The sequence below is a fragment of the Oryzias latipes genome, chromosome 14, assembly GCF_002234675.1.
Source record: "Oryzias latipes chromosome 14, ASM223467v1".
Classification (NCBI taxonomy): Eukaryota; Metazoa; Chordata; class Actinopteri; order Beloniformes; family Adrianichthyidae; genus Oryzias; species Oryzias latipes.
In genome coordinates this window covers 33,637-144,901 of record NC_019872.2, presented here as the reverse complement: position 1 = coordinate 144,901, position 111,265 = coordinate 33,637, and the positions used below count along the sequence as shown (strand labels likewise).

The 111,265-nt window shown below is 41.3% G+C and overlaps 3 protein-coding genes and 2 long non-coding RNA genes across 12 annotated transcripts; 3 read left to right on the top strand and 2 right to left on the bottom strand.

The window, feature by feature from the left end:
• Positions 1-27,708: 27,708 nt before the first annotated feature.
• LOC111948702 lies at positions 27,709-30,490 on the bottom strand. Of its 3 annotated transcripts, none has more exons than XR_002874663.1 (5): positions 30,440-30,490; positions 30,135-30,229; positions 29,906-30,039; positions 28,138-28,263; positions 27,709-27,844 (listed from the first exon to the last, which is right to left on the bottom strand). It is a non-coding gene; the product is annotated as an uncharacterized LOC111948702 (long non-coding RNA). The 3 variants fall into 3 exon arrangements; XR_002874664.1 differs by having other exon boundaries at positions 30,135-30,224; positions 30,440-30,482; XR_002874662.1 differs by lacking the exon at positions 30,440-30,490 and having other exon boundaries at positions 30,135-30,312.
• Positions 30,491-30,541: 51 nt separating this feature from the next.
• On the bottom strand, positions 30,542-32,137 carry LOC111948645. The gene is made up of 3 exons (XR_002874600.1): positions 31,821-32,137; positions 30,751-30,839; positions 30,542-30,589 (listed from the first exon to the last, which is right to left on the bottom strand). It is a non-coding gene; the product is annotated as an uncharacterized LOC111948645 (long non-coding RNA).
• Positions 32,138-32,876: 739 nt separating this feature from the next.
• On the top strand, positions 32,877-55,819 carry ei24 (EI24, autophagy associated transmembrane protein). Of its 4 annotated transcripts, none has more exons than XM_011492879.1 (11): positions 32,877-33,007; positions 33,781-33,914; positions 38,243-38,388; positions 45,720-45,780; positions 46,048-46,114; positions 46,195-46,319; positions 47,013-47,132; positions 48,093-48,204; positions 48,280-48,391; positions 54,639-54,671; positions 54,742-55,819. In XM_011492879.1, the coding sequence occupies exons 2-11, from the start codon at positions 33,873-33,875 to the stop codon at positions 54,920-54,922; spliced, it is 999 nt and encodes a 332-aa protein (XP_011491181.1). In that variant the 5' UTR covers positions 32,877-33,007; positions 33,781-33,872; the 3' UTR covers positions 54,923-55,819. The 4 variants fall into 4 exon arrangements, with proteins under 4 accessions (XP_011491181.1, XP_023817914.1, XP_011491183.1 ...); XM_011492881.2 differs by having other exon boundaries at positions 32,878-33,007; positions 47,013-47,069; positions 54,597-54,671; XM_004084597.3 differs by having other exon boundaries at positions 32,878-33,007; positions 54,597-54,671.
• A 300-nt stretch (positions 55,820-56,119) lies between these two features.
• stt3a (STT3A, catalytic subunit of the oligosaccharyltransferase complex) lies at positions 56,120-76,516 on the top strand. Of its 3 annotated transcripts, XM_011492878.3 has the most exons (19): positions 56,170-56,245; positions 56,450-56,506; positions 56,980-57,095; positions 57,184-57,244; positions 57,321-57,442; positions 57,540-57,685; positions 61,224-61,314; positions 61,556-61,662; positions 61,737-61,901; positions 62,033-62,213; positions 62,291-62,446; positions 62,521-62,612; positions 68,435-68,590; positions 69,847-70,035; positions 70,163-70,279; positions 70,495-70,597; positions 74,988-75,176; positions 75,869-75,984; positions 76,180-76,516. In XM_011492878.3, the coding sequence occupies exons 3-19, from the start codon at positions 57,008-57,010 to the stop codon at positions 76,216-76,218; spliced, it is 2,118 nt and encodes a 705-aa protein (XP_011491180.1). In that variant the 5' UTR covers positions 56,170-56,245; positions 56,450-56,506; positions 56,980-57,007; the 3' UTR covers positions 76,219-76,516. The 3 variants fall into 3 exon arrangements, with proteins under 3 accessions (XP_004084644.1, XP_011491180.1, XP_011491179.1); XM_004084596.4 differs by lacking the exon at positions 56,450-56,506 and having other exon boundaries at positions 56,120-56,245; XM_011492877.1 differs by having other exon boundaries at positions 56,237-56,506.
• Positions 76,517-80,534: 4,018 nt separating this feature from the next.
• On the top strand, positions 80,535-104,350 carry LOC101164122 (52 kDa repressor of the inhibitor of the protein kinase; the record flags this gene model as incomplete). Its single annotated transcript, XM_020700026.2, has 6 exons — positions 80,535-80,733; positions 92,309-92,426; positions 92,599-92,697; positions 103,675-103,691; positions 104,065-104,101; positions 104,207-104,350. Coding segments are annotated over exons 1-6 (501 nt in total), but the record flags the coding sequence as incomplete, so codon positions are not given.
• Between the last annotated feature and the right edge of the window lie 6,915 nt (positions 104,351-111,265).

The following is a 111,265-nucleotide window of genomic DNA, read 5'->3' as shown; positions in this document are numbered from 1 at the left end:
ACAGCCGTTCGACGAGAGAGGGCTGGCTTGACACCAGTGAATATTTGTCCCGGTGTGTACGGGCCTTTAGACTAAAACCACCCATTTCCGAGTAAAACCGATTACATTTGTGTTAGGGAACCCCTTCTATCCTGTCAACTTGCTGCTATTACCGTTTGTTGTGAACAGGCAGAGAGGCGGGGCAGGGGCTTAGACCTCGCAAGAAAGTCTATTCAAGGATGTGCAAAATGGACAAAAGATCAAAAGAAACATCATGCCCACTAAATAATTAAATAAATATCCTGACAGCATTTTGAATCAATACAAGTATTGCCAAATGAACTGTCGTGATGTTTCGGCGAAACGATTTTTTCGAACACCCCTAGTGTTGCAGCTCCCTGTACTTTCTTTTATTTATTTTTTCTTCTACTTCTGTGCTTTCATTTCTGTGGGAAACTGATCCAATCAACAAATCCTCTCCCCAGTCCAAATCGGGGTAATTCTGGAAACATTAAACTGGAAACTCCTCTCCATCCTCTCGAAGGCCTTTTCTGCGTCAAGAGAGAGGACAACCTTCTTGCATTGCAGAACAGGGAGAGGTAATAATATTAAAAAGGCGTCTGATATTGCATGATGATAGCCTGCCCGGAATGAAACCTTACTTTCATCTATGATGGCAGACATAACGCACTGAAAACGGGATGCCAGAATTTTAATTTTTACATTCAGAAGAGAAATAGGTCTGTAACTGCTGCAGAGTAAGGGATCTCTGTCCTTAATGAGAAGAGATATCGTGGCTTCTGAGAGAGTGTCTGGAAGGCAGCCCGAACAAAAGGCTTTGTTGTACATGTCCTATAGGAAGGGGCTAAGCTCGGAGGAAAAGGTTTTGTAGTATTCAGTGGTAAAACCGTCAGGACCAAGTGACTTACCCATTTGGAGTGATCTAATGGCCTCAGAGACTTCTGCAGTAGAGATGGGTTTAAGTTTCAGCATCCTCGTCAGTGATACGTGGAAAGTTAATTCTATCGAGTGCAGGATCTGAGGAGTGTGGACCACCAGATGTATTAATGTAATGTAATGTAATGTGTCCAAGTGTCCTTGGGCAAGACACTGAACCCCACCTTGCCTCTGGTGGGAGGTTGGCGCCAGTGTTTGGCAGCGGAGCCGCCATCAGTGTGTGAATGTCTGTGTGAATATGTGTGTGCATGGGTGAATGGGACTGTGACTGTAAAGCGCTCTGGGCCTTCGTAAGAATGTAGAAAGCGCTATATAAGTATACGCCATTTACCATTTACCATTAAGAGTCGAGTAGAACTTTGCAAAAGCACTGGTCTGGATCAGGACTAGTAGCCAATAATTGGTCTGTGTTCTTGATGTCATTCAGAAGTAAATTTGTACGAGCAGACTCCACTTTCCTCTTGTTAGAATTAAGAGATGAGTAGACCTCTAATGTACGCTTTAGAGGCCTCCCAGAGACGACTTCTGTTTGTTTCGGGCAGATCATTTAGTTAGAAAAATAGAGTTAGCTGCGACTGTTTTAACTCTTTATAGGATTCCTCCGCCAGGAGGATAGCATTAAACCTCCACTGGTTCAAGGGGCGAGGCCGGGACCGTAGGGCCAAGTCAAGAGAAACTGGTGAATGATGGGATATGGCTATACTGTGATAGTCGACAGAAACCAGATTAGAAAGGAAAAAGAAAAAAAAAAGACAATGACAATGAGAGAAAAGGTGCGATGAACATGAGAAAAGAATTAAAAAGATTATTTCCCCCGGGGAATTTATGCCTCCCTGGGTCAGCTGGTAAAGCTTCCTCATGATGTCTCGGTACTGGATGCGCTGCTCCAAAACATGCGGGCAGTTGTCCTTGACAATATGGATAGGAGAGCCATTGTAAGAGAGCTTGCCCCTAAGTCGGCGAGGCGTCCGCACCACCAGCTCGCGGGTGTGAAAGCGGAGGAGGCATATCACAACTTGCCGCGGCTTACACGCAGCCCCCGGCTTAGCAGTTACAGAGCGGTGTGCACGGTCTAATTCCGGAGGAGATGTTAGAATGTCAGCACCAAGCACCTCAAAAAGCAGCTGTGAAAAAAAGGCTGTTGGTGTGGATCCTTCAATGTTTTCAAAATGTCCAAAGATTCGGATTTTGTTGCTGCCTTCAAGATCAGTTAGCTTAGCCTTTAGCTTAGCATTGTCCACCTTGATGGCTGCAAGCACAATCTGCATTTCTGTCACTTCAAAGCTGGTACAGTCGACAGACTGCCCCAGGTGGGTAATAGTGTGGTCATCCACTGTGGCTTGAACAGTACCCAGTCTTGCCTGTCATTTATCTCAGCCAGCAGCTTAGTTTCTGCTTGCTTAGCAGTTAGCACAGCAGTGAATGTGCTAACACTAGCCGCTTCTTCCCTTTCCTGCTTGTCTTTTTTGCCTTTTTTTCGGTAAGCCGTGTGGGGCACTGTCGGGTTACTGGTTGTAAGGCAAATTTTACCAAATTAATTAGGTGGCTTAGTTTAAGTGATTATTGCATTTTTAAAAGACTTTGAATGTCATTTATTTTATTTTGTCTCGCTTTGGCTGTAAGGCTACGTTCACACTGCAGGCTGAAACGACCCAATTCCGATTTTTTTTTTTTTTTGCCCCTATGCGACCCAATTCCGATCTTTTCATGACAGTCTGAATGACACAGATCCGATCTTTTCAAATGTGACCCAGGCCACTTGGGTTTGTCGTCCTGAATCCGAAACGTATCCGATCTTTTTAATTGCGACCGCCGTCTGACCGGCCAGGCCACCTAAATCCGAATCGTACGTCATCGATACGCAACAAACGTCATCATTCTGCGTTGAAATAGGCGGGAACGAGAACGCAAACAGCTACCACGGCGGACGATGCTGCAGAGACCCGTCAGTGGAAGAGAAGCGATGTCCCCAATTGTATTAATATTTGGGGCGACAGCACTATTCAGGCCAAACTCCAGGGCTCTTATTGCAACAGGGCGGTTTTTGAAAAAATTAACAGCTAAATGGCCGAGCGTGGTGTTGAACATTTTCTCGCGAGTACTTTTTTTTTCTTTCTCCCCTTCCCGACTGTGGTCAGAAGCGCGTGGGACCCAAGGCGGATCCTCCTCCTCCTCCCTGTTCTGACCCTTAGATTCTCCAGGATTCTCCGGAATGGGATAATAAAGAGTCCATAGCATTTATTCTGGGGGAAACCTTCTTTTATTACCGTTGTCCTTCCTCCATAACACACAACATGAATGCGCGCCCACACTGCCGCCCCCCAATTCTCTCTCGCTGCACGCGCTCTTTTCCTGTCCCTTACACAAACGCGCGCATGGGCCCAATACATACACATTACCATTCCCCAACAGTGGTTACAGACGATCCCGGCTCCAATGCCTTCTTAAAAATGGGAAGATTGTTATTGTGCTGGCTCCTTTGTGAAAATAAATGTATTAATGAAAAAAGAGCTCCGCTGTTGACAACACTGTTGTTGACATCCATGTTAACGTAAGCTACTTCCGCAAACAACGAGTGACGTCATTTGACGTTGAGTACTCTTCTGCGCATGCGGGTCAACTCTGGGTTGTTTCACGGTCACACTGTAGATCACAAAAGTTCGGATTTACTTGGAAATGTGAACGGTCTAGCAAACAATTCGGATTTTTTCAAAAAATCGGAATTGAGCATTAAGCCCTGCAGTGTGAACGTAGCCTAAGAGACACGTTCAATTCAATTCAATTCAATTCAATTCAATTTTATTTGTATAGCCCAAAATCACAACAACAGTCGTCTCGATGGGCTTCGAAGTAAAACATGAAATCAAAAGGATCACGAATACAAAGAGTTCAATAGAAAAATACTAAAATGAACTAACAAACTGACTAAGCTATACTGCCATCCCTGCCCTTAGACCCCCCTTCGCGGTAAGGAAAAACTCCCAAAAAAACCGGATTCCGGAAAAAACGAAGAAACCTCAGGGGTGCCCACATGAAGGAGGGATCCTCCCCCAGGACGGACAGGCGATTTACCAGAAATCTTAGAGAAGAATTAACTTATCTAAATCTACAACTACATATATAAAAGTCCAGCAGACGAGCTTCATCCAGCCGTGGATGTGGGGACAGTCAAAGGCGCGAGTCGAGCCGGAGACAGGAACCACAGCCAGGTGTAGGAACAGGAGCAGAGGCGAGGTACTCGGTCAGGTACAGAGCAGAGACGAGCCAGAGATGAGCCAGAGGCAGGATCCACAGCCAGGTGTAGGAGCAGGAGCAAAGGCGAGGTAAACGGTCAGGAACTGGAGCACGGATGAGCCAACTGGAGTCTGGAAGCACTCCCACTCCCCAGGAGGGGAGAGGAAAAAAGGAACAATACATGAATCGCACTGCACCAAACAGAGGCATGGAGAACTAAATGATAAATTATGATCAAGAATAGAGGAGAGGAATGGTAGAAGTAAAAACAGGAAAGAGGACAGAACCCCAGTGCACCATAGTTACCCCAGCTTCAACTTCTAGCAGCCTTTTAAAAGAAATAGTTATTATTAAGTTTATGTGGGAAATAGACATTTTTTTATTTATAAGTTGGACAAGATAATGTGGAAGCTAAGCTCCCCACAACAGTTTTGTTTTGTTAATTGTGCAAAACACCTTGCATGTTGTGCATCTTTAAGACGCCACTAGGTGGCGCTTGCAAAATTCTGAGAAGAGAGAGAGTTTTTCTGAGAAAGACCAGCACGTTAACAGGGTCCGTGGCTGGTGAGCTAAAAACGAGAAAGGAAGTGCAGTTGCCTTTTCATGTCGGTGGACTAATAAACAACTGAATTCTATCAAGCGGCCTCCTCATCTCTTTCAAGAGTGCAACAAAATTTGGTAGCAGAGGATGGTTCAGCGGTGCATGGACAGCCTGTGAGTCGGACCGAAGGGAAAGGAGCACGATGGAGTTGGAGCAGCTACAGGACAAGCTAAGTGAAGCCTTGGTGCAGCTACAGCCTGAGCAGCTACAGAAGGTATGCTCTTTTGCGAAGATCGACCCGGGACTGTTATCCAAAAAGCACACGCTGATAAGATTGATAAGTGAAGAAGTAGAAAAAATTGTTGAAAGCGAAGAGGAGGATACCACGTGCGCTTTTCTGCTAAAGCTAATCAGCTATGCTAATGAGGCTAAGCCAGCCACGCTGCAGCCTTCCCCGCCACCGCAGCTTCAAACCGCAGACACAAGTCATGATCATGCTGAAGCTCTTTTGAGTTTACAAAAGCAATATGCGGTTCTGCAGGAAAGTTTCGTAGAGTCAACTAAGCGGATTGAAGCAGAAATGGCCAAATTAACAATGAGAGGGGCAGGCCAAGCACAAAGTCACCCGAGTCTGACGCAGCACGTGGTCCCCCCAGCTCCTACTCTGCCTGAAGTGAGCATTAGAAAAGAGTTTCGGATTAATGGCCAGATCGGAGAGCGGGGACAAAAGGACAAATTGTCTTATTCAAACCTCATCCACCAGATTGACATGGGTTTAAAGAAAAATCACAGTGAGGCTGATATCATTGAAGCGGTTGTCAGAGCAGTGAGTCCTGGTCTCAGCTTGCGTGATATGCTGGAGATAAAGTCAGACCTCACCCTCTCACAGTTGCGGACAATCCTGCGTGGACATTATAAAGAGGACAGTTCCACTGATCTTTACAATTGCTTGATCAATCTCACCCAAGAATGTAATGAGTCACCACAGAACTTTTTGTTTCGGGCCATTGAATTAAAAGAAAGACTGTTGCTAGCATCAAAAGAGCCTGGTGCAGAAGAACAGTACAGCCCCGAGTTGATTCAGAGAAAGTTCCTGAGGGCTGTGGAAACTGGACTGTTAAGTGCTGATATAAAATATCAACTAAAGCGCTACTTGGAGGATCCAGCTGTTACTGATGAGCACCTGATAGCCAAAATAAATGCAGCTGCTAGTCTTGAATGGGAAAGAAAGCAAAAGTTCAAAAAGCACGTCAGAGAACCCAGGGTCAAAGAAGTCAGAGTGGAAGCCCAAGCAGGTCCAGAGACGGCAGTGGCCAGTGTGAGTAGCCGACCATGTCCTACAATGACAAAAGGTAAAACGCCTGAAATGCCAAATGCAACACGCACGGAATCAGAGCTTCTTGACATGGTAACACAGCTTAAAGGGGAAATGGAAGAGATAAAGAAAGCCATTCGTGAGTCTCCCCGAGCCCCTTTTCATTTCAGAACCAACAGGAAACGAGGGTGCAAGAGCTGTCAGGCTGCAAACAATGGAGAGCAATGCGACCACTGTTTCAAATGTGGGAGGAGTGGCCATTTGTCACGGGACTGCAGATCTGGAAAAACACAAGGTAAAGGGCCAGTAAACATGGCTGCTAGCACTGTCATCACCAGACCTACACAAGCTGAGACACAAGAGCTTTACCAGCTAGTAACAGACAGCATTCAGAAATTAGAGGCAAGGTTGGCAGCTAAAACAGAGTCAACTCCGGATAAAGAAACCATTAGTGTCAATCTACTGTCCCCAAATCGCAGATCACAGCTTCTCAACCTGATTGGAAAAAAATATGTGATTTCCTGCTCACTTAATGATGTGGAAACAAAAGCTTTGTGGGACACAGGATCGCAGGTCTGCCTCATAAATGAGACTTGGAGACAACGCAACATGCCAAACACAACAGTCAGGGATCTAATAGAGTTAGTTGGTCCAGATATGTTGGATGGGAGGGCAGTAAACCAGACACCAATTCCATTTTCCGGGTGGGTGGAGGTTACTTTTAAACTTCCAACAGACACTTGTTCGAAAATCGAGCTGCTTGTCCCAGTGTTAGTGGCATCCGGAGTGGGAGTGGCGGAGCAACCCATAATTGGATTTAATGTGATTGAACAGGTCCTTAAGATGGGCATAGAACCTCCTGATGCAATCAGTGATGCAGTCAGCACCGCCTTTTCCTTTGATTGTAAAAAGACTGAAGTTTTCTTAAAAGTGATGCAAAATGGAGAGGATGGCTTGGGAGAAGGCATTGTAAAATTGGGTTGTGACACAGTGACTGTTCCTGCTGGCCAAACTAAAACAGTAAAGTGTTTTGTCCGAACTGGCACCCTTACAGACGCACAGGATGTACTGTTTGAGCCGAGCCAACACACTCAATTACCAGAGGGGTTACAGGTGCAGAAGGGGGTAGTAAGGTTAAAAAGAGGAAAACGGGCAGCAGTAACGATTCCAATTACAAACAGTACAACTTATGACATTCGGCTGCCAGGTAAAACCATTTTTGGGCAAACGCAAAGACTCAAGGTCATCTACCCTGCAGAAATGAGATCCACTACGGTAGGGCAGGTTGGGACAAACACTGTAAACTCAAAGGCGGAAAACGGAGAAGGCAAAGAAACAGACCTCACTGAAAAGGAGCCGGTGGACGCCTGGGAACCTCCGGTTCCCCTGGATCACCTTTCTCCAGCCGAGAAAGACAAAGTCAAACAGCTTTTAAGGGAGGAGAGAGATGCTTTTGCACGTGATGAGTATGATGTAGGTACAATTCCCTCTCTGCAGTTGAAAATAAGACTGAACGACCCCACCCCTGTTAAAAAGACATACATTTCAGTCCCCAAGCCACTTCATAAAGAAGTAAAAGAATACTTGGAAGATCTGTTAAACAGGGGTTGGATAACCAAATCAAAGTCATCTTACTCAAGTCCCATTGTCTGTGTGCGGAAAAAAGATGGGGGCCTTCGCCTGTGCTGTGACTTCAGGGAGCTAAACAAAAAGTCAATACCCGATCGCCACCCTATTCCCCGCATACAGGACATGTTAAACAGTCTGAAGGGAAGTGCCTGGTTCTCAGTCCTCGATCAAGGCAAGGCATATCACCAGGGCTTCCTGGAAGAATCCAGCCGTCCCCTCACTGCATTTATTACGCCCTGGGGTCTCTTCGAATGGGTAAGAATTCCCTTCGGTTTGTCCTCAGCTCCAGCAGCATTCCAGAGATCAATGGAGGAGTGTTTGTGGGGGTTGAGGGATGATATCTGTCTGCCTTACCTCGATGATAATCTTGTTCATTCACAGACTTTTGATGATCATCTGCGGGATCTAAGAGACGTCCTACACCGATACAAAAGCCACGGAGTGAAGTTGACTCCTCGTAAATGTGAGGTTTTCAAAAAGAAGGTACGTTTTCTTGGCAAGTTAGTCACAGAAGAAGGCTATACTATGGACCCTGCAGATGTTGCCCCTGTGCAAGCCCTGAAACACAATCAGCCCACAACAGTAGGAGAGTTAAGGAAGCTGTTAGGTTTTGTTTCATATTACCGCAGTTATATACCTAACTTCTCCCGAATAGCAAAGCCTTTATATGACCTCCTGAGTAATGACAAAATGGGCACAATAAAACAAAAACCCAAGAAACAAAGTAACTTTGGGCAGTTGGCCTCATCACAAAAAAACAAATGGTCTTCTGAACATCAGAGAATTTTGTGCCAACTTATTGACTTTCTCTCCCAGCCTCCAGTGTTGGGTTACCCAGACTTTGAGGAGCCATTTATTGTCCACTGTGATGCTTCCCAAGAAGGGCTAGGAGTGGTGCTATACCAGCGACAAAATGGAAAACTTGTGGTGATAGCGTACGGCTCCAGAAGTCTAACTGCCCCAGAGAAAAATTATCACCTCCATTCTGGGAAGTTGGAATTCCTTGCACTGAAATGGGGCCATAAGTGAGAGGTTTAGGGATTTTCTGTATTATTCCCCACCATTTACAGTTTATACAGACAATAATCCTCTCACCTATGTGCTCTCCACGGCGAAGTTAAATGCCACAACACAGAGGTGGGTTGCGGAGTTAGCCGATTTTCAGTTTGTGATTAAGTACCGGCCCGGAAAAGCAAACAGGGATGCAGATGGCCTCTCACGAATGCCACTAGATATGGAGCAGTATATGAGCAAATGCATACAGGATGTTCACCCAGATGTAATACAGTGTGTGGTGCAGGCGGTCAGTGTAAAGTCTCAAAATAACGAACCATGGCTTTGTCCAGTGACCATTTCTTCTCTCATCAGTGAAACAGAGCAAGCAGTCACTTCCATTGCTGAACTTCCAAAAACAGTCTTGAGAAGGGCTCAAGAAGAAGATGCAGTCCTAGGAGATGTTGTGCGCTATGTGGAGTCAAATCAATGGCCAAAAAGTGGAAAACGTCTTAATAGCAAAGTTGCAGCATTATTTAGAGAAAAACACAAACTAAAAAAAGGTGAGGATGGGCTAATTTACAGACAGACTGCATCCCGCACCCAGCTGCTGTTGCCTCAGAAGTATCACAAGCTAGTTTATAAGGAGCTTCACGAAAAGATGGGTCACTTAGGGGTGGAGAGAGTCATGAATCTAATCAGAGAGCGATTTTACTGGGCTAACATGCAGAAAGATGTAACACATTACATCACAAAGGTGTGCAGCTGTTTAAAAAACAAGCGTCCCAACAGGCCCACAAGAGCCCCTTTGACTAACATCATCACCACCTACCCCTTTGAGCTAGTCTCTGTGGACTTCCTGCATCTGGAAAGATGCAAAGGCGGTTATGAGTATATTCTGGTTTTAATGGACCATTTTACACGTTTTGCTCAAGCCTACCCCTGCCGCAACAAAGCCGCCCACACTGCCGCTGAGAAGATCTTTGGAGACTTTGCACTCAGGTTTGGGTTCCCCACCCGTCTCCACCACGATCAGGGAAAAGAGTTCCAAAATAAACTGTTTGCAAAGTTACAGGAGTATAGTGGTGTCCAGGGGTCCAGAACAACTCCCTACCACCCACAAGGAAATGGGCAGGTGGAGCGGTTTAACCGCACTTTGTTGGCTATGCTCAGAAACCTGCCAGAAGCAGACAAGGCTGATTGGAAGTCGTCTCTTGCCAAGGTGGTTCATTCCTATAACTGCACCAGGAGTGAGGCAACGGGATATGCACCCTATTACCTTTTGTTCGGCCGCAGCCCAAAGCTCCCAATCGATCTAATGTTTGGTCTAGAAACCAGAGAACAGAGTTCATCTCAACAGGACTACGCAGAAAAATGGAGAGCTAAAATGGCTGAAGCTTATAGGCTAGCCTCAAAGTCAGCTCAAAAGGAAGCCATGAGAGGAAAAGCCCTGTACGACAGAAGGACATATGGTGCAGAATTGCTTCCTGGCTCCAGAGTGCTTGTTAGAAACCTAACAGAAAAAGGAGGGCCAGGAAAACTAAGATCATTCTGGGAACATCGAGTTCATGTAGTAACCCAAAGGAAGCACCAAGACACCCCAGTGTATGAAATTAAACCTGAAAATGGCAAAGGACGCACCCGGGTAATGCACAGAAATTTACTCTTGCCATGTGACTTTCTCCCGCTGGACACAGAAGACTCTCAACAAGAAAAAATGAGAAAGAAAAGATACACTCAAGAACATCAGGTGAACACTCGAGAGAGCTCAGCTGATGAAGAAGAGGATGAAGAGTGCTGGCGTGCGATTAGCGGACTGCCAGCTGGAAGGGATACACGCAGCCGCCTTCAACTCAGAGCTGAAGCGCCAGTGTTTCACCCCTACAACAAAAGAAGTCAAGAGAGTGAGAACAGCGACTCAGATGAAGATGCAGGACCACAGCCGGCACTGGAGCCTGATGATGCAATGGCTCCAGGTGACCCAGCTGAGAAAGATGAGGTCCAGGCAGAGGTGCCGTTTGAGTCCAGTTCCAGTGACCAGGAAGATCCTCCCTACAACTCTGTGAAACAGTATCCTTTCCGACAAAGAAAAAAAAGACAAGTGTTTACCTATGATAAATTAGGTCTGCCTAGCACTTCATATGTTTAAGTGTAAAAATGAAGTGTAACAAATAGGCTATGTTAAAGGAAAAAAAAACATTAAGTTAATGAATAGTTGTAATGTTAAACTTATTCTAATATTGACCAATATTTGTTATGTTTAGAAAAAAAAAAGATTTTAGTATGTTTGATTACCAGGCAAAAGAGCCACATGTGGGTTACACTGGTAGGTTATTTCTATGTTGAGTGCCTTACTCTCAGGAAAGATGCAGATACCCTCTGTTGGTGGTTGGTGTAGGAGACTGTCATCGTGCACAAAGGCATCTTCTACAGACATGCAGCATGGAAAAAAAGGAGATACATGCTGTATTGTGGACTGTAACCAGTTAGCATCTTGATTTACACTAATGTTCCTGACTCCTACATAGTGTGACCCTGCTTTCATGTAATACGTTGTTTCCATATGTGGACTGTTGATAATTGATGTTTACATTTTTTTTCTCAGATATTTTAGAATGTCGAGGCGACATTACAATTTTGAGGGGAGAGTGTGGGAAATAGACATTTTTTTATTTATAAGTTGGACAAGATAATGTGGAAGCTAAGCTCCCCACAACAGTTTTGTTTTGTTAATTGTGCAAAACACCTTGCATGTTGTGCATCTTTAAGACGCCACTAGGTGGCGCTTGCAAAATTCTGAGAAGAGAGAGAGTTTTTCTGAGAAAGACCAGCACGTTAACAGGGTCCGTGGCTGGTGAGCTAAAAACGAGAAAGGAAGTGCAGTTGCCTTTTCATGTCGGTGGACTAATAAACAACTGAATTCTATCAAGCGGCCTCCTCATCTCTTTCAAGAGTGCAACATTTAATTTAAACAAATTAACATTAAGTTAAATAATCTCTGAATACTAACTAGTCTGACAATAAGCCTGTCCAAAGAGGAATGTTTTCAGTCTAGCTTTGAATGTAGAAACTGAGTCGGCCTCTCTTACATGAGCTGGGAGTTTATTCCATAAGACAGGGGCTTGGTGGCTAAACGCTCTACCTCCAACCGTACTTTTACTAATTCTAGGAACCACAAGCAGTCCTGCATTTTGCGAGCGAAGTGTTCTCATTGGATGGTAAGGGACTATGAGGTCCTTAATATAGGACGGGGCCATTCCATGTAAGGCCTTATAGGTTAACAGGAGGATCTTGAACTTGATTCTGGAATCAACTGGGAGCCAATGGAGCGAAACTAACACAGGAGTGATGTGATCTCTTCTGCTAGTTCCAGCTAACAATCTAGCTGCTGCGTTCTGAACAAGCTGGAGACTTCTTAAGGAACTCTTAGGACACGCTGCTAACAAGGAGTTACAGTAATCCAGCCTCGACGTAACAAATGCATGGATGAGTTTTTCAGCATCACTCTTAGAAAGTATATTTCTGATCTTAGCAATATTCCGCAGGTGAAAAAAGGCAGTTCTGCACGCCTGAGATATGTGAGCCTTAAATGATAAATCCTGGTCAAGTAAAACCCCAAGGTTTCTAACTGTGGAATTAGGGGCTATACTTATGCCATCCAGGGAGACTATCTGAGCAGACAGAGTATCTCTGAGGTTTTTAGGACCAAGTATAATGACCTCAGTTTTTTCTGGGTTCAAGAGGAGGTAATTAGTTGTCATCCATGTCTTGATGTCACTGATGCAGGCGTTCAGTTTCTCTATCTGGTCATTCTGGTCAGGCTTCATGGATAAATACAACTGCGTATCGTCGGCATAACAATGAAAATTAATGCTGTGTTTCCTGATTATGTTTCCTAGGGGTAGCATATAAAGCGTAAACAGGATCGGTCCCAAGACTGAGCCCTGTGGGACTCCATAGTTGACTCGAGTGCACTGAGAGGAATGGCCATTTACATTAACGAACTGATACCTATCGGACAGATAGGATTTAAACCACTGGAGAGCTGATCCTCTGATCCCTATGTCCTGCTCTAATCTATGGAGTAAAATACCGTGGTCGATAGTGTCAAAGGCTGCACTGAGGTCCAACAGGACCAGAATAGAAAGTAGTCCCTTTTCTGAGGCCAATAACAAGTCATTAGAGACTCTAACTAGTGCAGTTTCCGTACTGTGGTGGGGTCTAAACCCCGACTGAAAGTCTTCAAAGTGGCTGTTGTCCTGTAGGTGGCAGTAAAGCTGCTTAACTACAACTCTTTCTAGGATTTTAGAAATAAAGGGCAGGTTTGATATCGGTCTATAGTTGGCCAAGATGCTAGGATCCAAACTGGGCTTTTTCAGAAGAGGTTTAACAACTGCATATTTAAAAGACTGTGGCACGTAACCCGTTTCCAGAGAGGCATTTATCATTGTTAATATGGGATCATTAATTAGGGGAAAAGTTTCTTTAAAAAGTCTAGTGGGAATTGGGTCTAACAGACACGTTGAGGATTTGGAGGACGTAATAATTGATGTTATTTCCGCTTGATCCACAGCAGTGAAGCAGTTCAATGTTACAGAGGTTTCTATGGATGCCTCCACTTCTACCGCTTCAGCCTGCTCTGGGCTGATAGTAGGAATAACTTGATTTAACTTATGTCTAATATTTGAGATTTTACTGTCGAAAAATGTAAGAAAATCATCAGAGCTGAGAGAAACAGGAACATGTGGTTCTACTGAGCTCTGACTGCGAGTTAATTTAGCAATAGTGCTAAAAAGAAATCTTGGATTATTTCCATTCTCTGATATTAAGGTTGAATAGTACTGGCTTCTAGCTCTACGCAGGGCTTTTTTATAATTTAATAGGCTATGTTTCCAGGTATTCAGAGACTGCTCTGAACCGGAGCGGCGCCATTCCCGCTTCAACTTACGGGTTTCTTGTTTAAGAGAACGAGTTTTCAGCGTTCTACTCCATTCGAAAGCACCAGAAGTCCCTTGGCACCATGTGGTTTTAATGAGGCATCTGATTGAACAGTTTATAACTTGAATAACTTACGATAAAGAAAAACTGGTGTGATTAAAAAAAAAAAAAAATACGAAGACCATGTTAATATAGGTAACAGATCAAGATTGATTATTCTGACAGATTAAATGACTGAGTAATTGCTGTTAATTTCTCAATAGAAGTTTGTAATTTTGGCTGCCTTTAGCCAGCAGGTACTTTCTGTTTAGAAGGTGAGGAGGCAAGGATCACTCAGTTTGGTTTTCATTTACAGTCAATGATGCAGACCAATCGATGCATGCTGGTTAGTTTTCTGTTCCGACTTCACATGTGCACCATCATGAAAGTATCGCAAGAGGAGTCGCTACTTGATCACTGCATGTGTAAGAGAACTGGACTTCCTCCCCCACTAGGTCCAGTTCTCTTATACAGTCAATGGTAGTGACCAATGCGCCAAGCACAGCAAATGACCAGAGAGGTTTGTGCTGAGAGTGAACCTTTTCCCATTGACTCCCATGTTAAAATCATATTTTTCACCCCTAAAATAAACCACTTTAATTCCTTGTGCTTTCACTTTTTTATATCATAAATGGTTGCAAATTTGATTTGAGGTGACTGAATTTCTTTCTAAATTTGTAGATCTTTCTAAAAACAGCATTTACTTTTGCTTAAAGGGATAATGGACACCTAAAAAAGAAGTCCCAGGCACATAGAATAAATGTTCTATATCACTGCGCTGGCTTCTTTAAACCAACTTTACTTTCATCATCTGGACAAAAACAAGCGGTAAGAGGTGAACTTTCTCGCTGAACTGATACTTCATTTAACCTATTGTAAAGACCAGCATATATATTGCTTTCCTTTGCCACAGCAGTTGAGGCTGTTGCCGGCTCAGTCGGCTAAGGGGTGCGTTCACATAAGAAATAGTCTTCTTTTTGTGAAAAAGCGATCCAAACCAAAAAAGATAACAAGAATAAACAACTTAAAACTGATTAAGTATTTATTTCTTTTGTATGTGACCATGGAACAAGGCATGGTATAAGGCCTGGTACAAGGCGGTTAAATGGCCTTCGACGCTGAAGTAACTGTGAAATGATGGGGGATGATTCAGGCTTACACGGCGTGCTTTAATTTCTGATAATGCACACTTCGTCGGCCATCTCATATGTTCTCTTTAGGCCTGTATGTTGCTGTGGTGAGTGGATTTATAAGATATATAGATAAGATTTAATTAATTGCACGATGGGGAAACTATTTTCTCTGCAGCAGCAAAGTGAAATTCAGAACAGTGCAACATTATAAAAGAACAGAAAAACATCTGTAACTTACAAGACAAAGTAAATTCAATTAAATTTCAAATGAAAATACGCACCAAACAATTGTTGCAAGAACAAAAACGACAGAAACAACAAATGAATATACACCGTGAAGGTCCATAGTGTGTCACTGTGGTACTGTGTTGTACAGTCTGATGGCTGTGGGGAGGAATGACCTGCGGTAGCGCTCCTTCTTGGATTGGGTGTAAAGGCCTGTTCACACCGGGACGAATTTCGCCGGCGATTTTCGCCGACGTTTAACGCCTCGTGACTAAACAAAGGGCACCAACGAGAGTGTGCACACCGACGTGAAAAAACGCCAGGCGTTAAAGCGTCAAAAAAAAAAAACGCCTCGGGTTCGTTTTTTTTTTTCGACGCGTCGCGTCGAAATCTACTCGACCAATGAGAACGGCGCTTTTGCTCACGTGTCTGGAGCTTCTGAAGTTACAGTAAAACACAACTTGGGGGCGCTCAAACACAAAACTGCCTTGCTGAGCACACATACCAGCGAAGAAGTTAGACGCCAAGTAGTGTCTACACAGCCGCGAAGCAATAATGACGGACATTCTAAAATATCCCCGAACCAAGCACCAGTTGGAGCTACTGGTGCTTGAAATATTCATGTTTTCTTTGTTTGATTCTGACAAGCGTGTAAATACTTGCTCTCTTCTTCTGAGTGAAAAGCGACTTTAAGAAGTGTAAAGTTGCGCAGCGCCACCTTGTGTACAGGAGTATTTCTGTTTTACATTAAGCGCCATCTAATGTCAGGGAATGAAATTGCATGTTCACTCCACTCATCGTCAGCGAAAATCGCCTGGGTGTGAACACAAAAAACGTGGCGAAAAACGCTGGCGAATAACGCCTGGCGAATATTCGTCCCGGTGTGTACGGGCCTTAACAGTCTCATGCTGAAGGAGCTGGTCAGCGCCTCTACAATTTGGTGCAGGGGTGGGAGGGGTTATCCATGGATGTTAGCTTAGCCAACATCCTCCTGTCTGCCACCTCCTTGATGGACTCCAGACTTAAACTTAGACCAGTCCAGTTTGTTGGTAAGGTGAACACCCAGGTATTTAAATGTGTCCACAATCTCAATGTCTGAACCCTGGATGTTCACCAGTGAGTGTGATGGTGAGGACCTCCTGAAGTCAAGAACTAGCTCCTTTGTCTTGCTGGCGTTTAGTATCAGGTGGTTATTTTTACACCAGCCCACAAAGTCCTGCTCGTCCCCCCCCCCCGATACACAGCCCACAATGGCACTCTCATCTGAGAACTTCTATATGTGACGTTGGTTGGAGTCGTATGTAAAGTCTGATGTGTACAAGGTGAACCTAGACAATACAAATTTTATATTTTAAGGAAGAAAAAACTTTAACTCTGAGATTTGTAGATGTCTCCTGCTCAAGTGTGTGATTCAGTATAAAAGGCAGTTTAACATTTGAGTTAAATGAAAAAGAAAGTATGGACCTCTGTAAACAATCAACTGACATGATGGCTGTCTGTCACAGAGCAAAGGTGTGATGTATTTTTTTTTTTATAGTGGGTAGAAATGAACTTTTTAAGATAATTTAGTAGACACAAAAATGTCAAAAAAATACAGTTGTCATAGATGATTTTTTGTAACCATGACATTGTTCACAAAAATCTTTTCCTTTTTAACTTATTTAAAAAATATATATATTATTTAAATTATTTTTTACTCAATGTGATACAATCATAGAAAGGGCAGCCCTGCCGGAGTCCAACATGCACCGGGAACAGGTCTTACATGCAAACCAAGCTCGTGTTTCGTTCATGCGGAGACCGGACAGCCCACAGTAAGGCTACCCAGACCCCATACTCCCGGAGCACCCTCCACAGGATACCACGGGGGACGCGGTCGAAATCTTCTTCCTCTTTCGGCTTTTCCCATCAGAGGTCGCCACAGCGAATCATCATTTTCCACCTCACTCTATCATGGACATCTTCTACCCTAACATTAGCCAACTTCATGTCCTCTGTTAAGACACCCATGTATCTCCTCTTTGGCCGTCCTCTTGCCCTCCTGCCAGGCAGTTCCATCTCCAACATCCTTCTACCAATATATCCACTATCCCTCCTCTGAACATGTCCAAACCATCTCAGTCTGGCTTCTCTGACTTTGTCGCTAACACAGGCAACATGAGCCGTCCCTCTGATGTACTCGTTCCTTATCCTGTCTAACCTGGTCACTCCTAAGGAAAACCTCAACATCTTCATCTCCGCTACCTCCATCTCAGCCTCTTATCTCTATCTCACTGCTACCGTCTCTAACCCATAGAGCAGAGCTGGACTCACCACTGTCTTGTACACCTTTCCTTTGAGTCTTGCTGACACTCTTCTGTCACACAACACTCCTGACACTTTCATCCAACCGCTCCAACCTGCCTGCACTCGCCTCTTCACCTCTTTTCCACACTCCCCATCACACTGAACTGTTGACCCCAAGTACTTAAACTCCTGCACCTTCTCCACCTCAGCCCCCTGTAACCTAACACTTCTACCTTGATCTCTCTCGTTCAGACACATGTATTCTGTCTTACTACGACTGACCTTCATGCCTCTTCTTTCCAGAGCAAACCTCCACCTCTCTAGCTGTTCCTCCACCTGCTCTCTACTCTCACTGCAAATTACAATGTCATCCGCAAACATCATTGTCCAGGGAGATTCCTGTCTTACCTCGTCTGTCAGCCTGTCCATCAGCATAGCAAACAAAAAAGGACTCAAAGCTGATCCTTGGTGTAGTCCCACCTCCACCTTGAACTCCTGTCTGACCTACAGCACATCTCACCACCATCATACTTCTCTCATACATGTCCTGAACTACTCTGACATACTTGTCTGCCACTCCAGACGACCTCATACAGTACCACAGCTCCTCCCTCGGCACCCTTTCATACGCCTTCTCTAAATCTACGAACACACAATGCAGCTCCTTCTGACCATCTCTGTACTTTTCCATCAACATTCTCAAAGTAAAAATGGCATCAGTGGTGCTCTTACGGGGCATGAAACCATACTGCTGCTCACAAATCTCCACATTCTTCCTAAGCCTGGCTTCCACTACTCTTTCCCACAGCTTCATTGTGTGGCTCATCAACTTTATTCCTCTATAGTTGCTGCAGTTCTGCGTGTCACCCTTGTTCTTAAAGATCGGGACCAGAACGCTTCTCCTCCATTCCTCAGGCATCTTCTCACTCTCTAGAATCCTATTGAACAAACTCGTTAGAAATTCCACTGCTGTCTCTCCTAAGCACTTCCATACCTCCACAGGTAGGTCGTCAGGACCAACAGCCTTTCCGCTCTTCATCCTTTTCAGAGCCTTCCTAACCTCATCCTTTCCAATCTCTGCTACTTCCTGCTCCACAACAACCACATCCCTTCTTTCCCTGTCATTTTCCTCGTTCATCAGCTCCTCAAAACACTCCTTCCATCTTTTCTGTACACTTTCCTGGGTTGTTAGCACCTTTCCATCTCTGTCCTTAATCACCCTTATCTGTTGCACGTCCTTCCCATCTCTGTCTCTCTGTCTGGCTAGCCTGTACAAGTCCTTCTCTCCTTCCTTTGTGTCTAACCTGTCATATAGCTCATCATAAGCTTTCTGTTTGGCCTTTGCCACCTCTCTCTTCACTCTACGCTGCGCTTCCTTGTACTCCTGTCTACCTTCCTCAGTCCTTTCTACATCCCACTTCCTTTTAGCCAACCTCTTCCTCCGGACGCATTCCTGTACTTCCTCATTCCACCACCAAGTGTCTTTACCGTCTTTCCTCTTTCCAGATGACACACCTAGCACCTTCCTACCTGTTTCCCTGATAATCTCTGCTGTAGTTTCCCAGTCATCTGGAAGCTCATCCTGACCACCCAGGACCTGTCTCAACTTCTGCCTAAATTCCTCACAAGTTTCTTCATTCTGTAGCTTCCACCACTTGGTCTTCTTTTCTGTTTTCCCTCTCTTTTTCTTCCTGAATTCCAGAGTCATCTTACACACCACCATGCGGTGCTGTCTGGCTACACTCTCTCCTACCACCACTTTGCAGTCATTAAACTCTCTCAAATGACCTCGTCTACATAGGATGTAGTCCACCTGAGTACTCCTACCTCCACTTCTGTATGTCACTCTATGTTCCTCTCTCTTCTGGAAGTAAGTGTTGACTACAGCCATTTCCATCCTCTTCGCAAAGTCCACCACCATCTGTCCTTCCAGATTCCTTTCCTTCACACCAAACCTGCCCATCACCTCCTCATCACCTCTGTTGCCCTCACCAACATGCCCATTAAAGTCTGCTCCAATAACAACTCTCTCTCCTCTGGGGATACTCTCTATGACCTCATCCAACTCACTCCAGAATCTCTCCTTCACTTCTAACTCACAGCCAACCTCTGGCGCATACCCACTGACTACATTCACCATCACCCCTTCAATTTCTAACTTTAGGCTTATCCTCTTGTCTGAGACTCTTTTCACCTCTAGAACACTGTTTACAAACTCCCCCTTCAGAATCACTCCTACCCCGTTTCTCTTCCTATCAACACCATGATAGAACAGTTTGTATCCTCCTCCAATACTACGTGCCTTGCTGCCCTTCCACCTTGTCTCCTGCATACACAGTACATCTACCTTCCTTCTCTCCATCATGTCTGCCAGTTCTCTGCCTTTCCCTGTCATTGTGCCAACGTTAAGAGTCCCTATTCTCCAACCTATGTTCCTGCCTTTTCCCTTCTCTCTCTGGCCACGGACCCTTCTGCCTCCCCTCTTTCTTCGACCAACAGTAGTCAAATTTCCACCGACACCCTGTAGGTTAACAGCATCGGTGGCGGTCGTTGTTAACCCGGGCCTCGACCGATCCGGTATGTCTAAAGTGTTGTGGATGATTCGCATGGTTATTTTGGCATTTTTTTACGCCGGATGCCTTTCCTGACGCAACCCTCTCTATTTATCCGGGCTTGGGACCGGCACAGAAGTAACTGGCTTGCAACCCCTGTGGCTAGATTGGACGCGGTCGAAATACCTATTGATAAAAAAATGTAAACATTACATACATACTAAGGTGGAGAGGCATAATAAAGTTCAAGAGAATGTTAAGGACAACCCCAACTTCCTGTTCTCCTTCAGTCTCGCAGCAGCTCAGCCTTAGCCTTCATCTCAGGCACCTTTCCCCACCTGCAGCAGTCTGGTCTTGCGGACAGTCCAGGCAAGGCGCTGGTTTATCTCAAACACGCCTAATGACTGAGAAAACTATTCCAACAGGTGGCTGCCTGTTAGACTAGTTAGTTCTTGCAGTCCGTAGGGATGGCTGATCAGAAATGGCTGGCACTCAATGTAGGAATCCTGTGTATTTTGGAACTCTTGTTGCAAATGGCAACAACTTATTTCTTTTTTCCCCTGAAGGGAAGCCTTTTCCCTTCAGGGGTTGCCACAGGGTATTAGCCTCCCCCATCTAACCCTGTCTTTTGCATCCTCTCCTCTAACACCAGCTACCGTCATGTCTTCATTCACTGCATCCACAAACCTCCTCTTTGGTCTTCCTCTAGAGCTGGCAGCTCTAGACTCTGTGTCCTTCTACTAATATCTTCACTCTCTCTCCTCTGGACATGTTCGAACCATTTCAGTCTTCTATCACACCTGACTTTTCTCCAGCTATTCCAACCTGCCTGCACTCGCTTCTTCACTTTTCCACACTCTCCATCACTTTGGACTGTTGATCCTAGATGCTTCAAATCCTTCACCTTCTTTATCTCTTCTCTTTAACCTCACTATTCTACTTGGGTCCCTCACATTCATATGTTTACTTGCTGCGGCAAACCTTTATTCTTCTCCTTTCCAGGGTAAACCTCCACCTCTAGCTTCTCCTCCACCTGATCCCTGCTCTCTCTACGAAGCACAATATTGTCTGCAAATATCTTAGTCCATGGTGATTCCATCTAATCTTATTTGTCCGTCTGTCCATCACCATTGCAAACACGAAGGGGCTCAGAGCTGCTTCCTGATGTAATCCCACCTCCACCCTGAACTCCTCTGTCACCCCTACAGCACACCTGCCCACTGTCTTACAGCCCTCATACATGTCTTGCACTGCTCTATCATACTTCTCTATTACTCCAGACTTTCTTGTGCTATACCACAGTTTGTCTCTGGGTACCCCGTCATAAGCTTTCTCCAGATCTACAAAAAACAGTGTAGCTCTCTCTGACCTTCTCTGTACTTCTCTATCATCATCCTCAAAGCAAATATTGCATCTGTGGTGCTCTTTCATAGCATGAAATCATAATGTTCTGCTCTAATCTAACTTATACTACGCTTTTCCATAACTTCATTGTGTGGTTCATCAGCTTTATTCCTCTGTAGTTGCCACAACTATTTTCCTTATTATAAAAAGTGGACACCATCACTGGGGTGCACGGTGGCGCAGTGGTTAGCGCTCTTGCCACACAGCACGAATGCCCCTGGTTCAAGTCCTGGCTGGGGGACCTGAAACAGAACATCAATGGGGGACCTTTCTGTATGGAGTTTGCATGTTCTCCCTGTGTATGCATGGGTTTTCTCCGGGGACTCCTGCTTCCTCCCACCGTCCAAAAATATCCATCATAGAGTAATTGGTTACTCTAAATTGTCCCTAGCTGTGAATGTGAGAGTGTGTGGGTGTGTGATTGTGTGACAGACTGGCAACCTGTCCAGGGTGCCCCCTGCCTTTGCCCACAAGTGGCTGTTATAGGCCCCGTGACCCTGAAAGGGAATAAACAGGGAAAGATGAATGAATGAGATGAATGAATGACACCATCACACTTTTCCTCCATCCATCAGGCATCTTCTCACCACCTAAGATCCTGATGAACAACCCAGTCAAAAAATCCACTGCCATCTTTCCTAGATACTTCCATACCTCCACAGGTATATCATCAGGACCAAGTGCCTTTCCACTCTTCATCCTCGTCAATGCCCCCCTCACTTCACCTTTGCAACGTCCTGCTCCACTACAGTCACCTCTTCTATTCTTTTTTCTCATTTTCTTAACCCTTGTGCTATCCTAGGCACTTTAACATTGGGAGATGGGTCATCTAGACCCACTAGACAGTGCTCTGAACCTTTTTTCTTCAATGATTTGTGATCTTCACTGGTGTCCATGGATTACATGAAATCTTTCCGCCTTTATCCACCTTTGTCATGGTAGGAATAACACATCAAAGTAAGGGTGGGGTCATCTAAGATAGCACAAGGGTTAATTAATAAACTCTTCAAAGTATTCTTTCCTTCTTTCTATTACACTACTGACACCTGTCAATATATTACCATCCCAATCCTTAATCACCCTCAACTGCTGGATGTCTATCTCCGTCTCTGTCTTGCTAATCTTTATAGGTCTGACTCTCCCTCTTCACTACCCAACCCAGCATAGAAGTCATCATAAGCCCCTTGTTTGACCTTTGACACCTCTTACTTCTTTCTCCCTGGACTCCCTCAGTGTTATTTAAACATTTACGTTTAAACATTCTACGACATTCCTACAGGATTTGTGTTTGAATAGGTCAGCCTAGCAGTTCTATTGACTTAGAGATATGGCGTAGTTGATGCGCATTATTTTTGTGAATTTAGGTGAAGCTATAGAGCTAAGACAGCACACTAGTTTTTGATATTACTTTAGCGTTCTTATAATATCTTTATATGTTTTGGACCATAATTTACGTTTTATGTTACAATCCATTTGGAAGTAAACATTTTAAAACGAAGATCCTGACTGTGGAAGTTCATTTAACCCTTGTGCCTATCTTAGATGACCCCACCCTTACTTTGACGTGTTCTCCCTACCATGACAAAGGTGGATAAAGATGGAAAGATTTCATGTAATCCATGGACACCAGTGAAGATCAACAAATCATTGAAGAAAAAACGATTCAGCGCACTGTCTAGTGGGTCTTGATCAGTGTTTTTCAACCAGTGTGCAGCGGCACACTAGTGTGCCATGGGAGATAGTCAAGTGTGCCGTGAGAAATTGCCCTCATTAACTGATCTAAAAGCAATTACCATCTCCAGGAAATCAGCTCTTTGTTCATCCAAACAGGCCCTGATAAAACACTGAGAAGTTAAGAATATGAAATATCATAAAATTATTTTTTCTTTGTGTTTATATGATTCTATTAAAGACATTTTGATAAGAATAACGCGATAACGCGATTTAGCTGCAGCTATAACTGTGTAAGGAAAAGTCCCGCCCCTTTAACTGTCTCCACCAATCATTCTTGAAGGCTTAATCACATGTCATCAGTCTGACCAATCAGAAGTGGTTAAAGTATTCACTTCCTTGTTTCGATTTAGCGCAAAAAAGTCTCTCTGTTCTAACAAAAATACCAGCTAAAGCTCGTCTTTAGCGGTGTAGCTTTCCACAGAATCTGGTATCAGACTGGAACAAGTGAACAAAACCATGAAGCTAAAAGACGCTGGTCTTTCTGCGGTGGGCGGATTACGGGCACTACATCTCCCATGATGCAGTAAAGTGACTGTCTTAGCGCACAATGAGTCTCTCCTCTTAACGTCTTAAAATAACGAACACACATCAAACAGTTTTTGAATCTTTTGACTTAATTTTTAATACATCTTTTAGAAAAAACAGCTACAGCTTCCAGCGTTTTCTGCAACAATTATCACAAAAATGCATGTGAGATTGCAGAGCGGCTGTAGATCAATACAGACTGAGTTTTTCTTTTTTTTTTATTTATCTATTTTTTTGGATGCTGGTGTGCCGCAGGATTTTTGTCAAGGTTAAAGTGTGCCGTGGCTCAAAAAAGGTTGAAAAACACTGGTCTAGATGACCCAACTCCCAATGTTAAAGTGCCTAGGATAGCACCAGGGTTAAGCATACCTTTCAGAAATTAGACAGAGCAACACTTGCACTCAGTGTCCCACTTCTTATTAGCAAGCCTAGTACTCCGTATACACTCCTGCACCTCATCATTCCACCACAATTCTCAAAATTTCTTTCCTGACGAGACACTACGTACACTCCTACCTGTCTCCCTGGTCACATTAGCTGTTTAGCACAATCACAGGTGAGTTTCCTAAGGTTCAGCCCACTGGTGTTTTCCACATCCACATAATCGAAACATTCTAGCACACTGTCGTCACATGTCTTTGCTAAATTCAAAGTGTTTCCACACTGGGTGGAAACACTTTGGGGTGGGCGCGGGGGCTGACCTGCGGTGACAAGGGCTGGGTGGTGGGGGGCCTTGGGCCATGTCCTTGGCCCGCGCCTTGGTGTCCAGTGCCTGGTGGCTGCAATGGCTGCTGCCCGGTACGGCGGAGTGCGCCTGTCCTGTGGCCTGGGGGTCCTGACGCTGGGCTCGCCTATGCAAGAGGGGGGCCTCCTCTGCACCGGGCTGCACCCGGTCGGGCTGAGTGGGTCCCGTCGCTGGGGACGCTCCTGGTCCAGGGGTCTTCCCCTCTCTCCTGGTCTGGCTGCTTGGGCTGGGGGGGATCTGGTTCCCCTTATGATCACATGGTACACTTCGGCATCGTGCCTGTAGCTCCACCCCCATGTGCACGTGTACACTGCTCCCTGTCTGCTTTATCCCTCCCTTTTTTTTTCTTTTCTTCATTCTTTTAACTTGTCCTGTCCAACAGCTGGGCTAACAGATGAGAGCTGAAGGCACCTTGTGTTGGACATATTTTATTTTAACAACAGGGGTTATTAATCTTCTGACAAACCAGAGGTATGTCTGAATAAACCCCTTTTGTAATTGAGGCCAAACTTTATTTATTTTAATCATATTTGAAAATCTTTTGTGTTGGACCAGACGGAAAGGGAAAAGAGGGAGGAAGAGAGAGGGATGTTAGAGGGGGGGGGGGGGGGGGGGGGGTTTAGGAGGGTGATAATAGGAGGGGGGGGTAAAACCATGAAGCAGCATAAAGCAACAGGTTTCTGGATGTTTATCATTACGGTAAGGTTCAGATGTAATACAAATCTAAAAGGGGCGGGCCAGTCCACACACACACTCAAATGTTATAAACATAACTGTTGGCTCCAAAAATGTCCACATGTCAACATGTACACAATACAAATAGTGTTCCCACAAGCATACTTATGCCTTCAAACCAACTAGTGTGAAATGTTTCATTCATTCAATCACGCAAACTATTGGTGCAAAGGTGAGCTAACACCTGTGCTCAGGTGCGTGTTTATCTTCTTTTAAAACGAATGATGGACTGTAAAAAGAAGGAGGGAGCGTGCCCAGTCATCCCCACACCAAGACCCCCGCCACAGCAGCAGCGGCAGCAAAGACCCCCAAACACCCGCACGGCAGCAGATAGAGAACAACCGGCCCCCGGATGATTACATCCGCCACCCAGGCCAGGGCCAGCAGGACCACCACGGGGCATGGGGGGACAGAGAGTGCAGCTCCAGCCCAAGCAGGAGAGCAGCCCCAGACAAGCACCTCATCACCACCCAGGAGTTCTGGGCATCCCCCCGCCCAAATGCCAGGTACGAGCCAGGACCCCCCACGGGAGACCCGCCCCGCACTCCAGGCAGCCACCCACCCAGCCCACGGTTGGTCCAGGAAGGAGCAAGGCACTTGTTCGTTTTTACTTTATAGTAAAATATTACTATAGTAATAGTATTTTTTTAATATTTAATGTGGATTGACGTCATTTTGACAGGATTTTTTAATGGTTTACGTCGATTGGAACTTGCGTTTGACAGATTGATCTAATTGGATCGTAGAAATAGGAAATGGATTAATCATTACACCCCTATGAAAAAGACATTCAAAAGAAACAAAAAATGAAAGAACAGATTAGGAATGTAACAAATTATGAATTTAATGGAGAAAAAAAAATAACATGCACAAAAGGCATGAAATCAAGGAAAATGCTGCCTGGAAGCAACATAAGGACTTCAAACATCAAAAAAGGTTTTATATTCCACTATTGCAGTTATGGGGTAGACGTGGTGTACTGGTAGGCTGCAGATTGCAGTTTTAATTCCACCTTGCCTGTCGAAGTGTCCTTGTGCAAGACACTGAACCCCCATATTGCCTCTGGTTAACCCTTGTGCTTACGTATTTGTTTATCGTATTTGTTAAAACCCTTGTGCTGTCTTAGATGACCCCACCCTTACATTGACGTGTTCTCCCTACCATGACAAAGGTGGATAAAGGTGGAAAGATTTCATGTAATCCATGGACACCAGTGAAGATCACAAATCATTGAAGAAAAACAGTTCAGCGCACTGTCTCCCAATGTTAAAGTGCCTAGGATAGCACAAGGGTTACAGGTCGCCGCCAGTGTTTGACAGCGGAGGTCGCTGATTGTGAATGAGTGTAAATAGGTGAATGGGACTGGGACTATACCTTTGAGAAGGGTGGAAAAGCACCATACAAGTATTTACCATAATTAAAATATATGTTCAAGACAAAAAGGTGCTTGTTCTAAATAAATTGGTTTCTCAATCTCTTTCAAAGAACATTTTTCATAATTTAGAAATTCAAATATCATTTTGTCAACTCCGTTAGATCATTTTCGGCTCTATTAGATGTTCATTTTTGAATATTTTGCAGGAAAATAAACATTATTCTTTAGTTTTTGTTATTTAAACAATAAAGATGATATGGTTTTTTATTTATTTAAGGATTGTTTATCTTTGTGGCAAGTGGCAAAATATAAGATGAAGTTTGAAAATGCCCTTTTTTAAATAGACTTTTCACAAAAATATGAAATTAAACTTAAGTGAATAAATAAACTCAAATAAAACGTAAATCAGAACTTAAAATTATTTCTGCAATATTATAATTACATAATTCTATAGGCCCCTACTTTGAGTTTGTCTGTTGGAGTTGACAAAAATCAAGCTTTTAAAGTAAACATGTGAATTTGTTTAAAATTCTTCCTGTACCTTTACACTGTCAGAAAAAATGTGCAAAATTTGTACCTTTAGAGGTACAATGGCTTGTCACTGGGGCAGTACCCTCAAGGGTACAAATGTTGTACCCTTTCATATTGGTACGTATCTGTACCCTTTCAGTATGTACCTTTCAAAGGCAAATATGTACCTCTGTGGACTAAATTGTACCTTATAGTGCTATGGTACCATAATGTACCTTTAAAAAAGGTACCAATTTGTTCTTTTAAGGGTACTGCCCCAGTGACAAGCCTTTTGTACCCTTTGATGGCAAATTTGTACCAGATACAGCACATTAAAAGACCAGTATACTGTTTATCACATTTATTAAACATTCAAAACAATTACAATTCAGACATTTTACAGTATGAATGTTTTAAGCTTCACAGTGTCACAACAGGATGCATATATTTACAATTATTAGCAATTTTACAATAATGAAAAATCTATATTTCTCCTTCAGTTCACATTGCATTCATTGTAACTATAACCTTAACATTTGATCAATTGTAAACAGCACATAGCACTTCAGTTACCATTTTTAAACCATGAAATAAAGCTTTTGACATTAACAAAAGAAGCACTAGACCTCATTTTAAGCACATCTTTCTACTGCATTCTACATTTTCTAAAAATAAATAAAAAAGTAAACTTATAACCAAGTTTAAATGCATAATTTAAATAATAAAATGCATAAATGTGATAAGATAATATTGATACGAATTCTAAAAAGAAGAACTATAAAACACACTAAAGATTACCAAGGATTACGTTTATGTCAATACCTAGTAGATCCTCTGCAAGCATCTCTTCTCTTGATTCTTTGGAGACTTTGGCTAATGGAGCTTTTCTTTGAACAAGCTCAAGCACCTTTGGCACAATACTGGTAAACGCCGTCCTTGAAGCGCTGGCTTAAACTGACAGGTGATGGATGCATTCGGTCAACATCGTCAAACAACTGAAAATTGAAAAAAATTAGAAAATTAATCATTCACTTAAACTAAAACAAACAAAAGACATAAAACATTCTAATATTCTTTGTTGCCTCTTTCATTGCCATTTCCCTTTAGTGATCTCATTGTATAAATATTACTTGGCTTGAATGACTATATATTTATATATGGGTTTAGAATATTACAATGTTTTTACAATTGAGTTAAAGCTGTTAATGGTCATTTTAGCAGATGTCTCAGCTTATATTGACATTCAAAATGTATTTTAAGCTGAGAACTGATTTAAAATGTCACTGACCCCTGAGGTTGTCTTCAAGAAAGGGTACTTCTTTAGTATATCCTCTCGCACCTTGCTGTACTGGATATGCAGGACATTCACGTGACCTTCAACGGATGATGCATCCTCACCAATGACAGCAACCACCTATTGGATCAAATTTAAAAGTCCATATTAATAAAAAATACAACTGCAAGCACTGATACTGGGGTTAAAGCACTTTGAGATGATGTTTAAAGACCGTTTGTGCAGAGTGGTTTGGAGTTGATCAGAAATTAACTTCTGAGTTGTAGGCGGGGCTATTGACACAGTAGTTACCCTCCGCTGATGTCCGATCATCCCTTTGTTTACGCCCTCTCCCTCTAGCTTAAAGTCCTTCCAACCTAAAACTAACATTAGTGGTGAAACCAAAATGGTGAGCAATATTGAAGCTTTCCGGCCATAGTTTAGATCAAGCTCAGACAAGTATGATGAAGATGTTAATGGATCCGTTTGTCTGCAAGTGGACGCATCAGAATACGGCAGAGCAGAGGGACTCGGACCCACTTCATTTCATGTGGTGCGTCACAATAGAGACCTTCCTCAAACTGCATTTATTTTGTCTGTTCCTGATTCATCCCAATTTGAGTGAATACTCAGATGTGCAGTTTTAAACGTGCCCATCATGAGAAAAATACTGCGACATGTTAAAAATGGGGGACCCACTCCAATGAAAGTTATTTTTTAAAATGTAGCATTTTTATGATGACATATTGTTTTAAGATTTAAGAATAAAACTGTGTTTCTGAATATTTATTTTCTCAAATTGGGATGAATCAGGAGCAGATGAAAAGATGTCATTTGAGAAAGCTTGTAGTTGTTACGTACAAGCTATATTTGGCAGGCCACAAGCTCCCTGCTCCGCTTGTCTTCATTCTCCTCGTCTGAGTTGGCATCTGGCTCACATCTATAAGGCTGGATAGCTCCAATATTGCACGCCAATTCTGTTGCTTGGGGGTTGTGAGGGACTGTAAGGTAACGGGAGCGTAAACAATGGCATGATGGGAAATTAAGGCCGGTTAACTCTGCAAAACAGTCCTGTCAAGAACTTGAAGGTGAATTCCAATTGAACTGCAGAAACCATGTCCCAGAAAACATTTTCCCCCTCAAAAACTGCATAATCAATGTCTGTCTTTGTATAATAATAATAATGGATTGGATTTATCTGCGCTTTTCAAGACACTCAAAGCGCTTACATTGTGTCCATTATTCATTCACTCCTCATTCATACTTGGTGATGGTAAGCTATGGTTGTAGCCACAGCTGCCCTGGGACAGAGGCGTGGCTGCCATTTCGTGCCTACGGCCCCTCTGACCATCACCGGGACCATTCATGCACATTCACACACCAGTGGAGACACACTGGAGGCAAGGAGGGTGAAGTGTCTTGCCCAAGGACACAATGACATTTTGGCTGGCGGGAGCGGGGATCGAACCGCCAACCCTTCGGTCATTGGACGACCCGCTCAACCGCCTGAGCCACTGTCGCCCGTATAGTCAATATCTTGTTAATTATGCAGAGCTTTGTTGAAGGAAATACAGAAGAATTATATGTTTGTATGATAAGGACAGTATTCCAGAATGTATTCAATGTGTTGTGACTTACTCGGTGCAATCTGCTGTTTCCCTAGAAAACTTTAAACTAGTTTGGATGATCTGCCTTACTGCACTATTTGACAACTTAACTGAATTGGAAAGACAGCCTGACTTTGAATGCTTGAAATGACTTTGTGAAAAAATCATTTACTTACTTTGGCAAGAGAGGTGTCTTCAAGTCTTCGTCTTGTTGTAGGACTGAGTTGTAATATTATGGTGTCATCTGAGTCCACTTCAGTATCTCCACTTGAACTGGTATTGCAGCTTTATGCAGGACAACTCGGCTGATCTGTCAAAGTATTAAAGCTTTCAGTTACTGTAATATTTAAATAAGTATGATAGCAAAAACAAAAAAAGTAAAAACAAAGATTTTTAAATACTGACCGAATTAACAGTTTAGCAGATTTATTATCTTGTCCAGGACAGCAATAGGATAAAAAAACTCACTTATTTGCCCGTGTTTTGTTCCCCACACTATCCTGTCAAATAAATCATTGACCATTAGACTCCTATTGATGCAAATATACAATCAAAACTCTTCAGCTCAAAAATGTTCTTAATTTAGCATGTACTTGAAAGCAAAAACACAGATTATTTCCCTTGGAAATAAATTAAGGCATCAAAGGGGAATTTACCCAAAACCATTCAAAACAAAATAGATAAATTACAATTTAAAAGAAAAACTTCACCTTCTGGATTTGTATCTTCGGCCAGACAAATTTCCAACACACCAAAGTTTGGGTTTTTCAACAGGAGATCAAAAACCTGCTCATCAACTTCTGTCTTTGAGTCATCAAACACTTTCAAGTCCAAGGTTGGGATGTTGAACTTTTTGGCAGCTGTGAACACAGCAAAATTATGTTTAGAATACAGCACAGAAATTATCTTTAAATTAAAAAGCAATTAAAAAAATCTGTTTGCATCACAGCTGACAGTTTATCCACAAAGTTGACTGATTCCTGTAAAGAAAAATGCTGGAAATTGTGATGTTTCCACTCACCACATTCCCAAAAGGATTTGAAGGTCAGCTGAACTTCAAAACATTTTTTTGTTAGCGTTCAACATGTTCACGCACAGCTTGCATCTTTCCTGGTGGGAAAAAAAAATAATATATTACAAAAAAGAAAAAACATTACAACACCAAAAGGTACCAACACAGCATTTCTTCAGATCTAAGCCCTGTTCCAAATAAATTAATACATTTTAAAATAGTAATGGGAAATATACTGGCTTCTAAGGGCCTACAGATTTATTTCTTGGAAGTTCATTTAAAAAAAATGTTTTTTCCTGGTTTATAGATGAGTTTTTGGTTTGGGAAATCGTGAGGAGTATCTGGAATCACGGACCTCCATTTAAAAAAAATAATCTCTTCAGGAGAATGATCAAAATCAACAATACACAGTGTTAACTTCGCTTGACCAACAATGAGCGATCATGACAACCTAAACAGTCTCTGTCACTGTCTTGCATTCGGGAAATGGTGGCTGCCCGCGCACAGCAGCTACGGCAGGCTGACATATAAATGGGAAGGACTGCCATACTCACTGCGGTGTAAAAAAAAAAAACACCTTATTGGACTCCTACACATTACAGATTAAAACGATTAACGCATTGAATTCGACGGACCTGATAAATATCAGTAGGAATTATGGAGCTGGTCGTTTCAAAAGTAGCTGGCTTCCTTACTAAGAAACACAGAAAGAAAGAAAAAAAAAAGGGGGGGGGGGGTAGGCAAAAACAACCGGTGCATCAACGCCAGCGTACATCGGTAAAACGGCCACAGAATTATCTAGTGAAAAAAATGTATATATTTCAATGTATTTAACGGAACGCGGTACAACACCAATAAAAACAACAGCTTAATTTATTTAATGGCTGCATTTAGCTGAACTTCAAACGGCTGAGGCTAACCGTTAGTAAACTCCTGCTCGTAGTTTTCAATCTCCTCACAGGCACATACACGGTGGAATAGCAGCATTCCACTACACAAAAGTTATTCCTTACAGATAAAATAACCGAACCCGCTTAAAACAAGTTTCCAACTTATTTTTGAGCAATTAGCAGACTTACCTCAGTCACAGCCTTTATCTTCCTCCGGCCGCTGCGGGATAACAAAATGGCGGAAGAAACGAAACTTAAGAAAGTAGAGTGGGCGTGGTCTCGCTGGATTACTCCAACATATTTCCTCTACGTTTTTACACCTACTTAAATAAAAATTACTGATGGTAACTCCGAAAAAAGTACTCTCTCATTTTTCCTGTGTAGGTACAAAAGCTAAAAGGTACTAATATGTACACATAATGTAACGTAGTAACAGATAAATTTACTTTTTTATGAGAATGTATGATTAGAAAAAAAATAACTTAAATTAACAGCTCAAAGACTAGAAATTTAAATTGAACTTAGGCCAAGTTAAAGTACACCATATAAGGTTAAAAATATCAAATAATTTTGTCTACATTGTGCTTTTGCTCTAAATTAAAGGCAAAACTTAAAACAGCTCTTATATAAGTAAAACAAAAACAGGCTCACACTAATACATGTTTAAAAGTTATTATCTTGATGCTCTGCACAATCAATAATATATAATGTGCTTGTGTACTGTTCAGAACTAGTCATAAAAGATGTGTGGTATCTTAAATATATTTGGTTATTTTGTGCATCTTTTCCAAATAACCAACAGCGTATTAAATGATTTTGGGTGACGTTTTATACACTTTGAATTATTACTTTTGTCACACAAGTTATTGTATCTTTGTTTGTGGAATAAAGGGTCCAAATATGGGCCCTCTGATGGTTGGAAACATATTTGTACCTTTTTTATCCTTAAATGGTACATATGAGTACCCTAAGGTGTAATTATGACTCACTTAGGGTACAAATGGGGAATTTGTACCCTAAGTGTTCACAAACGTACCCCAACCGTACCCTTTTTTCTGACAGTGTACATGGTTTTAACACAAAGATTTATCTACATAAATATGTAACCTTCATCAATGTAGGGTAAAAAAAGTGAAAAGTTTTTTTGAAGGTGTTTTGTCTCGACTCTCAACAATCAGTGATTTAATAAAGCCACAGCGATCTCTCCATGCCACAAAACGAGGGCTTAGCAGTGTAGTTTTTAGTACTACACTTCCCAGGTTCCTTTGAGTTTGGATCTTGCGCAAGATGTTTTCAACGGCCTCTGGTGTCATTCGATTGTCTTGTCATCGCAAATGACTCAAATGAAAAGGTTTTAACTCCGAACTCCGGATGAGGTAGGAAAGATGCTATGACACATATTACTACTAGTACTACTACTATTAGTACTACAACATTTTGATCCAATGTAATGTAGAACCAAACTTATGAAGTCGCCGACTTTTAAGCATGAAGCTAGATATATGATCACGGTAAAGCAAATGGACCGAAGTGGCAAGTGCCGAACAAAACGAAGCACTGGACACACAGAACCCTGAGCAGCATCGGAATGAGCAGACAACACAGTCTCTTCATTCTACTTCGGAACCTTTGCTGGAAATGAGAAAGAACTGGGTTAAGTGCCGTCGTGGGGCTAGCTAACCGCCTAGCCTGCTGGGCTGACAAACAAACGGCCAGTGAAACGCAGAAGTCAACAAAACGCGAGGATTTTCTGTGTTTAAAGATAGACAGGCTTTTTATACAGCAGTGCATTTTAGAACTGAGTCCGGTTTAAATGATCAAAACAATCAGCAGTTCTGTTTTTTAAAGTCTTGTACTGCAGTCATAGTAAATCGTGTTTTCATTTGCTTTGTACTACATTTTTAGTTTTAGATCATTTCATGCCTTGACTACATAACTAAAGCAACAAAGGTTATTTAGCACAAAACAGCTTCAAATTGGGCCATGTAGATGTGTTTTATATAGTTATAACAAAAGTTTGTAGAATTTTTCTTTTTAGCCAAACGGGATGCTGCTAATTTTAATTAACATTTTAATAGTACGGACACAGTCATCTTCCCAAACGGGCTTCTTTTCTGCACTCATGTAGCTTCTATTTGCATTTTGACAGGTCACTGAGTGTACCCCTCTCTGCCATGAAAGCATATCAAGTCAACAGCTCTCCGTTCTTCTACAGTTGATGGGTCTACTGCTGGGACAACGATGACAGACAGTGTCAGGACGTTTCTGCACAACGTTGCTACGGTTGGCATACTCAAGCACATCACACAGCATTACTTGCTGGACTTTTTAAAGACCCACTCCAATGAAAATTGTGTTTTAGGGGTTTAACATGGTCTTGTAGCATTTTTCTAATGATGGAAGAGATGTGTAGGAAATTAAGTTTAAAATTGAGAAATTGAGTATTTCTTAATTTAAATCATTGTGAATCAGAAACAAATGAAAAAATGCCATTGGAAAAAAGCTTGTAGTTGTTACATAAAATGTACAATTGACACACAAGCTCCCAGCATAATTAAAAAATACAAGTCAAAACCAAAAATACTTCTTCATTTTCAAAATGAAGCTGCATTTTTAAGTATTGATTTTTCATTTTGAGTCATTTGATGCAGTTACATTTTGAAAATCAAAAAGCATTTCTGTTAATCAATTTTAATTGTAAAATTAGACATTTCTAAATGAATTTTGCTACACATTTACCAGAGAACTTTTTGAAAATGAAATGTCAAATACAATTTTCTTCATGATTTTAATCAAGTGACAGAATAAGCAGTGTTGAAGTGAAAAAAGGAAAAAGCATTTTGAAGGATTGCTTTTTCATTTTAATTCTAAGTCAAAATCAAAAAGTACTGGCCCAGCTGGTAAGTTATCCTCTTGCCTGTTGTGGAGTCTCTGTGGCAAGGTGAATGAGGATGAGACGGGCTGGTGGCGTGGCGTGGCGTGGCTGGAGGTCTTGGCGTTGAGATGACTTGAGAGATCAGTAGCATGAGATGAACCCAGGTCGGCACTTGGTGGATGAGGTTTGTCCTACAGACAAGAATGATAACTTGATTAAGTAGTTCAGCAAAAACGAGAGATTCACAAGAGAGAGAGATTTGCATGAGACCAGGTACTTCACCATAGTAGGCAACGAACTGGCGAATAATACTGGAATCAGGTCATCTGAAATACTGCAGGGTTGATGAGGGAAGTGCCGGCAGCTGGGTGCAATCTGAGGATGATGAGGCAGAGAAAGGAGGGGGGGAAAGGACTCCCAGAGGTACCATGACAAAAACATTTTAACTTGCACATTTTTTTCTTGTAGACCTGATTGTTACAGTCGGTGATGCCGTTTTAAGTTTGTTAACAGATTAGATGTGTTACTGTGGCATACGCTATCTTTTTGTAACAATGTCGACACACAGCATGACTTATCCAATTGTCTTTTCCTTTCATGGATGCTGACAACAAACCAGAAGTGTTCCCCCCACACAGGACAGCATAAGGAGATGGTGGGGGGGGGTCCTCATCTGTGGCCTAGCATCTGCATTAGCCAATGTTGACATGCTTACTGTTCGTCACCTAATAGAGTCTCGGAGGAAACTCATGGCTAACATTACTTCCGCCTCGGCGCAAAGTTAATACAGTGGCTACCTGGGGGTTAGCCCTGCCTAAAGCCACTAAGACTCATGGGAAGTGTGAAATCTTGTGTGTTGAATTCTTTACCATAACCTGGAGAGCTATGAAAAGAAGTGAGGTTCATGTTGTTACGCTGTTCATGCGTGTTCATAAAAAATGAGTTTAACGCCGGACAGGAGGGTATGTGGGGTATGGGGCATGGACAGTCAATGCAGCTAGTTAATTGTCAGTTCCACTCTCGTTTTCCCACTACAAGTGACAAAGCAGCTAGGTCGTTACAATGCACATTCAGAAAAAACAACAACAAACGTAATGAAACGGTACAGACGTGAACTGAACAAAACTGTATCGTTAAACCCCTAGTTATGACACAGTTTTACAGACAAACACATCTTTTTCATTACAGGTACAAAACTTTTTTATAAATGGATAATTTCTTTCTATAAGTACAACATCTTTTTTGTATATTTTCTGCACATATTTTTATACACACAAAACTCAAATTACAGGTTACAAAACTTTATTTACAGATTAAGTTTGTTTTCTACAAGTATTAAGTATTTTTAAGCAAGACAATTTCTTTTTTACAGATAGATCTTTTTGCAGACATACACATCTCTGATTACAAGTTAGAAACCTTTACTATTGCAACAAATCTAACTGCCTTATGTGTATGTCTACTGAACAAGTTTGTCGAACATTTGTTTGTCTATTTACGACAAAGAAACATCTTGAGCCAGTCTGTGCTTTAATATTTAGATCCTTTTTTAATGCTAGGCCATTCCAATTTTTCATAAAGATACATCTCTGCATCTTTTTTCTAAATGTAAATTTTGTAATATTATTACATGACGTAACAGCATTTATACGGTTTCTACAGTTACACTCTTAGAATGTTGGACCCAGAGACATAAATTATTCTGTAAAAGTTTAGACTGTTGTGAAAAAATGTTATAAAACAAAGCTGTGTTCACACCTAACATGATTCACGCGTCAAATTTGCATCTGCTGCCTCTCTTTGGACTTGTCAAATTCGTTGCTGAACGCTTGTCATAAAATGTGTATTTAAACTTTTTACTGCTTACGCTTGTTGTAGGAGCTACCGTCAATTGTTTTTGAATATCTCATTTATAATGCATGGAAGACACGGATGACGTTGAGAGATCAGTTCTATTTATTTTGAAGAGTTCTACAAAGATTTTCTGTGACCCAATTTGATGACTTGCCTGTCCCGTATTAGTCCGAGGAAGGGTAAAATAAAAATAGGTATACAATTAGAATGCCTTTCCATTATTGTTTTAATATAAACAAAAAAAATATTATAAAGTTGAGGAGGAGACTGATCCAATTCTTCCCCATGTTGTTTTGGACTGCACTTGCTGATCTCGTCATCAACACATAACGGGCCAAAGCTTAGTTCCTGATTAGTTGACATGGCGTGTTGTCTTTGCCAAACTTCAAACGTGAACTCTGAAAACATTTTGTTGTGACACTTGAAATGTCCTGCTGCTATACCACCGTGCCTAACCGTCAAAATGAAATAGAATGAATTACTATTATTATTTTGAAAGCACAGATGTGATTTTGCAAGCAAACATTTATTTTTGTTTGCAACTTAAAATGTTATATTTTTTAAGACAGTGCATTGTGTTTTAGGTTTAGGAAGATTTATTTCAAAACTGTGACTTTTGTTCTGATTTTAGTGGCAAAAATATTACTTCATAAATATCTACTGAGGCATTCATGCATATAAGAAGAAGTACTATGTTCTGGAATGCCAGTCACCAGTCACCAGAGTTGAATATTAGTGAAAACCTACGGGATGATTTGTAGCAGGTTGTCCACGCTTCGCAAGCATTAAATCTTATTAATCAAAAGATGCTTCGCAAGAAGGACTGGTCTAATACACCTTTATCCAGGATCCAGACACTCATCTGTGGCTCTCGGCTAATAGGCATGCGTCTCATCATATTTTCAATATATTGTGCCTCATTTCATAGTTTTTTCCCTCTTAAACCAAACTTGTCCAGCCACTGTTGGACAAAGAAGAGATCAACCCTGGATAAGTCCCCAGTCAGTCATGCTGCACATTGTTATTCCATGAAATACAAATTGCATTCACTGCTATCGTATATAAGTATTAATAGTACAACACGTCCAACCTTGAGGCAGATGGGTTACAGCAGCAGAGGACCACACCAGGTGCCACTCCTGTCAGCTAAGAACAGGAAACGGTGGCTACAATTTATGCAGGCTCACCTAAACTGGACAAAAGACGACGGAAAAAACGTTCTCGATAAGTCATTTATACCACATTCTGATGGTAGGGTCATAATTTGGCATCAACAACATTAAAAAATGGATCCTAGATATGCAGTACAGTAGAGGGTCTTGCCTAAGAACCCACACTGGATTCAGCCCAACGTGCCTGATGGGAAACAAACCCAGGTTTCCAACACGCCAGTCCTATACAGAGCCAACTGAGCCACCCAGAATCAGGTTATAAATAAAACAGAAAAATTTTTGGCATGTATGTTTTTAAAAGCAACCCGCTAACAACTGCCCTACAAACCAGTACCGAGTGTGAGGGTCATTTTATCTAGTTTTTTATTTTAAAATTAAAAAAAAAAATCTTGGCAAATGACAAATATAGTTTGCTAACAAAATTGACTCTGCATTAGTTTTTCTTTTTGTTAAGATATTAATCATACAGTATAGTTGGATATTTACTTTGCAGTTTTCTTTTTTGTTGTCGTTTATTGTTGCATAGATTTAGTTGGTTGGTTAAGGTGACAACCTGGATGTGTTTTCTTTGTTTCTTGCCCTTGAGTTTGTTGTGTCGTGGTCATAAAGTTGACTGTTAACTGTCTAACAAAAACGCCAACTGTTAACTGCCTAAAATTGTTGGCATTGTGTCTGATGCATGTTCTCTTTCTTTGGTTTTCGCTCTGTAGGGGGTCAAGGATTCCATTTTGGGGATTGGAACAATTTCTAAGTTAGATTCGCGGATTCAACAAAAAAGGCAGGAGCAACGAAAGAAAAGAACTATTGGTGCCCTTGCAAAGAGACGGGTACAAACTGATGAACACAAACCAGACAAGTAAGTCGGAGTTTTTTGCAGTGGAGTGGTCCCTCATTTATTGAGGGACAGAGGAGATTGATCGACAATACTCTACAGCCTATCAGGATGCAACCGTTGTATAGTAAAGAACCACTGTACTGCAAGTGTCAATTGCAATTTTATTCTCTGTGTTGTAATTTAGAATATATATATATATATATATATATATATATATATATATGCTACTACTCAAGTAATCCCACCCAGAGGGGTTACATGCAGAGAATGTGGAATGACTAGATGCTTCGAAACCCACAATCAAGGCTAACTGCCAAACAACTGGTAGCCCAGTGCTCTAACATCCACAAACGGCAACTCCTATCACAACTTGAGGTTGAAGCGATACAATACAATGCCACGGGAGAGCCAGAACAACAGGTCAGAGAGGAGGTTATACCACACTCCCACCCTGAGATTGGGTACACAGCCCCAACAACCACAATTAAGCTGAGCGAGGCAGTAACTGACCTGAAAGACAAGGTCATGTCTAGAATGAACACTAGGCAACCCCGACACCAGCTACAACGGTTAAGTGATGTACCGCATGAAAGTCTACTGGAAACTGTGAAAGCAGCATTGAGGGCAACTCTACCACAACCATCACAGAAACCAATGAACTGGTTTACACTTCAGCAGCAGTGATCCTTGAGATGCTTGGCTATAAGAGCAATCATGGAAGAAAACAGTACCCACCATGGAAGCATTGGTTAGAGGCCAAAATCAAGGCAACTCGGAAGGATGTGAGTAAGCTGACAGAGGCAAAAAGAGGTACAATGAGAAAGCAAGTACCTAAGAGATGCAGCCAGATGCCCATACCTGAAGCACTGGATACTGCCAAACAAAGGTTCCTAGCCTTGAGCAGCCGCCTAAAGAGGTACATAAGAGACAATGAAGCCAAACGAATAAACAGGCTCTTCGCAACTCAACCTGCAAAAGTGTACGCTCAGTGGCAGGGTCAAAACAGCCGAGCAGACCCACCAAGGCTAGAAACTGAACAGTACTGGAAAAGTATATGGGATTTCTCCCAGCCAGCACATAACAGCAATGCCCAGTGGCTGGTCTCTCTGAGAAAAGAACATAGCAACCTCCCTGAACAGAATCCAGTAACCATCACAATGGCAGACATCCAAGAAAGAGTCTCAGGTAGGAAGAACTGGACAGCACCGGGCCCTGACATGATACATGCCTACTGGCTAACGAAGCTTACCGCACTCCAGGAGCACCTGGCAGCACAAATGAACCAGCTGCTAAGAGATGGGACTCACCCCGAATGGCTAACGTAAGGGCGAACGATCCTGATCCAGAAGGATCCCTCAAAGGGTGCAGTCCCATCCAACCACCGGCCAATAACCTGTCTCTCCACAACATGGAAGCTCATGTCAGGCATCATTGCAACCAAGATAAATAGGCACATGGATCAATTCATGAGCAACACACAGAAGGGCATTGGTAGAGACTCCAGAGGAGCGAAACACCAACTCCTGGTCGACAGAACAGTCGCTCAAGACTGCAGGTCACGACACACCAACCTGTGCACAGCCTGGATTGATTACAAGAAGGCCTATGACTCAATGCCACACACATGGATCACTGAATGCTTGGAGCTGTACAACATCAACAGGACTCTAAGAGCCTTCATAGGAAACTCAATGAAGCTGTGGAAAACCACCCTTGAAGCCAATGGGAAGCCACTTGCACAAGTGTCCATCAAATGTGGGATATACCAAGGCGATGCTCTGTCCCCACTGCTGCTCTGCATAGGTTTGAACCCCCTCAGCCAAATAATCAACAAGACTGGCTATGGATACCGACTCAGAAATGGAGCCAACATCAGTCACCTCCTCTACATTGATGACATCAAGCTATATGCTAAGAGCGAGCATGACATTGACTCCCTGATCCACACCACCAGGATCTACAGTACTGACATTGGGATGTCATTCTGGCTCGAGAAATGCAGCCGGATGGTGACAAAGAGAGGCAAGGTAGTCCACACAGAAGGGGCCCCAACTGACAGTGTTCTCAGTGAATGTCTCAGGCAATGGAGAGCAGAGAATACAGTGCTGGAGGACAGATCCTCATGGGAGGACAAACCCCTGCATGGGATGTACCACCGGACCACAACTGAAGTGGCTGATATCAAGAAGTCCTACCAATGGCTAGAAAGGGCTGGCCTACAGGACAGCAATGAAGCGCTCATCCTGGCAGCTCAGGAACAAGCCCTGAGCACCAGAGTGATAGAGGCTCAGATCTACCACACCAGACAAGATCCAAGGTGTAGGCTGTGCAAAGAAGCGCCTGAAACAATCCAGCACATAACTGCAGGATGTAAGATGCTGGCAGGTAAAGCATACATGGAGCGCCACAATCAAGTGGCTGGAATAATATACAGGAACATGTGTGCAGAATATGAACTGGAAACACCAAGGTCAAAATGGGAAACGCCTCCGAAGGTGGTATAGAGAATGAGAGGGCAAAGATCCTGTGGCACTTCCAGATCCAGACTGATAGGATGGTAATGGCGAACCAACCAGACATTGTAGTGGTGGATAAAGAACAGAGGAAAGCCGTTGTGGTTGATGTGGCAGTGCCAAGCAATGGGAACATCAGGAAGAAGGAACATGAGAAACTGGAGAAATACCAGGGACTCAGAGAAGAACTGGAGAAAGCATGGAAAGTGAAGGTGACAGTGGTGCCTGTAGTAATTGGAGCACTCGGGGCAGTAACCCCCAAGCTGGAGGAGTGGCTACAACAGATACCTGGAAAGACCTCAGACCTCTCAGTCCAGAAAAGCGCAGTGCTAGGAACAGCTAAGATACTGCGCAGGACCCTCAAGCTCCCAGGCCTCTGGTAGAGGACCCGAGCTTGGAGGAGAAACCACCTGCGGAATGTGAATATATACATATAATGTCCTATATATAGTGTCAGAAAGTAGAACACAAGAAGACATACCCCATGATCCACTAGATCCTCCAATTTTCTAACAAAACTTACAACACGCTGCCCGTCACATACCACACTGCAGGGTGTGAGTGTGTGTACTGACAATCTTTGGCTCCACGTGTGCATGTGAGCAGTCTTTCTCCTGTCTGAAGAACATTAAGACCAACCTACGATCACGTTTAATGGATGAAAGTCTCAACGCCTGCATGAAGCTAAAACTCACCAAGTATCAACCAGACTAGACCATCAGCAAAACCACCATGCAGCACCAGAGTCACATTAATGCTAAGAAATATTCATCATTTAATAGCAACAGCATAATGTAGCGTCCCTTTCCCACACTGAGGCACGGAGACTTAACGTCTTTCAAGGTTCTTTATTGTGTTTACTGCAGGCCGTAACCAACACCGTAAAACCTATTCAGCAACTCCTGAATCTCACCCACTGAGAGCGCTTCATCCCAACTTCTTATTCCCTCCTCCCACACCAGCCCTCCTATTACCCTTATTTGGCCCATGGCTGAACCCCATTGGTCCAAACTATCTAACAACAGGCTGAGTGACAGAACTGAGGGCCAATCAGCATCTCTGCATGATGCGTTCAATGAACTCCGGAACTTAGAACGCCACCCAACAGCCACCCTGTTAAACTCAATAACAATGTTATTAAAAAGAATCCACAGACTTATTGTATTTTAAAAGTGTTATAATTACATCAAATTATATACATTATACATTCACTTGTATTTTTAGTTTTAAACATATTGCATTGCTCTCACAAAATTACATTTAAAATATGTGATGTTTATGGCTCTCTTGGCCAAAAAGGTTCCCGACCCCTGCCTTAGACCCCCCTTCGCGGTAAGGAAAACTCCTAAAAAAAACGGATCCTGGAAAAAAGAAGAAACCTCAGGGGTGCCCACATGAAGGAAGGATCCTCCCCCAGGCGATGTACCATAACTCATAGAGAAGAATTAAGTAATCCAACTCTACAACTATATATTTAAAGTCCAGCAGATGAGCTTCATCCAGATGGAGTTGGGGGACAGCTGGGGGGGGGCGAGACGAGCCACAGGCAGTATCCACGGCCAAGTGTAAAGTGTCGGAGCAGTAGTAGAGGCAAGCGAGAGACGAGGTACACGGTCAGGTACAGGAGCACGGATGAGCCAACTGGAATCTGGAAGCACTCCCTCTCCCCAGGAGGGAAGTGGGAAAGAGGGACAGTATATGAATTGCACTGGACCAAACAGAGGGATGGAGATTGCGTGCCTCTGTTTGGTCCAGTGTAAATAAAATTTAGCCTAAATTACAAAAGGGGTTTATACAAATGTAGAACTTGTGTGAAGAAATTTGTGGGAATGGGCAGTAGGACAGGATTGACTAATAAAGTGGCCAGTGAGTGTGTAGTAGAACCTTTTTTTGCAAAAATAACAGCCTCTAGATGCTTTCTATAACCAATATTGAGTGTCTGGATGAAGGTCTATTGGACCAGTCCTTCTTGGTTAATATGATTTTAATGATTGCGAAGTGTGGATTTTCATTAAAATTTCACTAATATTTATCTCTGGTGACTGGGATCGGTATTCCAGAACATAGCACATCTTCCTATATGCATGAATGCCTTAGTAGATATTTATAAAGTCATATTTGTGCCACCAAAATCAGAACAAAAGTCACAGTTTTAAAAGAAAAATTCCTAAACTCCAAACAAAATGTACCGTCTTAAAAAATATAACATACAAGTTGCAAATAAAAACAAATATTTGCTTGCAAAATCATATCTGTTCTTTCAAAGTAATAATAGTAATTCATTCTATTTGAAGTGCCTTTCAGGACACTCAAGGCCATTGTACAGAACAGAATGAAACAGTATAAAAAAAAAACATAATAAAATGTAATGTAAGACAAAACAAACTGCATAAAGTGATGGCTGCATCTTCTCCTTCAGTATAGACCAGTACATTCTTGAGTTCATGATACCATCAATGAAATGTAGCTCCCCCACACTAGCAGCACTCACGCAGCCCCACCATGTATTTTTCTTTGAAATCTTCAGCTTTGCAAGACCATACAGTGCGTTACGATTAGTTCTAAAAACGGAGGTCTTTGTCTCGTCACTTCAGAGTATTGAGTCATGGTAGTCTTCATCTTTTTTAGCAGTGGCCCCAGCAAATTTCTACTAGTGCTTTTTTGTTTATGGACTTTAGGAGAAGCTTCCTTCGTGGACAAAAACAATGCATGTGCAAACCATGTGCAACTCTACATGCCCGTATGATGCCCATGCAAACTGAACTCTGGTTGTCTAACTTCCTACTTTCTAACAGTCAGGCTTAGAAGAAGTGTGCACCTTTCACTTAAACAGCACTTAGGGCAGGGGTCGGGAACCTATGGCTTGTGAGCCATATATGGCTCTTTTGATGGTCACATGTGGCTCGCAGACAAATCTTTAATGTACTTTATTTTTTTCAATAGACCAGTCCTTCTCGGGTGCGATGCGATGCCAGGGGGGGCGCGCAGTAGTAGCGGTGTTTGGAGAAAACAAATCTGCACCACTATCAATTTACTATTATCTATTATTTCACAGAGTTTATAACAGCCTAAAACCTGCGAACGGCCGTCCTTGCAACTGCGCGCTCCCGTCTCTGAGAAAGAGCAGCAGGGATGTGTGAGGAAGAAAGGGGAGGGGGGGTTGTGGGCACAGGCAGCAAGGTGAATCACGCAGGGATTGTCAAAACTTAAAACAAGCTGCCCGTCACATACTGCAGTGTGTGAGTATATGTTTGGCTCCATGTCTGTATGTGAGCAGTCTGTCTCACATCTACAGAACATTCATACTAACCTAAGATCACGTTTAAACTCTCAGCGCCTGCATGAAGCAGAAACTCACCACGTATCAACCAGACTAGACCATCAGCAAAACCACGCAGCACCAGAAGTCGTAATGATGGTAGGAAAAACTCATCATTTATTAGCAACAGCATAACAATGTTGTTCAAAAGAATCCACAGACTTATCGTACTTTAAAAATGTTGAAATTACATCAAATTCACACATTCGCTGGTTTATTTAGTTTTAAACATATTGTAGCGGACTGAATTGGACTGGGTGGCTGTTGTTGGGTCGCGTTCTAAATTCTGGAGTTCATTGAACGCATCAAGCATAGATGCTGATTGGCTCTCAGTTCTGTCACTCAGCCTGTTGTTAGGTAGTTTGGACCAATGGGGTTCAGCCTTGGGCCAAATAAGGGTAATAGGAGGGCTGGTGTGGGAAGAGGGAATAAAAAGTTGGGATGAAGCGCTCTCAGCGGGAGAGATTCAGGAGTTGCTGAATGCGTTTTACGGTGTTGGTTACGGCCTGCAGTAACAACAATAAAGAACTTGAAATACGTTAAGTCTCCGTGCCTCAGTGTGGGAAAGGGACGCTACATTATGCTGTTGCTATTAAATGATGAATATTTCTTAGCATTAATGTGACTCTGGTGCTGCATGGTGGTTTTGCTGATGGTCTAGTCTGGTTGATACTTGGTGAGTTTTAGCTTCATGCAGGCGTTGAGACTTTCATCCGTTAAACGTGATCGTAGATTTGGTCTTAATGTTCTTCAGACGGGAGAAAGACTTCAATATGGTATGGCTCTTTCAAAATTAAATAAAAAAATATGTGGTCGTTTATGGCTCTCTCGGCGAAAAAGGTTCCTGACCCCTGACTTAGGGGCTCTCTGTGCAGTGTACATGGTTCGGGGTGGTTAAAAAAAAAAAGGATCAAGGATCATTTGTACGACACTCCTGCATCTCACCTACTTTCCCCTTTCTTATCCTTACACGTTGTATGGGTGTTCACTACGACATGTCACCCACAGCAGGCCCGTAAGAAAAATGTGCATGAACATTTTTGCCTTACAGGCTGATCTATGAGCTGAAAATTTCCTGTGGGCCACTTGTGTGCCTCGCACAGATTTGCCCATTTTCTACCTGCAGAGAGCCCGTATCCACCTGTAAGGGCACTTGTGACAAAGGCTTTATGTTGATATCACTTCACAAGTTTACATTTTTGTTTGATTTACCATTTGATTAAATAAAGATTTAATCTTTTACTATTTTTTTTCATTACCAATTTTATTTTGTTGCAAAAGGTTGTCATGTAATTAGATATGTATTTATTGCTATAGGTATAAATTGAAGAAAGGTGGAACTTTCATTCACACTGTTTTAAGTGTATACTAACTAACTGATAGCAAATAATTTTTTTGCATAACATATTAACGAATAAAAAGAGAAAAGAAAAGCAGTCTTCTATGCTGCTCTCCTTTTTTCTCACATTGTTAGCTTATCAACTTTGATGTTTGAAATCCATATTCATTTTCCTTTTCAGTGATCCAAGGGTAGCAAGCAGGATTTTTCAGTGCTGTGCCTGGAATGGAGGAGTCTTCTGGGTAGGATTTTTCACAACTGCTGTCATGTATCTCACAATGCTGAACGTAATGTTTTTACTCAAAACAGTCCTTCACTCTTCCAATTATTTTTCCAATGTAATTACCTCAAGTACATGTTGTGTGGCTTCAATAATCTCTATTTTTAGTTCGTCTGCAAATTTAAGAATAAACATAAATGCAGTTTTAACAATGAATTCCCTAATAATGTATATAAAAGAATGATTTGGTGGATTTGAAATTTGTAATATTTTTGTTTCATTTCTCTAGCTCAGTCTTTTTCTGTTCTACCGGGTGTTTATTCCTCTGCTACAGACTCTCACTGCAAAAATCATTGGTAAGTGTAACCGCTGATTCATTAAGGCCCATTGTCCGGTGTGCATTAAACAGCCAGTCAACCTTTTGTCTTTATTACAGGTGACCCCTCCCTTCATGGCAGTGTATGGTCTTGGCTAGAGTTCCTCTTGACTTCTGTCTTTAGCGCACTCTGGGTTCTCCCTCTGTTTGTTCTCAGCAAGATAGTAAATGCCATCTGGTTCCAGGTCTTTCAAGAGAAAATGTTCTTTTTATGAAAACTTGACATCGATACTGTTTTTGCTTCTTTTTCAAAATCGTTTTGCAGTTTCTAATTGTGTTGGCCATAAATGCTAATGCCAATACGTTACACAAAACCCATTAAAGTGAAACAATGAATTATGGTTGGTATAATTCAATTTATTTCAAACATTTGAAATCATTAAGCATCATTGTAGTCAATTTATTTCAGTAAGGCAAATTTTTCCCTAAAAAAATGGATTTTAAATAACCAGCTATAACCCAAAAAAAAACAAATTTCTGATCTTGGTCATTCATTTTTAAGTACCTATTATGACATTTTAAATTTTTGTAGTTCCACTTAGACATTTCTGGATGTTTATTATATTATATTTATTATATTATGATTGATATTTATGGATAATTATTTTAATAAGAGGCAGCAAATGTTATACTCATCTAAGTCAAGACAGCAGGCTTAACATCTGCTATGCCCTTGGATGAAACAGGTCTTGTAAGAGTAGTTTACTTCTAAAAGATTTTTTTTTTATGTGTAAAAAAAAAATGTGACGTTAGAATAGTACTTTTTGAACTGCATCAGCTTTGATCATTTTCAAAATTAGTCTTCTTTTGTAGGTAACAGATAAATGTAACATGCGAAATGTCCGTGAAGAGTAATGCAGAATTGTGTTTGTTTCCAGGACATAGCTGACCTTGCATTTGAGGTGTCTGGCTGCAAAGCTCAGCCCTTCCCCAGTGTCAGTAAGATTATTGCAGACATGCTTTTTAACCTTCTTCTTCAAGCGCTCTTCTTAATTCAGGTACATGATGTTCTATTGCAGTCCATCCCAACACACTTTGGATAAGTCATGAGTATTTGTATATGAACTACACAAATGACTGCTACTGAACAGAGTTAACTAAATGTTAAAAGGAAAATATATTTTTTCATTATCATACCCTTTGTTTTTTGTACAGTGTTCCCCCGCTTATTTGCATTTCAATATTCGCGGTTTCACATATTTGTGGAATTTCTTTAGTCTTTTGACTTGTCTGGTTCATCACAAAAGCTCAGACTATTTAAAACACTTTATCCAAGGGCGGTGCTTCGCGAATTTCTGAGGAAGGGGGGCGGAGAAGAAAACCCATTGGCCCTCCAATAGCTGGTTTCACTGGTTCCTGAATCGCTATAACCGAAGTTTGTGCCCCTACATGGAGAAATGCCATCAGCTGACTCCTGAAATGCTAAGGAAGATAATCATGGAGATTAATTATCAATTGGATGAATGAATGATGGACGAAACTGTCCTCTTCTGGAAGAAGCGACGCTCAAAACACTGATGCGCCGTGCGCAACGCTCAAATCACGCAGCCGGACCTCTCCCACTTAACAAATGGAGGAGGAAGCATGGGCTCCTGGTTTTAAGGCACATATTGACAGAGAGGCACTCCTAATGTGCGTTATGAAGGACGCTACGGTACAGTCTATCTCTCTGAATAAAAATAAAAAAAGCTTAATGTTGAGCAATGATCTTTTATTAAATATTTTACAAAGCATCAAAAATGTTTCTGAAGTGTTTTTTAAGAGTAAGGATCGGTGATGGACAATCTCCAGCCGCAGGGGGGGGAACGTTCTCCAGATTTGCGGTTTGCTAGCCCCAGCGAATATGGGGGGAATACTGTATTCAGAGCAAACTACACATCACTGCATAATACTTAAACGTCTGTAAGAAGGTCTGTCAGATCAAATTTTTTGAGTATGTGCTGTTTGTGTTGCACTAGGGTATGATTGTTAGTCTATTTCCCATTGATGCGATTGGACAGATGGTGAGCCTCCTTCACATGTCTCTGCTGTACTCTCTGTACTGCTTTGAGTATCGCTGGTTCAACCATGGTGAGTACTGCATTTTTCAGACACAATTGTTTATGCTTTTACTTAACTTTAAGCATATTTCTTTTTTTATTTAAGGCATTGAAATGCACCAGCGGCTTTCCAATATTGAGAGGAACTGGCCCTATTACTTTGGTTTTGGTTTACCCATGGCCCTGCTCACTGCTATGCCTTCTTCATATATTATCAGGTTAGTTGCACTTTTGCTTTTTAGAATAGTAAAGTCTATTAGCTTTCACCAATTAAAATAAATAATCTAGTCTAGTCTAATTTAGGATATATTATTTAGCTGCATAACCTTAACTTATCACCAACTGCAAGTAATTTAATTCAATACATAAAATGCTCATTTATATCCCAGGGAAAAATGAAAAGTTGTGTGTGAGGCTTGTGTGAAGTCACCCATAGAAAATATTTGTTGCACTGAACCAAGTTACACTGGCTACCCACACAGCTGTCAGATGGCTTAGCCTGAGCTAAGTGCTTAAAAGAGTTTGAAAGCTGAAAGCAGAGATACACTTTACCAAAAGTATTGGCTCACCCATCCAAATGATCAGAATCAGGTGTCCTAATCACTTGATGAGTGGTACAAGTGGTAGACCACATAAACTGACGACAAGGGGTCAGTGGATGCCGAAGCGCATAATACAAAGATGTCGCCGACTTTCTGCAGTCAGTTGCTACAGAGCTCCAGACTTCATGTGACCTTCAGATTAGTCCAAGTACAGTACGCAGAGAGCTTCATGGAACGGGTTTCCATAGCCGAGCAGCTGCATCCAAGCCACGCATCACCAAATGCAATGCAAAGTGTCTGATGCAGTGGTATAGAGCACACCGTCACTGGACTATACAGCAGTGGAGACGCCTTCTCTGGAGTGATGAATCACGCTTTTCCATCTGGCAATCTGATGGACGAGTCTGGGTTTGGAGGTTGCCAGGAGAACGTTGTGTTTCGGACTGCATTGTGCTAAGTGTGAAATTTAGTGGAGGAGGAATTATGGTGTGGGCTTTTTTTTCAGGACTTGGGTTTGGCCCTTAATTCCAGTGAAAGGAACTCTGAATGCTTCAGGATACCAAAACATTTTGGACAATTCCATGCTCCCAGCCTTGTGGGATCAGTTTGGAGCGGCCCCTTCCACTTCCAACATGACTGTGGACCTGTGCACAAAGGAAGGTCCATAAAGAAATGGATGACAGAGTCTGGTGTGGATGAACTTGACTGAGTCCTGACCTGAACCCCACAGAACACCTTTGGGAGGTGGACCGACATTATATTAAACTCTATGGGTTAGGAATGGGATGGCACTTCAGTTCATATGTGAGTTAAGGCAGGTGAGCCAATACTTATGGTCATATAGTGTACTTGTTTAAAGGCAAAGGCATTTCAAAGCTCTCAGATAAGACCTGGGGGGTATTCCAGAAAGCAGGTTATGCTAGCTCCCACGGTAAGTTTGAGGCTAAGGAAGTTGATAACCTCAGCTTTCGGTTCCAGAAATGGAGGTATGTTTCAGGGTGAGTCAAGTTGCCATAGCAACTCATGCTCTGAACATAACTTGGTCTGGAGCAGGTTTAGTTGAAGGTTAGTTTGTTTTCAGAGAGGTGAAGCAGCATGGCGTGTCCATTTGACGATGATTTAGTGAATGAAGAAGCTCAGATAATTTCTTTTTCCACCATGAGAGGGTGATTAGACCACATATGAATGTTGGAAATATAAACTTTTTTATTTTGATCTAACTTAATTATTTGCTTCAGTTAAGATAATTAAAAATCTTTTTTTTTGTTAAGTTAGTTTAAAAATAACACGTAGTTTTCAGAGAGTTATTTTAATTTCATTTACATTAATTCAATTAAGTAGGTGTAACTTTGGTGCTGCTGTTAGATCGGCACCGCAAGGGATTGTGGGATACCATTCCCTTTGCCTGTCTGGACGGATTTGGGTTTAAGTGTGGGTTTTTGCCAAATGCGTTTAGTTGTTTAGCTGTTTGCCGAGTTATTTTGTTCTACTTTGCTCAAGTCTCTGCACCATGAGGGAGAGGGAGGGAGAGGATGATGACTTTATATAGCACCCCTACAGTCAAAAAGTATATTGACAATGCCGAAAAATTCCTAAATAAATGAACACATTAAGCACATACTGTTTTGTTCTTTTTATTGTTATAAAAATGAGGATCTGCCGGCCCAAACTTAGACATAAGAGAGTTCAAGAATTATAATTCATTACGATGGAAAAAAGATTACTTGAATTGGAATAATATGACATTTAGTTAAATAAATTTGTAAATTTGAGTTGTATTAACAACTATTGAGTTTTATAGACGTAAGAAATTAGGTTGAATAAATTTAACTCAATTATTTGTTACCAATAGAAGTAATTCGTTTAAGTTGGCAAAATTGGATAAGTTATATATATATATATATATATATATATATATATATATATATATATATATATATATATATATATATATATATATATATATATATATATATATGCGTCACAAGGAAAATGGAAACAAGATCAGAAACTCGTGCGTTTACTTTGTCTGTTCTTCTACTACAAGCAGAAACTCTTTCTTTTGATGATGCAGCCATGTTACTTTCTTGATGGACGTATAATCTTCATACGCCGTCATTAAAATCTCAGACTCTGTCTCACTGAAGTATAGCGCTCTCTTTTTTCCTCCACGCGTTTCCATGGTGACTCCGGAAATCGGTGATCTATTGAGAATGTCTTTATGTGCTTGACATGCACGTGCATTAACCCAGGGTTACCAAGTTAGCGTAATTACGCCAACTCATATCTGGTCTTTTGGAACCGACATAGCCTGAGTGAGCAAGTTCAGGCGGATTTCAGCCAGAGTTCAGGGTTAAAGTCAGGGTAGTTTAAACATGCTTCCTGGAATACCCCTCTGGATGCCAGATTGTGGATTTCCTGTTGATGTGTTCACACAGATGAATGAACTGAATGCTAAACTCCAAGGCGAGGCGAGGCATCCATCAAATGCACACCTCATGCAACAGGTGAAGGTTATCATGAGAAACTTGCAGTTTCTTTCAAATCAACTGGAGAGCAACAATTTTTTTTTCCAACACTGAAACACTGAACCATGAAAGAAGTCGCATCATCAGCTGACCACCTTCACAGGTACTCATCCATGTTGGTATCACTGCATGGGTGATTTGCAGATCTCAGAACAATTGAAGAGTGTTTCCTCTCATTTTACCTGCAGAGTAAATAATGCACCAGCAATGCTCAGTTGGTACTAAATGAACAATTCTCTCACAATAATACTAATAATAATAAAAAATAATAAATAATAGTATTAATAATTATTACTATTTCCTTTTTAGACTCTGCTGTATTTTTATCCCATTTGCATGTTTAAAATGAATTCATTAAGATAAAGTCTCTTTCCAATATATACAACTTAAAATGTGTTTTGAGTCAAAATTTTTAAAGCATTTTTATACTTCAACCATTTTCGTTGCACTAAATAAATAAAACAATGTATTTGGCAATCTCACATGGTATTTGTTAAATTCGATGCTTTTTATACAGAACTGTAATTTAAAATGTGCAAAATAGAATTCAACAAACCCTACAAAAACATTATCAGTTTCTTGTGTGGCCCTATGCAAAATACTATTGCCCACCCCTGGGGTAGAGTGACAGTTAAGGTGTTACCCAGTTGATTGATAGGAGTAGCGTCGAACTATGAAGGCTTTTAACATTTTGTCCATGGGGAAGATACCTAACCCCACTATTCCCTAATTATTAGAAAAATGTGTTGCTTTTCACTTCAGATGAATCCAGGTAGTTGTTAGAAAAGAAGGTTACTAGACTTGGTCTATCTTTTATAATTAAATATGTTTTACATCTTCTCCAAGAGCTGGTTTATGATCGCAACCCATCTCCACACTTGACCTGGTCTCCTAGGATGCGTGATTATTTTTATCAGTCTGGCCACTCAATACAGATCTGCATAGAATGTGACATTTTATTCTACCCTTCTGCAGTCTGTGCCCCTATCTGAACCCCCCAAAAATCAGAACAGAATAGTGTTCAATTTCTACATCTTAGTCCATCGTTCACGGTCTCACTGCCTCTTGAGTGCGATCATGCCTACTACTTTTTTTTTTAACTGCGCACTGTGATCTGTGTCCTGATTGGCTGGAGACCTTCTCAATCAATCTCCTCCGTGCTGAGTTTCCAGACATGTCGCTCTCTAGTCTCCAGGTCTAAATAAATCTTTGATTGCAAGCAGATCTTTGTTTACATTCTATAATCCTGTACTGATTTTTGCATGAAGGTTGGAACTTTGACAATTTAAACTAGAGAAATTGTGAAAATGTTCATGCCTGTCTGAGAAAAATATCTAGTGAGGCCTTTTATAGCCTTAAAAATCTGTAACCCTATTTCCCGGATTTTACATATTGCTGGTTATTGTTATAATTGAACTCCCGTGAGAAACGAAGGAAGACTGTTCTCGCAAAAAAGGTAATGCTGCAACAGAAGACAAAGCAATCTGACTTGTTTTCATTAAGACTGGATGAGAGCATAGGCCTGCAGGACACAACGCTGCTGCTCATTTCTAGGGACTATGATAGGAGAGCACAGCCTATTTATTGGTTGTATTTTGTTTTTTATGGATGTCTTAGGCTTTTTTTTTTAATTGATTTTGTATGTTCATGAGTATTTTGTCAGCTTCTTTGTGACAATAAACAGTCCAAACACAGACTTGTCATTTACATCACTCCACTTATTGATGAATAAAACGTTGTAAAGTTTGTCTTTAAAAAAAAAATAGGAATTCTGCAAATCAAAATGTTTTTAAAAATAGGGAAAGGTAAATGGCATTTCTTTGTAAAAATGTGTTTGTTTTCTCCACATTCCTGAATCCACTCAGAGAAAAAGAGATAAAAGATTGATAAATTAACATTTTGTTTTAAATAAACTTTTACTAAAAGGTAACATGAAAATAAGAGAATCTGCAAATTAACACAAAGTTAGTAAAAAAGGATGCTTATTAGAATAAATGAAGAATTTCTCAGTTGTTTGATCTCTTTTTTGCTTTCTGAGGCAAAAATTAAAGCAAGACTTTTTTGATAAATCGTTACGGCAATAACTTAATTGATTAGTTCTGTTTTAGAATAAAATGGATAAATAAGTCATAATATTTAGCAACTGAAACCACCCTAACTAAATCTTTTAAGTGTATTAAAAATGTATATAGGCACTGGGGCTTTTTTTATTCTTGAAGAACATAGAGAGAGTTATTTGGTAATTTTTGATTTTATAAATAGTTATGTTTCTTCATTAAAAGGAATACGATTTATTTACGGACTTTTTTTCTGTGAAGATCTTTAAAAGGGTTATTCATATTTGGTTGTGTTTACTTTCAGACACACTGTGATTGTTAGGCCGAATCCGAACTCTTCCCTTAACCCTACGGTTTCTCCCTACCCCTACATTTAGCCCTCCAAACAAAGAGTTATAGAAAACCGTGTCTTCTAATTCAGAGCTTACTCCCACTTGATAATGTCATCAATAGTCGCAGGTCATCCACGTTAGCACGTAGCTGCCAGTGCTTGGAAAATGCATAACATCAATTTTATAACTTTAAAAAGTCATTACTTATTAAAGTAAGTTATTACTTGTTACTTACATGTGAACTTCTGTGCTTCAGAGCACACCCATGTGAAAAAATGTGCTCCTCCTCCGCAACACAACGCAGTGCGGATTAGCCTCGTGGCGGAGGGATAGAGAACCCTCTGACACGATGGTTTCCTCTTTAAAAAACTGTTTTGGACATGCCTATCCCTCCAAATGCCCCTACAATTGAAGGGATTGGGAGAAGCTGCAGAAGTAGGGGAAGAATTCTGATTACCTTTACCATTTACCTTACACTGTTTCTTTTAGCCTACAAACTGAGCTCGGGCCCACATCAGAGAAGATAGAAGTTATGTGGCCCTCACAAGAAAAAGTTTGGGAACTCCTGTTCTAGACAGAAGTTGCCTCTTAGTGCCTCCTTCCTTGGAGTAAATAAATCAATTGTCATACCACCGTGTCACATAATTGAGAAATTGTCTTGTAGAACATTTGAAATCTTTTAAAAAATAAAATCTGAACTAAGTCTGGTTGACTCCTAATCTACCTGGATAAATGAAAATTTACACTGGCGCATCCGGTTAATGCCAAATTATCTAGTATAATCTGGGTAAACGACAACAAAGAGTCTTCTTGGGTTTTTCCCTTCAGGGGCCACCACAGAAAATCAACTTCCTCCATATAACCTTGTTTTCTGCATCCTCTCTAACACCAACTACCTTCTCAAAGAAAGTTACAACAGGATGTTAACACTAACTTAACACTTCTTTTGGTCTTCTCTATTCAGTGGATGCTTGTTCTCCATTCTATTTCCTCTTTTTATCATCAGTGCAAATGAAGCAAGGACACCAACAAAGCTGTAGTAAGTGTTAATGATTTTTTCATTTCTAATGCAGTGCATAGATTAATGTGTTTGTTTTGTGCCATTACAGCCATTTTCAGCTGCGACTCTTCTCTCTGGTTGTGCTCATCAGTAACAAACTTTTTCACAAGACGGTCCATCTGCAATCCTCTCTTACGTTGTCAGGATCATCAGAGAAGCTCTCCTCATCCCACATCTCCCCCAAACCGCCAAAGAATGCTGTCCACCCAATGCTGCATCCTCTTGAATAACATTATAAATATAGAGACTTTACTCTGTGTAATAGCAAGAGCCACAAAAGAAAGGTTTCTTTGAGAGTTATCTTTTTATGAATAGGATCTTTGGTGCAGGTTTAACATTGAAAAGTTTTTGTTAATTAAAAATATTTGTCAGGGTTTTGTAATCTGTAAAAATGTTTGTGTGCAGCAAAAGTTATATGTTTTTTTTTTAAATGATTGATTGACAGAACTTTTATTCTCCTACACGTATGTTAAACGTGTCCTCTCCTATGTTGTATGTTAAACTCTATAATTATAAGATTTTTTTTAAACAATTTCTAAATTTTCCATTTGAAAAACTCTCCTTTATTAAAATGCAAAGTATATTCATGAGGGGTTAAAGAAATGGATTATCCAAACATTGATGGAACTTTTCTGAACTCAAAGAAAACCCAAGTATTGTTTTATCCACATGATCACATTCCTTTCTTACAGAGTCAGTCTCATCTTGACGGTGTCTTTGCAGCATTTTTAAAAATAAACTTCTGCCTCAAAGAGAAACTTTATTTTGGTAGTGGTGTCTCGCTGCCAAAGGGCTGCATCCATACTATGCTTGATTTTTACAACTACATGGGAAGAATTTGTTAAACATCGAATGGTTTGAATATAATGTATTATTGATAAGTAAAAAACGAGTGGTCTGCTTCAATTGGAAATATTTCACGATTCAGCTAATTTTTTGTGTATGTTGCTACCACACAGTTACACTGAAAACGTTTGATTCAAGAAAGCAAGTGTGGAAAGTAGAAATGATTTTGAAAACTGTGTGCAGTAATGGAAGGATCTGTGTTAGAGCAGGCACATTTTCTGGTCATTTTTGTAAAACTAATAGTTTTATTTCAATAAAGCTACCAGTATTCAGTCTGTGAATGGTGTTTGTTTATCTCTGTCAAAACACACTTGGAAGAAAGTAGAAAGTTCAGTACAGTGAGAATCATTGGACAGCGGGAAGTCAATTAACGGGGGGGGGTTCGTTTCCCGAGCCCACATAACAAAATAACGAGAACATACTTAATCTTTCATTTACTATAATGACGCCTTTGCACGAAAGTAGCGACACCTTTTGATTTCCCCCACCCCCAATTATTTTTTTATTTTCAAAGGACACGTCACTTCACTGCAACGGAAAGGGAGGACCGAACCGGAGTGACAACCGGAAAGCCAATCACATGTTAGTGAAGTCACTGTTGGTTGACGCTAAGCCAATAAGCGCGCACGCATGATGCGGAAGGGGTGGAGCATTTTCCATGGTAGTTCCCATATGTCTGAAGTGTGCAGGTAGCTGAAGCGGAGCTGGTGAGTTCTTGCTTTTTGTTTGGCGTTAAAAGCACATCTAGTTCCAATGAAGACTGTTGGTGTTTGCTTTTAGTCTGCCCGTTTATTCTGAACCAGCTATTACATTTTTTGTCGGATTTGGCGTGCGGCTACGTTTTCTTTAAGCAGCAACAGCTAGCTAGTTTACTAGCCTAGTTAGCTAGGTTTTTTTTGTTTTAAATCTAGGTTGTGTGGAGCAGAAAATCACTCCGCTGACTACTACTTTTTAGAGCATACGTACAGGTAAAACACATTTGAATATTTGCTTCTTTGTATGATAATGATTGTAATGCAGTTGTACATTTCAGGACGTTTCCATTACTAGCTGTTAAAAGTAGGATGGTCGCTCTAAGTAACCAACAGGAGAGAAAAACGTGGGTTTCTTAAAACCCCTCAGTTCAGTTATTAGCTGTAATGGAATACAAACTGGACGGCTTCGAGCACAGAGCCGCACTCGTCTGAACAGCTGCTTCCTGGTTTGTTCGCTTCATGTAATGCGTGGCATTACTGGGTTGGATTAAAGCATGGAAGTTAACATACAGAGTTTGTCCTTGTCCTTTAAAATTCGAAAAAAAAGCTGAACGTTATATACCTAATTTAACTTGGCTTTTGTCAGTTAGGCAGTTAAAATATTTCTCATAGTTCGTTTACAATACGTTGAAATGTGCTTAAAATCCCCAATGTGAATGCTTTGGGGTTTCTGGTTGTCCTGGCAGGTACAGTCAGGTGTCTACAGTCGGCAATATGACCAAGCTGGGTTTTCTACGGTTGTCGTATGAGAAGCAGGATACCCTGCTGAAGCTGCTCATCCTGTCTATGGCTGCAGTTCTCTGTGAGTTCTCTGCAGGTGTTTTTGCTGCAGGATTTTCTCATTGTTGAAATGAACACTTAAGATGCTTTCTGTTTTCCCTTCCCATCAGCATTCTCCACTCGACTTTTTTCTGTGCTGAGATTTGAAAGTGTCATCCATGAGTTCGACCCGTAAGGAATTTATTTTTTAAGTGTAGAGGGAGTGTCATAATCCCATTCTCACTTACAACCCCCCTTCCCCCAACAGATATTTTAACTACAGAACCACCCGCTTTCTGGCTGAGGAAGGATTTTACAAATTTCACAACTGGTTTGATGACAGGGCATGGTATCCTTTGGGAAGAATCATAGGTGGCACCATTTATCCAGGTAGAAATTCTGAAATGCATTCTTTAAATGCATAAGAGAATTTCAAATTGACAACATTAAGATGAGTCACTGAGTGCCATTTTTGCAACTTTTTCAGGGCTCATGGTTACATCTGCTGCGCTGTACCACATCCTTCATTTTTTCCACATCACCATTAACATTCGAAATGTCTGTGTTTTTCTGGCGCCCTTATTCTCCTCCTTTACTGTGGTGGTCACTTATCACCTTACCAAAGAGTTGAAGGTAAGTGTTCTTTTTACTTTCAGATCCTCAGTTTGAACTTTCACAAGCAGAAGATATTTATTAAAAAAATGTGTTTCTGAGATCACTCATTGGAAGTTCACATATTTCTTAAAGAATAGTTGTAAGCTGTGTAGTCTGATATGTGCTTGGCCGATGGACTGGCCCTCTACTAAACCTCTGCTTCCTCAATAGAAGGCAAGTCTCGAAATAAAGAGTCAAAGTAATCTATCCACCTAGTGAAGATGTATTTGTGTAAAACAACTTCCTCTCCCAAAGCTGAATAGTTTGTCAGAATTAAATTAAGGCTGACAGGTGGTCCCCCTTCATGCCTAAATTAACAGAGAGGGACTGTTAAATCACTTAATTATTAAATACTTGAATGAGCTTTAAAGCGACCATCAACTTTATTTATACTGCACTTTTCTTCTAAACAAATAAAATGCAAAGTGCTTTACATGCTTCAAGAGCATTAACGTATAAATGGACGCAATCTTTTTGTTTTGTTGCTGCTTCCTTTGGGGTAGTGCAGCCTAGATCAAACCCTGTCCTCCATTTTTGCCTCATGTCCTCTTGACTTCATACAATGTCTACAGAAAGACCTTTCCTCTTGACATCTTTCTTAGTAGCGCCAACCTCAACGTCCTTTTTACCAACATGATCTATGTTCCTCCTCTCAACTTGTCCAAACCATCTCCACTTTCTTCGCTGCAATTGATCTAAAAAATCAATAGCTTGATTTAATGGAGTCATTCCTGATCAGAGAACCTCAACATCTGGAAAACCGCAGAGCTCCCTCCAGCTCTGCCTTCTGTCTCCATCAGAGCCACTGTCTGTAAACTAACATGGTTGCTCTAAACAGTCTTCTACACCTTACCTGAAACCGTTTACCTGTTCAACATGCTTCCACATCCCTCTTCAACTAATTCCCACACTGTTTGTTGCTCAGGATTGTTGAAACCTCCACAATAATAGTCCTCCACATTCTTCACCAATGCTCGCTGTCATCTCACTCTTTGACTTGAGTTTCTCCTGCTAGGGTTGCAGAGGAAACCTCCAACTCTGTACAGTAGATGTTTCTCAACCTGCCATCTGCTTTCACTATATATCACAATGTCATTTGTGGAGACACTTGCCAAACTCATCTGTTGTCAGTCTGTCCATCACCATAGTTAACAAACCTGATCACACCTTCACCTTGAACCTCAGTTACATATCACATCTCACCACAGTTCACTTACAGTGCCTTGCGAAAGTATTCGGCCCCTTGAACTTTTCAATCTTTTGCCTCATTTCAGGCTTCAAACATAAAAATATAAAACTGTCATTTATTGTGAAGAATCAACAAGTGGGTCACAAACATGAAGTGGAACAAAATTTATTGGATATTTCAAACTTGTGAAACAAGTTAAAAATGGAGATATTGGGCGTGCAAAATTATTCAGCCCCTTTACTTTCTCTCCATACAAAAAGATTCCCCACGCTATAAACATCCCAAGGAGCACTGTGCAAGCAATAACAATGAAATGAAAGGAGTATCGGACAACTACAAATCTACAAAGACCGTCTAAACATTCAGCTCAAATAAGAAGACTGTTCAGAGATGCAGTCAAGAGTCCCATAATCACTCTGGATGAACTGTAGAGATCTACAGCTGAGGTAGAGAGTCTGTCCATAGGACAACAATCAGTCGGATACTGCACAAATCTGGCCTTTATGGAGGAGTGGCAAGAAGAAAGCCATTACGTAAAGATATCTATAAAAAAAGTGTTTAACGTTTGCCACCTGGGAGACAAACCAAACATGTTGAAGAAGGTGATCTGGTCAGATGAAACCAAAGTCGGAACTTGTTGGCAACTATCAATAATCCAAACAACTAACAATCCAAAACATAACGCAAAAGCTACAATGGAATGGTTCACAAATAAACAGAATCCAATGGAGAATCTGTGAAAAGAACTGCAAACTACTGTTCACAAAGGCTCATCACCCTGGACACACCATCCAACCTCACTGAGCTCCAGCGGTTTTCCAAAGAGGAATAGGCAAAAATGTCAGTCCATCCATGTGCATGACTGAAATACCCCATGCGACTTGAGGCAAAAGGTGGCGCTACAAAGCTAAATAATTTTGCATGCCCAATTTTTCATTTGTTAAAGTTTGAAATATCCAATAAATTATGTCCCACTTCATGATTGCTTCATTATTGTGAATATTCAAAAGTTACATATTATAACTAAATGGCCTTATGGCTGCAAAAAAATTGTATTTTTTTTATAGTCATGAGATTTTGTGGCTCTTAATGGGTTTTGTGGGTAAGAAACACAATTCTAAGAACACATACACACTTCCTATACATGCGCTGTATATGCTGGCGGTGGAATATTTACAATAAATCCATATCAAACTTTAACATCTAGTCCACACATGTCAAATGAAGCTTTAATAAATATTTCCATAACAATTAAAACTCAATATTTGGTGGGAAATCTGAATTGTTCTGCTTCACATCTCAGCCCATCAATCCTCCCTGTGATTATTTCCAGGATTAAATGAATAAACTTCAGGTTAGATTCTTATAAGTTAATACTGTAAATGTAGAGTAAAATAAACCAGTCTTTTCAACGCCTCTTTAAAATGAACTGATCCAAAATATTTGGCTACCTAAAAAGAGCCAGAAATCCTATCACTAGTAGGACATGTATGAAGAATTTAAAATTAAAACTGTTTCTGAATATTTCTTTATTTTAAAAACGTTTAAAAAAAGCATGTTGTTGCGTGGTAACTACAAGTGGCAGGCCACAAGCCCCCTGCTTTGCTCCATTCTAATGCATTCACTTGAAGACAAATGGATCTATGTTTGTGTTTTCCTGGCCTGAGCTGGCATCTGCCTCAAATGTTCGGCTACATAGCTCCAATATTGCTTGCCACTTTAGTTGCTCTGCTAATGTTAGGTTGGGGTTGTGAGGGTCTGTGAGCTAGCAAGAGAGAATATAAACAAAAGCGCAATGGATTATCAGCGCAGGCTCACTCCATGCATTATAGGCAGACTTAGCAGTTTGGGAGCCCCAGACCAACAATAACATGGAGCCCTCTGCAACGGTTGTATTCAATAAAATTAAAAAAAGCCTTGCCTATAGGGTAAAACGTCAAATAATTTCTTTACTGGTCCACTTTTAGACGTCAATGTCAAGAATCCAAAAGTTTTGATAAAAATTTAAGTACCTTAATCACAAAGAAATGCATTTGATATTTTATGTATTTTTTTTTACTTGGAAAAAACATTAACTTTATTGAATACACTAATTTGTTAATCCCTCACTTTTTAGAAGAAAAATTCAGTTTCAGGAGTGATCCCACTCACACACTTATGCATTTTTTTGAGTTACTAAGTCTATTAATGCATTAGTTAGCAGTTAACTAATGCTTATTAAACTTTACTTAATGCATAGCATGACTATATTTACTGAGTTCTTTACATTTTAGCATGACAACCATATGAACAATTCTGTTTATGTAAAACAATTCTTTTTGTTTTTAGGATGCAGGTGCAGGTCTTTTGGCGGCTGCCATGATTGCTGTGGTGCCTGGCTATATTTCCCGCTCTGTTGCTGGTTCCTATGATAATGAAGGTATTGAATTTTTTTTTTTTTTAAGAACAGGACAGCATTTGTTCTCATCTTTTCTTACAATTGCTCATCGGTTATCTTTTACAGCCTTCATTTTACACTATTCATATTACTTGTATATTTTGGATTCTTTTGACTCTTTAATTCTGGTTTACATGTTTTAAACAAATGTTCCTAAAGATGGAGCTAAAAAAAACGAATTAGACAAAATTGTTTCTTACTCCAGCTCTACTCTCCTGCTCAGGTATTGCCATTTTCTGCATGTTGTTGACTTACTACATGTGGATCAAAGCTGTCAAGACAGGATCAGTGTACTGGTCATCTATGTGTGGGCTGGCATACTTCTACATGGTGAGAAAGCAAAAGAGCATGTCCTTTTTAAAGTAATTCAAGCTAACAAAAAGTTTGTCTGTCTTTGGGGTTAGGTTTCCTCCTGGGGTGGCTATGTGTTCCTGATCAACCTGATTCCTCTCCATGTCCTGGTTTTGATGCTCACAGGCAGATTTTCCCACCGCATATATGTGGCGTACTGCACGGTTTATTGTCTGGGCACCATCCTTTCTATGCAGATTTCTTTTGTTGGATTCCAGGTAATAAGTTTTGGGCCAAGAGTTGTATTTCTTGCACAATTATTGCCATTTTTAATAAAAGAAAATGTGGAGGAAGACAACTTCGTCTTGTGACTTTTACAACACCTTCTTGTATTTTTTTTGTATGTTAGCCGGTGCAGTCATCGGAGCACATGGCAGCCTTTGGTGTGTTTGGCTTGTGCCAAATCCATGCTTTTGTGGATTATCTGCGCAGCAAACTCAACACCCATCAATTTGAGGTGCTTTTTAAAAGTGTCATCTCACTGGTAGGCATTGTCCTGCTGTCGGTGGGTGCTGTTCTCATGGTGACTGGTAAGACCATTGTTAAGGTGAGAACACAGCTTGAGTCTTTTACTCATCATCATTAACCCAAAGTTATGATCTTTCAGGTAAAATATCTCCATGGACTGGTCGTTTCTACTCGTTGTTGGACCCCTCTTATGCCAAAAACAACATTCCTATCATTGCGTCTGTCTCGGAGCACCAGCCCACAACCTGGTCCTCTTACTATTTTGACCTCCAGTTGCTTGTCTTTATGTTCCCAGGCAAGTGGATTAAACAAAAAATAAATAAAACTCCATACCATTGTCTTAACTTACCAGTCTTTCATTCTTTTCAGTTGGACTTTATTACTGCTTTAACAACCTTTCTGATGCCAGGATCTTCATCATCATGTATGGAGTTACCAGTATGTACTTCTCAGCTGTCATGGTATGCCAAGGTTTTCTGCCTTTTATTATTTGTTTTGTCTATTGCTTAAGTACGACGGAGTTTTAGGGCCAGTTTTAAATTACAACTTTTAAGTCGTAAATTTGAGAAAAAATTTCGTAAATTTGATTTTTTTTCTCATAAATTTATGATATAAAAAGTCATAGATTAATGAGGAAAAAACACCAAAGTTTTTCGTTCATCAGAGCCTAGCTTGAAGATATAGAGCCTTTTGTGAACTTTTATTTCTGGATGGGTTTAAAAAACAGAGATTCTGAACCTTTTGGCGACTCAAAATCAGATTATTTTCAGTGGAGTTTTCTTTCTGGGGTTTGGTGTCAGTAGAGCGGAGTTTCATCTGTAAAATAAGGAGCTCAGAGACACGTTTGGGTGTAGAGGACCGCTGCAGCCTTTATTCTCCTTTTCATTCACAAATCCTGAAGTTCATTTTAGGGTTGGGCGATGTCCCTTAAATTGGCCGTTGACGATGTTTGCTGTCAACCATCGGGATGGACGATGACATCGTCGGGGGAGGGGGGTATTTTTACATTTTACGTTCTTATATAACTGCTATTCGTTTTTTTGCTTTTTTCATTTTATTTCCCAACTAATGACTAATCCGTGATGATCCAGTATAAACTGAGGGAAGTGACTTTAACAAAAAAAGTAACAAACAAAATAGAAAAGAAGTAGTCCGCTCCCGCACTTCACTAGTGAAGTGGACCGGCGGAGCGCGGACTTACAGCTTTGTGTTTGAGGGGAAGGGGGGGGGGTTGCTTTGTTACATGAGCGCTATGTGTGGGAGATTTAAGACTGCGATCCGTCCCGCAGCTCTAGGGGTACAAGCAATCGAACTCAGAACCGGGTCTAAAAGTGTGTGTCTGAGCACAGCTCGGATCGTCAGCACACACAGCGGTTTGAGCTTCAAAGCAGAAATGTCGCTCAGTCCTTAGAAACGATTCAAACAATCACGCGGATTTGTGTTTCCAGTCGTGTCCCGACTAAATAAAGGCTGATGTTATTCTTACATGTCTACGTGCAGCCAGCAAGCAGCACCACCCAAAGCTAATGTTGTTAGCCCGTGTTAGCATACTGCTAATCCTGGCTTTGTTCAGAAAAAGCACTGACCACACGGATTAAAATTCAAATGATGAGCGAACAGGTGTTTCATAATAACGTAACATTATTAAAAGCACGTTTAGAAGATCATCTCGTATTTTACCGAGCTGACATGTCAATGTATATAGCCGCTCGGAGCTGTTTAACATTGTTTTGTATTGAATTGTTACATTCAATAAAGTTTGAAAAAAAAAAGCCGCTCGGCGGAATTTATATCCTTCCGGTTTTCAAACCCTACTGCGCATGTGCGAATGATTTATTCCGACGGAAAGTGTGACCTTAGTGAACGTTTTTATATTCTGAAAACATTTTTCTGGGCCCATGTACACGGTTGGATTCTAATCCGACCATTGATCCCATCAAGATATTTTGTACATGTAACTGCGGCTTATGGTGTCGACGCGCAACATGGCGGGGGCGGGGCATCACGATGGTGGTCTCTCCATCGGGATGTCAGTCACCCATCACGATGGACGATGATATCGTCCATCGGCACAACCCTAGTTCATTTGTCACCTTTTGTCATGAACCTGTCATCCCAACACCAATGCAGAAGTAAACAGTGTTACATACGTCCCGTTTCAACATAAAACAATAAAGAAGAATGAAAATAGTCCGTTATATTAGCATCAGAATGTTGAAAATGCCAAAAAGTACTCCTCCGTCACACAAACGTAGAGATCTTTCTTTGGTGGAGGAAGAAGGGATTCAAGTGCAGGGACACTGATGTCTTTATCAACAGACTGCAGAGATCCTGCAAACCACCCATCAATAAATAAAACACTAAATCGTAAATCAAACTAGTGAGCTTCCAAACATTTGGAACGTTCTCAATAAACATTCAGCTCACCTGTTCCATTGAGTTTAGTCGGTCTGCTCTGCTGCTGCGCGGCTTTTACTTGCTTCTCTGTATGCTCACTTCCACTTTAATTTCATCAACTCATAAATTTACGAGTATTTTCTCGTAAATCTGCAACTTAAAATCTCGTAAATTTACATTTTTTTTTGGTGGCCCTAAAACTCCGTCGTACTTAAGAATGTCAGAATGTATAAAACAAATGTATGATTTGCATGTAAGCTGAAAACTTAAGGTCAATTTGTTTAGGTGGGGTCTATTAGAAATTGTGCTTTTGCCACGCCAGTGTGACATTATTCAGGGAGAAAATGTGGCACAGGTTATCTGCAATGAATTTGTTATGCATGTAAAAGATGTTCCCAAAATGAGTGAAATGCTGCTTTTGTATTTTTTTAGAGCACACCTAAGGTTTATGCTGTTTACAGTTGGCTTTACTAAGTATGGAAGCAATTCTGTAGCATAATTAAAAATAAGTCAAAAACAGAAATGCTTTGCTTTTTCATTTTAATTTTGAGTCAAAAAATGCAGTTTCATTTTGAAAATGAAAAGGCATTTCTGGTTTTGAATTTTGTTTTTTAATTATGCTATAGAATTGCTTCCATACCTTAGATCCCCGACAAGATATGCACACAAATCACTGTTTTGAATTTGCAAGTTCTTATGGTTACTTGTGTTACTGATTATAGGTTAAACTGATAACAAAATTTTAAAAAAGCGTGTTTTTTTTTTGTTTTGTTTTTTTAATGAAAGAAACGTCTAAATGTACTTGGTATTTGTGTAGAGCAAATGCCGTCGGGCAAAACAAGAACTCCAGATGAGGTTAAAAGGGAACTGGTAGGATGAGAGTTAAAGAACAGAAAAAAATTCCTCATAATTAAAAATGGCAAATGACAGGTAAAGAGGTAAAATAAGATGCCTCTGACAAAGGGCAGATAATTGCCTGGGTATGCCATACAGCCTTAACTTAAAGGGCAGGCCAACAGGTATTTCATATTACTGCTCAAGTTAGCTGGAATATGATGGGTTAAATTACTTCAAGGAAAAATTTCTCAAATGAATTCCAGTATGGTATCAATCAAATTGTCAAAACCCAGGCTTGTTAAGAAATTATTCCAAAGATGACTTTGCTACCTGGACATTTTTTTTAATAAAACCCACATAAAACTTTTATTTTTTTTAACAGCCATGGCCAAACGTTTTGAGAATGACGCACATATTATGTTCCACAAAGTCTGCTGCCTTAGGGTTTTTTCTGGTGTTTTGTCAGAAGATTAAGTATACTAAAAACATACCGTAATTTCCGGACTATAAGCCGCTACTTTTTTCCTGCGCTTACAGCCGTGCGGCTTATTCAGTGAAGCGGCTAATTTATGGATTTTATTGGCGGCCGCCGTGTACGTATTTTCGGACACGGTGAATGGTTTGAATTCTCTAACACCAAACACAAGTCATTTATATTCAACACACCTCTAAGCAGCCAAACAGCATGGACCTGACTTCAGGTCTTAGACACTTCAGTCATGGTTCATCAAAACGAAGCACGCATGCCCGGCCGCATCCCAGAATCCTTTGGTGCCATTAGACCCAACGTGCACGTGATCGCCGCTACAATATGATGAAGCTTTCAAGTTAAAAGCAATCGTTAAAAGCAGCGTGAAAAAATCCATCACCAACGGGTTTGGAAAAGCCGGTCAGCTGCGTGACGGAGAGAACAGTGCATGTGGGAATAACATCAGCCTTTATTTTGTCGGGACACGACTGGAAACACAAATTGACGTGATCGTTTTAACGGTTTCTAAGGACTGAGCGGAGTTTTGCATTGAAATGCTCACAGCCTCCGTGTGAGCTGGAGACTGCGTGTCGTGTGAGCTGCGGAGCCGATGGCAGTCTGAAGGCTCCCACACGTAACACCGCATCCGCCCCTCATACACAAAACGTACAGTATTAAGTCCGATTGCTCTGCACAGACACGATTTGCTCCGTCCACCGGCGCAATGGGGACGAAGCGCTCCTCCTTGAAGCCGCCATGGCCAGAGCTGTCGGAGTAGATAGGAAGGGGAGACAAGGAGCGCGCGGGAGCGCGGAGGCGTCGAGCCATTCTGCAGGCTGCAGCCAGGGCTTACTCGAGGCGTCCCCGGAACAACAGTGTTTGTTGTGGAAGGAAACTTCTGACCCACGCGCCGCGAGGAGGCGCGCGTATCGCGCTGAGGTGCGCGCTTTTCAGTCGCCGCTGCTTTATTTTACTAGCGTGTTTTTAACCAGCCCTGTTACTCCCATAACGCTGCCGCGACACAAGCGGAAGGAGAGCTTTTCCCGTTCGCCCCTCCATCTACTGCTGCTACTTGCTCATTCTTAAACACGTACAACAGTGTGGCGAGCCGGGCGTTGGCCCCGCCTTTAGCCCCTAAGACTCATGGGAAATGGGGGATCGCGGATGTAAATTTCCTCATCATAACTGAGGGATGTAATGTTGATTATATGGTTACTGTTTGTAATTTTATGTATGATACCTAGATTGTCAATAAGTAAAAAAAAAAAAAAAAAAAAAAAACCATAACTGAGGAATTTGTGAACAGAATAGAGGTGCATACTGTTTGGCAGATGCAGATATACTCAAATACATGGGCCTGAGACAAAACTGACTCCACTCACTGTGTGCTAATGAATCACACTTACTCTGTGAGTCAGGATGTGATCCGTCAGGATGACAATGTTGCCTAATTCATGCGGCTTGTACTCCGACGCGGCTTGTGTATGTATAAAATTAGTTAAACACGTGAAAATAAGTGGGTGCGGCTTGTAATCGGGTGCGCTTTGTAGTCCGGAATTTCAAGAATTGTATAAATATCAAAAGCTTTCGTTGACAATCTGAGTTTATTTGCAGTGTTTCCCCTACTTTTTCAACACCTTTGCAATTCTCCTTAGCATTCAACTTCTGGACCGAATTCTGACTGATGGCAGTCCATTCTTGCATAATCAATACTTGGAGTGTGTTAGAATTTGTTGGTTTTTCTTTGTCCACCAATCTTTTGAGGAATTGATATCTGGGGAGTTTCCTGGCCATAAATGCAAAATATTTATGTATTTTTCCCCAAGCCAATAAGAATGATTTTTGCTTTATGGCAAGGTGCTCAATCATGCTGATAAATGCATTGTTCATCACCAGACAGCTGTTGGATGGTTGAAAGAAGTTTCTAACTTGCCTTCACACTATAAATTCATATTAATTAATCCACCAGGGATTTTTACTTTTTTTCCTGCATGAACAGGTGCTGTAGTCGCCATGATCATGTTTATTTATAATTCTCCTTTGTCACATGATGAGTTGAGATGTCATTAGGCCCCCCTGTCACCTGTTGTAGTTTGGGTTTTTTGGTTTGAAAAAGAGGGTGCACGGGTCACAGTATTTTTTTGTTGACTGCTTTTCGTATTTGCTTTTCATGAACTCTTTTCTTTGATCAATCATAACTTATGTGTCATCTGTGGCAATGATGAAATGCATAAAATCACGACACAGCCAGTGGATTTTTTTGTCACATTTTTTTTAAGCGCATTGCAAGCAAAGACCTGCCACAGCCTCTCTAGCGGCTCATAAGCCCGCAGCGGCTTCAGCTGCACTTTTTGCAGAAAATACTTTAAGTTCTAGTTGACGCCCGGCAACACCAAAATTCAAAGCTTGGCTTGGCATCTGTCTTATAAGGGATTAGAGGTCTAGAAGATAAGAGGTCTCATCATATAACTGTCAAAGCTATGATCCAGATTCCTAATAGGTAAACTGAAAAGAAGAAATGTAACTATGACAGAATGAATGTAGTAAGCAATTCTTAGTAATTTATTGATGCCTTCACAGGTGCGTCTGATGCTGGTCCTTGCTCCTGTGATGTGCATCCTGTCAGGGATAGGGGTGTCCCAGGTCCTGACAACATACATGAAAAACTTGGATGTCAGCCGACCAGACAGGAAAACAAAGAAACAACTGGATTCTACCTACCCCATCAAAAACGAGGTACGAGTAAGATGTAGCTGATTTTCTGTCAAAGTAGCTATGTTTTTTATGTACATAATTCAAAAAGTTAAAAATTGAGAGCACACTCTTTATACAATCAATTTGTGATGTCACGAAGGATTCAAAATGGCTCCCAAATGGGGGAAATTGGTACTCATGAAAGTCATTAGAAAGCATTTCATCTTTAAATTATTGATGTTGAGCTTTAGTTACAGTGTCTCAAACTGAGTGCACCACTTAAATTTCTGCAGATGTTTATAACTTTCCATAGGACAACACTGCAAATATAACTCTGACACAATGAAAAATGGTCAGTGTTTCTTTTATGGCAGTGAAAATGTATTTTCCCTTCAAAAATACTCAAACAGGCATCAATAGCCAAATCCCTGGCAACAAAAGGGAGAACATCCTTGCATAAAAATACCTAAACTTAACACAATTAGTCATTTTCCTTTCTTGGCGCCATGTGACTCATTGGTAGTGCAGTGTTTCAGGTGTCAGGTACCGTATGTTAAATTTTGTATTAAAGTTCTCACACTCTCTATCTGGTCACTGGAAGTTCAACATGGCACCCAGACACATTTTGCGTTTTTTGGGTAATTTTATTAGCTTTTACTATAATGCAACAGTGTAACTTACAATTTTAGCAGCAAGTAATTACACAAAATTGGAAATTAGGACAGCTTCAATAAACATTACTTGGAAAGGTTAGCCAAGATGTAAAGTTCAACAGAAGATTTAAAATGTCGTTAATACTTTCATTTACTTATTTTTCTTTAATTTACCTTGCTGCACCTGATGGCCCTTAGCGGTCTCCCACCCAAGGACTAAACCAGGCCCAATCCTGTTTAGCTTACAAGATGGGGTGTCACCAGGGCAGTACGGCAATGCTTGTCCACTTATGTATTGTAGGGTTACCTATACACGAAAGTGCATGAGAGGTACAGTAGGAACAGACCCAGATTCTTATATCCTGCATTTGATGGTTTATACCCTGAATTAACAAGGAACATAGGAGTTCAATTCTTTGAGCATGGTGGATTTTTGCCTCTCTAAATAATCACATTGCTGGTGCTCTTTCTCTCTATTTTTAACTCTGTGATTTAATTTGAAGCACTTTTAATTTCATTCTTGTAGTTGAGCAACTCCATTTTATTGGTCTAACGAATTTGAACCTAAAGACTTCCTTTCTACTTTCTTTTAATGATGGCCACTGCTGGTTTAAATGTAACTTTTGTTTTACTCAAACCCACCAGGTTGCCAGTGGGATGATTTTGGTCATGGCTTTCTTCCTTATCACATATACCTTTCACTCTACCTGGGTGACCAGTGAAGCCTACTCATCACCTTCAATTGTCTTGTCTGCCCGTGGCGGTGATGGTAGTCGCATTATCTTTGATGACTTTAGAGAGGCCTACTACTGGCTCCGCCACAACACTCCTGAGGTGAGGCATTTTTCCCCCCAAAAACAGAACAGGCTTCACAAAACGAAGATGCAGCAATTACTAGCGAGAAATTCAGCACAGGACTTAATTTTTAGGTTTATTTTCTATTTCTTGCCTGTGGTTACAGGATGCCAAAGTCATGTCATGGTGGGATTATGGCTATCAGATAACTGCCATGGCAAATCGAACTATTTTAGTGGACAACAACACATGGAACAACACCCATATCTCTAGAGTTGGACAGGTGAGCAGACACTTATGAGTGGTATTTTTTAATTGGAGCCAAAATTGGAGCGACCACCAGTGTGTGAATGTGTGAGTGAATGTGTGTGTGACTGGGTGAATGGGTCTGTGACTGTAAAGCGCTTTGTCCTTGTAGGAAGAAAGGCGCTATATAAGTATACGCCATTTACCATTACCATTTACCAAAATTATGACTCAACTCTGGTGTCTCCTCAGGCCATGGCATCAACCGAGGAGAGAGCCTATGAGATCATGAGGGAGCTGGATGTCAGTTATGTTCTAGTAATCTTTGGAGGACTTACTGGCTATTCTTCAGATGGTATGTCTACAATTATATCTTTTTACTGTTTCTCAAAGAAGCTTTTTTGTCATGATGGACCACGACAGAGAGGCCACGGAGTAAAGGACTTAAAATTGTAATTCAGAGTACCGTATTTTCACGAGTAACACAAACTGCGCGCTCACACACTCAATAATAATAATAAATTTTATTTATATTGCACTTTTCATTAAATGAAACCTTAAAGTGCTACAAGATATGAATAAAACTCAATTAAAAAGTGTGCACATTTTAATGCAAAGCTTAAAACTATAAAAGTAGCACTTAACAAGCAAAGAAAAATGAAACTGTCACCAGTCATAGGCTTTTTTAAATAGAAATGTCTTTAAAAGAGCTGTAAAAGAGTCCAGGGTCTGTGATTTTCTGAGATGAACAGGAAGGGAGTTCCAGAGCCTTGGTGCAGTAGAACAAAGTGCTCTGTCTCCCATCGTGTGGAGCCTGGTGGGCGGGACCTGAAGAAGGAAGTTGCCTGATGAACGGAGGGTACGGGGATGTTTCCGGGGAATGAGGAGTTCCTGGTCGTGCCTGACCAGACATGCATTTGTAGGTGATGATGAGAAGTTTGTATTCAATCTGGGATGAAACAGGAAGCCAGTGCAGTGATTTCAGGATGGGGGTAATGTGTTCATATTTCCTGACTCCTTTTAGGATTCTGGATGTACTGAAGTCTTTTTATATTTTTGTTGGGAATACCAGAAAAGAGGGAGTTGCAGTAGTCTAGCCTGGAGGAGGTAAAGGCTTGGACAAGTGTTTCTGCGTCTGGAAGTGATAAAAGGGGCCGGAGTTTGGAGTTTGGTAGGTGGTGGAATGAGGTGTTGTATAGATCTTTTATGTGGTTGTTAAAGTTTAGCTGCGGGTCAAACTGTACTCCTAGGTTGGTGACTGATGAGGAAACAATGATGATCTGACTGTTGAAAGTGAACTGGGATATTGAGGAAGAATTTTTCTGCTGGGGGGCTAACAAGGAGTGCCATGGTTTTGCTGCTGTTAAGCTGTTCTGCTCAAACAAAGAGCAGAAGTTCTCAGATTATGGAACCGGCTGGTGACTTTACCTGCAGAGATTTGCACATATAATATTTGATTGGGATAGAGCTCATATTTATCCCTGGTGTAAAGATGTGTTGAACATTCTGTCCTCTGTGAACCTACAATCATTATTTTTTAATTGTTTGAAATGTAAGATAGATAATGTTAAAGAAATTTTAGTTGGTCATTATGAAAAAGAATGGAAAATGAAACTTTGAGAGAAAATGAAAATTACGAACTTATTTGCAAATTAAGGACACATTTTCTGCTGAGCCATATGTTATGTAGAACTTAAAAAGAGGACAAAGATCCTTATGTGCTCAACTTAGAGCAGGAGTGCTCCCCCTACAGGTGGAAGTAGGGCGCTTTTAAAGGCGTTCCTGAGGAGGAAAGACTCTGAGGTCTGTGAACTGCAAGTGGTGGATGAATTTCACTTTTTGTTTTATTGTCCTTTGTACGAAAAACAGACTTTGTATGTATGAGGTAATAGAGTAGAAATGTCCTGATTTATTTTGGTTCTCTGAAGATAAAATCTTAGGTTGGCTTTTTGAAAATGAAATTTTTTGTTTGGCAAATTTTGTGTCAAAGGCATGAACAATAAGAATGGACACTTTGTATTCTGTTAGACTCTGATTAGGGGGGTTATTGGATTTTTGTGATAGGCATGTTTCTTTATGTATTATGTATTTTGTCTTTCAGTGTCATATAAGCCCTTGTGGGCTGGGCACATTAGTGCTTAACACTTAAATAAAATCAATCAATCAATCAATGTAGGAAATTGCTGTTCATCCACGCCTTTATCTCCTCAAGGCACGCAGTGAGATGGGATGGAGCTGCAGTGGAGTTTGGCGTAGTTTTTATGTAGTTCTGTGTGTCATCAGCATAACAATGAAAGGACAACCCATGTTTACTGATGACACGTCCAAGGGGAAGCATGTCAATTATGAAGAGAATAGGGCCGAGAACTGACTCCTGCGGTACACCACATACCACAGGGGGCGGTCTGGACTTGAATCCTCCCATGAGCACATATTCAGTTCTGTCAGTCAGATATGATAGGAACCACTGCAGCACATCTGCTGACAGTCCTACAGAGTTTTTGAGGTGATGCAGAAGGACGGTGTTCCACTGTATCAATAGCTGCTGTTAGGTCCAGAAGAACAAGCAGAGATGGTGATCCTGAATCAGCTGCCATCAGCAGATCATTTGTTACCCTAAGCAGAGCAGTTTCCGTGCTATGGGGTGATCGAAAACCTGATTGGAACTTCTCAAAATGGTTGTTTTGCTTTAGATGGGTTTGCAGCTGTGAAGCGACTATCTTCTCCAGTACCTTTGACAGAAAAGGGAGGTTGGAAATAGGCCTGTAATTGGCAAGTACTTCTGCAGCAGTTTTTGAGGAGGGTGGGATGTAGCCAGTTTGTAGTGAGATATTTACAAGCTCAGTAATAGTTGGGCTCACAGTAGGTAAAACAGACTTGACTGTCGGGAGGGGATCCAAGGCGCAAGTGGATGAATTCATTCCTCGCAGAGTTTTCTCAATGTGGGTTTTTGAAACCACAGTGAAGGATAGGAAGGGTGGTGAGCTTTCAGACAATGAGTCTGAGACCAACTTGTGGTCAGACAGTCCCAGATCATAGACCTGCAGGTTGTTAATAGGGGCTGAGGCAGTTATGAATAGATCTAGAGTGTGACCCCTGGTGTGTGTGGGTGTCCCCACATGCTGCTGGAGACCAAGACAGTCTAACAGGCTCAGAAATCTTGTTGCATAATGACTGGAGGGGTTGTCAACATGAATATTTACATCACCAACAATGACAATGTTGGTTGACATGGAGCAGAGTGATGTAAGTAGATAATTTATTTCAGGCAGAAATAATGAATTTGGTTTGGGGGGCCAATATATAAGAAGCATTGTTATGGAATATGGAGGTTTGCGTTTAAAGGCTAGACATTCCATGGAAGAAAAGTCAGGCAGTGGTAGTGGAGAAAGTTTTCGATCAGCCCGATGAATGACGGCTAAGCCACACCCCATGTCCAGAACTGCGGGCTTTCTTCATGTAGCTGTAACCTTGGGGGCAGGCTTCATTTAGCACTGAGAAGTCCCCTGTTCTGTGCCAAGTTTCAACCAGGCACACAAAGTCCAGTTTCTTATCCAAAATATGATCATGGATGAGGAGGGTTTTGTTTGAAGGAGATTGTGCATTAAATAATTCTATGTTGGCATGAGGCAGATCTGATGGTTGATGCAGCTATCGACTCCATAGCACAGTGTAGTCCACTCCATGTTTTCTGTTTAGCCATGAGCTCCTCAAAGAGGGGGGGGGGGGGTCGGATGGCTGCTGCATAATGCAGGAGTGCCAGTGTTCTGATGACGTGAGGCCAAATGGAGAGTATTTTTGCAGGATTTTGCTGGAGATAAAAAAAACTTATTCCGGGAGCTTCTATGGACATTTCGAGGTTGTCGCAGAAGTCCAAGCTGTTTCACATGGGAGGTGGCAGATGGAGGCAAGAGCCAATAGCTGGGAAACTGAGTACTTGAACTTGACGCTTTGTGCTGTTTGGAGTTACCTGCTTCCAGATGATGTCGCTCAGCTAGTGTTCGTCTCCAGGTGAGGTTGCTCTGCCGGTGTTTGTCAGTCCAGTTGAGTGAGAGAAAAGTAAGTAAATAAAATAAAAAGGCTGAGTGCCTGCCCCTCCTTTTGCAAAGTGAGGACTTCTTTCACGTCCTCACTTCCCTCCCCCTATTCTCATGCCTTCTACTACTCCTGTGCCAAAGTCCCACAACAACACATTAGGTGCACCGCCTCATAGGGCGCCCTCTACAGTTTGGAGAAAATTTAAGACTTTTAAATGCGCCTTATAGTCGTGAAAATACGGTATTTCTTTATTCAAATTGTGGTGAATCTTGAGCAGATGCAAAAATTGCGCTGGAAAAAGCTTGCAAGTTTGATGTACGGTTTACTATGGCATGCCACAAGCCCCCTATTCTGCTCCATTCTGATCATCCACTTGCAGACAAATAGATCCATGTATGTCTTTCCTCATCTGAGCTGGAATCCGGATCATAACTGTAGCTGATAGCTCTGATATTGCTCACTGTTTTTGTTGTAATGGAATGTTGGGGTGTGAGGGGCCGTGAGCTAGTGGGAGAGCATGTAAACAGGTGGATGATGGGAGGAAGCAGGCTTGCTTCGTGCCAACAGTGCCGGTCACTACTCGGAATCGAAAATTTAATGAACTCCTTTCACTCTGCAGAAACTCTCCCCATAAAACCAATGACCTAAGACGTAAAGAATGATCTTTTTTGCCCATCCAAATAACGATGCACCTTGTCACATTACAGATATTAACAAGTTTCTGTGGATGGTCCGCATTGGAGGAAGCACAGAGACAGGGAAACATATCAAAGAACACGACTACTACACTCCCACTGGAGAGTTCAGAGTAGATCGTGAAGGCTCACCTGTACTTCTCAACTGTCTGATGTACAAGATGTGCTACTACCGCTTTGGACAGGTCTACACAGAGGGCAGTAAGTAGTTGCATGTTATTTATTATCTGATGGAGTTCTCACTTGAGGAACTACTCTTGCTTTTTAATCAAAGACGAAACGAGGTAATTTTTTTAACTGTGATGCTGGAATCATTTCATGAATGCCTTGAAAGATGTTTCAGAAGCACAAGGCAAAAGTAACAGCATTTACTCAGAGATGCTTTCCCTCAACTTTCTGTAGAAACTGCATATTAAAGTTGAAATTTACAATGATCACTTTTGTCTTTCAAAACTAATCCAGGACAATTAGGAAAAGATGTATATTTCCAAACACATTACAGATGACTTGTAATTTGAATGTAATTCCTAATTTTATATTATTACTATTTTCAATTATAACATGCCAATCTTTGAATGTCTGTATTACTTTTGGATACAAATTTACATTAAACCTGGCTGTTTGTTTTTTTCCTTTGTAACACTGTACAAATTGGAGGTTTGTACAGGTTTGATAACTAACGATTATCAACCAAGGAATTTTTAAATGAGTTTTAGGGGCACAATTATAATTTTTTTTAAATAAGGTTTCTGCATTATTCTTTAGCAAGTCCTCATTTCGTAAAAATCCTATCCAAGTCGAGCAACAATAAAAAGAATACAAAAGTGACTTATTAAAATGTCGACTCAGAATGTCAGGTCAGCTCAAATGAACTTGGTTGACATTCTTTGCAGAGAGACCACCTGGTTACGACAGAGTAAGGAATGCTGAGATTGGTAACAAAGACTTTGAACTGGATGTGTTGGAGGAGGCCTACACCACAGAGCACTGGCTGGTCAGGATATACAAGGTAAACACTTCAGCTAACTTCATGGCAGCTAAAAATGCCAATTCATGTGAGGGGTTAGTTTGCAAAAGTGTTGCAACTGTGCCAGTAATACATTCAAGTTTCTGAAATGTTGTTTTTCTTCGCTTTTTTTAATAAAAAAACAGATTAAACCACTTTGCAACAAAATGTTTTAACAAAGCTTAATTCATCTTGCAGGTGAAAGATCTTGACAACCGAGGTCTTTCAAGGACTTAAATCTTCAGATGGCCAAGTGAATAACTCTTGAGTGCATGGCACCAAACACTTTCCATGCAGTCTGCAAGAATCTTTTTTTTATTTTATTTTAATCTTATGGGGTAGCCTAATGGGTGTCATTTTCCCCCCTGTCACCAGGAGGCATATTTGCTAATTGTATAGAAGAAGGCACTGTTCAGTTATGTGGTTTTGGATACTGTTTTTTTTTTTTGTTTTTTGTTTCTTTTGTCACAAAATACTCTAAATAAAAAGGTGGAAAATCTCCATGACATCTACAATAAAGTGTCTTTGGGCAGAACTTGCGTTTACTGTGTTATTCTATGTTGCTACTAAATGAATAGCCTTGAAGTTGAGTCATAGCTCTGGAATTAAAAATTTAATCCAGAAACCCTGACTCAACTTCAAGATTAGGTCACTTGGGTAAATGAAAACTTTTGTCCTTTTCCTTTTGGCTTTTCTCTTCAGGGGTCACCCCAGCAAATCGGCTTCCTCCATCTAACTCTTCTTCTGACTCTTTCCCTCTAACACCATCTACCTCCATGTCTTGTTGACTGCACACATAAACCGCCTCTTTGGTCTCAGTGATGAAAGTCTTCCGGGAATTCCCGGAAATCCGGGTTTTTGAGCAAACCGAACGTACTTTCCGGGAAATAAAGACCTGATCTCTACGGACAAATCGCTTTCCGGATTAAAAAATGGTCTGAAATCAGCTAATTTTAGCTTTATTTTCTATATTTCTCCGCAGATCGCTTCCTCTATGGTCGTGGCCATCTCTCGTCTTCCCGGACTAATTGACCAATATCGGGACGTTTTAGTTGCTTTCGGATGCGTCGACGGGTCTGATTGGCTCTGTCTGCACCACGTGGTCAGCGTGACTCGCTTCCCTAGAGACCAAAACTGGCGGACCCACGCTAAACTTTCACAAACACATCTGAAGAGTTTGCGATCAAATTTGTGTTAAAATAATGGCAGGCATCGTCATTATTGAGCGTGGTCACGACCTCAGTTGTGAGAAGACGATAAAAAACAAATTGAAGTGGTCTTGGCTGGAAAAAAAAGATTTTTAAGGTAGTGTAGGTCAAATACTTTTTTGAGTAAAATAATCTCAAAACCACATTTTGAAATAAATTCAATTTTAGTTTTGAGTTTCAGTTTTTATTTTGAATACATTTCTTTATCTAATTTATTTGTATTTCCTAATTACCATGATTTAGTTCAGTATAGTTGACATTAATTACAAGTATTTGATGGTTTGGACCCGCACTCCCTTAAAAAATAATGTTTACAATGTTTAGCTTAGTTTGTATGTTTGTTTTGATATTTCCCAGATTACTTAGTATTGGTGTTAAAGAATTGATGTATTATGTTATAGAATTATAGTTTAAAGCAGATCCCATATTTTGATGTAATTATAGTTTGAGAAAACAGTGCAAGTGGATGTTGTACATCAGTCATTTCTAAAGCAGAAATAATGTATAAATAACTGAGGTATTTTCATAGAATATCATAGTTACTGGTGTTCTTTTTGCCATTTGGGGCTTTGATGTTACTATATTTTAGCAATTGTATGTTTTGCAGCTTTAAGGAAAAGCGTAGATTGTAGGATTGTGTTACTTTGAGCAATTTTCCAAATTCTTTTTTGGGACCAGCAAGTCCTTAATGGAGAGTCAAACTAGGGGTTTGAATGACAAATCATGATGCTCCAATTAGTCTTAGTTTCTTGATAAAGAAGTGAATAACTAGCTGCCAGAATGCACCAGAATGCATCTAAGACCATGTATTTTTCCAAAATTTCGCTCTGTGCCCGCCATATCGCTCAAAGAAAAGTTCAGGGATTTTTTCCTTACCTGACTTTCATCACTGTGTGTGTTTTGCTGTGTCAAGCACTTCTCACAGAAAACGTCACGTGTTTTACATTAATCATCATTAACAACATTGTTTTGTTTTACGGTTTTATCATCATTTCCACATTGAAGTGTTACAAAGAGCTTAGTTGAAGCATAAGAGATACATCCAGTCCGCCACCAGATGCCGCTGTTCTGTGTGGTTTCAAAGCCCTGAATGGTTGGTTCATTTTTTCTGGCACAACTGGGGCTTCTATTCCCATCCCTAATTCTAACGGTCTATTCAGTAAGACAATCAGCTGTGTATCTACGTGATCTCTGCACAACACAACTGATGGTCCCAACCCCATTTATAAGGCAAGAAATCCCACCTATTAAACCTGACAGGCACACCTGAGGAGTGAAAAACATCAAGTGACTACCTCTAGAAGCTCATCAAGACAATGGTAAGGGTGTGCAAAGCAGTAATCAAAGCAAAAGGTGGCTACTATGAAGAACTTACACTATGACATATTTTCAGTTGTTACACACTTTTTCTGTATACAATTCCATGTGTTCAGTTTTGATGCCTTCAGTGTGGATCTACAATTTTCATAGTCATATAAAAATAAATTAAACTCTTTGAATGAGAAAGTGTGTCCAAACTTTTGGTCTGTACTGTATTTTGTGTGTGCGTGCGTGTATATATTCTTAGAGTGAACATGCTGGTTCACTCTAAGAAGAAGTAGGATGATATGGATTTTTATGAAAGTTTTCCAAACAATAACAAGTTCTTTTGATATAAGATTATTCAAGGTCAAGTAAGATACTGCTCTTTATTGTTTAGGGTGTTTTTGTTATTTCATTGACAGTTCCTTTGCAGCTTCACATCAAGGCAAATTCCAGCTGTAAGTTCTTTTCTGCATCACCACAGAAAAAAATAAGCAGTTCATAATGTTTAATAAAGTGAATAAATTAAGTAAAAAAAATAAAACAGACGATCACATGAACAAGAAAAAATCAGTTCTATGAAATGGACACTTTGTGGCTTTTCATTTTTACTTGCAGCTCATTTTATAGTTTTTATGACCAGATGATCTTAGTGCCCAGCCTGTTTGGAGTTCTTGAAAATATTAGAATGAAAGTCATGGAAAAGATTTGATGTCATGGCGGGGGTTGGAGGGAGTACCCAGATGCAGAGAGGAGAAGGCAGGATTTCCAGGTGACAAGGTTTTTGATCAGAACTTTGATTTGAACCATGGACCAGCACAGGTTGAAGAGAAAGACGAGACACAGGTGAGAACTATCAGGACAGATGGGTACCAAAAGTAGAACTTAAAAGTGTAATACAATAACAGGAAACAGAACTAAAAAAGAACCAAATAACAAAAGCAAAGAACTCAAACCGTAAGATTTGAACATGATCTCAAATTACGTTAACGTGACTTCTAGGGCACTCGATTTTGTTTAGATTCTAAGCTATTGATTTTCTTTACTTGTTCTGGAATATGTAGCAATATTGTCTGGCTTAATGCTATAATGTTTCCTAATGATAATCAAAGATTACTACATATCGGTTACCTAAAGTGTGGATCATTAATGTTTACTGAAAAGATGTCGAAATTCTTTCTAAGGATAATCAATAAGCTCTCAGTTTTGGGACTTGATAAGTTGATCTGCAATGATATATGGATTTAATGAAATTGTATTTTGATTATGCTCAATGAGTATTACATGTCTGTTACTGTTTACTGAAATCATGAATGAATGTTTTCTGAAGATAATCAATCACTAATAAGCACTTGATTTTGTAAATTGAAAAGAATCTATCAGATCAGAACTGGATTACAAAAAATTTGTAAAACTATAAAATGAATTAACTAAGTAGGAGTGGGATTAAATAAACTTGCTTCTTCCCACTCTTTTTCAAGCAATAAATCAAACTCTACTTGACTTAAGTTAACAATCACAATATTTGATTAGGCAAATGTGATTAAATGTGTCTTTGTTTTTGTTTGTTTTTATGTACCTATGCATTTCATCATTTCTGTATTGAGTTTGATAAAAAATTAGTGATTTTTCTTATTGTATTGACTACAATTAATGCTTGAAACTTGCTGCCTCAATGAATTGAAATTCAATGGGAAAAAACAAAAAACAAAGTAAAGCAAATTAAATTAAAATCAATTCACAGATCATCCGTGTTTTTTTTAAATGCACAAAAAATGTTTTGAATTGAATGCAATATGCTTCCACGGTTCTTGAATGTTCTTTGGAAAAAGAAAATCCATCCTGCCTTTTTTGTACTGTTAGAGTTGGAAAAAAAGGTCCGTTGTTTGATGAGGCTTTTCAAAATAAATTTGTACGATACAAAACACATCTCACACATCTAAATCGTATAGAAATTGAATACATTACGTACAACAAACTGTTGTCAAATACGTGCTTTATACAACACCGCATCTGTGATAGATTTCTGAGGAACAAGCGGAACCGGAAGTAGGTTTTCATAAAGCCCACGAAGTAGAGGCTTAGAGGCTTGTGTTATTTGCTTCCGTCGACTCTTTCAAATATATGACATAAATACCGTGGATTTTATACAGAGCATGCAGAATCGTTGCGCTGTGCTGACATGCCCCAGCGGCAAAACGGACTTTCAGCCAATGTTCCGGTTCCCTCATGATCAAGAAAGGTAACAAATATTGTGGCGGGGCCTAATCCAGATCGATGTGTGAGACTGAGACAGTTCTGGTTTTCTGCATTCTGTACAGATCATTCATTTTGAGTTTCCTGATTGGGTTTCTTGGTCAACGATGTTTAGATTTAAATCTGGTAAATATGTTTGTCTTGGTATATTAAAAAAAAAACTTCAATTGTAGAACAGGTTTCAAAAGGTACCGCCATACGCGATTGTATGGTAGCGACTGTTCCCCGATGAATTAAAATCGTGGTTTTAACATTTTTTTAGCATTATGAGCGTTGAATAATTGGTTAATTGAATTTTTTAAAGAAGTCATGAAAATAAGTTGTACAAAATTATAGTATTTCGCTGGAGTGTTTTTTTTTTTTTTTTTTTTTTTTTTTTTTTTTTTTTTAAACATATAGGCTAGAGCGGGGGTCGGGAACGTTTTTGGCCGAGAAAGCCTTAAACCCCACATATTAATGTAATTTCGTGAGAACCATGCAATATGTTTAAAACTAAAAATACAAGTGAATGTGAGCATTTTATGTAATTATAACACTTCTAAAGTACAATAAGTCTGTGGATTCTTTTTAATAACATTGTTATTGAGTTTAACTGGGTGGTTGTTGGGTGGCGTTCTAAGTTCCGGAGTTCTTGAACGCATCAAGCAGAGATGCTGATTGGCCCTCAGTTCTGTCGCTCAGCCGATTGTTGATTTTGGACCAATGGAGTTCAGCTATGAGCCGAATAAGGAAATAGGTGGGCTGGTGGTGAGAATATAAAGTTGGGGGGGCGCTCTCGACAGGAGAGATTCAGGAGTTGCTGAATAGGTTTTACGGTGTTGGTTACGGCCTGCAGTAACCACAATAAAGAACTTGAAAGACATTAAGTCTCCGTGCCTCAGTGTGGGAAAGGGACGCTACATTATGATGTTGCTATTAAATGATGAATATTTCTTAGCATTAATGTGACTCTGGTGCTGCATGGTGGTTTTGCTGATGGTCTAGTCTGGTTGATACTTGGTGAGTTTTAGCTTCATGCAGGCATTGAGACTTTCATCCGTTAATTGTGATCGTAGATTTGGTCTTAATGTTCTTTAGATGTGAGAAAGACTGCTCACATGCACACGTGGAGCCAAATATTGTCAGTAAAGCAATACTCACACGGTGCAGTGTGTGGTATGTGACGGGCAGCGTGTTCTACTCAGAGCGCCGCCTCACCTTGCTGCCTGTGCCCACTACCCCTCCCCTTTTCAAAGACGGGAGCCCGCATCTGCCGGGACGGCAATCCACAGGTTTCAACCGTTACAGATTTGGGGATTTGATTTGTTTTTAGGCAAGACAAATGAAACTGTTGAAAATGACAATCAGGGCTCCAGACTAACTTTTTTCACTAGGAGCACAGTGGCCCCTAACTGAAAATTTTAGGGGCACAACCAGAAAATTTAGGGGCGCATACCGTAAATCAACATGCTAACCAAATCTACTAATTTCCACTGTATTACTAATAAATACTTTAATAATAGATGCAGAAATTAAAATGTGATGTTTCAAATTCAGTGTCACATTTTATTCTGCACTTTTGAAGATGCAGGTAAACTGACAAAAGCATCGCTGTCATGACAGTACAAATAAGTAAAGAAAACTGATGGAAATTTATCTTTGTGACACCAAATAGGTGCAGCCAGGATGCACAACAAGCGTGTTTGAGATCACCCAGGTGAACTCAACGCTGCGCAGATCACCTGGTGGGTGACATATATTTTTGTTTTTGCTCCAACATCACCTGTCAATCATCACAAAAATATCGGGAGAAAGGGGTGGGAGCAAGGGGCAAACCTACCCGGACACAGCTGGAAACTGAACTGACTGAAAGCTGCCCTACAGACTACAAAACAATGCATTATGGGACATGTGTCCTGATGGTTTTTGTAGTGGAGTGATTAATTAAAATAATTTAAAATACCAATTCATTAAAAAAGGCTACATACATCACAAAACATTAAAATAATCATAAAATATATAATAACACAGATCACACTAAGGGGGAGAAGAATATTAAAACTAAATTGAATGTTAAGGACAACTCCATCTTCCTGTCCTCCTTTAGTCTCGCTGCAGATTCGCCTTCATCTCACAGCCCCACCCCCCACCCCACCCCACCCCACCCCCGCCCAAACGATCCAGGCGAGCCGCCGGTTCATCTCAAACACGTCTATCGTTTGATTTTCCCCACGTATTTTCAGTGTGTCTAAAACTAATGTTGTTTTTGCTCGAGCGTGTTTAAAGTTCAAGCCCCGTTAGCTGTCACGCATGTAGGTGTGGGATATTTAATCTCCTCAACTGACCCGACTCCCGCGGGACGGGAGCGGTGTGCTGCCGTAACCCGTTTGATGCACCGCCGTAACCGTAACCAAAACCTAAACCTTCCTCCGGGACTGTGCGGCCCAGAGAAAAGTTCAGCACGGACTGCATACACTAGCCGCAGGTGGGAAGAACGAATCAATAGTTCGCTTATTCATAGCTCAGACGCACACATATCAGGTTGTGATGATTCCTTCCCACAGATGTTTACGCGCGCTCGATTATCTCTAGGCCCCTCCCCCTCCACGCATTTAGCCACTCACAGTGGCTTTCCCTATTCTTCTCACACGCAGTGGCCGCCTCACAGACGGGCATCACGCGAGTGTGTGCTCGTGTTTAATGAATATGTGCGCTCGCGTCTCATTGATTATTTCATTGATCATTGACGTGCCCCTTCAACGTTTGATGTATAAAAAAATACAAAGGGTGGGGGAAGCAAATTTACTGCTCGCACATGTGCGACTGGATGTAAAATTCAGTCGCACACTCTCAAATTTTGGTCGCAAAATGCGACCAAATGGTCGCAGTCTGGAGCCCTGACAATTGTCATTGTCACATCTGATCATCTCACCAGAAGGACCTTTTTCTGCAACAAAGCCAGTAAGCTTTATCTGGAGTCACAATCTTCTTTTCCCACAAACAAATAGCAGCCTCCATCCAGAAAGTGTTAATCTTAAATTCTTTTAAATATGTCTCCATCATAAGAAAAATGCTATAAGAACATGTCAAAAAACCAAAACACAATTTTCATTGGAGTAGGTCTTCCAGCACCTGGGGTCAACAGTCCAGAACCACAGAGTGTGGGAAAGGGGTGAAGAGAATTGTGAAATCATGTTGTAACAGATGGGCGAACGATTCTGGTGTAATGTGTGAGAAGAGTGTCAGCAAAAATAAAGGTGTAGAAGACTATTTTGACAACAGCCATGTTGTTGGTTTAGAGACAGTGGCTCTGAGGAAGAGGCAGAGTGACTAGGATGGATAGGGACAGGAATGAATCAATCAGAAAAACGGCTAATGTGTTATTGTTTCATTTTCAGATCGGGGGGGGGGGGGGGGGGGGGTGTGCAGGGAAACAGATTGAAATGATTCGGACTCGTTGAGAAGAACATTCATTCATTATGTTAATAAAAGGATTCTAAGGGTGGAGCTACCAGGAAAGAGTCGCCAATCTGAGGCACTGGAGCCACCTATCCATCCTAGTGTCGGAACTGATGTTATCTGGTTAAAGAAACATTAAAGGTTACTTCTTAGCAATGATTTAACTAATTAGTATCCTTTATGAAGTTATGGCTGAAGTGCTTGTAGACTAGAAAAATAAAAGTGTAAAATCTATATCAAGAGGCTTTGTGAACAACCTCTGAATGCACAGATTACACTTTGGTAACTTTGGTAAAATGTTTGATCTTCTGTAAAGTTTGTTTATAATTTAGAAACGCTTAAAGCATGTACTATCCTATACTGCTAAATAGTCTTTAGTTGCTGTCCAGAAAGAAGTTGCTAAAAAGAATTATTTGGGATCATAAACGAATGAGGTCCAGTCTATATTCAGGTTAACAGCAGTAGCAAAGAGAGGAAAGGTTGACGAGACTTTAAGGTAAACATGGTGTATTAAAAGAAAATGGCATATTTGACTTGCTTAGTTTAAGTTTTTGTTACAGTACATTAGCTTTTGTGGGAGGATCTTATGCTGCTGAGGGTGTCTAATTTATGGTATGGCCCTTTGTCACAATTAAAAAAAAAAACAACTTAGTTTTGAATACATTATATTTCGATATATTCTTGACAAAACGGTTCATTTATATTAAGCATAAAAGTAACAGCATCATAAATGCATTACAGTGTTGTATTTTTCTAAAGGAGAAAACAAGGTTTTAGGGCTTCTCCTGGGTTTTGGTCAGAAAACAATTGTATTGTTGAAAGTTAGAGCGAGTTGGTGTGAGTAAGGGAATGCAAAGGAAAGGATTAAAGGCATTCCTGAAAAAAAGACTCATAATTGTGTTATCTTATGAACTGAGACAATTGCAACAGTAGCCGCGGTTACATGGGCAGAATATCTTGATCGGATCAATGGTCGGGTTGAAATTCACCCGTGCATATGGGATCAGAAAACCTTTTTCCTATTAGAACAAACGTTCCCATGGCTCACACTTTCGGTCGGAATGAATCATTTGGGTATGTGCAGTAGTGTTGAAAACTCTCGGATGAGGAAATAGGTCCCGTTCTAAACAAACAGCTGCCATAGACATTTATTTTATGCAGCAGCTCGGTAAAATACGAGACGATCTTCCAAACGTGCTTTTGTTAATGTCATGAATAGTATGAAGCGCCTGTTCGCTCATGGTTTTATTTAGTCGGTGTGATCAGTGCTCGAAGAAGGGTTAGGACAGGCTATAAACACAGGCTAACAACATTAGCCTGATGGACACAAAATCCAGGACCATAAAACGCTGCAATCTGCATCTTTTTTTTTTTTTTACTTGTCCTGTCCAACAGCTAGGCAGGCAGATGAGAGCTGAGGGCCTCTTGTGTTGGACATATTTTACTTTAACAACATGGGTTATTAATCTTCAGACGAACCAAAGGTATGACTGAATAAACCCCTTTTATAATTGAGGCCAAACTTTATTCATTTCAACCATGTTTGAAAATCTTTGGTGCTGGACCGGACGGAAAAGGAAAGAAGGGAAGAAGAGGGAGGGATGTCAGGGGGGGGGGGGGGGGGGGGGGGGGTGATAGTGAGAGGGGGGGGTAAGACCATGAAGCAGCATAGAGCAGACAGGTTTACTTAGGGCTGCACGATATGAGGAAAACTCGCGATATGCGATATTGGTGATTAATATTGCGATAACGGTATAATTTGCGGTATATAAACAAACAGCAAAACAACCAAAAACATCATTTCCATTTCACTGCAACAGTTTAAAAATTATACTCCAAATGACCCTTGTCGACGTAGGAGGCAAACATCAAACATAAAAGGGCTCATCTGATTGATCAACAACGTAAACGGGTCCCTTCCGATTGGTTAAATGCATAAAGGGATTTATTTCATTTGTTCAATATTTCAAGCTGCCATGAGTTTGTTTTAGCACATTTTAGGTAACCATTTATTGCGATTTTCGCCATTTTTTGCGGTATGCATATTGCACAGCTTGATGTTGCGATAACGATAAATTTGCGGTATATTGTGCAGGCTTAGGTTTACTGGTTGTTTATCATTATGGTACGGTTCAAATGTAGTACAAAAAGGGCGGGGCCTGTTCACACACACTCAAATATTATCAACACACCTGCTAGCTGCAAAAAATGTTCACATGTCAACATGTACACAAAACAGATAGTGTTCACGAACGCATACCTATGCCTTTAAACCAACTAGTGTGAAATCTTTCATTCATTCAATCATGCAAACTATTAGTGCAAAGGTGAGCTAACACCTGTGCTCAGGTGAGTGTTTATGTTCTTCTAAAATGGATGGTGGAGTGTGAAAAGAAAGAGGAGGAGCGCCCAGCCACCCCCACACCCAGACCCCCGCTGCAGCAGCAGCGGCAGCCGGAATTCCCCCAACGCCACACGGGAACAGGCAGGGAACAACCGCCCCCCGGGCGACCAAGACCGCCACCCAGGCCAGGGCCAGCAGGACTGCCGCGAGGCCCCCAGAGCCAGAGAGGAGGGAGGCACGGAGGGAAAGAGAGTGCCGCCCCAGCCCAGCCAGGAAAGCAACCCCCCCGCCGCGCCGGAAGAGCCCAACGCAGGGCCCCACCGGAGAATGACGCCCACAGCCCCAGACGAGCACCCCACCACCACCCAGGAGTTACGGGCATCCCCCCGCCCCAACCCCAGGTACGAGCCAGGACCCCCCAAGGGAGACCCGCTCCGCACTCCAGGCAGCCACCCACCCGGCCCACGGTTGGTCCAGGGAGGAGCAAGGCAGGGGCCCGCCACCCCCGCCCAGGAGGGGGGAACCCCGGGGAAAAAAGGGTGGCCCACAAGGGGTGTTATAAATATGGCCCGACCAGGCTCGGCCATGTTGGAAGTTTGGCGGGGCCCAGCGCTCAGGGGCAAGGACCAGGACCCACCCCCCAGGGACACGAACACCCCCGGCTCAGGTGTAATATGAAGCCCCCCACCGTGCGGAGAGAGCACCGCCGGGCCCAGGGAGCCGGCACCCAAGGGACACGGCCGCCGTCGCCAAGGGGCCCGCACCCCCCACCAGGGAAGGGGTAGGGGACAGATGGACCCAGCTCCCACCTTCCTTGCAAAATGTGTGTGCGTGTATGTGTGTTTGAGAGGGTGTGTGTGTGCATGTGTGTGTGTTTATGTTGGAATGTATATATTGAAGGGGGAGGGGTGTGTGTACTAAGGGGGGTGCAGTTAAAATTGGCGAGTAGGGCACTAAGGGGACATCTCCTGATTACTCACAGTGATGTCCAAGCACCCCCCCTACCAAGGACCCTACATGTCTAAGGTGTAAATAAAACCGAAAGAGGGGGGGCCCACTCCATACGGCAACCATAGGAGGGGGGCCACTGCCAAGTAGCCCCCCCCCCAAGGCGCATCGCAGGCTAGACCCCCCCACCCCCTCACCCTAATATGAGGTTATATGAGGAAAGGGGGTAAGTTGGGGACAGCTGGTAGACTGTCCCCCGGTGGTCAAACAGCTGTCCCCCCCCCCCCCCCCCCCCAGCAAAGGGGCCAGGGCCACCCAGCCCAGGGGCCCCAGCCCAGGGGCCCCACCCCCGGAGGCGCCGACACCCCAGGCCCGGCACCACCCACCCCACACAGAGAGAGAGGAGCCAGAAAACGTTGCCCCCCCCGGAGCAAGCCCAGTACCCCACCCCCAGACGCCGGCCCTAGAGGAGCTCTGGTCAGGCCTTGACGGGACCGAGGAGGCCAACCGGCCGAGGCAACCACTGATTGCTTCAGCGGAGACCCCGACCCGTTAGCCCCCCCGACCCGTACCAATAATGCCCCCTCCCCCCCAGAACACCCCCCCACAGGACAGGGCCGACAAGCCCCCCACCCCAGACCCCACAGCCGAAGCGGATGACACCCAGAGCGACCGGGGGCCCCGAGAGGGTAGTCCCGTCCCAGAGCCAGGGAAGGGCCGATCCCAGCCCCAGGTGCAGATGGGCAGCCCATCCGGCGCCGCTGCCCCCCCCCCCCCCCCCCCCCGAGCAGGGCCCCCCGCCAACCCCCTCCCAGCACAGGCAAAGGGACCACTCCCCCAAGCCAAGCCAGCCCACCCCCCCACCACGCACCCCCACACCCAAGCCCAGAGGACCACGCAGCGCCCCAGCCGGCCCCACCCAGGCACCGGACCCGACCAACGGAGCCCCCACCGCCCCCGCCAGGCACCGGAGGCCCCGACCCCCACCCCAAACCACGGCAGAAGGGCAAGGAGCAGCGACGACCAAGCCCCCCACCCCCTAAGCCATGGTGTTAACCACAGGAGACCAGAGAGACTGAATTCTTTCAAAGTTACTTGAGCTTTGGGCTGACATTTTTTCCAAGCTGATATGATCAAACAGCAGATTTCTGTGTTGACTTATGTTTATATTTTTCTTGTTTTTCCAATTTATTAAAATAGTTTTTTTGGCAATACAAAGAGTTATGAAAATGATAGATGCTAATCCTTCTTCTATATCGATGGCACTCATGTCACCGAGCACACAAAGTGACCGTGAGGCCGTGATTGAAACCTTAAGCCAGACTGATAAATCGGCACATACCTGCTGCCAGAGAGCCTGGACAGGAGTGCAGAACCACAGTGCGTGCATGTAGCTGTCGGGTAGATTATTATCACAGTGTTCGCAAATGTCTGAGTTACTGAGACCCATCTTGAACATCCTCTGTCCAGTGTAGTAAATTCTGTGAAGAGTTTTGAGATGGATTAGCTGCAGATTTGGACTTTTTGTCAGTTTAAAGGTGTTTAGACTGAGTTCTGACCAGAAGCTTTCATCTGTGCTGATGCTCAAATCTGCATCCCATTTTTTTGTTGGAAGGGCAATATTGTTATCTAAATTACATAAAAGTTTGTATATTTTGGAGAGAGTTCTATTCATTGAAAAATTAATCAGAGTGGTAACTACATCTGGTAGCTTTAAATCGTCGTCTTTAAATTTATACTTTTTAGTAATACTTGATTTAAGTTGCTGATATTCCAAGAAGTTATTTATTCCATGTTTGTCTTGAAGTTCCTGGGGAGTTATGAATCTTCTATCAATAATTACGTGCTCTAGTTGTTTTATGCCCCCTGCTTGCCAAGCTGGGAAGTGAATCATTTTTTTGTCAATAAGGATGTCCGGGTTGTTCCAGATGGGTGTCATTTTGCACGGTTGAATTGATGATTTTGATATTTTGAGAAATTTCCCACCAAGCTGTTAAAGTGGCATTTATATTAATGCTTTTGAAACAATCCTGTTTTTTAACTGTTTGGCTAATAAATGGTAGCTGTGACAGGTTGATCTTTCCACATAACGCCTGTTCCAAGTCTAACCATGCGTTGGTTTCTGGATTATTTTTTAACCATTTTAAGATGTATTGTAATCTATTTGCAAGAAAGTATTTGTGGAAGTTAGGTAATTCTAATCCTCCACAGCTTTTTGCAGATTTTAAAGTTTTTAGACTAATTCTTGCAGGTTTGTTGTTCCATAGAAAGCTTGATATGGATGAGTCTAATGTTTTGAACCATTTTAATGGCGGTTGTGTGGGAATCATTGAGAAGAGATAATTAACCTTGGGTAAGATTTTCATTTTAACCGTGGCTACCTTGCCCATAAGGGATAGAGGCAGGTTGGTCCAGCGTGTTAGATCGTCCTGTATGCTTTTCAGTAATGGGGTGAGGTTTAGCTGCACCAGTTCTGATAGTTTGGGGGAAAAGTAGATACCCAGATATTTGATATTTCCTGTTTTAACTGGAATTGTGAGTCTTTGTTCCATATTCCTGTTGAGTGGTAATAAAACAGACTTATTCCAATTAATGGAATAGTCTGATATGGAGGAGAATTCATTTATGATCATTGCTGTTTCATTTACAGAGTGTAAATTCCTTAACCGTAATATGTCATCCGCATAAAGACTAATTTTATGATGGCTGTGTTTGGTTTTTATTCCTATAATGCTCTCATTCTGTCTTATTGCTGCAGCTAAAGGCTCAATGAATATAGCAAAAAGAGAAGGAGAGAGTGGGCATCCCTGTCTGGTTCCTCTTCCAAGAAAAAAACCTGTTTGAAGTCTGTTTATTAGTTCTAACTGATGCATTGGGGTTGTGATATAATATTTTGATCCAATTGATGAATGCTTCTCCAAAACCAAACTTATGGAGGGCGGCAATAAGGAACTTCCAATTTACTCTGTCAAAGGCTTTTTCAGCATCCAGCGATAGTACCGTCATTTCCTGGTTTTCAATGGTGGCAAAGTCTATTATATTAACTAGTCTACGGACATTATCATCCGAGTGTCTGCCTTTGATGAATCCAGTTTGGTCGAAGTGAATTATGTGAGGAGTGATTTTTTCTATTCTCTGTGCTAGTGCTTTGCAGATAATTTTTACATCTGCATTGATTAGAGAAATAGGGCGATAGCTTGAAGGACTAGTGGGATCTTTGTCTGGTTTTAGAAGAAGAATTATGTTGGCTGAGTTCATGTTAGGTGGCATTGGTTGGCTCTCATTAATAGATGTGACCGTTTTATAAAATGTTGGTGCCAGTTGTTCCCAGAATTCTTTATAAAACTCAGCAGGAAAGCCGTTAGGCCCTGGTGCTTTACCATTGGGCATAAGTAACAGAGCTTCATGAAGTTCAGACAGCGAGAGCGGAGAATCTAAGTTTGTGATTTGATCCTCATTTAGCCTGGGTAGGTTTACATTATTAAGAAATGAGTCAATACTTTGCTCTGACGGATTGATCTGCGGTGTGTACAAGTTTTTATAAAAGTTTTCAAATGCGTTATTAATCTTGAACGGGTCATGAGTGACATTTCCTGTTTGGTCCGTAATAGAGGTGATTGATGATTTTTCTCTATTAATTTTAAGCTGATTAGCCAGAAATTTGCCAGATTTATTAGAGTTTTCAAATCTTTCAAGTCGTAGCCTTTGTATTTGAAATTGTGTTTGTTTATTAATGATGTCATTTAACTGCAGCTTTAAATTTTTCAGATCTCCCAGAATGTGTTCCTGTGCAGAAGCAGCATAAGCAGTCTCCAGGGTTTTGATTTTATTTACTAATTTTAATAAATCTGTTTCCTCTTTACGTTTTCTGTGCATTGAATAAGAAATGATTTTCCCTCTCATGACTGCCTATGCTGTTTCCCAAAGAATGCACGGTGGGATGTCTGGAGTATTGTTGAAGTCTAAGAAGGTTGCCCACTCTTTTTTAAAGAATTCAAGAAATTCCTGGTCCTTTAACAGAGACGTATTAAACCTGATTGTTTGAACAGTTTCTAAGGACTGAGCGACATTTATTTCTGCTTCCCCAAACTCGCTGCGTGAGCTGGCGGCTCTCCTGAGTCCTGCAGCCGCCAACCCAGAGCGGCGGGACGGCTCGCAGTCTGAATTCTCCCACACATAACAAAACAAATCTAAAAAACGCACACCGAACAAGCCTCCTCTTCCCATCAGACACGAAGTAATTAATCCAGCTCCTCTGCCCACTCGGGTGCCAGTGGACCGAGTGAGCATCGGGGGGGGGTACGAAGTGCTCCTGCCCCGCATCTCCCCTCGTGAGGGGTGAAAGAGAGGGGAGAGCCAGCGGGGCGAGAGCGGAGCGGCGCTTTGCGCTGGGCCTCCGCAGAGCAGCTGGTCGGTCCCGTATGCGCTCCAAAGCTTTCTCTCAGTGAAACACCGTCTATGCATGACGTAAACCAGAGCAGTAGTGACACACGATCGAAATGACCGTTTACATGTTCCACGATCGGATAAACGATCGGTATAACCCACCTATCTCCATCGGAAAGAAATTCTGATCCGAACGAGTCTGACCGGGGCAGAGTATTCCGAACGGCGCGTTTACATGACGCATTTTCTTTCCGATCAGGCGTTCATTCCGATTACTTTTGCCCGTGTAAACGCAGCTAATGGCCTGCAAAATTGTGTAAATGCACAGATTTTAGGTTAGGTTTGTGTGTGGATAAATGTAAAATTTTTCAAAAGTTTTTGTTAAATGCTGCACGTTTTACTACAGTCAAAAAGAATTCAAATGTTTTTTGTTTGTTTTTTCCAGATCCAGGAGGTGGGTTGAAAAATGCCAGGGAGAAAATCTCATCGGCAAATCCCCAGAGCAGTTGTACAGATACTACAGAATCTGCAAAAGACATTTTGAGACATCTGCATTTGACTGTGTAAGTTCTTAATGGAATGAATGCTACTGTCCAGTAATGTTTTTGTCTTAAAAACGATGAAAACATTTTTTTTGATTAATTGATTAAAGCACAGGTTTTGACCAGGAATTGAATTTCTGTCTTTTTTGCTCTTAACAACATAGTTTTTACACTTTGCATGCTGTGGTTACAGGATGCTGATGGTGCAGTCTTGAAGAAAGATGCCGTACCTACTATTTTTGATGCATCAGTCCCACCTCAAAGCAGCCAGCTGAAGCACAGCAAAGATGTGGTGGGTAATTGAGATTAGCAGTGAGAAGGATGTCTAGCTTCTGACCAGAAGGATTTAAAGAAAAATAACCGACATGAAATATTTTGGGCATATGAGTTGCATTACCTGCAAAAATGTGTGAATGCCAAGGGCAGAAATTAATCACTAAAGAAGCTGAAGCCATTAGCTGCAGATGCTTAGAATCTCAAGGCAAATAGCCTATTGCTAAATTAGTTGAAGTAGGTAAAGTCCCACTCCAGTAGTTTTTTCATCTATTGTAAAAGCGTTCACAGTGCTCTTTAAATACGATAATGCAATTTTTAACCAAAATAAAAGAAACCCGGAGAACAAAATTATTTGAGTCAGATTTTTCTGTGGAACTGCAAATAAGACGCTTCGAAAAGAAAAATATCCAAGCTAAGTGTTTATACCCTGCATGACTGAAACTTGAGCTGGAGTTAGAAAAAAAAATACTATCAAGTGCTGCTGACATTTAGAGAAAAACTGAATGTTGAGGTGGACCGAGAGGGGGGAGGAGGAGAAAATTGAGGAGAGACTGACTGACTGAGGTGGACCACTGATTAGAGGAGGGAAAAAAAAGACTTATGCTAACAGCATCTGAACGGAAGGCCATGATGGAGAAAGGGGCTTACAGATTTAAGGTACCAAAATAAAAAATGATGGTACAAAATATAGTTGGTCACAAAACATATACAAATTCAATGTATAATAAGTAATGACAGCGAGCTGTCTTTGTTTATGTGCAAGAGGTACTTACTGAAACAAATTTACATTAATGGGTACATCTGGTCAAAATAGTGCTATGCACTTTCTTTTTTTTAAAAAGTGACGCTTTCACGCGTGGTGTTTTTCGCGTTGGTGTGCACACTCACATTGGTGCCCTTTGTTTAGTCACGAGGCATTAAACATTGGCGAATATCGTGCGCGAAATTCGTCCTGGTGTGTACGGGCCTTAAGACGCTACTTTTGTCAAACGCTTACAGTCCTGCGGTTTATTCAGTGATGCGGCTAATGTATGGATTTATTTGGCGGCCACCTTGAGCGCTCCTTCAGTAACGGAGCGGAGGCTGAATGCATGATTCAACTCCGAGCAGCAAGCCAATTTGATTTCGACATACCTATAAACAGACAAACAGCATGGACCTACCTTCAGGTCTTAGACACTTCAGTCATGGTTCAACAAAAAGAAACATGCATGCCCAGCCGCATCCCACAATCCCTTGGTACCATTAGACCCAATGTGCACGTGACCGCCACTACAATATGATGCCGCTTTCAAGTTAAAAGCAATGGTTAAAAGCAGTTTGAAAAATTCCACCATCACCAATGGGTTTGGAAAAGCCAGTCAGCCGTGTGACAGAGAGAACAGTGCAAGCTCAGGAGAGAATTTACCTCTGAGTCACAGTGACACTACCCCATTATTAGCAGCTCCGTGATATAGGAGATGATCTTTTAAACATGCTTAAAATCCATAACTGAGGAACCTGTGAACAGAAGTGACGTCCATGCTGTTTGGCAGATGTGGCTATGTTCAAATACATTGGTTGACACAATGTTGACTCCTCCCACAGTGAGACCAAAAGTTGTCTCTAGAGTCAGAGTCAGAATATTCAGTGTCAGGCTGATCGTGTTGGTAACATCATGCGGCTTTCACACTGATGCGGCTTATGTGTGTACGAAGGGAACTTACCTGTTTAAATTGGGTGGATGCGGCCTGTAATTGGGTGTGCTCTATAACCCTGAAATTACGGTAAATCAGACCTGCCTTTTAAATGAATGTCTTAAACACAATATTGTTACGTCATGATAAAAAATTCAAATAGTAGAACAATGTTACTGATACTTATTACTTATAATATCAGAGGAATAAACAACCCAATTAAAAAAAAGCTTGGACAGCTAAAGAAAATGCAATTTTACTCCAAGACTCCTCCCTACTCCAAGAATCTCGTCTTTCAGTTAAAACATCAAAACTGAAGAGATAAGGGGTGGATCCAGTGTACTGTAACTTTCATGGCCAATGCAACAACTGAGGCGCAATTTTGCTTAGCAAATCCTTTTTTTATTTAAAAAAAGCATAGGTACTATCCCTGATCATAGGTTTAGTACAGGGGTCAGCAACCTGCGGCTCTTTCATCCCTGTGCTGCGGCTCTCTGTGGTTTTGTAAAATAAGTATTGCGTTCTGAGATTGTCGCAGTGCCTTAAACACCGTCGGGATGTGCGGGCGGGCAGAAGGAGGAAAGCAGCGTGAACGCGCTGAGGGGGCGTGTCTGCGGCTGTGAACGCGGGCTAGAGTCTGTTGTGGGGAGAAGCCCCTCTGCAGACGGAGGCGTGCTTCAACGTCAATGTGTGCAAACGCATTGAGGCACGGCCACTGTATGTGATTTTTCATCACAGTAAAGGTTGGCATTCAAAAATACTAAGTGTCTCAGCTATATGAAGCTGGTCTGGTTTCTTCAGTAAGTGATGATCTGCTCTATTTGGGAAAAGGTTTTCTCAGTTCTCAGGAGCAAGTTGCTTGTGGATCCGGTTCCAGATGGAATTGTTTTCCTGCAGACTTTGAATTCTCTTTTCATTTGATCGATTAGTGAATTGGTTCCGGATTTTGCTTCTGTTACAAGAGTCACTCATTTCTGTTCGCGGTTGTGTTGATGATGTCTGTTCTAGTCTTCTTGTTGCACCTGGTGCTTTTATTCTATTCATGCGTTGCCCTGCTATGGAAGTGATTCTGTAGCATAATTAAAAATAAAACTCAAAACCAGAAATGCTTTTTCATTTTCAAAATGAAGCTGCATTTTTTGACTCAAAATTAAAATGAAAAAGCAATACTTCAAAATGCCTTTTCCTTTTCTATTTCAACACTGCTTATTCTGTCACTTAATTAAAATGATAAAGACAATAGTATTTGAGATTTGATTTTCAAAAATTTATCTGGTAAATGTGTAGCAAAATTCATTTAGGAATGTCTAATTTGACAATTAAAATAGATTAACAGAAATAATTTTTCATTTTCAAAATGTAACTGCATCAAATGACTCAAAATTTAAATGAAGAAGAAATATTTCAAAATGCTTTTTCATTTTATACTTAAAACCGCTTATTCTGTGTCATAATTAAAACGAAAATGCAAAGAGGGGATTGCATTTGCAGCATTTTCACATCCACCCTGCGAACATTGTCTCAATGTCTGTGTCTCTCAGCAGCCGGACACACGGAGAAAGCAGTGATGTCATCGCCCCGCCTCCTCGCTGCAATTGCTTTTTCGAAATGAATATTGAGGATTGAGAGTACTATAAAATATTTGTAAATAATTTAAGCCTTTTACTCTGTGAAGTGTATATATATACGGTATATGCAGTAAGCACAGGAAACCCCGTCGAAAACATGGTTGGAAGCCACTATCAGTGTTTCACAATGAAGGGAAAGATCTACCATGTTGTTCTAACTTATGTCCTATAAATTGGCTGTATGCAGACTACAAATACAACAAGTACTACAAAAATGCTAAAATAAATCGAGATTAATTAAAGCAGTTCAGACAATATTTATCATAGGTCACCAAACTTACATAAACTAATGACATTAAATGCAAACTCATCAATGTTTCTAAACTTAGATACTGGAAAGGCTTTTGAATGGGCAGAATGGATATGTCTTGAAAGGACACTATCAGAGATGGTATTTGGGAAACTATTTATTTGTTGGTTTAGATGCCAGTACTGCTATTTCTTTTCCTTTCCGCTTTTTCCTTCAGGGGTCACCACAGCGAATCAGTTTCCTCCATCTAACCCTGTCTTCTACATATTCTCCTCTAACATTGGATACCTCCATGTCCTTGTTCACTGCATCCACAAACCTCCTCTTTGGTCTTCCTCTAAACCAGGGGTCGGCAACCGGCAGCTTATTCATCCCTGTGCTGTGGCTCTCTGTGGTTTTGTAAAATAACTATTATATTTTAAGATTGTCGTGATGCCTTTAACACTGTCTGGATGTGCGAGCGGGCAGGAGGAGAAGAACGTGCAGAGGGGGCGTGTCTGCGGCTGTGAATGCCGACCAGAGTTCGTTATGGGATGGAACGTTCTTCTAAAGAGACAGTCAGACTCACTGTTTATGACTCCAGACCCTGCAAAAAACTAACTGCTGCTTCGTAATGAAAAAAAACAAAACTTTATTGAGTTTACCGGATTTTATGAAAAGTTAAAGAAAAAAATAGAAAGGAGTCTGCATCAAAGTGAATTTGTTTCCATCATCTCACTCATCTTAACTCTGGGTGTTTAACAGACGGAAAAGTCTATTCAAGGTTGTGGAAAATGGACAAAAGATCAAAAGAAACATCAGCGTCCAGTTTAGAAAGAAACTCTCACAGGATAAAGGAATGCAGGCGGGGTCCAAAATTAACACTTGCTAGGTGCCAAATAAGACCAAATTTACTGTTGGAGGAGTAAAATTTGGAGCAACATTTGCCTCATGGCTAATTAATGTTGGTTGTTAATTAGCCTAGTCTTGTTAATTATCTTATTCGTGGATTTCATCCAACTCCTTTTGCCTTTCTCATAAACATTCAATGCCTCCGATGCAATGTACACAATCATTTGTCTTTTTTTGTTAAGTTTTATGTGACGCTTAAGCGCCAAACAGAAGAATGTGTCCTTTAGATATGTCCAGCAGCAGCAGCAGTCCCTAGTTGCATTTACATGGACAAAAGTAATTAGAAAGAACGCCTTATCGGAAGAAAAATGCGTCATGTAAACACGCCGTTCGGAATACTCTGCCCCGATCAGACTCGTTCAGATCAAAATTTCTTTCCGATCGAGATAGGTGGGTTATGCCGATTGTTGATCCAATCGTTGTGCATCTAAACAGTTCATTTCAATCGTGGGTCACGATTGAAATGAATCGTAGACCTGGTTTTAGGTCTATGCATGACCTAAAACCAGAGTAGTCTCTGGTTTTAGGTCATGCATAGACGTTTTGCTCCAGAGAATGCTTGGGAGCGCAAACAGGATTTTGAACATGTGCATGTCGTTACGTGATGATCGCTAAATATCCCCAAAAAAAGATAAAGTACCCATTAGTAAAGGTGTTTGTTTTGTTTTTTTATTCTTGATGGCGACTTTTTCCCTAAGTCAAAGTTCGATGAAACTCCAGAGGTAATCGTAGAGTTATGTAGTGTCATGTATGTGAAATTTTCTGAAAATTTCTCGAATAAAAGTTCATTTTTCCAAATTGTGTGAAAATCGCGAAATTGCAGATTTCATCCATCCATCCATCTATCTTCGCTAATTTGGGGCCAGGTTGCGGGGGAACAGTCTAAGCAAAGATACCCATACTTCCCTCGCCACTTCCTCCAGCTCCTCTGGGGGGACCCCGAGGCGTTCCCAGGCCAGCCGAGAGATGTAGTCTCTCCAGCATGTCCTGGGTCTTCCCCGGGACATGCTGCTGGCCTTCGGGGACATGCCCGGAACACCTCCCAAGGGAGGCGTCCAGGAGGCATCCGGACTAGATATCCGAGCCACCTCAACTGGCTCCTTTTGATGTGGAGGAGAAGCGGTTCTACTCCGGGCTCTCCACGGTTGACCGAGCTTCTCACCCTATCTCTAAGGGAGCGCCCAGCCACCCTACGGAGGAAGCTCATTTCAGCTGCTTGTATTCAGGACCTCTTTCTTTCGGTCATGACCCAGAGATAATGACCATAGGTGAGTATTGGAATGAAGATCGGCTGGTAAATTGAGAGCTTTGCTTTTTGGCTCTCTCTTCACCACAATGGACCGATACAGCGACCGCATAACTACGGACGGTGCTCCGATCCCCCTGTCAATCTCACGCTCCGATCTTCCCTCACTTGTGAACAAGACCCCAAGGTATTCAAACACTTCCACCTGGGGTAAGGACACTCCACCCACCGAGAGATGGCAAACTACCTTTCTCCGGTCAAGAACCATGGCCTCAGATTTAGCGGTCCTGACCCTCATCCCAGTCGCTTCACACTCGGCTGCATACCTCCCCAATGCACACTGGAGGTTCCGGCTTGATGAAGCCAACAGGATAACATCTGCAAAGAGCAGAGAGGAAATCCTGTGTTCCCCAAACCAGACCCCCTCCGGCCCCTGGCTGTGCCTAGAATTTCTGTCCACAAAACCTATAAACCGAACCGGTGACAACCGGTTGACTCCTGCCGGAGTCCAACATGCACCAGAAACAAGTCTGACTTACTATGCAAACCAAGCTTTTGCTCCGGTCATACAGACACTGGACAGCCCCCTGTAAGGCTCCCCGGGCCCCATACTCCCAGAGCAACCCCCACAGGGGACAAGGTCGAGCGCCTTCTCCAAATCCACAAAACACATAAGGACTGGGTGAGTTAACTCCCACGAACCCTCCAGCACCCTGAACAGGGTGTAGAGCTGGTCCACTGTTCCACGACCAGGACGGAAACTGCACTGTTGTTCCTGGATCGGACGTCCGACTATCCTCTTCTCTCCTCTCCTCTCCTCTTCAGGAGAGAGGAGAGAAATTGTAGATTTCGGAACAAAATGGCTGCCAAACCTTAGGTCATGTTGCCATCCCGTAATGATTTCAAATCTTTGTTTGGATATCCCCGTTATATCGATTTCATTAGGCGATTCTAAAAATAAATCTGAATTTTTTTCCTTTTTAGCTGAGTCAGCATATTTTTTGCCACTGTTTTTTGTTTACCACGCCCACATTCCTTTATCGATCTTGGAGGGAACGATCTTGAAGGTGGTGTGGCCTAGGGTTGTGCCGATGGACGATACCATCGTCCATCGTGATGGGTGACTGACATCCCGATGGAGAGACACCATCGTGATGCCACGCCCCCGCCACGTTGCGAGTCGACACCATAATCCGCGGTTACATGTGCAAAATATCTTGATGGGATCAATGGTCGGATTAGAATCCAACCGTGTACATGGGCCCAGAAAAACGTTTTCAGAATATAACAAACTTTCACTAAGGTCACACTTTCAGTCGGAATAAATCATTCGCACATGCGCAGTAGGGTTTGACATACCGGAAGAGGATATAACTTCCGCCGAGTGGCTTTTTTTTTTTCAAACTTTATTGAATGTAACAATTCAATACAAAACAATGTTAAACAGCGCCGAGTTGACATGTCAGCTCGGTAATATACGAGACGATCTTCTAAACGTGCTTTTAACAATGTTACGGTTATTATGAAACACCTGCTCGCTCATCATTTGAATTTTAATCCGTGTGGTCAGTGCTTTTTCTGAACGGAGCCAGAAAGAAGCCAGGATCATTATTAGCAGTATGCTAACACGGGCTAACAACATTAGCTTTGGGTGGCGCTGCATCCTGGCTGCACGCAAACATTTGGGAATAACATCAGCCTTTATTTTGTCGGGACACGACTGGAAACACAAATCCACGTGATTTTTTGAACGGTTTCTAAGGACTGAGCGACATTTCTGCCTCACACTGCCGCTGTGTGTGCTGACGATCCGAGCTCTGCTCCGAGACACACACTTTTAGACCCGGTTCTGAGTTCGGTAGCTAGTTCCCCTAGAGCTGCGGGACGGATCGCAGTCCTAAATCTCCCACACATAGCGCTCATGTAACAAAGCACCCCCCCCCCCCCCCCCTTCCCCTCAAACACAAAGCTGTAAGTCCGCGCTCCGCTGGTCCACTTGACTAATTAAGTGCAGGAGCGGACTACTTCTTTTCTATTTTGTTTGTTACTTTTTTGTTAAAGTCACTTCCCTCAGTTTATACTGGATCATCGCGGATGAGTCATTAGTTGGGAAATAAAATAAATAAAGTAATAAAGTAAAATAACGAATAGCAATTATATAAGACAGAAAAATTAAAAATAGCCCCCCCCCACGACGATATCATCGTCCATCCCGATGGTTGACAGCAAACATCGTCAACGGCCAATTTAGGGGACATCGCCCAACCCTAGTGTGGCCGTGCCATAATGATATCAAAACTTCCTTGGAATATCCCCGACATGTGTGTTTTGGTTTCGTAACGCAACAGCAATCCCTGACATCAAGGACCATATTGTTTTCGCAGTTAAAACTATTTCGGCGCATGTCAGTGAAAATGTGACCCCCGCCGCATACCCGAAAAGTCGAAGTGGGCAAACACCTAGGATAAATTGAAAAGGAATTTTCGACACAGTGAATGTCACCACCCCAAGACGATGATATCACGGCGAGCGATCCCGTAAAAAAATGAATGGGCCGAAAATCGCTTATGGGGCCGAAAAAACATTTAAAAATTCAGTTACGAAACCAAAACACACGGTTGGGGATATCGCAAAAAAGTTTTGAAATCATTATGGGACGGCCACATGACCTACAGCTTGGCAGCTCTTTTGTGGCGAACTCTGAGAATTGGCGATTTTTATGTTTTTCCACAATATGGGAAAACAGCATTTTTGTTTGAGCGATTTTCACGAATTTGCACACACTTGCTGCCAGCTTGAGTCTACAAACACCACAGAAGTGTTGTTGACCTTTGACCTTTGGAAAAGGCTGCCATCTTGCATCTTTAAGACGCTGAACAAAACGATGTAACACACAGCAAGATTGATAAAGGAATGTAGTAGGCAAAAAACGTTGGAAAATGTGCTGACTTAGCAAAAACGAAGAAATTCGTAATATTCTTTTGCGAACTGACAAACGAAAACAATATATCCTTGTCGGCGATATCCATAGGAAGTTTTGAATTCATTACGGGATGGCGACATGACCTACGGTTTGGCGGCCATTTTGTGCCAAAATCTACTATATCGACGAGTTTTAGTTTGTATCTGGTACTAAAAGTGATTTTTTTTTTTAATTCAAGATTGGGGGGCCTTCTCCCGAGGTCAAACGTCGACGAAACTCCAGAGATAGTTGTAGAGTTATGCTAGCGGCCGTGTGTATGTAAGGTATTTATGTATTGTGGTACTGAACCATTTCGGAACAGTAATTTTGGTTCGGTTGACGTTTGTACCATTTTGGTACACCCCCCCACCCCCCCCAATTAACTTTGCACCGAGGCGGAACTAATGTTAACCCTGAGTTTCTGGAGAGATGCTATTAGGTGACATACAGGACAGACCAAAAGTTTGGACACACCCACCTTCGCATATTTGAATGAGAAGCTGTGTCCAAACTTTTGGTCTGTACTGTAGGTGACAGTAGGGGTGTGGCGATAACCGCATCACTGCGGTGACGTCATCACCGCATCACAGCACTTTTTTTGTGTGAAAGTTTTTTTTTTTTTTAAAGTTGTCAGATCAAAAGTCAAAGTCAGCTTTATTGTTGATTCTTCACATGTGCGTCACATACAATGAATCAAAATTCCGTTTCTTACTCTCTCATGTCTGTTCAAGAGAAGAAAAAATAAATACATAAATAAATAAAAGGAAAGAAAAGAGACAATTTACAACATTAACTATTAGCTATTTAAGTGCGAGTGCACTTAAAGGGTCGTACACACCGGGACTAATATCGGCGCACGTTATTCGCCAGCGTTTTTCAACAGGTTTTTTTGTGTTCACACCCAAGCAATTTTCGCTGATGATGAGCCGAGTGAACATGCAAATTCATTCCCTGACATGTGGGTAGACCTCTGGGTAAAACCTACATTGGGAAAAGAGTGAGTTTATACCATTAGCTGGCCATTTTACAAATAATTTTCTGAACAACTTACCCTTTAGGATAAAAAAATGACTGCTTCACTTACCTGGGACTCAAGCTGACCAGAAACCCAGAAGAGCTCTTCAAATTAAATTTTACAGAGGCCCTAGAAAAACTTGAGGCTGATATTGGGACCTGGAAATTACTACCCCTTGATCATGATCGGCAGGGTGAATGCAATTAAAATGGTCAGCTTACCTAGGTTACCTTGTATCTATTTCAAAATGTACCAATTTATTTGAATTAGTCTTTTTTCAAAAAAGTGGACTCGATAATACTGCCATTTATTTGGGGCTTACAAAACACACAAAATAGCTAGAGGCTCACCTGGCTCACCTGCAGAAACCCTCTAGAGATGGTGGCCTGAGTCTGCCAGACTTCCGACACTGCTACTGGGCAGTTAACGCCAGGGCTCTCACCTACTGGAAGTGTGAGTATTCTGATGTGGAGACTAATCCTTTATGGGTGCAGCTGGAAGCTAACACTGTAGGAAAGTCTTTACTCCCAGCCCTTTTGTTTTCAAGCTCTTCCCCAATATCCAAAATACACCAACATAACTTTATTCTAAAAAATTCCCTTTGCATCTTACACCAAATAAGAACAGCATGTCAGGCTCCTAGTGACTCAATGCAGGCTCCCATATGCCGAAATCATGTATTTACCCCCAGTCAACAAGATGGAGCATTCACCAAATGGAATTCATTTACATTGCTTAGTTCCAGGTAGAGGATTCCTAAGTCCCATTTCTTTCGTTACCTTCAGGTCAGACACTGTCAGGGAGTGGTGTCCAAGTCTTGTCCTCCCTACTACACACCCCCTCTTTGAGGTCCTCTCACTTCCCCCTGACTTCAAGCGGATCGTATCTAAATTTGTTTCTTGCTTTAAATGCTTTTCAGATGCATATGCTAAAGATATTCGGCCATCTTTGGATGTTCTTTACAAAGTTCCCACTTGCCACAACATATACAGACAGCGCTACAGTTGGGAATGGTAGTGGCCAAAAAGCTAATTCTTCTAAACTGGAAATCAACAACTCGTCCCTCCTTTGAACATTGGTTTGCTGAGATCATAAATGCCATCGGGCTAGACAGGCTGAGGCCCTGCAGATTTGGTTCACAGTATAGACTCAACACTGTTTGGAAACGCTTTCTGCTTTACTACAACATAACTTGAACTACAACACCGAACAACAGGACTACAATTGAAGAGGTGCTGGATCTGGGTTGCAAATGTAATTTGGCATCTCCCTCTCTTGTACAAGTTATATCTGACTGCAACACTTATTTGTGTATTTGTTTATAGATCAGTATGGTAATCGGGTAAGCTTTTTTTATTTTATTTTCCTGAGAGCTAATAGTTCTATTATTTTTTATAGCAGTTCACCTACATTGGTCAATTTTATTTATTTTTATTGTTATTTTTATTTATTTTTATTTATTGTTATATAAAACCAATAAATGCATTTTGCAAGTCATTTTTTTTCTGCCTTTTTTGTATCTAAAAAATACACAAAATGTACCAAACCGAGCCCTATGAAATTCTGAACTGAACTGAATTGAGATTTTAGTGTATTGGTACACCCCTAATATGCATGTACAATATGTATGCATGGCTCGTACGTATGTGATATTTGAGACCTAATGTAACTTCATAATGTCTAATAAAGCCGTTGATTTTTCTGCTTTTTTATAGCCCAAAGATAATGAAATGGAGAAAATGGGGAAGAAAAGTAAGAAGACATTTTCATAATTTGACAAACAACTAAAAGACACTTTCTTTAAAGTATCACTAATGCCTTGTTTTTTGTTTTTGTTTTTTCTCTGTATTTTTTCAGAGGTCAAAACGATGCATGCAGAGACAGGTGTGGAAGACGTCCAGATGGATTTGGAAAAAGATGCAATTAAAACACATCTCGAGCATCTGTTTGAAGTTATTTCCCTTTTTGGACAGCAGGGCATTCCGCCAACAGCCTCTACTGGTAAAACAGATGATGACTTCAAGTCCAACAACTTCAGTTCATTTCTAAAACACCACCTTAACTGTGGAGATCTGGTGTTTAAAGAGCAGTATAATGTGTCAAAAACATTCTACAGCTCTAAAGCACTGCATCAGCTGATCGACGTGTGTGAGAAATATCTACGCAGTAGGGTGATAGAGGAAGTTAAACAGAATGGATATTTTTCCTTGATTACTGATGATCCGGTGAAAATCTCAGGAGAATTGTCCCTTCCTGTTTTTCTCCGTTATGTAGATCATTCTGCACGCCAGCAGGAGAAGTTTGTAGGATTCTTAAACTTTGAAGGAGACAAAGACACTATGGTAGAAAAGATGCTGTCAGAAATCACTGACAAATGGGGTTTAAATCTGGAAAAGTGTATAAGTCAGGCTCACTCTTGCTCAGGGACACATTTCCATCAACTTAAAATGTTCTCTGCCAAGCTCATGGAAAGACATCCTAGGGCAATTGTAACATTTAGATCTACTTGTGGCTTGAACATGTCGTTAGCTAAAAGTATGGCTTTGCCGGGTGTTGGGCTTGTCATGTCCACCTTTGAGAAGATTGAATCTTTCTTCTGTCAGTCACCTTTGCTGCAGGTGGAGTTTGAACATGCACTTTCCATGTTCTATTCAAATAAAGATAAAGTTAACGAACTGAAAGAAATCTGCAGAGGTAGCTGGACAAGAGGAGACAATGCATTTGAGGTGGCTCTGGAAATAATAGAGGCACTTCTGCTTTGTGTGGATAGTGTGCATGACAATGAGGACATGAGGTGGAATGACCAAGCCACACACATTGCCTTAGAGATCTCAAAAGCAATAACTGATTTTGAGTTCATAATGACATTGATAGTGCTGAAAAATGTTTTGGGAGTGACGCAGGCTTTTGGAAAAAACCTTCAAGGAATGGATGCTTATTTGGCTGCAGACAAATTAAAAGGTGTAGTTCAGACCTTAAAGGAAATGTTAGACAACGTGGATGTTTATAATGACTTTTGGACGAATGAGGCTGTCACACTTGCCACAGCAATGGAGATCCAAGTCAGAGTTCCTCGATCTTTCCTGAGGAAGCACCAACCAGAGTCCAGAGTCATTCAAATGCAGAAATACTTCATGGAACATCTGTCCATTCCCATTGTTAACCACATCATTAGTGAAATGACTGGACTTTTCTGTGAGGACCACATTAAGATTTTAAGATGTTTGTCTCTGGTGCCCATGGTCATAGAGCAGTGCAAGTCTTTACAACCTGAAGAAGAAAACTTCCAGATGTTTAGCAATGACATCCCCAATGCAAGCACCCTCTCTGCTGAGCTGCACTGTTGGTGGGTCAAATGGAGTAAAAAAAACAAAGAGTCTTCTCCTTCCAGCCTACATGAAACACTGCAGGTACCAGATGTAAAGTTCTTCCCCAACATGCTTGCGATTCTGAGATTTGTCAGCATTCTGCCCTCTCTGGTCATGGAGGATGGTTGTGATGTAGCATTCAAACGATTCAGAGCCTACATGGAGAACACTCCCGACAAATTTAAATCGAAGAGCCTAGCTTTTTTGAACATAAGCTTTGATGCTGGGTTTGATCTGGATTCAGTTGTTGATTTGTACATGAAAACCTACTGTGACAAACAGGATTACTCGTAGTCTCTCAAATTATAGGTTACATTTTTACATCTCAAATCTAAATAGATTATTGTTGTTGTTTTTTTTTACTGCTTTCGTCCTTTATAAGGTGTAACTAAAACTTACTGTGATGTTGTATTTGGTCATGATGTGTAATTGAAAATTTTTTTACATTATTTTTGTCTTAATTAAATTTGAAAATATATTATGCTTTGAAATGTCACACTTTTGTGTTCAATTAAAAAAGCTGGATTGTCGTATTTGTCTTCATGCTGCTATTTCTTTTTTTATTTTTGGCCTTTTTTAATTGTATTTTTGAACAAAGTTCAGTCAGAAGTGAATTCTTGTGGCAATATTGAGTACTGATATATACAGAACCTTTCCAAAATATCTGTATATATGGAAAAGTCTAGTCATTTTCATAATTCCAGTCAAAATGTTAAAATGTTATTACCTATAGATTCACGGCCTACTGTTTGAATGATTTCAAGTATTTTTTTTTTTTGAACAGTATTTTATTATATTTTTACATAACAAAACAATGAACCAGTCAGCACAGGGTAAACTCAGTCAATTACACAAGTTGTAGTAATGAGAAAGATAGGGAGTACACATGGACATCACTTAACACCATATGTTTTATGTGATCAAAACTGCTTCACCTCTCCTCACCAGTTTCTTGAGAAGACAAAGGAGGAGCATCCCTTTTGTAGCAAACCAGTAAGGTCATCAAGAAGATAGTTAAGAAGTGGTTGCCAGATCCGATAAAAATCATCATTCCCCCTTAAGGAGGCACTAAGATGCTCCATTGTAAAAATCTGAAACATTTATTTGTACCATTAAGGTAACTGTGGGAGGCTTCTCCCTGATCCACTGCAAAAGAACACATCGTCTCGCCAGGAGCAGGAGTTTTTTCAACAATATCAACTCTGCAGCAGTTACAGGAAGTTTCTTTGAAGATATATTCAAAAGGAAAAGGGCCGGATCTAGTTTTATTGTTTTGAGTAGTATTGAGGTAAGTTCTTTTGCAACGTTTCTCCAGAATTTGGATATTAATGGACATAGCCAAAAACAGTGATAGTAGGTTCCTGTCTGTTTTTTTACATTTGATGGATATTTTGGGGACCTGGGGGTTGATTTTATGTAAAAGGTAAGGGGTGCATTGTAGTCTGTGTAATATTCTGTACTGGGGTTCTCTCAGCCTTTTGCACAACGATAATTTATTTACAGATTCAAAGGCCTTGTACCACCTTCCGTCATCTAAGTCAATCCCAAGATCGTTTTCCCACAGCCCTTTAGATCTACAGTCTTCAAAGTTATCGCATAAAACAACTTTTCTATAAAAAAGGGAGATGAACTTCTTGTTAATAGCTGAGGAAGTAAGGTTCAACAAGAAGCTTTCTATTGGATTTTTGATAGGTTGATTTAGTGGGAGAGAGCATAACGATTCCGCAAAATGCCTGGCTTGAAGAAAACCAAAGAATTGGTAGCGTGGGATCCCGTACTTGATTTGAATTTGTGAGAACGAGGTGATGTTTCCTCCAACAAATAAATCACCCACAAATTTTAACCCTTTTGAGTGCCAATCATTGAAGATGCTTACCCCCCAGCCAGGGGCAAAGCTTTGTTGTGTATCAAAGGCTGTAATGCCAGTGAGGAGCCTTGTTGGCCGGCCTGCTTGGTGATGTCTCGCCAGATTTTGAGTGTGTTTTTAAGGATGAGATTGTTTGCAAACTCTCCTGGGAGCTCATTAAGATTTATTGAAAGCAAACTTAATAGAGTGGGGGGCACAGCTCCAAGCATCCACATGATGTTCTTCCGGATTGAGGAAATGTTTGAGCCAGCCATACACTATTCTGGCATGACAGGCCCAGTTGTAGTATAAAAAGTTGGGGAGTGCTTGGCCTCCCTTGTTCACCGGCAACTGTAGAGTCCTCATTTTTAGTCGTGGTCTTTTACCATGCCATACAAACCGGGATATAGATCTTTGGATATCTAATATAGCAAATGTGTTAATCCTAAATGGTAGCATTTGCATCGGGTATAGGAGTCTGGGAAGAGCGTTCATTTTAATTAAGCTGATCCTACCCATGCATGACAAAGGAAGATCAAACCATCTATTTAAGTCATTTTTGACTGATTTTACAGTAGTTGTAAAATTTAGTTTATACATATCCTTAATTGAAGCCGATGCTCTAATCCCCACGTAAATAAAACCGGAGAGTGACCATTTGAATGGGAAGTCAACTAGTGTGGTGTGGTCTCCAAAGTTGAATAGAGGCAGCGCTTCCGATTTCTCAAAATTGATTTTATAGCCAGATATCTCACCAAATTGATTAATAATTGAGATCAGGTTAGGTATGGAAATCTTCCGGGTTCGTAATAAAAAAAAGGACGTCATTAGCATAGAGTGAGATTTTATGCTCAGTGTTTCCTAAGGTGACACCAGACAGATTTTTGTGATGTCTGATGGTTTCTGCCAGTGGCTCCAATGCAAGGGCGAATAGTAACGGAGATAGGGGACAGGACATCCCTGGTGAGTACCTCTAGATAGGGGAATGATATCAGATGTTGACCCGTTTACGCGAATCCTGGCAGTTGGAAATCTATATAAAAGATGAATCCAATTTATAAAATCTGGACCCAGTCCAAACTTGTCTAGCGTATCAAAAAGATACTCCCACTCAACACGGTCGAATGCTTTTTCAGTGTATAACGATAGTATCAGGGCTCTAGTTCTGGAATATTGGGAAAAGTGGATAATATTAAGTAACCTGCGAACATTAGAGTGAGAGTATCTATTCTTAATAAAGCCAGTCTGATCCGGATTTATTAGAGTAGGCAGTACTAACTCCAGCCTTCTGACGAGTAGTTTTGCAAGTATTTTAATGTCAGTACCAAGTAAACTGATTGGTCTGTAAGAGGCACAATTATATGCAGGTTTGTCTTTTTTCAGAATTAAAGAGATGTGGGCCAGATTCAAGGTAGGTGGAAGACATCCCCTCATACCCGATTCGGCAAACATCTTCGTTAGAGGTCCTACAACCAATTTAGCCATTTTTTAATAATATTCGGGACCGAATCCATCGGGGCCTGGAGCTTTTCCATTGGGCCGGGAATTGATGGTCTCCATGACCTCATTCGCTGTGATTGGTCTACCCAGATTACGGCACTTTTCCTCTGAAAGAGAGGGAAGGACAACTCCATCCAGGAAATGCTTCCAAAAGGAAGCAGTTGATGCGTTTTGACACTCTGAAGTGTACAGATTTTGAAAGAATTTTTTCATTATATTACAAATGTTTTTGGATTTGAAATGCTGAGTATTAGTATAGTCTTTGAGAGATGATATTATGGTAGGGGCAGTCCGACCTCTTGCCAGTCGGGCCAGTAGTCTACCAGGTTTGTTACCAGATGTGAATAGATGATGTTTGGCAAAAAATACAGCAGATTCAGCCTTTTGAGTTAATAAGTGATCTAGCGCAGATCGGGCAGCTTCCAGTTTTTTAAAAGCAGTGGTAGAAAAAGACATTTTGAGCTCTCTGTCCAAATTTTTAATTTGTTGTTGTAGGTCTAGTTGTTTTGATAAGACAATTTTTTTCCTCGCTGCTGTATAGGAGATAATAGAACCCCTCATAAAGGCTTTTCCAGCCTCCCATAAGATGGAGGCTGAAGTATTAGATGTATCATTTTTGGAAATGTAAAGTTTCCACTCTGCTTCCAAGTATGATATAAATGCAGGGTTGCTAAGTAAAAGCGAATTCAGTTGCCATTGTCTAGCCTGTGGGTCATAGTAAGGGGGCATGAGTTCAACTGAGAGAAGAGTGATCAGAGAGGGGACAAGTGTTAATAGAGCATGATTTAGTCCGATCGGGAATTGGTCTTGAAACAAAGATATAATCAATTCTTGAGAAGGAATGGTGAGGATGAGAGAAGAATGTAAAATCTTTTCCTTGAGGGTTGATGACCCTCCATGCATCTAATAATCCAAGAGCTGTACACAAATCTGTTGTAGCATGAGAGATTTTGGAAGGAGGACTTTTTTTTTACTGGTTTGTGATCTAAATTAGGGGTTAAGCCACAATTAAAGTCGCCTCCAAGTATGATGAGGCCAGGACATATTGCCGAAATTTAAGCTAATAGTTTTGAGTAAAATGAGCTTTCATATCTATTTGGAGCATAAACACTTCCTATCATAATTTGTTCCCCATACAAAAATCCAGTAATCAAGACAAATCGTCCCTCTTTGTCCTGTACAATTTTATCAATTGTGAATGGCAAGTGTTTGTGGATGAGTATTGCCACTCCTCTACTTTTAGATTTGGCCAACCCAATCTCGTCTGAGTTTCAAATGTTCTGGGTCAGTTAGGTGAGTTTCCTGTAGAAGTGCTACCTGCACCTTATCTTTTTTAAGCATGGAGAATAATTTATGCCTCTTCACCATGTGGTTGATACCTTTGACATTAAGTGTTAAAATTTTTATATCACTCATAAAGTAAGTAACTTTTAGCTATCAGATAAAGGTGATTTAGTTTGAAAAATGTAACAGAGTTATACCAAATGACCCCATGAGCATGAACTATATTGGATTGATAAAAAAGTTGTACTGTCATAAACAAACCTATTCTGAACATCAGGAGATCAAACAGAACAGTTGAGTCTCCAGAAAACCCAAACAAAAACACAAATAGTAACATGTGGCTTTCAGGAGCCTGGAGAGTTGGGTAATAGGAAAATAAATAAATAAATAAATAAACCCTCAAAAACTGCAAACGTCGTATTACAAAAAGAAGAAAATATGGCCACGTGCTGCTGAGGTTTGTTATTGTCCCTGGAGAAGGAGAGAAGGAAGAAAAAAAAAGAAAACCCCGAAGCAATCCCACCCCCGCCCCCACTATGCGTCTATGGCTTCTACTACATATTTACAAAGCATTTAATTGTTGTTTGAGAACAGATTGTGGGCGGTGAAGAGGAATACAGCTGAAAAGAGGAGCGCTCTCTTTTGTCATTAAGAAGCTTTTTATCGTGAGACGACAGTAGGTCTGCCCTATCCGTTCTGTTTTTCTATGGTCCAAACAAGGGCCCAAAACTGGTATGGTTCTGTATGGTCATCTAAGATAGCGCAAGTAATTAGTCCATTTCATAATGGAAATGCTCAAAATACTATACCATACCACTCAGTGGAGATGAGGTTTTAGGTTCATTTGTCTTGGCTGGGTTCAATATGAGGAAGACTTGTCCAGCATTGAAACCCTTCATAGTCTGGGTATACTTCAAA

Bases quoted from the DNA above. Each gene is read 5' to 3' on its own strand.
- stt3a (XM_004084596.4), top strand. From the start codon at position 57,008: ATGACCAAGCTGGGTTTTCTACGGTTGTCGTATGAGAAGCAGGATACC. The intron at 62,447-62,520 runs GCAAGTGGATTA...CATTCTTTTCAG, and splicing joins GCTTGTCTTTATGTTCCCAG to TTGGACTTTATTACTGCTTT. The intron at 75,177-75,868 runs GTAAGTAGTTGC...CATTCTTTGCAG, and splicing joins ACAGGTCTACACAGAGGGCA to AGAGACCACCTGGTTACGAC.
- ei24 (XM_004084597.3), top strand. From the start codon at position 33,873: ATGACAGACAGTGTCAGGACGTTTCTGCACAACGTTGCTACG. The intron at 46,115-46,194 runs GTAAGTGTAACC...TCTTTATTACAG, and splicing joins TCTCACTGCAAAAATCATTG to GTGACCCCTCCCTTCATGGC. The intron at 47,133-48,092 runs GTACATGATGTT...GTGTTGCACTAG, and splicing joins AAGCGCTCTTCTTAATTCAG to GGTATGATTGTTAGTCTATT.